This window comes from Leguminivora glycinivorella, chromosome Z (assembly GCF_023078275.1).
Source record: "Leguminivora glycinivorella isolate SPB_JAAS2020 chromosome Z, LegGlyc_1.1, whole genome shotgun sequence".
Lineage (NCBI taxonomy): Eukaryota > Metazoa > Arthropoda > Insecta > Lepidoptera > Tortricidae > Leguminivora > Leguminivora glycinivorella.
Genome location: NC_062998.1, coordinates 36,353,520 through 36,456,898, shown reverse-complemented (window position 1 = coordinate 36,456,898; position 103,379 = coordinate 36,353,520). Strand labels below are relative to the sequence as shown.

Here is a 103,379-nt window from a genome sequence, read left to right as displayed (position 1 = left end):
AAAGCCTGACCAGAAATACTAAATGAAAATGACTACGAGCCATCAAGGATGATTTATATAGGATTGACAATCTTCATACTAGGAAAGTAAGAATCGTACCTCAATTTTTAAGCGCCACCTATTAAATGCTAGGTATCATAACATTCATAACGACACTGATGATGCCCACAAATTTATTTCTTGTTTTAATGTGTATTGTCGTGATATCATGATAATAATAATAAATAAAGAATACCTGATGTCTTTTGTTCTTATAATAAAGTAAAAATACGCAAACATATTTGGGGGGTAAATATGATTTTTTCCACTTCCTGGTTGCGAAACAGCGCCATGTCACAGTATAATAAAGAGTACTATCGTACAGTATGGCCACTCCCGCTCCCCTCTGAAAGTGCCGCCCACCCCCTCTCGGTTACCTGACAGTTACCGCCTGTCAAAAACGCGAACAATCGACCTGTCATATTCTCATACAAGGGTACGCGTTCACCTACACGAGCTTAGAATGTGTGCTAGGAACGCGCCTCTTTCATTGTTTGATCGATTGTCCGAGATGTGGCCATGTATATCTATACATTTCAGGGGTCACTTTATTGATTTCGACCCGAATTTATTGTCCTTGATTTCGACAAATTTAATGCAAGTTAAAGTTATAGTTGTATACTATTGTATTGTTGTATTCTGGGGACCGATTTTTGAATCTCGAACGCATGAATTCGCCGTTCGAAAGTCTGTTGGCGGCTGTACACATATGGCCAACGGTTCCACCAGCCCTTTGTGAAACCCCTTGGCCAAGATAAGAGCCGCTGTTTACACATTGGCGAACCAATCACTTGGCATTGGCTCTTCATGAAAGATGGACGTGGAATAGAAAAGTCTAGGAAATTCTAGATCATAGACGTTGTCAGAAAAATTTGATTAAAAAATAATAACCCCGTAGTAAAATTAAATTATTTGAAATATTAACAATTTTTTGAATATTCTGATAAGAACATTTATCTTTTTTAGGAAATACATTAAACATTTGCAAGGTTATTTTATTTCCTAAAATCTACAGTATTATTGGCATAGATAAACTTATTATTTTCGTAAATATTTCACTGCTGTCCTCTCTGATGGCCGCTGTACACATATGGCCAACGGTTCCACCAGCCCTTTGTGAAACCCCTTGGCCAAGATAAGAGCCGCTGTTTACACATTGGCGACCCAATCACTTGGCATTGGCTCTTCATGAAAGATGGACGTGGAATGGAAAAGTCTAGGAAATTTTAGGTCATAGACGTTGTCAGAAAAATTTGATTAAAAAATTTGACCCCGTAAAAAAATATTAATAAATAATATGAAAGACCTATATATACTAAGCCAGAACTCAAAACTAAGAGGGCATTCTAAAAAGCTTATCAAACCTCCATGTGCTAGTAAGAAACACTTCCTGCCGAATTAAATATATTTGAAACTGTTATCAGTGAACTGTTTCAAAAATTTTATATTAGAACTTTGATTAAACACAAGTGCATGAAGCATCAGCTCGATTTATCAAATAAATAATAATAATAAATAATAATAAATTTTTTAAATATTCTGATAAGAACATTTATCTTTTTTAGGAAATACATTAAACATTTGCAAGGTTATTTTATTTCCTAAAATCTACACTATTATTGGCATAAGATAAACTTATTATTTTCGTAAATATTTCACTACTGTCCTCTCTGACGGCTGACGACCAACTGAATGAAGCGCCAACGTGTAAACGCAGTTGGCCATTGGCGCCAAGATCCTTTGATGTGTGGACAAAAAACCGACACCAATCGGTTGGCCGGCAAGCGCAAGCGCCAACTGCCAACTTACGGCCAAGTAGCCCTCTACACGCTTGGCCAAGGGGGTTGGTGAAACCGTTGGCCATGTGTGTACAGGGGCCATCACGGCTGACGACCAACTGAAGCGCCAAGATCCTTTGATGTGTGGACAAAAAACCGACACCAATCGGTTGGCCGGCAAGCGCAAGCGCCAACTGCCAACTTACGGCCAAGTAGCCCTCTACACGCTTGGCCAAGGGGGTTGGTGGAACCGTTGGCCATGTGTGTACAGGGGCCATGTGGAAAACGACGTAATGCTACGACTTTCGAACGGCGAATTCATGCGATCGAGATTCAAAAATCGGTCCCCAGGTCTGGAGCACCGAAATGTCAACTTCTTCGACTTGACTCTATCCAACGTCGGGCAGTTTGTATTGTTGGCGATCCCGATCTCACAGCCAGTTTAGAGCCTCAGCCTTCGGAGAGTCGTGGTAATTAGAGCCTCTTAGTCTTCGGAGAGTCGTGGTAACCAACTCACTTGGTGCTATCGTTGCGCTTTTATCACTGCCCCTCCCGCCAAAGAAACAAAGTTCATTCTCACTTTCTTGACACGTGGCAAACCAAGAACAAACGGGCCTCTAGCTCGTTTTTGCCCAGAACGTGCAAGTTGAGAAATATATAAGTGGATCTCCTGATGTTGCTTTGGGCGGCGATCAACGATGACTGCTTCCCATCAGGCGGCTCGTCTGCTCGTTTGCTGCCTATTTCATAAAAAAAAGCTCGGAAGTTGGAATGTATAAAATGTTAATAATTATCATTATTTTCGGGCTTATAACGACGTTGGTTTGGTAAATCCTGGTGACCTGTAAATATTGGCCGGGTCATTCATGCGGTCGTGCATCGGTTCCTCGGAGTCAGAGACCTCGAAGTTGTGTTGTAAGCCGCGTGTATTAGTCATATTATTCTGGCCAAGGTACGTAGCCGAATGGTACAAACGCTCACGAAACGGAACGCTCGTAGATATCTATCTCTATCGCTCTTGCGTATTTGCGCGACGAGCCAGACTTCCTTTCGCGGCGTTTCATTTTCGTTTCGCGTCGCAGAAATGCCATTCGGCTACGGCACCAGGCTTTACTCAGTACGTTTTTTGAAACAATAACTTGATTGTTTAATTAAGTATATAAAAAATCAGGAATTAGTGTATGGTAATCTAGATTTACTTCAAAAAGATCCGATAAGGTTCATTGCTTAGGACTCTCGTATTTTATGGGATTCTTGTCTTTTCTAGGACTTTCGTCTTTTCTAGGACTCTCGTTTTTTCTAGGACTCTCCTCATTTCTAGGACTCTCGTCATTTCTAGGACTCTCGACATTTCTAGGACTCTCGTCATCTGTAGGACTCTCGTCGTCTGGAGGGGCAGTTGACTTGTAATAACTGCAAACCACTGCGGCAGCGTAAAATTCATAACTTGGTACGACAATTGTCAGAGGTACAGTGAGTATTAAATATTTCTTGTCGCTATTTACTATTCCGATACATCCAATGATAAAATATAAGACACCAAGTTCAATGAGGCCCGTACTGTACCACCACGTATAACAATTTGGAGGCTTCCTTGTTTCTAGCCATAAGAAGAGCATGCTGTCGGGCACTGCAGCTACGCAGATTATACATAATCCAATCAAGTAATAACCCTCAAACTGACTGAATGTTGCGTAAGCGTAGGCAAGAGGCCAGGACAGTATACACGTTAGTACTGCGATGATGATGCTGCCTGTACGTAATTTGAAGTAACAACAGTATTTTTTCGGCAGGGGGCAGCAGCACATATTTCCGAATGCTGTTCTTGAGTTTATAAAGTAATAAGCAATTTATTTACATATTTTGTTAAAAAATTGCTTTGTGAATTTGACATAATGTCATATAAACCATAACTGCCCACTTTCAGAGCATGAAAAACTGAAGAAAAATAATAAAATATGTCTAATATAATATATACATATTAGGTCATATCATACCAAAGTCATACATAGGTAATACTAGCTTTTTCCCGCGGCTTCGCTCGCGTTAAATTCAGAAATTGCGAAATGCTCTATACAAACGTCCACCCCTATTTTTAGAAAAGTGGGGGGTTAGATGGAGACAAAAAGTAGCCTATGTCACTCTCCATCCCTTCAACTATCTCCCTTAAAAAAATCATGTCAATTCGACGCTCCGTTTTGCCGTGAAAGACGGACAAACAAACAGACACACACACTTTCCCATTTATAATATTAGTAAGTAAGTAAGTAAGTATGGATACATAGGTATATGGCCTCTTTCAATTTGAATCTGAGAGCTGATCGTTTTTTGACAGAACCTAAACGTCAGGGTGTATTTTATTCACGAATTTACCAAAAACTTAAATCACATTAAAATAATTATAGTAAAAATCTAAACTATGGGGCAGGTATTGGGTTCTCTAACTAGTATGCATCTAGGCCTCCAACCAAATAACCCGCCAACGTTTAATCACAAGGTTGGGTTCGCATACACAAGAAAACCCCGAAAGATGGACAGAGAGGTGAAAGAGGCAGATTTGATATCGGCTCGTATTCCTCCCAAGTACCGGGACTACTGCGCGGATCACCTGCTGGACTACCAAGTGTGCCGACATAAAAATTTCCCCCTAGTGTTCAAATGTCATCATGAGAAACACAATTACCTCAATTGTGAACAACGAGATTATGTAATTAGGATGAAGGAATTCGAAAGAGAGAGAAGGTTGAGATGCAGAGAGAAAAGATTAAAACAGAAATAAAATTAATATCTTGCATATGTTCGCAAATAAACCTGTAATAAATAACTATATACTACTTGCACGTTTCCATTACCATGATTTAAAACTGTTGCGAGGACATGCCGTCAAATAATTGTCTTAATCAATTTATGTGATTCACATGTGATTACTCCGTTTACGTACGTATTCGGCATGTTATTATTAATAAATGAGGACGTTGTATGCGTAAACAGTCAACTAGTTCTGCTAAAAGCGTAGCTTGAAGTTTTTTTAAAACAGACATTGGAACTTATTAATTGCAGTTAGTAATTGTGTCGCTTAACTTCAAAACTGGGTAAATCCATTCTGCTATAAGGTTGATTATCTTTCAGATCATATTATATTTTTTATATATTTAACCTTAAAGCAGAATGGATTTACCCAGGTTTGAAGTTAAGCGACACAATTGATAGTCTGTTCGGAAACATAAGAGTCGTGAAACGTATGGGGTCCAATACATTCCACGACTCTTTACTTTCCGAACAGACTCTATGATATCTAAGTATGACGACTGGTGTAAGTCATATGCCGTAATTGTACAATAAAAAGCGAGTGAAACCACTCTCCGTAGATCCCTATCTGTAAAGATGAAGTTCTTTATCAAATAAAGGTTCGGTAAAAGTTCGCTTTCTAGAGCATCCATCGGTTTCGAACCAAGGACATCGGGTCTCATGGGCAGCGGAAAAGTTTGGCATTTTTCTAAAATTAAGTATAGAAAATTTCGTCAATTTGGTCAATTTATTCTATAAGTAAGTCATCAGTCATCCTTGCGTTATCACGGCATTTGCCACGGCTCACGGGGGCCACTGTGCGTAGCCCTTAGCCGAATGCACAAACGCTCACAAAACGCACACGATAATAGGTATCTCTATCGCTCTTGCGTATTGGCGCGACAGAGCCAGACTACACAGACGACAGACTGCGGCATTTCGGTGGCGTTTCGCGTCGCAGAAATGCCATTCGGCTATGGGGCCTGGGGTCCGCTTTGACAACTAATCCCAAGATTTGGTGTGGACACCTTGTGGTGTTTTTACTTAAGCGACTGCCATCTGACCTTCCAACCCGAAGGCTAACTATAGGCCTTATTAGGATTAGTCCGGTTTCCTCACGATGTTTTCCTTCACCGAAAAGCAACTGGCAAATCAGTGGGTCCTGTGAATAAGGGTATAACTCAAAATGACTCGGTAAAAAAACCGGCCAAGAGCGTGTCGGGCCACGCTCAGTGTAGGGTTCCGTAGTTTTTCGTATTTTTCTCAAAAACTACTGAACCTATCAAGTTCAAAACAATTTTCCTAGAAAGTCTTTACAAAGTTCTACTTTGGTGATTTTTTTCATATTTTTTAAACACTACGGAACCCTAAAAAGGGCACAAGTCCGAGGTGGGACAGGACCCACTGAAATATGAAAAGACATTTCTCACCTAAGTTCTGTAAAACTCATTGGGGCGGGGTTGAAAGTCGCACGCTCTTACCGCTGGGCCAACAACGCATTTTCGCGCATTTGTCTTTACCAGTTGGTTCGATGAAAATTAATATTTATAACATTAGGTGAACGTCAAAACATAGCAGTCAGAAGCTCGAGAAAATGTTGATTTCATACAAAGGTAATTTGGCCATGATTATTTATTATAATTAGTTATTACAGTGGTCAATTACATTTGCGAATATTTAATTGCTTACAGCAGTTTTTGGTTTTACAAAAAGAAAGATGATTAAAACGATCATTGCCATGCATACCCGTATCAAGAATAGCTATGTTGTAGGTACTTACCTGAGTATACAAGATTTATGCTCTTGGAAGTTATGAATCGGCTCAAAACGGGAATAGTATCTAAGTAGGCATTTACCTTTGCATATTCGATACCCATGGGATTTTTGGAAAGAATAATGTGTCAGAAAAAATGTAACTTATAAGCAGTGATCGGATTCGGGGGTGCCATTTCGCGGGATCTCTTTAGCTCACTAAACTATTGTTTCGTAAACAATGTTATTTAGAATTTATTTAGCCAGTTATTTAAAAATATCTGGGCGACCGAGCTTCGCTCGGTTCTGTTAATTTCGTATCCTTGACATGTGTCGCCATCTAGTTCAAAAATCAATAATACCTACATCGAGCGAAAAAATTCTCAGCCTTAACAACACAACTACTCCACACGAGATGGCGCGCATTTCGCCACAAAAACTCAAATAGTGTATTTTTCTATTCGTTTTAGCCTTGACCTGTGTCGCCATCTAGTGTTTGCAATAAATAGTACTTACATCGACCGAAAGAATTCTGTCTTAACAGTACAACTACTGCACACGAGATGGCGCGCGAAGAAAAACGCATGAAAACTCGAAAATTCGCGTTTTCCGGGACCTAAGGATAAGTTAGACCGATTTTTCACCCCCAAAAACCCCCACATAACAAATTTCAGCGAAATCGTTAGAGCGGTTTCCGAGATCGTCAGTGTAAATAAATATATAAATAAATAAATATACAAGAATTGCTCGTTTAAAAGTATAAGATTAAAATAATTAAATTATATTCATTACTTTTCAATTAAGTAATAGTGGTTTAAAATTAACTCGAAAATGGAGCTTTTTCGCAAACTTTCTAAACAATTCTTAAAGAAAGTGTTAAAATGTGTGCTATATATTCGTGATCTACTCAATAAGCCCTTTCATTTGATACCCCACACGGCATGGTTTGATGAAATTTAATTTTTTCTCTGTATCATTATCCTTGCGTTATCCCGGCATTTTTGCCACGGCTCATGGGAGCCTGGGGTCCGCTTTGATAACTAATCCCAAGATTTGGCGTAGGCACTAGTTTTACGAAAGCGACTGCCATCTGACCTTCCAACCTGAAGGGTAACTAGACCTTATTGGAATTAGTCCGGTTTCCTCACGATGTTTTCCTTCACCGAAAAGCGACTGGCAAATATCAAATGTCATTTCGCACATAAGTGAAAAACTCATTGGTGCGAGCCGGGGTTCGAACCCGCGACCTCCAGAACGAAAGTCGCGCGCACTTACCGCTAGGCTACCAGCGCTGTATGTCTTTAATTGCCGGGATGGGGGGACCACAAAACTGGTTGGCAACATCTGTTTATAGGATGTCGGGGATCTATACAATATATATCAGAAGTCAGAATGAGGTGAACTCATCTAAATTTAGGTCAATAATATTTACTGTGAAAAAATATGAGTCCCGTAATCCCAAGTCGTATCCGCGCTCTGATCAATGTCACACCCGAAATGGCACACCCTAATCCGATTACTGCTTATAAGTAAGTATAGGTAACGAAACGTAAACATTTATGATAGGTATTGGAAAGATCATATTGATATTATATGTTCTCGATTAGGTACACTGAGTGCTTTATTTGCCCGAAGTTAGACTCGTAAATTAAGCAGTTATTCATTGTTCTCATTCAGCGTATAATAGATCTGTGATTCTTAATATTGTGCCATTTGCCGAGAGAGGCGCGTGCGCAGTCCGTGTCCCGCGTCCGTGTGTAAAAAATTTACATATTTAGTGTGACGTATCTCCGATATGGGACTTAAAAAAGATAAAAAGTAAGTCACTATTTTAGCAGCCACGCGATTTTCTTTGCTACGCTTCCTTACTACTTTATTTTTATTTTCACGTTTGTTAGTGCTTTACTGTTCAGAAATTGTATATTTATTAATATGTATACATTACCTACAGTGTGTTACCAGCAACCGGACTTTTATTAAAGCAGCGTAATTAAACAAAACATATGGTTATTTACCTTAACCATGTCCTTACTTAACTTACTTAATAAATAAATAAATATAACTAAATAAACTTTGTAACAAAAAAAAATTGCCAGCAATGTACAATGTATTGTCAAGTAAGGACAAGACAGCTTAAGTAATAGCTATGTGAGTAAAAACATTTACGAAGTGCACGCAGTACATTGAACGTGCGGATTTTAGAAAAAATATTTTGCAGTTAATTTAAGTGACTACGATTTGCTGATGCACGAAAACGACTGCTAATGATTCTAATGGATTATATTATTTATATTAGTATCGGCTTTAATAAATGCCCTCATGGCGGTATGGTAAGACACTGTACTTATATAATTATGCTACACATTGCAAGTTGAATTTATTCCGCACTTATAAATTAATCGTCAAAGGGCGTGCCAGGATAAGCTAAGTGATTCTGCCCCCGACGAATTTGGGCTTTTAATTTTTATGGTTGGTGTGGAGCCAGTAATTAATGTGCAAATTTGAGCACCCTAAACTTTAACGTAACGAAATGTAAGTGGCCAGTATTATGTAGGTATACAGTCTGCACGTTTCTCTAAAGAGGTTTCACATATTTCGTATACCTAATGTTATACATAATGAGAATATTATTACGTCATATAATTATCTTGACTCAATGTGTATATGTAAATTATACTAAAATCGGTTAACTAGAAAAAAAGTTATCAAAGGAAAATGATTTTTCGTTTTTTTTTTTACAAAAAATATAAAGTTTAGGGTGCTCAAATTTTGCACATTAATTACTGGTGTAGAGCCACACCAACCATAAAAATTAAAAGCCCAAATTCGTCGGGGGCAGAATCACTTAGCTTATCCTGGCAAGCCCTTTGCTCATAACCATTAAGGGCTGTATTTATTTAGTTACATACATGATATTGGAAATTCTGAATGTGTTTACAGATATTATCATATTTTTTAATCCACGTGTACTTATTATATTTATAGGTACTTAATATAAATCAAAGATCGATTAACTCGGTGCAAAGGCATAATCTCAGAAAAATGGTTAAACAATATACTAATTTGCGACCACCTATATATGCAGGTGCTTTTATTCTTGAAATACCTACCTACTAATTGTAGACAGCAAAGGTATGAGATTTAAAATTTGAGTGAATTACTTATTTTTCGTAGTCAACTTCAAACTCAATGTTTTTATGACAAATATTCAATATAGCGTGATATTGCAATTTGTTTGTACCTAATTAGGTATTACAGATAGCATTTTTCGCGTGACATCAAAGTTGTTTATAATATAACCCTTGCACGTGCCTTGCAACACATCCTTGAAACACTAAACATTTTACGCTTTAAACCCATCGATGGTTTATCTTTCACTTCAACATGTATCAATATTAGCACGACGGATTAAAAGCTGCTTTGCCCCCTAACTGCATACATCTGCAGCTTTGAGAAATTCCTATTTAGTTATTTTTATTATTTAGTTATAATGTTAGATTAGCTTTCATTTGGTATCGGCAAGACTCCATTGGCCCTATTTAAGTATAAGGTACAGCGGGGCAAATCCCGACTGGGGGACAAATGTAACTGACCCATTTTTTCCATGTTTTATTAAATAGAGTATCAACCGGTTATATAATTATGGTCAGGCGTGTTCAGTGGACATACATGTAGAACTCAACATGACAGTGTAATAATGAAAAAAATGGATCAGTTACAATTGCCCCCAGTCAAGATTTGCCCCGCTGTACCTTAGACAGTCACGCTCGAAAATAAGGCCTGATCTAGACGGTACGAGATCTCGCATGCGAATTTCAATTCATATTCGGCATTTGATCAGTCATTTGCATGGGGTGTAACTGCAACAGCTCGTAATGTCTAATGTACCTATCTAAAATCGAATGTGAATTCTCGTGACGCCTAAATAAGCCTTAACGCGAGTTTATTTGACACACTTGACAAAGTTAGGTACGCTATTCGCCCAGCTTTTGTTTTAGTCTGGGTCTGGGAAGTGGGAGATACCTACCAGTGGCGGCTGGTGAAAATTTCTGCTAGGCAACACTGAGCAAAAAGAAACCTAATGGTAGGTTAGGTACTTTACTAGTACCTAATAAATTTTAGGCAAGCCGGTGGGAATCGGCTTGTATGGATTAGCTGCTGATACCTACGTAAGTTGGGTTTTATACATAACGGGACTTAAACTTTGCACTGACTAGAGAAAGCTCTGCCCTACCCTTGTATTTAATTTAGTACCCATCAAGGACCATATAATACGGGAGTATGGGACAGACAAAGCCCATACAAAAAGCGTACCCCTGAAATGTATGGTTCTTTTAGGCTTAAAACTATTAGATGGCGCTGTTTTGCAGCCTGGAAGTGGCCAAAATCATATTTTCCCGAAATATTTTTGCGTGTTTTCATTTTTTTTAAGAACAAATGACATGCTTCTTGATTTTAATATCATGAAACCTAACACGTCAATACACATTTAAAAAAAATATGTAGGCATCATCAGTGTAGTTATGATAGTATTTAATAGGTAGCGCTAAAAAATGAGGTACCTACGATTCTTAGTACTTACGGAGACATTGGAGACTGTAAATCCTAAGTAAGTATATAAATTATCCTTGGTATCCATTATTTTATTTTATTTTTCAGAGAAAAAGAAAAGCCACCTAAAGTTTCTTATCTGCAAATAGTAAGTTATAATTTTAATTGTTTATTCTATTATTGAACAGAATATTGCTCAGCTTTATTCAAACCCGGTGGGTCGGTGGACCCGAAAAAGGGATGAATCACGTTAGAACGCCCAAGTTTCCATTTTTAATTAATGATAGGTTACAAGTGGAAGTCTCTTTTCATGTTGTAATATTAGACAACGACTACCACTTGTAATTTGTATCTTGTAGCTTTAAGAAAAGCTACTTTATCCCGCCCAACCGGTATATTCCAAACAAAAATGTATGAAAGTATGTTGTCTTGTAGTATCGCTACGCAACATGGACCGAACGAGCGGCGACAATATTGGGAGTGTTCCTGGGGTTGCTGAGCGGCGGCGGCGTTAGCTTCATCCTGGTGCAAGTTGGCGAGCTCAGCACGGCCTTCATCGAGCGCACCATCTACCCCGATCATAAAACCAGCTACATGCCAATCATGATCGCCTTCGGAGGAGGCCGGAGATTGTAAAGCAATTTGTACTTTTTTAATTGTTTGTACGGATAACATACCTCTGCTGCTGCAGCCTGCAGCTGCAGCTAGAATTATACATACAATATATCACATATTATTATCGCAGATACGTACTGTTCGTAGCCAAGATCTCAGTCGTTCAGTACGATACCGATACCGTGCTCTTTCATCCCCCACAATATAAGTAATTGGCATCTTAGTTCATCACCCTGTAATTGGTAGGTAGGAATAATTAGTAGAAGTACTTAGTATTGAATAAATAAAAATTAGATTCATATATTATTTTCGCTTGTAGGTATACAATTGTTCCCTATTAACATCTTTTATTTATTGTTTTGTCAGTGAAAAAGGATCTCACGAAGAACAAATGGTGGCCCTAGTCGAAGATGCCAAGGCGATGGCAATAGGGACGTTCGTGAGTGTGGTGATATCGCTAGCGCTCGTCATGTCTTCGGTAGCGCTCATCAACTGGAGCGCCCTGAGACAGGTATCAATAATACGACGAATATTATCTATAACTATATGGCACCAACATAAAATTGTGGTGACGGGTTAAGAATTTCACCACTCCCTTTCCTCCAGTGTGTCGTAGTCGATTGTGGAATATGGGTACGGTTTACCCTTGAATCGCTGACAGACACTTGTTCAAATATTACTTATTTCAAAGACGTTTCAAATAATTTCATTACATCGACAGTTCATATCGTAGAACAATCGATACAAGTAAAATCAAACCGTAGACTTTTATTTCGTATATAAGTTATTCCGAGTATACTTTATATCGTGGTATTTCGTTTCGTGTTTTTTCATTTCAATTTATTTTACATTAAATAGAATATAATTCATTACGCATAATATTATTTCAATTATGATTTTTTCTAAAATTTTTACAATTTGTAAACTGTTTTTTTGGCCACAGTTCTAACCTAACCTAAACCTACTTTAAAAAGGTTCGTTGTTGTGAAGGGTCGCAGTTCTAACCTAACCTTAAACCTACTCGGTAAGCCGTTTGTTTTTTTGAAATACTTTGAAACGAATCAGCGATGAAGAAATATTAGTTTAATAGTATTTAAATAATAACTAAAATTTCAAAAATATAGTAGTTGAAACAAAACTACTCGAAACAAGTTTACTCGAACCAAACTTTCGATGATTTGTCGTCGATTAAATGATATTCGATGAAAAGTTTGTCGGCGAAACAAGGGTACACCATATAGGTTCTGATCTGCCGACGGAAAGTTTCCAAAATTCTGAAATTTTCACATAGGAAAACTTTGGAAACTTTCCATACTTTGTATGGATGGAAACTTTCCATTTCATAAATTTATATTCGTCTTATTTTTCGTGAATGTTACGTGAAATTTTCAAGAAATTTAAGATTTTTTTGGAATGTTTCCGCAACTTGCACATCGCTAAATATGGGTAAAGTAGTATTCTAGAGGTTCTCAGAATAATAAATTAATAATCAGTGCACTCGCTTGTGATTGATAGGTAGTATACATTTCGAACTGTTGAGGTTACATTAGGTAAGTACATTTATCGCAGTTCGATTGCTGCAATATTGAAATTCGAATTCGCATTCCAGTTTTCGCGCCATGCATAAATGGGCTGAGACCCCTAGTAGGGACTATTTTCCCTCAGCCAAAAAATGTTGTTTTTGATTATCGTAGAGTCAGAGCCAACTATGGCAGCTTCCCCAATGGAATTCATAAAGCTCAAGAATATACTGCTAAATTATTGTTCTCAAAGTCACGAGTACCAAACGCAATATCACTTGTTAAATATTTTCAGGATTAAGTATTATAGCATAATCTTCGTTCACTAACGTTACGTAGGCGACGTTTGAGTAGTAGTACTAGGTTTATCCATAACACTTTTTTTACCGTCGATTTTATAGCACTAGTCATAAACTTTATAAGTAATATCTGTTAATACATTAAAATTTAAATTGCTCTCAACTCGGTCCCAATAAACCAACGAGTGTTAAGTGTTTAGAGCACAGCGTACCAACAGTTGCATCACGTGTTTTATTGAAACGCTTACATTGCAATTGATTTAATTGGTGGCCTTGCTTTGGTTTGGAATGTGTATCTACGAGTTTCACTGAAATAGAGACAAAACAAAAGTTTCAAATCTACCAAACCCTGACAAAATGATGATTCATGACTTAAATTACGAGCGTAAGGATCAAACTAACTGTGGTTTCATATCACAGTCGACGAAGTCAAACTAACTGCTATTTAGATAGTGAAACACAATTTTACCAACCAAATAATTAATATTTTTAAATATTAATAATTAAAATCAAGGGTGAACAGCATTAGTAGGTAAATAACAAAAAAGGGGCATCAAATTACTTTGCCACTCTTGTAGATTAAGTGAGAAGTTTTACAGTACAGTTATTACAGCTAACCTTATTCATTTTTATTAAATTTACTTTCAGATCACGCGAATTCGGAAACTTTTCTTAGAGGCTGTTCTAAGACAGGATATGACTTGGTTCGATACCGATACGGAATTTAACTTGGCTACCAAAATGTCAGAGTAAGTAATTACCTAAGTTGCAAAATTATAAAAAGTGCGTATTTTCTAAACATAACAGTAAATATTATTTACACAATCTTACGAATATCTAGTTGTCTTGTAGGGCAGAACCGACCTACGTTCACCATCCTATTTCGTCACCTTCTTAAGTTGCCATTCTTGCATGTACCTACTTACTGTTGTGCCGACGGAAAGTTTCCAAAATTCTGAAATTGTCACATAGGAAAACTTCGGACACTTTCCATCTTTGTCTGGACAATTTTATGGATGGAAATATTCCATTTCATAAATTGAAATTCCTTTTATTTTTCGTGAAAGTTTCGCGAATTTTTCATGAAATTTTTTGATCAGGAAAGATTTTTTTGGAATGTTTCCGCAACTTGCACATCACTACCTGCAGGTCATAATATAGTCGCCAGGCCTTGGTCGGTATGGTCCACAGTCTAATTTGTCAATCAGAACTTTATTTTGGTAATACAATGAGTAATATTATACCCAGCGTTATCCTATTTCAGGAACATGATGAAATTAAAAGATGGAATGGGAGAAAAAGTTGCTGTCGTGTCTAATCTCGTCGGCACGGCTATTATTTGTATCTGTGATGCGATCCCACTTGGTTGGGAATTAGCACTCGCATGTCTGTCAGTACTGCCCTTTTCTATTGCGGCGGCCGTCACTTTATCTAACGTAAGTGCTGACAGCATCATCTGTTATTTTACAGGTAGTTAACTTGTAATACATAATACAATACGTAAGTACGTAGTACAATGTAGATAAGATGCATTAGGGTAATTGCGAATGACAGAAATGTACGGGTCATTTCGAAAGGGGAATCTTGATATGATGGAAATAATGGTGATATTTATGCGAGTTTCGAAATTAGACGACTTTCTGAATTACCCTAATACACCTTACATTAATATTTATTGTATATATCACAAAAATAAAAATAGAAAGAAGAGTTTTATTTTAAGGTAAGATGTTGCTTGGGCTTATACTGTCTTTTAAAATGTGAACTAGATAAACTTTTTCCATTTTTCTTGAAATTTTTCATAATAACTGTCTTTACAGTACCAAACCAGGTCTTCAGTCCGAGAAATGAACTCATACAGCCAGGCCGGAAAGCAAGCTGAAGAAGTATTGAAATCTGTACGAACTATTGTAGCTTTCGGCGGTGAACATAGGGAAGTCGAAAGGTAGGTTCCCGTAGTAAGTATAAAACCGGCCAAGAGCGTGTCGGGCCACGCTCAGTGTAGGGTTCCGTAGTTTTCCGTATTTTTCTCAAAAACTACTGAACCTATCAAGTTTAAAACAATTTTCCTAGAAATTCTTTATAAAGTTTTACTTTTGTGATTTTTTTCATATTTTTTAAACATGTGGTTCAAAAGTTAGAGGGGGGGGCGCACTTTTTTTTCCTTTAGGAGCGATTATTTCCGAAAACAATTATAATATCAAAAAACGATCTTAGTAAACCCTTATTCATTTTTAAATACCTATCCAACAATATATCACACGTTGGGGTTGGAATGAAAAAAAAATATCTGCCTCCACTTTACATGTAGGGGGGGTACCCTAATAAAACATTTTTTTCCATTTTTTACTTTTGCACTTTGTCGGCGTGATTGATATACATATTGGTACCAAATTTCAACTTTCTAGTGCTTACGGTTACTGAGATTATCCGCGGACGGACGGACGGACGGACGGACGGACGGACGGACGGACAGACAGACATGGCGAAACTATAAGGGTTCCTAGTTGACTACGGAACCCTAAAAAATGAACTGTAGCTATATGTCAGGTGAAACAATATTCTATTTGAAAGCTTAGTGAATGACTATGTTCTATTATTGCATTTCTTTTCAAAGAGTTACTTAATCTACAAAAATTATGGTACAGTGGGGCAAATCTCGACTGAGGGTCAATTGTAACTAATCCATTTTTTCCATTATTACACTAAGATGTTGAGTTCTACATGAATCCACTGAACACGCCTACCATAATGTAACATGCGCTTATTTAATAATGCAAACATTGTAAAATATATAAAAAATGGACCAGTTACATTTGCCCCCCAGTCAAGATTTGCCCCGCTGTACCTTAAAGAAAAGTCATTTCCGTAATTGAATAGAGTAAAGAATATTCAATTATTTAAATTCTCTAAAAGCGAACATCGATATAACAATCTCATCCCCCATAGGTAATTTTGAAATTACCTATTTGAAAAAGAACAATCTAGGTCTACAATAAATTGCTCAGCAGCATTAGAAATATACAAAAATTTAATTCCTATAAGTACCTCTATAAATAGATAAAGTAATTTCATGAAATCTTATGAGGTTGCCGACTACTACTTATAATTGTGTCGAGAACTTCAAAACTAGGTAAATCCATTCTGCTACAAGGTTGATTATCTTTCAGATCATATTATATTTTTTATATATTCAACCTTAAAGCAGAATGGATTTACCCAGGTTTGAAGTTAAGTGACAGAATTTTAGAATAAAACTTACAGGTACAGAAAGTTGCTGGAGCCGGCAGAGCGGTACGGGCGCAAGCGCGGGCTGTACACGGGGCTGGGCACCGGCTTCAACTGGGTGCTCACCTACTCGCTCAACGCCATCGGCCTCAGCTACGGCACTCGCTTGGTGCTCCGCGATCTCCACATCGCTGATCCTGACAAGCGCGATTACGCAGTCGGCGAAATTTTCAGTGTACGTGTCAGGTCCACGCTCATATTGGCGTGAAGCGTGCATGTCAAACAATTGAAGCTCAAATACTTATTTGAGCTTCAATTGTTTGACAGCGTTTGGCAGCGTTTGGCAGCGTCGACTCAGGACACTTGTCCTGAGTCGACGCTGCATATATGTACGCACGCTCGCCCGCCCCGAAGAACGCTCCGTTCCGGGCGTCCACTCAGGCCCCGTAGCCGAATGGAATTTCTGCGACGCCAAACGCCGAGTTCTACAAATCTACTAGTATCTCTATCGCTCTTGCATATTGGCGCGACAGAGCCAGACTGCATTTCTGCGGCGTTTGGCGCCGTAGGGCCAGGCCTAACACTAAGGGCCGGTTGCATCAAACCGTCTGTCATCGTTAAAGCGTTCGTTATTTTTTTATTGTATTTGAAGTTCCATAGACATCTGCGGCGTGGCGATGATGTGTCAAATGTGGTTGATGCAACTGGCCCTAAGTCGGAAGCTAATATCCTTGCTTTAAAATATTAAAAAGCATCTGTTTTTCTTTAGATCCTTTTCAGTATTTACATGGCCACGCAGTCTATAACGTTCTGCGTTCCTCATGGAGAATCGTTCTCGGCAGCGAGGGCCGCAGCAGCCAGCGTGTTCGAACTGATAGAAAGAAAACCGAAAATTAATAGCATGAGCAAAGAAGGCGCCCAACCAAGAAGAGTTATTGGTGACATCTCTTTTGAAGATGTGTGTTTTAACTACCCCTCTCGTCCTGACGTCACGGTATGTATCTATATTATACACTTATAGATTCTATAATTATCTAATACTTACTTAAATATGTCAATATTTGCTTTTTATATAGTGAATTCGTTTACAACGATCGAAAACTTTTTTGATCAGATTTTGAAGGACTTTACTCTGCACATCAAACGCGGAGAGTGCGTGGCGCTGGTGGGGTCCTCCGGTTGCGGCAAGTCCACGATCCTGCAGCTGCTGCAGAGGCTGTACGACGTGCACTCCGGCTCGGTCAAGCTGGACGGCAGAGACGTCAGAACGCTCAACATCGGCTGGCTCCGGTCGTGTTTAGGTACGTTCTCTAACAAAATTCTCATTATAGTATGAATTTTCTGAGGTGAACGTTTCGCTTTTGCCGTAATCTGTTAAACAAAGGCCTTTGTTTCTATTATTCACTGCGGCGTTTCCACAGCACGTGCTAAAGTCTCAGTGTAGTTAAAAAGCAACTATCATGATAGCAATAAGGTTCAAATTTATTAAACAGTTTGCAGTATGCAGGTATTTGAAGATGACAAAACGTGTTATCTCCGAAAGGGCTTTTTATGGATTTGAACCTTATTACTATCATGATAGTTGCTTTTTAACTACACTGAGACTATAGCACGTGCCGTTCAAACGGGAGCTAGCCGCCGTAAACAATAGACACAAAAGCCTTTGTTTAACAGATTACGGCTAAAGCGAAAAGTTCATTTCAGAAAATTCATACTATACCAGGTCCGGCACATTCCGCGCTTCTTTCGTTCATCCGGCAGCCGCGACGTCGCGGCCCATACAGTTTGCCTCACACTGCGCAATAGAACTCATCATCATCAGTCCGTCATGCACGTTGCCATTAGGGCCGAAAAAACACTTTTTTCGACAAACACAAATCGAGAACAACTACTTATTCTCATTGATATAATTTGTATGGAAATGTTTTTTTTTTCCCTCTACAATGTGACCTACAGATTAAAGAAAACTTTCCAAACATTTAAGCACTATGGAGACGACGTGATAAAATATTCGCAATTTTTTACCTTTGCAGGTGTTGTAGGTCAAGAACCTGTATTATTCCGCGGAACTATACACGACAATATTGCGATAGGCTACCCAGAAGCAACGAGGGAGGAAGTTATTAAAGCTGCCACAATGGCATATGCACACGACTTCATCGTTAACCTGCATGAGGTGAGTGCCTACATAAATAAGTTGTGTCTACAAGTTGTTTTCGAAAAAATCATTTTTTGCACAAGCTTTTATCGCCGACTGTACTTTTCTTCCTACAATCATCTACTGCTCTCCGAGACGTCTCTAAAAACCCCTTACTCGATGGGAATACGATACGACATTTCATTACATGAGTTCCTATGGCCACCTTTCTGCTCTATCATCAGCTCTCTCTATCATAATATTGCATTGCCACGTGATTTACATGTGTGTGCAAAATGTCAGCTCAATCGGTTAACGATATCTGCTTCAAAATTGAGTCGCAAGATTTCACGCGAACGTACATACTTAACATCACCAGTTAAAAAAGTTATGTACTAGCTTTTGCCCGCGGCTTCGCTCGCGTTAGAAAGAGACAAAAAGTAGCCTATGTCACTCTCCATCCCTTCAACTATCTCCACCTAAAAAAATCACGTCAATTCGTCGCTCCGTTGTGCCGTGAAAGATGGACAAACAAACAGACACACACTTTCCCATCTATAATATTAGTATGTATTGACTTCTTTTACAAAAGGGTTACGACACTGTGATTGGAGAACGAGGCGCGTTGCTCTCGGGTGGGCAAAAGCAGCGCATAGCAATCGCACGGTCTCTGCTGCGCGAACCGGCAGTCCTTCTTCTGGACGAGGCGACGTCTGCTTTGGATCCGCACTCGGAGAAGCAAGTACAAGTAGCCTTGGACAGCGCTAGCGTCGGAAGGACTACGATTGTTGTGTCACATAGGTGTGTTTATTACTTTTTGTGTGTGTGTGTGCCAATGACATTTATTTATAATATAGTATGGTGCGTGCATATTTGATAGTTATTTTCTTCTAAAGTTGGTATTTTTATGATACTCTCAGATTATCAACTATTGTGAATGCTGATCGAATTATTTGCATGGATCAAGGAGCTATTGTTGAACACGGCACTCATGAAGAGCTTATGAAGGCCAAAGGTAAATATGATTTGTCGTTAGTATTTACTTGTCTATTTTAAATTAAATACTGTAATGAAAACCCAAACAAACCAACAAACACGACGACAGCTGCGCCCCAACCATAGCACAACCACAAAATACAACGACTTGCTATCGCCCAAAGCGCCGAGCGGCGACACCGGTTTAGTTACCAGAAAACCCGCTAGATGGCGCTGACCCCGGCCCATAGAATTCGTACATCGCGGTGTTAAGATTTTTCCCGATTTGGTTAGGCTCGCCGGTTGAAACTTACGAATCTTAGTTACGGACAATATTTTTCTATGGTCCCCTGCTTCCCTCGTGGAACTACGCACTATAGAAAAGTAACGTCTAGCAAACGTGCTTCCGCTCCAGTTCACACTTTCACACTAACTGGTTGGGGAACGCGTCAGCTTAGTCGACCTTTGTAAAAAAACGAAACGTAGTAATATAAGACTTTCATCTTTCGTATTCGAGTTTCCCTTCTCTCCCCGCGCACCCCCGCTACAATACCTATTTAAATTGGAGCAATGAAGTACTACCATACATGTTTCTTACAGGTTTCTATTACAAATTAGTGACGACTGGAAAGGAAGTAAGGGAACCTGATGTGATCGACACATTACCAGAGGAAGTAGATGGAGATGGTGACACGGAAGAAGTAGCGACTCTTACTCCGCGTGTAGATGTAAAGAGAAGGTCTAATAGAAGACCTCACAGACGACACTCGATGAAAAAAGGTACGTCTACATCTACAATTATTGTAGCAAAAAACAATACATTTTTGAAGGAAATTGAATAAGGTGCATTTAGGGTAGGTACCTAATTCCGAAAGTCGCATAAAAATGACCATTATTTCCATCATATTAAGATTCTCCTACCCAAGCATTTCTGCCATTCGGAATTACCCTAATACTTATGACATTTTTTAAGACGCAACAAGAGCGAAAATGTAAAAATGTAAGTTCCGCTCTCGTCGGTTTCCTCCTCCAAAATTTTACCGATGGGAGCGAGATTTGAGAATCAGAAGAACAATGAAATAATCTGTATTGAACTGATTAGTTTTTTGGCTAATTGTTATCAATTTTGCATATGACACCATTTTGCGGCATAATCATTTAGGCCATCTTTGGAATTTCTTGATGAAATAATAATAATCTGCGTTGAAGACGTGTTGAACGACACAGATAAAATAATAATAATCTGCGTTGAAAACACCATAGCTCTAGCAGTAGTCGAGAGCGTGTGTATGGAAAATTGACCCCTCCTGTTGCGTCTTAACCTTTTTAATTAGTCCAGACTTTCTTACAAAAGTGGCTAATATATTTCAGATACGCATGATTGGATGACTCCTCGAGGTTCGATAAGTTCTGTGATATCCACTGGTCTGCAAAATTTTGTTTATAACTCCGACATCGTTGAAAGTGACGAGGAGAAGGATGACGATGAAGTGAGTTCATTCTGTATTAGCATGAAAAGCGAACGAGTGGCCAAATGTATCAAAACACGACACAACTTCGATCGATCCGACTTGTCCAAAATTTCAAACACTTTCCCTTTATTCATAAACGTTCACTAAAGCTATCATGCCGACGACAATTCACCAGCTTATTTATCAACATTCGTTTGTCCCTTTTTATCACATCAATACGTCGGAAAGGGACAAACGAACTTTATCGGCTTGATAGCTTTAATGAACGTTTTTGAATAAGGGGGTTTGTATTTTTGGGATTACGTCTACCTAAATTTTTATAATTTTTTTTGCTTAAATTATTTTATAGATAGTCAAGCCGGTGAGCGACTGGGAGCTTATGAAATTGAATGCTCCAGAATGGCCACACCTGTTAGCCGGAGCGCTGGCCGCATTTTTGCAAGGTGCTTGTTTTCCTGCCTTCGCCCTCCTGTTTGGATACTCAAGCGGGGTATGGACCAGACCGTAAGCCTATAAAATGACGTAGGTTCAGACAGAGTAATCAAATAGAAATACCTTTATTTTTTTTTCCTTTCGCCTAATACAAATACTGTAATGTATACTAAAAATCAAAAACAGAGTTAAAAGTCACACGCCACAAATTATTATTATAAATAAAAAATGTTTCTATCAAACGTTACTTCAATTCGTTTTAAAGTAACAACAAATATTTATTAAATAAATTAGTCTCACTCACGATCAATAAGAGTGGGAGAAAAACTTGAAGCCTGAACCTACGGGGCCTTTAAATTAACATTTATCTAATTCTTTCTAGATTCAGTAATAAATACTTAAATTTTACACAGATTTTCAATTACCAAAATGATGATAAAATAAGATATGGAGCGGACTTTTATTCGGGCATGTTTATCGTGGTAGCTGCTATTGCTGGAATATCCATGTGTCTGCAGAGCGTCACCTTCACAAACGCTGGCTTGAAAATGACCACGAGGTTACGACACCAATACTTCAGTAGCTTACTCAATCAAGTGAGTTTATAAACATAAGGTAGCATTCATTAATATTACAGTGTAAACAAATACCTGTAACATGAATTTCTACATATTGTGTCTATGGTTCTTTCAGGAAATTGGCTATTTCGATAAAGAATCAAACACAGTAGGCTCGCTCTGCTCTCGTTTGACTGGCGACGCAGCAGCAGTCCAGGGCGCCACGGGGCTCAGGATTGGTCTCATCCTGCAGGGCCTGACTTCCGTGCTAGTCGGCTTTATCATGGCCATTTGCTATAACTGGAAGTTGACCCTTGTAGGGTCTGTTTTCTTACCTCTTGTGAGTACAAAGCGATCCGCGTACGCTTGCAGTATATCGACATTACCGACACACAACATTTATCTTATTACATTTTTGTATAATGCAGATGGTTGGAAGCATCTGGTTAGAGGGGATTGTTTCTCAACAGTCTCAAGAAAATGAAACGGCAGCCCTGGAATCAGCCACCGCAATAGCTACTGAAGCCATTATTAGTATTAAAACTGTTCAAAGTTTAGGTAAGGAGATATAACTCTTATTGAAAACTGTCGTATTCTCGCTATCTACATATCTAGAAATTTATTATCTCTCTTTTCGACACAGGTCGATATACCTAAGTAATATTTGTAATATTCCTGAACTGAATGGTTTTGCCAACGATAGACGGTGTGTAAAAATGTGTTTTTTTTCTTTTATAATAAAAAAAACCGCTATACATAGTTACATACACGTATGAGTATTGTACAAGATCCGGCTCATCCACTTTGCCATGTTGTAGGTGTGGAATCCAAGTTTTTTGACAAATTCAACAAGGAGTTAAAGGATTCATGTGCTGCTGTTGCCAAGAAGTCACGCTGGCGCGGCTTAGTGCTTGGACTGGGATTATACGTGCCATTCCTATCGTACTGTAGTGCGACCGTTTATGGCGCCACGCTCGTTGCGACGGACCATGTTCCATACGAACATGTATTTTTGTAAGTAGTGTCGCTGATATCCCGAATGTAAATCACTAACTCAAGATATTATTATGTTAATTTCTTAATTTAGAGTCGTACTTGTTGTTCCAAATTGGCATGTTACAGAGTTACGGAGGCCCTAATGTACGGAGCGTATATGCTCGGCCAATCGCTGGTGTATGCTCCAAGCTTCAACTCGGCTAAAGCAAGTGGAGCTCGAGTATTGGCCGTCATCAACAGGGCGCCGAAGATCGTAACAGCAAATGGACTTAAGGACAAAAAAGAGTGGGTCAGTTAGTGTTGTGAATTCTATGTATATGTAGGTATAGTTACGATTCGGTGATAAGTACAGTCAACCAATTAGAATCCTAGGCCACTCTAAAACCCTGTCGTATTGCCACCGAGCTCTATTTGCTATAGAAGTCAGTTCGACTTTTACTGTGAAAGGGTTCTACAGTGGCCTAGGGTTCAGGTTGGTTGACTGTACCCAAGAAATTTAATCCACGCAGCCATTTGTGCCACGCATCGGGGCACATTTAATTCAACAATATTTACTTAACACCAATTAGAGCTACCTCATTTGATGCAAGGCTGAGTGTACGCGTTCAATGAATTACGAGAACAATTGAAATATCTTTGTTCCTCTAATGTTTCGCTATCACATTTTCCTGGCCTGGACAAAGGGAGTCCAAATAAACTAAAGCTATGGGGTTGAAATGGTCAGAACTTAGTGCCTAAGTACTCAGTTGGTTGGTCGTGTTTCCCGATACTCTCGGCAACAAAAGTTACTTATTACGCCATCTGCTTTTGCTTCTACATAAATCCTGATTTCTGTTTCTTTTTTTAAGGTATCCACCGGACGATTCAGTTTCAAGGATGTCGAGTTCAGGTACCCGACGCGGCCGCACATCCCCGTGCTGCGCGGGCTGGAGCTGCAGGTGGAGGCCGGCAAGACGGTGGCGCTGGTGGGCGCCTCCGGCTGCGGCAAGTCCACCGTGCTGCAGATGCTGCAGCGCTTTTACGATCCTGACTCTGGCAATATTGTAAGTAAGATCAGTAATCACAGATCATCAATCAAAAAAACACAACTTAATTTCACCAGCTTATATATCTGTTTAGGAAATAGATGGGCGAGATATCCGGAACCAGTTGACCATACCGCGCCTTCGGAAGCAACTGGGTGTCGTGCAGCAGGAGCCGGTGCTCTTCGACCGCACGCTTGGCGAGAACATCGCCTACGGGGACAACAGCAGGAAGGTCACGACGATGGAAATCGTAGCCGCTGCTAAAGCTGCCAATATTCATAGCTTCATCGTTTCACTCCCCAAGGTACGCTAAGGCTAGGCCACTTAACATAATTAAGGGTGTTTTGCACGACGAATCGCAGTTGACAGTGTTATTGTTTTGACAGGGCTACGACACGAATCTGGGGTCGAGCGGCGCCCAGCTGTCGGGAGGGCAGAAGCAACGCGTGTGCATCGCTCGCGCGCTCATCCGTACCCCACGCCTGCTGCTGCTGGACGAGGCCACATCCGCTCTCGACGCCAATAGCGAACGGGTAATAAATAAATATATATTGGGGGACATCTTACACACCTAGCCCCAAACTGAACAAATCTTGTAATCTATGGGTGTTAGGCGGCGATATACTTCCTTATATACATAGAAAACATCCATGACTCACGAACAAATATCTGTGCTCATCACACAAATAAATGCCCTTACCGGGATTCGAAGGCAGGCAGGGTCACTACGCGCAAGGCCAGACCGGTCGTCGAATGTCTACTAGACGCGTATCGTATCACAACTTTTACACAGGTTTGTCAGTAATCGTGGCGCTATATCTATCCAGATGTTCTGTTAAATACTTGGTGTAGTGGGATTCACGAACAATTCCAGAACCTAAGCCCCGTGGCAAGCAGGAACTTGCACATCGTGTTTCTAAATATTTTAACTTTTAGTTTTTTTCAAGAGTCATCGTTCATCTTGGCACTGTATATGTAATTATATACTAAATATTTTATTTCAGGCTGTGTCAGAAGCACTCGAAAAGGCGGCCAAAGGACGAACATGTATCACCATTGCTCATCGGCTCTCGACTATCAAAGACGCAAATCTCATCTGCGTTGTTGACAAAGGTAGATACGACATGCCCAAAAAAGTAAGGTACCTGCGCCTTTTAAGGCCCATTTTTTGCAATATGTCAATAAATTAAAAATAAAAACATATTTTAGAAATCAAACTTTATTAGAGTATTTCTCATCTCTTCGTGAATAATATCAATATAATAATCAACAGATAAAATGTCATTTCTTACACTAGGGGTTGCCCTTGAATATTAGAAACTTCCTATATACTAGGAATACTTAAACAGTTCGTTTTTTTAAAGAAACACCAAAAAGTTTGTGACCACGAAGTAATAAATCCAACAATCACATCTCACTCAATCAGGCACTTAACCAACTTGGGCGCGAAATTTAAATCCATTTGTACGATTATATATAGTAGATTATAAGTAGGTTTTTTTCATCCATCTTAGGAGCTGGGCCATCTTTGGCGCAGGTACCTTGCTGGTTTAAACGATTACTTAACAAAATATCCTAATATGAGTTTAAAAGACATAACGTTCGAGATATAACAAAACCATGCATGGTGGAATTGTACATCTTAAGTAAAGGTTTATAAAAAAGTCCGCGATGGTACACTTATGCCATCCTTTTACGGACAACTTACTTTAACCATTCTAATGTTTTACTCCCCGTGCAAAGCTGAGGCGGGTCGCTAGTTACATACAAGTAAGAGGGATAGAAGGGAAACAAAAAAAAAATAAGGGCAATAGGTATTACTGGGGCCGCGGGAGTATGTCGCCGCGAGATAGATGCCACGTCTTCTTCTAACTGTATTAATGACATAAGGACGGGTAGTCTATCTCGCGGCGATTTATTTTTTCACTGGTAAACTTGTAGTGACGTATTTATTTTTTCAGGTAAAATCGTGGAAAAGGGAACGCACGAGGAACTGGTGGCACTAAAGGGCCACTACTACCGCATGTGCAAGGGACAGCACGTCCCCCTCGACTGACGAGGCCTCACTTCGACGACATAGCGATATCCCGAACAAGATATGCTTGACGATGAACCTTAGGGTCACCCCCAAACCAATCAACGCGGAATCGGCTTTCACCGACCTAAAATCGCTCATTATATGAACATGCTCATGCGTACAGCGACGGCGACGCGTAGGCGTCTTCAATGTCTTCATAGTACTTCATACTAATGAGCGTATTTTGGTCACCTAAGAGCCGACTCTACGTCGATAGAATTGGGGAAACCCTTATTTTCGTAGGGAGTTTCACTAGGCAAACAGTAAACTGTGTCGCTTAACTTCTAACTTGAGTAAATCCATTCTGCTATGAGGTTGATTATCTTTCAGATCATATTACATTTTTTATATATTCAACCTTAAAGCAAAATGGATTTACCCAAGTTTAATTGAAGTTAACCCACACATTACTAATCTCCTCGATGTATCACGACGTATCATTCAGAACAATGAAAACTTTGGAATTTAGTCTAGAATACGTTTGCATTACCCTTATCATCTCAAGTGATATACTTAATAATAAATGTCTAATCAAACTACTTAATGGATATTTTAGAGTTGTTCCAAATTTTAACGGAAAAGTAAAATTAATATTATTTGTTACAATTTTGCGATAACAGAATAGTACATTGCTCCTGTAAAGTTATGTACGAAAATCTTGGCATAATTAATGGAAGATTTTTTTTGACTGGGATATATTATGTACATTATAGGCCGAAGTTATTTTTCATCAACCCTCCCCATCCCTCCCCCCTCTGCGTCACCCCTCTTCCCCCCTTAAATAGCCGAAAATGTGGTTTTTCTCGATTTCTGACAAAACCGTTGAAGATACAGAAAAAGCGTGTAGGAACAAAGAAATCCTTAATAAATTTACTACAAATCATTCATTGATACTTTGGTTCTAGCACTTATAGTTTTCGCGTGATCCATCACGAAAGTTGGCCCTTTCCTGCAATTTTCTTTAATGAATGTTAAGTTTTCGCTCAAAATGCAAACGAAATCGTCGAAATTTGTTTGATATTACTAAAATATTATAAACTGAAAATGAATTTCAGGGAGAAAAATCACTAGCATGGCTGGGACTTGAACTCCCGGCATCTGGATTGATACTCCAGGGCTCTACCAACAGCTACCAAAAGCTCATCCTCAGTCAGCGATATACTATATGTATCAATGGTACTCCTAGCGATTTCTACCGTGAAAATATTACGTCTTAAATAGTTACTGGAATTCCAAGACATATTGGAAATTCCACCCATGGTAGTGATTTTTTCCCCTTAATTTTATTTTAGACATGAGTTTACAATATTTTAGTCATATCAAACAAATGTCGACGATTTCGTATGCATTTGGGAAGGACCAACTTTCGTGATGGATCACGCGAAAACTATAAGTGCTAGAACCAAAGTGTCAATGAATGATTTGTAGTAAATTTATTAAGGATTACTTCGTTCCTACGCGCTTTTTCTGTATCTTCAACAGTTTTGTCAGAAATCGAGAAAAACCGCATTTTCGGCACTTTAAGGGAGGGTATAGGGGTGACGCAGAGGGGGGAGGAGCGGGGAGGGTTGATGAAAAATAACTTCGCTCTATAACGTACATATTCCAATTAAAAAAAAATTTTCCATTAATTATGCCGTAATTTTAGCTAATTTCCCCGTACTAGAAAGGGAATCTGTTCTAACAATACAGTTTAAATTTATGACAGACTTGAAGATTTTACTAAATAATTAGATTTTTGTAAGCGGTGTAATTGTAGTAGTAAGAATTTTCCATAACTGGTTATTAATTATTACTGGTTACAAAATGTTGACCGAATGGTGGCCGCTATCGGATGTAAGAAGCGCCTGGCATCCGTTGGCTCGTTGGGTGGACGACATTCGAAAAACTGCGGGGCACTTCTGGATGAGATTAGCCCAGGACCGGGATAAGTGGCGTACACGAAGGGAGGCCTATGCTCAGCAGTGGGCGATTAATGGCTGAAATGATGATGATGATGATGACTTGTTAAAAGGGGAGGATGAACTCAAATGTGAACTGTATGGAGATTACATTGTATCCCCGTAATATAAGAAGGACCTATTTGAAAAATAGCATTAGGATGGTACGATATGTGAAAAATAAAAGACATAAAAATGTGTGATATCACGTTTTATACCTACTACTCGGCCTACAGTTAAGTAGTAGGTATAAAACGTGATGTCACTCGTTTTTCTGAAAAGTATTACTGTATGTACCTACGAACCCGAATTAACAACACAGTAACATTTATTGAACCCAGTTGGTCTAGTAATATTGTTTAATGTATGAGGTCGAAATAAATTGTATTACGTGTTGATTCTGTAGAGTGACTTGTAATAAGTTTAAATTTAAGGACCTATTAGCAAGCTAAGTTCGTAAATATTAATTTAAGAAAACTAAGCAGGCATAGTATATCAATATTCTATTGTATCAAAGACCTATATAACTTCGTATAGACAGATAAAGTCTAAGAAAAAAACGTACCCCAAAACCATACAGAAAAAGGTACGGTGAGCTAGATGGCGATACACCTTTGGGGTACGCTCGGCTAGATGGCGCTTATATTAATATTTGACATTTTAAAACATATCAAGCTAAGAATATGGGCCAAATTGTCAAAACTGAGGTTCAAAAGTTTAAGCCTGTGTCGAGAGATGGCAGTCTATGCACTGTGATTACAAATTTTACTTTGACAGTAACTCTCTTTTACTCGATCCTCTTTGATTGTATTTAATAACAAACACATGTTATAACACATATTGTCTCTCTTTAACATTAAATAAAGATTGATTTAAAATCTTCTTTCTTAGTATGTATATTATTAATATTATACAGGTGGTTTTCGAACCACAAGTCACTATTTTTCCAGACAATTTTTGAACCCCTTTTTATAGGTATTTTTTTTTCACTAGCGTGAATCTGTTATTCAAGTAGCGTTGTCACCCTATTAGGTCAGATGTAAACAAACATTACTCGTTTCATTTTGTATAAGAGGGTGCGCGTTATTATTTAGGGGATGTACACGGTAATCACTGGATCAGTCGTGGAGGCCCCGTTCCTTGGCCACCTCGGTCGCCGGTCACCGGAGCTAACGCCGTGTGAGTTGTTTCTGAGGGGTGGGATAAAAAGGCGCGTCTACGTCAGCAAGGCCGAAATCCTTGACGCTCTTAACCCTTAAATGAATAGTGATGTATATATGCATCATGCATTTTTGACTCTATTGACAGCATGTCAAAATTCAAATTTGAATAAATCTTTGTCAAGGTCATGCATTTAAGGGTTAAACTTGAAATTCTGCGTGATTTTGACGAAGTGAGAAATAACGTGCAAATTGAAGGACAATGTGAGAAAACGTGCACTTCGTTTGGAGCGCCGCGGTATGCACTTTAAATAATTGCTGCTTTACTTACAATCAAAGTTGTAAGTAGATGAATGTCGGGCTGCGCCAGACCCTACAGGGTCAATCAAGTGTGCTGGAGACCGGTCAGACATCGCACTGCTGAATGTCGGTGCCCTGCTTAACACATTCACTACCAGACAAAAGTATTCATATTGACACTTTGCAAATACAGTACTGACCAGTCTTATTTGACACTAAGAGGAAATTTAGCGACGGCATTACCAACTATACAAACGTAGTCACCAACGACTACGTTTTACTCAGCCCTGTCATTTGTGAGATCATAAATTAAATATAACAAGATCATACCATCCCATACATTAAAATGCGACCGCCTAAGACCGCGCTTACACTCCACCACACATAGATGGCGCCACAAAAAAAATGTCTTGTAGCTTTCGATTATACTTGTAGATGGCGTTAAGTGTCACTTTTGACATAGCTCTATGGCGCTATGGCTCGGAATTGACACTTAATGCCAATCTACAAATAATCGGTGGCAACAAGGCATTTTTTTTGTGGCGCCATCTATGTGTGGTGGAGTGTAAGCGCGTTCGCAGGCGGTCGCATTTTAATGTATGGGATGGTATGATCTTGTTATATTTAATTTATGGTGAGATTCAGCTACACAGTTATAGTACGAATGCATTCTTTTCTAAATAGTATACGCAATTCATTATAGTAGAGGACTTTTTTATTCTTAATCTCTCGTATGCTTAGGCGCAGATCTGCTCTGTATCGTTTCAACTTGAATATGAATTTATTATGACTAATATATGAATGACAATTTTTCACAGGCGCATACGAAAGGTTAATTATAAATATTCAATAAATGCATAAATTACTCTTTCCAAATTTAAGTTACATACTGAGATCACTTTTGTAAATTTTGATAATTAATGAAAATACCAAAAAAATGTCATTTACTTTATTAACCATTCTAAAATTACCTTCTGTTATACATAACATTGTACACGCTAAAAATGATACTACAGACAATATCACTCTCTTCGTGAAAAAACCTGCTTCGTTTTTGGGATTACCCTGTAACCTTCCTTATATTACATCTGCTTCAAGACCGGTATCGGACTAGTCTTGCGCAACACATTATTGAGCTAATACAGGCCTTGAAACAAATCCTTTATTGTAAGTACATTAAGAACATCAATATTTACCAAATTACAAATTATCTTTTTTCCGTGGAAGATCAATTGCGGTCGCATTCAGGGTGTTTCTTCAATATAAGTGATTTATTATGTACTCGAGTGAAATATATTTGGTCTTAAAACAATATTGATGTCACCAAATTCAGATAAATACGAGCATATACTTTTAGATGAAGCACCAGTTAGCATAAATACAAATAGAAATCATGGCACAGATACCTAATGTAAAATAACAGTGCGCAGAGTGGAAGCATAAGATGATAAGGTACTTCGCGTAAAATAATTAATTTTTGAGACATTACTTGTTACATACATATCATCATCCTCATTGCGTTAATGGGAGCCTGGGGTCCGCTTTGACAACTAATCCCAAGATTTGGCGTAGGCACTAGTTTTACGAAAGCGACTGCCATCTGACCTTCCAACCCGAAGGGTAACTAGACCTTATTGGAATTAGTCCGGTTTCCTCACGATGTTTTCCTTCACCGAAAAGCGACTGGCAAATATCTAATGACATTTCGCACATAATTAATTAGTAATTAGGTGTTTCATAAACCAGTTTGGTGGGTATACAGGGTGTTAACCTAATACGGGCGAAACTCTAACGGTGGTGAGTATAGGACATAAAAATGGAATTAGATAACTTTTACTTAAAATTGATTTTTTTTTTATCCATACAAAATAATTCGGCCCGCAACGTAATGCAAACATACTCGCGTTAACCGCTCGTTGACAGTTGTCATTGATTGGCATCGCAACCACGTTTACAGTACATTGCTGCTGGGAAATTTTTTAAAAATTCATTATGGGGTGAAAATTAAAAGTAACTCAAAAACACCTCTTAATTAATGATAACAATATAGAATTATATGCCTGGTTTCATTTATCGCCCTTATTAGGTTTACGCGCTGTATACGAATAATCGGCCTATGGACCTTGATGGATCTATTACACAGTCAGTCAATAGATAGACATCGTAATATACCTACTTCCAATACAACTATTCCTTTCAACACTAATCCATTCAGGACTATCAATATTCTATTCAGGCCAAAAAACGTACTCCCATTTCATAATCTTTGTCGATGTTGTATATGTACATACTTGTTCTATAAATATTATTACTACTATACTAACAACATGAATTATCCGACAATTCGTTCTATTCGTTTAATTATTGTGCTTTACCGGTTTACATTGAATTTTAACGGGGTATTCGTGTTCATAAAAATACTACCATTTGTTTGCCCAGCCGCTTGTTACTGATCTTAATTTTACCGTAGGTACTGTTTGCAGTAATGCCGTAATAGTCTTTTCGTACAAACATATATTTGTTATACTCTGCTTTCTGGACGCGATGATGGTATTACAAACAGGAGCAAGAGGCTGGACATTATAATTTGCTATATACATAGACGTCGTCAAACGTGATCTGTTATTTCTTTACTTCTATTTGGTAAGAATTCGCATTTAGAAATAAAACTATATTTACAAACCTTATGATAAGACTTGGATCATTTTTGGCTTATAGCATAAACAGAACACACGTGTTTCTTGTTAGTAATGCAAAATGCCAGAGCCACAGATATTACATATTTTTTCATCAATAAAATATATGCCTTAAACTATGTTCTTTTTTATATAAATTATATACTAGGCAACTATATGTATAATATAAAATACTGTTTTAAGTATATTGAATATCAAAGCTCGAAAACGCCCGTAGTTGTGAAATCATAATCAATTTAGGACCCATGTATAACTCGGAATTGTTAGTAAACAGTAAAGAAGCGGTGTAGGCCGTATCAAATAGAAACGTTAACATAGGTAAGCATTACTCTATGTTGTACGGAACTAAATGATGTGCGTTTTTCCTAGCCTTGTTCGTAATCAATATTACCAAACGATCGTAATCACGGTAACTTATACCAATGCTTGAAGCATATTAAATATACCGTAATTTTATTTTACATACATACTTTTTATTCACAAGTCAATCGTAATGTCTACGGGGCTCTGGGATCTTGAACTTCAAGTATGAAAATAAGAGCGTCTTCATAGAAAATATAACATGATTAACTAATAAATTACAAACAACATTTACCCCCTTATTCATAAACGTTCACTAAAGTTATCGAGCCGATAAAGTTCGTTTGTCCCTTTCCGACGTATTGGTGTGATAGAAAGGGACAAACGAACTTCATCGGCTTGATAACTTTAGTGGAGGTTTATGAATAAGGGGGTTAGTGTATAAACGTAAAGTCACTATCGTCCGCAATAGCCAAATGACACTGCTTGACGGGTAGTCGTGATTTTAACTTTTACAAAAGCATTTAATATATATTATGTTTATTTTTATAATTCCAACTAAACACGAATATACATATGAAAACATATTTACAGATAACTTTTATATTTCCAAGTCTCATCAAAAACAATAACATAATAAAACAAACTAACATCGCAAAACAAGGTCAATAGAAACCAGTTATTACTATTACTTTATATACAATTGCTAAATTTTGGTTGTTTTATGGTTTTTGATTTATCTTATTACTAGCTTTAACCCGCTCGCGTTAAATGCGAAAATTGTGAAATACTCCATACCAACTTCTATCCCCCAATTTAGTGAAGTGGGGGGTCAGAAAGAGACAAATAGTAACCTATGTCACTCTCCATCCCTTCAACTATCTCCACTTACAAAATCACGTCAATTTGTCGCACCGTTTTGCCGTGAAAGCGGACAACCAAACATACACAGACACTTTCCCATTTATAATATGAGTATGGATAATACTACCGAGACTATAAAAATGTCAATACGCGTCTTACTAGACGCAAAGAATCATTAAATAAGATACCTACAACAAATACAAAGTGAAGCTAGCTACCAAATAAACTTAAACTTCTACATAGCAGTTTCGCCTAGAAGTGACAGTAATCATAAAAATTGTACAATTTACATTATAATTGACCTCAAATCGTAATAAATGTAAAAAGTGTAAGTATCTAATTCTGTTCTAGAAGTTCATCTCCGTAACGGAATGCAGACAACGGAACACTGGTAATATGATGTTAAAGTTAACGTATGAAATGATCGAATCTAATTTCATGACAGCGTAGTGGATTATATTGTAGGGAAGGAACCAGCAGATCAATAAAATTAGGGGTGACATTGAGAATATTAACCTTAATTCATAAATAGCCAGCTCTGTGTAGACCTGAATATTACAGATAAATTTTACTTTACAGATAACTTTAACTAAACAACTCTGCCATGAAGTTAGCTACGTGTGGCAAAAGTAGTACATAGTATATATATTATATACTATCACTATCAGTTTAGATGAATTCTATTGACCGTGTTTTACGTTAGTATTTACACACTAGTCATTCATTTCCTGACCTATAACGTACATAATATATTATGAAATATGATAAAATGTTAAACCATTATACAAACAAATGCAACAAAATAAGCTAACAAGTAAATGAAAAATATATTTTCCATAAATAGATTCTGAATTATACTTAATTATGTATGATTATGATTAAAATTAAAACCAGTCAATCCTACACTGTCATGTAGTAAAATAGGTAATATATTCACAAAATATCAACAAAAATAGATTTCATACTGTTTCATAATCGAAACATACACAGCCGCATAACATTTAAAGACCACAAATATATAACATATACCACATAGCATACAGGCCACCAAAACACTAGGTACTGAATTCAGATCTAATGACCACAATTGAATTGAGAATTGAAAACTGTTAGTGGTTTCGCTCTTTTTTATGTCTAAATAAATCTTTGAAATGTAAGTAAATCCCATTTTATGTCCGTAATGTCTCCTGCTTCATTACGAACCACATAGCGAACTTTGTTTTCGCTGTCATATAATATGAGACTGAATACATTTTACGGATTGGGTTTTCATTTGAATTTTCTCTTGGGTGTCAGCAATAAATAAGACAGGAATCTTCCTCTGTATTTGATTTTAAAACTTTGATAATTTGGTCGCAAAAAACCTATGACGTACATTTTTTTTTGTGTTTGCGGTAGCCTTTACGTTAAACGACACTAGTCTTTTCACTTAATAGACAGCGAATTCATCGAAGTGGCGCTTAATCGATGTAGACAAATAAACCCACCATTTCCTCAAAAATACTAAAGTAATACTACCGCTGCTTTAAAAATATTATCAATATACCTAACAGTTTTATGGCATGTTTGAAATAGCACTATATCGCTTTCGTATAAAAGGACCCAAATTAAAAATACATGAGCAGAGCTTGAACTAAAAATATGTATAATATACAATAAAAAAATAACTTTTTATAATTTGACTACAGTATTATGAAACAAGCGTCGTATAAAGAAATTTGAAATATCACATACATTTTCATTGGTATTGGCACACATGCAGAACAGCTCCGTCGGGAGTACGCATCGAGAGGCGACGGAGATCAAAGGCGATATTCGCAATCGCTTCGAAACCTCGAAGTGGCCAACTGATCGACATCGCAGAGGCGTCAAATCGAGTGACCACTAAAGGTACGTCAAGTGTTTATGAGGAGTGACCGTAAGAATCAGTTGGGCGATTACCTAGGGCGCCATCGGCAGGGTAACGCGGGGGGAGTCACTGCGGCGGGTGCGGGTGCGGCGGCGGGTGCGGGTGCGGCGGTGGCGGCGGGTAGCCCGCCACGGCCAGCGCGCGGTCCGACTCCTCGTACACCAGCTCGGCGGGCAGCCGCGCCGGGTGCTGCGCCTCGGTGTTTAGGTATTGGTTCGTCACCTGTACACACACACCGCCATCATGTAACCGTCTACTTGGAGTATTACCACTATAGCGATTTAAATAAATCTATAGGAACATGCAAGAAATGTCTGGTGGAATCCAAGCTATCTTAAAACCCTGAAATTAGGTTTATTAAGCTTTACCTAACATTAACTTGAAGGGTTTCAAGACACAACAACACGTGAATCACAACAATTTTCACACCGCCAATGGAAAAATAGGTAAATAACTCAGATTACTTTACCACACATACATATTATTTGTGCCGTTTGTATATCCGAGGTCTTTATAGAGAGAGTACGTCGCAGACGTCGCATCGGACCGATAGATGGCGCCATCGTTCGTTGTAAGTCGCTCCGGCGTCTCACCGCCGCGATGTTGGTAGTCCCGTTTTTCCCCACCTGCAACACAAGGCCCCCCGCGCCCCGACTCGCCACCAGCCACCCTCATTGTTTCGTCGAACGCCGAAGTGACCGGTTGTCGCGTATTCCGTTCGAACATTTTTACAGCATGGTGTCTCGAAATTAATCTTTTAGTTTCTATTTCCTTGTTATTTCTGGTCAAACCAGAGTTATTCGTGTTTTTATTTAAAAAGTGGCTTATAACGTTTCGGAATTATGAAATTTTTCAATTTCATCCGTCAATTCTTTCTTCCCTTTTAATTTGCGCTCGTTCGTCTTGAATAATGAGATATATTATGCCTCGCTAGCGATCATTATTCGTCTTTCGGGGTTCTCACTATAGAAATGAACGAGCGGTGCTTTATGATTCTACCCACTTTTTTGTAAGAAAGTTCCATGCTGCAAAAATCGTTACCGTTAATCAGTTTTCTTTTTAAACTATTCGCATTTCCGAGACTAAAGTAGGAAGTGTTATCCGCGTATTAAAAGTTTCGCGCGAGAATATAAGCGGTAACGTAGGTAAGTTGCTCCGCCGGGGACCACGTGCTCCGGGGACCACGTGCTTCGCGACCGCGTGCTGCGCGACCTGCGGGCTGCGGCGGCGGCGGCGGCGGCGGCGAGCGCGGTGGAGGAATACCGCGCTCCAAGGAGGTTTGAATTTCTCCGACGAATGGGTGAGCGGATTCATATTATTTGAGAAAGAATTCCGATTCGGTGCGGAGGCCCCAAGCCACGTGTCGACGCCGAAACTTACTGTAGCGCTGCGATAGCGCCGCTGACCGCGGCAGTGTTGTCCGCGCGTCGGCGCCGCCGAGGTTACGTAGAAGTTGCCTCCTCGTTAACGATGGCCATCTCTGCGGTGCCGCCGAACAACGTTGTGGCCGCCGCATAGGCGTCGCGTGCGACGCTGTAAGTATGTCTGCTGCTGCCCCGACGCGAGCGCCGTGCCGTTAGTGATCAGTCGTCAATACGCAGGCTACCAGCGCGGCCACCTTCTCACAACGCCGCGAGCCTGCTGAAGCTGTCCACCAGTATCGCTGGCCGCCACGCTTATGCTGGCGCCTCGATGGTGATGCAGAGCGTTCGTCTGCCGTGACAACGCCGCGATCCTACTGAAGCTGTCCACCAGTATCGCTGGCCGCCACGCTTATGCTGGCGCCTCGATGGTGATGCAGAGCGTTCGTCTGCCGTGACCACGCCGCGATCCTGCTGAAGCTGTCCACCAGTATCGCTGGCCGCCACGCTTATGCTGGCGCCTCGATGGTGACGATGCAGAGCGCTCGTCTGCCGTGACAACGCCGCGATCCTGCTGAAGCTGTCCACCAGTATCGCTGGCCGCCACGCTTATGCTGGCGCCTCGATGGTGACGATGCAGAGCGTTCGTCTGCCGTGACAACACCGCGATCCTGCTGAAGCTGTCCACCAGTATCGCTGGCCGCCACGCTTATGCTGGCGCCTCGATGGTGATGCAGAGCGTGCGTCTGCCTTGACAACGCCGCGAGCCTGCTGAAGCTGTCCACCAATATCGCTGGCCGCCACGCTTATGCTGGCGCCTCGATGGTGATGCAGAGCGTTCGTCTGCCGTGACAACGCCGCGATCCTGCTGACCTGCTGTAGCTGTCCACCAGTATCGCTGGCCGCCACGCTTATGCTGGCGCCTCGATGGTGATGCAGCGAGCTCATCTGCCGTGACAACGCCGCGATCCTGCTGAAGCTGTCCACCAGTATCGCTGGCCGCCACGCTTATGCTGGCGCCTCGATGGTGAGGTAGAGCGTTCATATGCCGTGACAACGACGCGAGACGCGACCCTGCCGAAGCTGTCCACCAGTATTGCTGGCCGCCACGCTTATGCTGGCGCCTCAGTGGTGATGCGGAGCGTAATACTGTTAACCGCTGCACAGGCGTCGCAATCCTTCTGCTGCGTCTGCCGTGACAACGCCGCAAGCTACTTGAAGTTTTCCACCGGTGTCGTCGGCCGACACGCTCATGCTGGCGCCTTGATGTCGCCTCGATCGCACGAGGTAAGATTGTAGACGCGGCGACCTTCATCGCGCCACCGAGCGCAATACTGCGGCTACCGCGAAGGCGTCGCTAATTTTCCTGCCGCGTTTGCCGTGACGACGCCGCGAACTCTGTTGATGCTGTTCACCGATGTAGCTGACTGCCACGCTTGCGCCGGTGCCTCCCGCGCTGACGGCGGCCACCTCGAGAAGGCCACCGAGCACGATACTGCGTGACGCGACAGGGCATCGAGACGCCTTTCGAGCTGACGACGGCCGTCTCAATCTCACCGCCGAACATAACAGCGTCTGCTGCAGTGACAAGCTGGTAAGATTGCTGATGTGGGCCCTTGGTGCTGCTAGCCGCCACGCTGATAACGCCCGTCGCGCCTAAGATGTCACGCTCACCGCGAACACTGTCTTCCCCTACAATGGTGCCACGACCACGACTATCCAGGCTCCATCTGCTACGGTATCGTTGCAGACTCTGTTGCTGACCAGGCTGATACTACCCTCCAATGTGACGCCGGGCGCCGCTATCAGCTGACATCCCGTACACTATGGTATCCACTCTTCTCTTTCCAGTTCCCGTGAAGTACGACTGTATTTACACTCTATTTTGACCAAGGACTCCTCCGTCGCCGAAGTGAGAACAGATAAATTCTAAAGATGCTACGTCCTAACGTGGTTTGGACACCCATAGTTGAACGAGGTAAGACGTCAATAACCGGACGAGGAGCCGCACTGCTGCGAGGGTGTCCTGACGATGTTCGCGAGCTATCTAATCGGAGAGGCGCCTCGCGAGAAGACCCTGTGATTCCTGTACATCGCTCATTGTGTAGGTCAAAGACATCGTAAAGGTTTGCGAAAAAAAAAAAAAAAAAAAAAAAATCCCTTTCAGAATGTCCAGATCTGAATTCGAGCCAGCGTCCTGCATCCTGAGCGTGCGTCTGTTTACCGGGCGGACACCAAAACCGATCGGCAATCTGGCCGCGGGGGTTCCAAGTACACGATGATTTCCCGGAGGCTTGTGGCGCCCCCTGTCCATTCGAGAGATTAACTTATTCGCCGAGCCTCTAATAAACAAATTGGGAAAAATAAACCTGCTTCGCCTTAGTGAACTTCAGATTCCAGCTCAAAGCGAAAGGGGCCAGGAACTCAGGAGTACTTCAGTAGTTATCATCTGGCTCGACTATACTCAATTGATATAGTGCTTGATTCGATCGTAGAACCTGATTTCATAAATTTCACAACTTTCGTGGTCTACAGAGGAAGGTTGCACCGCTGTAGTTTCCAGCATTACCTCGTACAGCTGCCGATAGCTGTAGGCCAATCGCCCCTGTTTTGCTTGCATCTGCAGCCCGATAAGACCTTCAATAATCGGAACATTGTACGAACTAAAGCTCTTCCGATGGAGAATAATCTTCAACAGGCGGTGGCGCTGGCGACTGAAGTGACATGCAGTCGGATTAAGGTTCGCATAGCACTATATGCTATGCACAGTTCAGTTGTATGTTATGTTATGCTGTACGATGGCAGGACTACATCTCTTCTGTTACGAGTAACTACGACAGTAACTGCTGACTCCAACAGACTGTCGTACGAGGTCAGTATGCACCCCCTGGGAGCCAAGTAAGTGACCTTCGGTGACCTCGCCTTCTTCTGCTTCGCCCGTCATCGTACCTCTTCGTCTGCGAGAGCCCTGCATTACGCCGTACAACGGTACGTATTAAGCCTCCGCCACACATAAAGCGCATTCCGCTTCGCTAACGCTACGCTATCAGCGCGCTGAATGCGCGTGCATTCCGCTCGCGTCCCGCGCGCGTTGCGCTCGCTATCAGCGCTCGTTCGTTCCCGCTAGCGCCCACTGGGCGCAACGCCAGCGTTAGTGCGGTGCACCGCCATTATTGCGCTCCGCCTACGCTCTTAAAGCGCGCATGTGTGGCGGTGTTAAATTCACCCCTTGACCTGCTACCACGACGTGTTCAGCAACCACCAGCGATGCGACACGGACGTCTCCACCTCTCAGTCTACTCTGTCGACCTTCATTGCACGAAGTAGAAATCCGTCGCATCGGGTTTTGGATTAGGTAATGGATTACCCTAAGAGTCAATGACTGACTTAAAGAAATCGACTGATACCTCCGTTCAGTGTAGTAGCAATCGACAGCGCTCGTACTTTTCATCTTCTAGGCTAGTTTTACCGAGCGATCGGTATCCTCAAATGCCCTCACTAAAAAGAGTTCAGAGTTCAGGAGTCTCGCTTGCAACCGCGCTCGCTTGACGCGAAATAGTCTGATCGAAAATACCAGTATTGTAACAAATAGCCCTTGGGCGCGTGAGTGATGACCTTTTTCTGTGTTTGATATGGACGTAAGACGTTGGACTTTAAATAGTCATATCAAAGCTAATATTGATTTAGATAATTTTTACGAAGGGTTGACAAAAGCAGTATCAATTACGTTACCCTGCTACAGTACAGATAGTTACACTACTTTTACAGTTAATTTCCACACTTTGTGTCTGAAATTGGGTTTATAACCTGATAAAATAACGTGTCTGTTAATAATAATAGTGTATCTAAGGTTTTTGTATCTTGTTCAAGTCAGCCTCGCCTACATCTTTTTTTTTTTTGGTTTTGATCTGCGATGTATAATAATGTCATTTCTCTAACTATTCGCTGACTAAAGCTAAACGTCATCACGAAAATCTCTTTATGCGTTTCTGGCACCGAGATATTCGCGGATCGAAGGCTATTTCGACTGATACATCTGTCAAATCGGTTCAACTGATTCACTTATTCTTCTATGCTATGCCAATAGGGCTACCAAAGGCTTGCGCGCCAGCTGACTCGCCACCAGGAGATAATAAACAGGTCTCTATAAAGACCTCGGATATACAAACGGCACAAATAATATAAAAATTTTACCTTCCAATAAAATTTGTATTATTTTGCCTGGTATATCCGAGGTCTGAGTGATGCCTTCCTGGTAGGCTTAATATACCGTCGGCACTTCTCCTCAACAATGAGGGTGGCTGGTGGCGAGTCGGGGCGCGGGGGGCCTTGTGTTGCAGGTGGGGAAAAACGGGACTACCAACATCGCGGCGGTGAGACGCCGGAGCGACTTACAACGAACGATGGCGCCATCTATCGGTCCGATGCGACGTCTGCGACGTACTCTCTCTATAAAGACCTCGGATATACCAGGCAAAATAATACAAATTTTATTGGAAGGTAAAATTTTTATATTAAATGAAAATTTCTCTTTATTTTTTAACAATCAAGAAAGCATCCTACCAGCTATGGCGGGCGTTTTATAATAAAATACGAAACCACAATACAACCCTGGTGTGGCGAAAATTTAATATACCGCTAAACGCCATTTGTTCGCCTAGGAACCTATACCTTTACTTGGCTTTATAAAAATAATAAAATTAGAAATTACCGCATAATTTTTTAGAACAGGTTCCACAAAAACTCCTACAGTAAAATGCAAGTAACTGACCAGTGTCCAATAAGTGGCCACCCTGTACTAAAAAAAATGTATTCGTTATACCTATAAACAAAGTTCATTTTTACATAATTTTTTTATTACAAGCCACCTCTCAATAACTGACCACATTATGCTAAAGTGAACTCTCAGCACGTGGTAATTTCAAGTTTTATAAAGGCCGGCGGAGATAATACTACATAATATATGGTAAATGAAGAGACGGGGTTTACGGTAATATAATAGGCGTTTCCTACTAGTAAAATTAGCTTCTTTTTAAGAACTCAAAACGATTTGCTAATATGGAATTACTATGAAATACTGAGGAGTGACGTCACGGTCAATTCAATTACTTTATTATCTTTCTCTTTGACCTATTAAATAGAAATTATGTTTAAACATAACTACTGTCCATATTTTTCTTCTAATTATGTGGTGCTTTATTTCGTGCACTGCATAAAATATTATATTTTAAGTATAGGAAACTAGCTTATAGTGAGAAGACTGTTATGTAAAGGTGTGTGTACTCACGGCGGGCAAGGGGTTGAGCATGCCGAGGCGCGCGAGCAGCAGCTGCTCCTTGACCTGGCGCAGCTCCTCCTGCTGGCGCACGATCATCTGCTGCAGCTCCTCGTGCTTCTGCTGCAGCTGCTCCTGCCACGGCCACTAGCTCGCATCACCGCAATACGTTACGCTACTGACCGCTGCAGGCGACTATTCGTATTGTCCTTGCGATTGCACCACAAACCAGCCAGATACCGCATTATGAAGCGTATACATACAGTCAACAACACAGTTGTCAATACAAAGTGACAAAAATATGTATACCCAGCTTAATGTACAGGCAATAAAGTTCTGTATACATATTCTTGGCCCTTGTGTTCACAGCTGTGTTGTTGACCGTTCAAAGAGCAAATGGTCACCACACATATGACTAATTTTACTGGTAAAATACCAGCTCGGCATTCATGGTCACGCGATAAATGATAAAACATCAGGCCGTCCCTATCACACTATTTGTTAGTGCGATAGGGACACATGTTTTATCATTTATCGCGCGACCATACTTGCCTGCCAGCTGCCAGGACTTGAGTAACGCAATTGTACAGTCAACCAATTGGAACCGTGACGGTGACGGTGACGTTATGTATCAGATTGTAAGAAATATCTTACTGCTTGTAATTTTGACATGATTGTAGAGTGGCCTAGGGTTCCAATTGGTTGACTGTACAGCACGCAACAGACACACATAGTTTCCCATTTATAATATATATTAATATAAAAGTAAACGTATGGATCCCTAAATTACACGAGTGCTGGTTGAGACAATTGGATCAAGCGATTGCGTAACACTGAATTAGTACGGGAATGCATGTGTGGTGACTGAGTTGGTTTCAATGCTCCATCTATTAGGTGGTCTGTGGATTGCGCGGATGTAAACCTGATTTATCGCTGTACAAATATCGAATAGCTGCCGAGCGTATCAGACGAGTGAAATGGTGGAAGTGATAAACATAACATTAACTGTATTTTATTCTTCAAGGCCTATTTACAAGGTGCGAGTTCCCATGAAATAATTTAGACGAACTTTTATTGCTCACATGAATGTAATATTTTTATACGAAACTTGCCTAACCAATATTGCATACAATAATGTCATGCCATTTCTCACCCCAAACCCTCGCATGCAATGCACTCGTACCATATAAATAGGGCCTTATATACATAAATCAATACACATAGGTACTAAAACAACCTAAATTATAGGAATGTATGGGAAAACCCGTAACGCTGCAATAACGGCAAAGTCGTTTTTAATATATTCCGTGATCACACGCGTTTAACGCTGCATCTATCGTATAAAACAAATCCGGTTAAGTAACAACTGAAGGTGCTTCAAGTTATGTTATGATTATGGGGTATTACTGAACCTCGTGTCACCAAGATTGACTTCCAAAATCTGCCCGATTTAAATGATTCTCTGATATTTTGATAGAGGCTGAATTTCTACATTTTGTTTGGAGGTTTTTTTATTTGGAGCTCCAAGGCCTAAGAAAAACCTTTGGAAAAGCCATAAAAATGTGCTTTTTCCTCTTTTTGATCGATAATTATATAAAGATGAGAAATGCCATTTAACCATAATTTGTGCAAATATGTGAATAATTTCAAGGAGCACTTTCTACTGAGGTAGAAGATAGTAGCAACTATATTGGGGCACATTTGCACCTATATTTATGTTTATCATATTATTAATATTTCCCTAGACGTCGATCACAAAAACTATGTCGCCACTCAAATAGCGTAGTAAATGATTAGTAAAATCGTAAATGAAGACCTCACCTGCATCTGCGCCTGGTCGGGCGTGACGATGACGGGCAGCGAGGGCAGCGAGAGCGGCAGCACGCCGGGCAGCGCCGGCACCGCGGACACCATGGGCGCCACGCCCGGCACCCCCGGCACCCCCACGGCGCCCACGGCGCCCACGTACGGCGCCGGCTCCAGGTACTGCGCGCCGATCGCGCGCTGCGGCACCAGCATCGGTTCGTTCTTGTGCTGCGGGAACATCATCACTCCAGCGTCACCGTAATTGGCAAACTCGGTATTTCGTAACGCACGTTTCTAATTGAAGGAGAAAAACTGAACTCATTAATATGTTTGGATGAATCATAATGGGATGACGAGTAACATGATCATGAAGCATGCTGCATTCAGCGGTGCGGTGCAAGCGTCATATGTTGCGTTTGACTGCATGCAATCATACGACTACTCGGAGCTAGCAGCTAGCACATTGTGTAACACATACACCCGAGTGTTGGACTCGGCAAATCGCTTAATATAAAACCTCTGGAGTTGTAGGCGTTCGGCGAATGTAGCGCGATGACTCGAAGCTGGCTTAGCGGACAAAATTACCCATCAATAACCGAGCGAGTCGTGTTCTGCTACTACGAGCGCCAGTTACCAGAAAGCGACCCGGGCGCGTAGCGCGACGACTCAGAGCTAGCACATAGCAAGCAACATTACCCGGGCCATTTTTTTCGAAGTCGGCCACCCCACTTTTTGGATTTGGATTTTTTTATGTCGTTTCCACTTCTAATAGCGAGCTCTTTCAATCCTAATAGAAAAAAAGTGTCCCAAGGTTTTTTACCCATTTTTGTATGGCGGTAACGAAATGGAAAGTTTGAAAAATTTATGGAAATCTTGGGACATTTTTTTGCTCCTATCAGGATCGAAAGACCTCGCGTAAAAAACACCCATGTTACAAAAAAAGTGGGGTGGACAATTTTGAGTAAGTTTTTTTGCAAGGCACAAGCTTTTATCGCCGACTGTACCTTCCTTTCAACAGTCATTTACTGCTCTCCGAGACGTTTCTAAAAACCCCTTACGACGTTTCATAACAGAGTTCCTATCACCACCTTTCTGCTCCATCATCAGATCAGCTCCATGATTCCATAATATTGCATTGTCACGTGACTTACATATGAGCGCAAAATTTCATCTCAATCGAAAACCGGGAAGTGGGTCAAATTTAGCTTCTACGTTTTGACGCATACATACTATTGTCCCAGATTTATAAGAACCTCTTTTTGACACATAACAACGTCCATAATACGTAAACTCGCGCAACCTAATGAAATTTTAAATAAAATCCTGTTAATAATATTTAAAAAATCAAGTACTTAAAAACAATATTTCGCTTACTTTAAACATAATCTAGCACATGTTACAGCTTTGCGGATCTTCGTTAGTGAGTATTTTACGATATTAATTTATCCAGCAGGATTTACTAAATTTACCTATTATGTCATTTATCATTCATTTTTATTTTTAAACTAGTGCTGTGGCAGTCTGTCATTTCGATTCAAATGACATTTCAGTAAGTTGATAGAAATCGTATATTTGTTTAAGCACCTCCTTGTATATAGGGCCTAATCGATTCAACCAATTCGAAATTAATCGTTAGATTTGGCAAACGATAACGTCTTAACCACATCGCGACATACTTCAAAACAAATGTGTCAAAAATGTGAACTTACAAATCCGGGACAATAACAAGGCAAATTGAATAAAAAAAAACCGGCCAAGAGCGTGCCGGGCCACGCTCAGTGTAGGGTTCCGTAGTTTTCCGTATTTTTCTCAAAAACTACTGAACCTATCAAGTTCAAAACAATTTTCCTAGAAAGTCTTTATAAAGTTCTACTTTTGTGATTTTTTCATATTTTTTAAACATATGTTTCAAAAGTTAGAGGGGGGGCGCACTTTTTTTTCCATTAGGAGCGATTATTTCCAAAAATATTAATATTATCAAAAAACGATCTTAGTAAACCCTTATTCATTTTTAAATACCTATCCAACAATATATCACATATTGGGGTTGGAATGAAAAAAAATATCAGCACCCACTTTACATGTAGGGGACCCTAATAAAACATTTTTTTCCATTTTTTATTTTTGCACTTTGTTGGCGTGATTGATATACATATTGGTACCAAATTTCAGCTTTCTAGTGCTAACGGTTACTGAGATTTTCCGCGGACGGACGGACGGACGGACAGACAGACATGGCGAAACTATGAGGGTTCCTAGTTGACTACGGAACCCTAAAAATGGCCCACACGTAGAGATACAGACCGAGCGAGTGGTGTTCCGTTGGGACGAGCGCGAGTCTCCAGAGAGCGAGCCGGTGTCGCATTCGGGCGCGTAGCGGCTCGGCTCGGCGGGCGCGTAGCGCGACGACTCGGAGCTGGCGTAGCGCGTGCACGCGCGCGGCCACGACGAGTACAGCGACGGCGCGCCCGTCGTCACCGTCGTGCCCGTCGAGCTGCCCGACGCCGACTTCACTGACGCCGGCTACAAATTCAAAAACATTTTTTTCTACTCCCGTGTTGTTATTCGTCATTTACGGTGTCGTGCATAGATCGTTAAAACCCTACATAAAAGATGCCCGCCCCCGCCCGGCGCCCCGCGCACCCACGTATACGATATAGCTCTTAAAGAATTGTTAGGAAGCCTTTAAGGGATATAGCGTGGGTGCGCGGGGCGCCGGGGGCTGGCGACGTCGCGGGGGAGTGCGAGCGACAGGGTGAGTGCAAGAAGAGAGAGGAGGCCAACGCGTCAAAATACAGGAAATAGTGCGAATTTCACGAAAGTTATTCTAGAAAACTATTAAAAAGTAAGTACATGGTTCTAGAAAGACTATTATATGCAACAGTGTTTAACTGAGTCAAAAAATACTCGTGGCGTCTTTATTAACAATTCACTCAACACTCGTCTTTTTTAACCTCACTTAAATGCCAGTTGCATAAAATACTATTTTGTAATATTGTCTTTGGTTACCGCGATAGGTACTCATGAAATAAAACTATGGAAACGGATTAAATCGCGTATAATGAATTTAAAATTCATCCCAACGTTTCGAACACTTTACAGCGTATGTATGTAGGTAGCTTTTGCACATTGTAATTTTTCCTTAGTCACCCGTTGACTTTACAGCGTTCGAAACGTCGGGATGAATTTTAAATACGCGATTTAATCCGTTTCCATAGTTTTATTTCCTGAACAGTTTTTGTTTTATTTTAATTCTAAAACAAGAACGATATAAAATACCTCTCAGGCTCAGTCGTTAGTGACCCTGCCTGCTAAGCCGCGGTCCTGTGTTCGAATCCCGGTAAGGGCATTTATTTGTGTGATGAGCACAGATATTTGTTCCCGAGTCATGGATGTTTTCTATGTATATAAGTACTAGCTTCTTCCCGCGGCTTCGCTCGCGTTAGAAAGAGACAAAAAGTAGCCTATATCACTCTCCATCCCTTCAACTATCTCCACTTAAAAAATCACGTCAATTCGTTGCTCCGTTTTGCCGTGAAAGACGGACAAACAAACAGACACACACATTTTCCCATTTATAATATTAGTATGGATGTATAATATCTATTTTAAGTATGTATATCGTCGCTTAGCACCCATAGTACAAGCTTTGCTTAGTTTGGGGCTAAGTTGATCTGTGTAAGGTGTCCCCAATATTTATTTATTTATTTATTTAATACCGGGACAGCCAAAGCCCATACAAAGCGTACCCCTGAAACGTATGGGCGTTTTAGGCATAACACTAAATGGCGCTGTTTCGCAGCCTGGAAGTGGCAAAAATCATGTTCCTCAAATATTTTTGCGTGTTTTTATTTTTTAACCCCCGACGCAAAAACGACGAACACTAAGGGAACGTACCCAAACTACGTGACACGTTTAGGGGGGTCGTCAAAATACTACGCATCTTGATGATCAGTTCTTTTCATATACTACGCTTGGACACGCAGGGGGGAAGGGGGGCAAAAACGGCACAAATATGGTCACGTAGTTTGGGTATGTTCCCTAACATACTAGGCAAATTGAATATAACCTAACCACAAAATTAAAATTTTGAAAAAAAACCTCGACCGCGACCTTGTGGACCGATTTTCATGAACATGGCTAAGAACACTCCCGACTAACACAGCTTTCAAATAAAAAAAACTAAATAGAAATCGGTTCATCCATTCAGGAGCTACGATGCCACAGACAGACACACACACAGACAGACAGACAGACAGACAGACAGACAGACGGACAGACAGACAGACAGACGGACAGACAGACAGACACGTCAAACTTATAACACCCCGTCGTTTTTTCGTCGGGGGTTAAAAAACTTGTAAAAAGAGTGAAACGTACTCTTGAGACGGCGGAGAAGGAGGCGGCGAAGGAGTCGCACGCCTCGGACATGTATGTGGGGGACAAGTCCGCGATGGGCTCCTCGGGGGCATCCTCCGTCTTGCTCTTCTTGGGCTCCTCAGGAACCACCTCATCCACCACCGGCTCAGGCTCGGCCGCCTCTTGTTTCCCGCTTTTCGCTACGTCAGCGTAACTACAAAAATAAACATTGGTTATTTCTACTCACAGACCAACCCCTATAGACATCCATTACAAGACGACTCGCGGTCACCAGCCTTACTTGTATTTGCCATGATATAAGCGCGGGCGCTCGCCGTGCCCGATCAGTAACGACCAAGTAACCGACCCGAAAGCAGCTCGTGTTTTTCGCAATAAAAAAATTGAAAAAGGGTATTTTGATGCCTTAAAGATGGAAAGGTAACAAGAAGATCAAATTTAAAAACGGACGGTATTACATTCCACAAATAAGTCATAATTATAATTTATTCAGAGCCGGCATAGGTCAACTTACACTGGCTACGTACGCGACTCCCGTTTCAACTGGCGCGACTGCCTGCCGTCCTTGAAACGACCAATCGCAGCGCGCTAAACACATTCCCCTCCCGCTCCTCGCGCCCCAAGCACTGGTGATTTGTAGCGCGCACAAAATTTACAATATTGGCACTCTATAGGAGGTTCTCTGTGTTACTACTTATCAAACTCGTGGGGGAACACTGATGTCATATATCGTCACTACTTTGAAAAAAATCTCGTATCTCATGCTTCTCCTCAAAGTTAAAACGCAGTAAGTCTATATACATTCCATACATACTTACTACAATTTTCTTCTCATTGACAGACGAAGATACAAGTTTTTTTTTAAGTAGTGACGATATACCACAGATCAAGCAAACGTATCTACTTAGCCTGTCAAATGAACTCAGTAAAATCCACTGAGTTGTCCGTCTTTAATAGCAGCTTGCAGCTAGCTTTTGGGCGCCCATTTTTGTAAGTTGAAGTCAACAAAAATAGTACATTGTGCAACAAGGGGAGGAAGTTGAATATTACTAACGAGAGTAAGTTAAATCGCGACGGCTTGCCGGAGCGATTTAAAGACTCGAGTTAGTAATATTCATACTCCCCGAGTTACACACAATGTTTTTCATCACATTTGAGAGAAAAATACAGAGGAAACAGTTATAAGGCAAAACCTTCAACCGGCGGCGTTGCGACCAGTAGTGTATCTTGATCTACATCAGGTTATTCATATTGAATCCATTGTTTTTGATAACAAACACTTTTTGAACGAAAACAAACACGAAAATACCGAAATAAATTAAATGCAACGTTCAAAAAAGCATATAAATCATAAAATTTTACTAAAATTCTAGGTCATTTTCCATTCCTTTAAATATTTTGGTCTGTTGTACTCACCGTTGCCAGGCAACGGTGGGTGCCTCGCGGACGCCCGCGGTTAAGCGCGAGTAGAGAGCATATTGACAGATTGTAAATTATAACAATTTATCTAAGTTAAATTTTAAGAAACAAATGCAAAACACACTGAAATAATTGTAAAACATAAATAAAATGCATTTTATATACGGTATAATATATTTTATAGCTTAATAGTAAAATTTTGGTTGTGCAATAAAAATCCTTGGCAGATTGAAACATCCTTTGCCTGAAGTATTGTACGGATTGTATTAATTTTTAAAACTAAATCCATTATTCCCTTGGGAATAAAATAGTACATTATGCTTCAGTACACGTAGACGCAATGATACCTTTAAACAGCAAATGTGATGAAAACATTTTTAATGCCTCGTTACGTGATATTTAATGAGGAGGCATACTGACATTTTATTCCGCCAGGCGGCGCCTGTGCAAGTGCTTAGGCATTATGTCACTGTCATTCATATGTGAGAGAGAGACAAAACATATCATCTTCTCGCTCTCACGTATGAAATTCTTTGTCTGTGCAATGGACTAAAAGGGTAGCGCCATCTATCATAACCTTTGAGTGTGCCTCCTCATTGCAACAACAAAAATTATGAACACTCAAGGGCCTGAGGCATATTTAAAATCACAGGCAAGTAACAACTTCAGTACAAAATCTGACACGCTAGGCCGTCATACAAATAGATGAACTTGTTTCTTCTATCTAAATCTAATTCTTGTGGGGAAACATAGTGCGAGTAAAGTAAAGATAGCGACCAATAATGAAACGGCGAACGGCATGATGATAATCAATAAGACCAATATGAGAAACTTAACAGTAAACATGTATTTTGGACAGATTAAGTGGCGCAGCCGTATGATTTAATTCAATTAAATTTCGCTTGCGCTTCATAGAGCGAAAACTGAAGTCAAAAAATTACACAGGATCTATCAAGATTTTTTCGTAAACTTTGTTTCCGACGTCTCACAGATTATCTGCACTAGGGACGACCAATGCTACATCTAGTGTGTAATGTTACACCTCTGACACTGGCGATCAAATATATGAAAGAGGAGCGTTCTAGCACACAGTCTATGCTCGTGTAGGTGAACGCGTACTATGCTTGTATGAGTGAAATATGACAGGCCGAATGTTCCCGTTTTTGACAGGCGGTAACTGTGAGGTAACCGAGAGGGGGTGGGCGGCACTTTCAGCGGGAAGCGGGAATGGCCATACTGTACGATAGTACTCTTTATTATATTGTGGTAATGTGCAATAAATATATAATTGGGTACATTCACTTACTTTACAACACGATGTGTACAGACTACGAATTCTGGTTTCGAATTCCATTGATGGTAGGTAATGTAAAACCGTGACTGCAGCCAAATCCATTGCTGGCCTTTTGTGAGGAACCGGTAATAACAAGACGTCAGTTCGCCTTTTTGCATGACTGTAAAAAAAAAACAACAATATGATCAAGAAAGGCACTGGATGTTGCTTTGATAAGTCAGAGTGGCCTATTACCCATTTCATTGTGGTGTATATGTATGCTACATGCCACTTAGACAATTAGGTTAGGAAGAATTCATGAGAAAGTAGAAAGTTAACAAGAATATTTAAAATATCCCTTGTTTTGGCCTTGTTTTTGTCAGCTCTCATGAGTGTCGGTTAATAATAAACATGGGCATACTACGGACTGTCTCGTCTTTATTTACATACAACTTTATAATATCTTGTGGAATGCTTTTACTACGTTATGTGTTGAATTGGACTTCGATTCTAAGTTTACGCATCACGACGAAATATAAAGAGAGCTAGCCCCGAAGCCGAATGGCATTTCTGCGATGCGAAACGCCGCAGAAATGTAGTCTGGCTGTTTCGCGCTAATACGCAAGAGCGATAGAGATAGATAGCTACGAAAGAGATATTATCGTGAGCGTTTGTGCATTCGGCTACGCACACAGATCCCGTTCCTTAGATCGGTTCGCTTTATACTTCCTCAACTTTACTAGAGAATGAACTTACGAGCTTCATGGCAATTGACAACCTTCTCGAGGTCGTCAAAGTGGTAATAATCGTAGCCTGAGGTGCCGAGCACCTCGAACGGCAGGTAGCCGATAATGGGCGGCGCGCGGTGGTCGAGGAACAGGAACTTCCACTCGAAGCTGTGGCGGGACGTGAACTCGTTGCGGTTTGAGTCCACCAGCGACACGTCGCGGATCAGCTGCGGCGTGTGCAGGCGCCCAGTGCACACGAACAGCCTGCGACACGCATACACACGCTGTATGTCCGGCCATGATCAACTAGGCCATTGGTTCTCAATCACCCTAGTACACTTAGGGCAAGTTGCATCAACCACATTTGACAAACACATCATCGTCACGCAGCAGACGTCTATGGAACGTCCCATACAATAAAATTTAACGAACGCTTTAACCCTTAATTTGGCAAAGTCCGGTGGGACGGACAGGTGATAAAAAAAAATATTTCGCTTTTTAGGTAGAATTTTATTTAATTTAACATATGGAAAGAGACTCTTTTATGATACATGCTTTGTATAAAAATACTATTTGACCACTGTCAACACTCGTTTGACAGTTACTCGTCAAGATGGCACCGCATCAGAAGTCAACTGTTTTTAGCAAAATATTTATGCGTTTTTCTTTTGGTTTTTGTAAGAACAGGGTATTTCTGTTGTATAAATAATAAAATATATTACATAATAGTTGCAAGTGGTTATGTTTTCAATTTATTTCTCAATTTCTAATACTCATAATCATCATCTAAACAAGTTGTCCGCCGCACCGGACAGTGCCAAATATGTATATACTAAATACGATTTGTCCGCCGTGGCGGACTATGCCAATGATGCGGTGACACGTGTTGTAACAAATTATTATATTGTTTTGTTTATTATTTTGATTTTCTTGTTTTGGTGGCCTGCTTTTATGCTTAGATTTTTTATTTAATCCAACAGCGTGTGGTGCTGGACCAAGCAGTTAAAATTTTGGCACTTTTAGGTATACGTAGTGCGCGAATATTGTGAATGTTACATGTCGCGCGAGGGGCAATAAACATTAAAGAAAACCGGGTAGATCAAAATTTATAATTTCTTTGTCTGCCCCGAACATTGATATAATTAATTTCGGGTAGTTTTGTGTTGTTTACATCTTCGACGACATTTTGCTGGGACATCACTGTCACATCAGTCTGTCGTGATCACGGCCTGTGCAACCTGGCCAAAAAGTCGGAAAAAAGTTAAAATAATGATATTTGACTATAAATATGTGTCAGTTTGATTTTCATACAAAATTATTATATTTGTTAATTTTTAAAATAAATATATGTTAAGAAATACTTGTTTATTTTAAATGACCGTATGTTTGGCAGTGTCCGCCTCAGCGGACATATTAATTTATCCCAATATTTGGCAGAGTCCGCTGTGGCGGACATATTTTTTTTCCAAAACTAATAAATCTAGATTTTTTTAAATATTTTTCGGACGCTTTAAAAACACCTGTTATTCAATATATTAAGTAAAATCGGAAAATTTATGTCACCAGAGTCTCTGCCAAATTAAGGGTTAACAGTGATAGACGGTTTGGTGCAACCGAACCTTAGACTTTGAGCTTTATGAAAACTTATTTACTTCTTACAAAATATTGGCTTCATAGGTTCAGGGATTATTCTTACTCTCTCACGAGCTAAGTTAGAGGTAAGTTCTTACTGTTTTTTCTTACAAATGAATATCTTTGGGTTCTAGTACAAATATGAAATATAAAGTCCCTAGCCAACCTGTATGCGCTTTTTTATTCCTAGTTTTGCCAGACCATGTACATGGCAGAAGGTCGCAACCACTTTATTGAATTGTAACCAATTTCGCCAAATTATTTTGCACCAAAAAAAAAGCATATTTTACCTGGATTCGTGATCCGCTCTATAAGGCAAGTCTTCATTATCTAGCGGCTCTGTGTTTGTACCTTAAAAGTGAAACATATTCAATTAAGAGCAGGATGTTGACAATGACAACTTAGCCGGAATTCAGGCTAGCAGGCTTTTCTTAATTAGAATTGATGTCTACAAAACTGTTCGTGAATTTTCGTGAAAATAAGAAGGAAAAAAATTTCGCACTACATCAGTACAGAATACATTTGAATTACTATGCCGGTTTACAAATAATCATCGTAACTCTTAACCTATATTATGTAGAAACCATTTAATTTGAGGAATATACTACTACTGGCCTTAGCGTCTATTTCAGACGATTTATGGTGCAATGTCCGAGCCACATCGCTTTTGATGACTAAAGAGACCTATGCGAGAGTTTTGAGTAATTATGTTAACTAGAGAGGGCACCTCAACTTGATTTTGTGTAACAACACTTAGAGCCGATCGGCAAAAACGCGCTTAGTCTGTGCCGAACGGCTGTGGTAGATTGACGTATCGCAATGAAAAATATTTCGTCTAAATACAATACAAACTGCTCGGGAAAATCTAACAAAAGCCAAGGAGTGACTTTTCATACGTAGGTTTACTGCATTTTTGTTTAAACACGCTTACTTTTTAAAAAATATATCAATAAAAACTCATGCCGAAGCGCCATGTCGCGGCGGCCATGTTTCGTTGAAACCAAAGAGTAAAAAATGCAACAAAAGCAGACGTGACACGCAAGTTAGTTCAAGTTTCCTATCAAAGTTCTGTGTTCCTATCATACATTAAATTATATATTTATCGACGCAAAAAAAGGTTATTTAATTATTATTGTCAGAATTGCACAGTTTTCCGACATGTCGGTCTATAACAGATTCTCAATACGCGTGTCAAATTTCATGTAAGTATGTAAATGTAAATGCAGTACCTAACCTTCCTGAATGAATTTGGGTAGGTAGACGGTCAAGCAAATTATGAGAGTATAAAAACGCGCGAAATTCAAATTTTCTATGGGACGATAAACCCGCGCCCATACATACATGGATGTAGATAAAGTTATGTATGCGACTATACACAATTAGGCATTAAAACACAACAAAAACAACACTCATGTTTTAATGCCTACCATTATGCAACAGTCACATAAATAACTAATATCCAGTTGCGGCTACGTGTACACATGTACGCTCAGTCCGTATGCAGCTTTCTATGTGGACATTTAAAAAAATTGGGACTCACAGAGTTGTTAAGAAAAAGTTAAATCGCTGTCAGTTTTGCAACTATAATTAAGCATGGAATTTCAATAAAAACATCGTTTTTGTTTTAATTATGTAAATTATACTAAGCTAAAGCCTGTCAACCAAATTTTGGCAGTAGCAATGTACATAAAACTAAAGTATGGTATCCCTATGAAACGAACAAAAACCAGCCACAGATATTTTTTTTCAAGGGGCTCGCTCCTTCCTTACGAATTAGATAATGTATTAAAAAGGGACGGATATCTGCTAGTGATTTCTCTTTTTGGTGGGGTGGAGATTTCCACAGATAAGATACAAATGACACGCGAATTTCCACCGATTTTCAAAATTAGTGTTGCTAGCCCGCGATTTTTCAAATTTGCCGCCTTTTTCTAGTGACAAGATTTGGTTGACGGTCTATATAATCTAAATTCAGAACGTGAAAAAAGTTTAGTTTTAAATACAGATTTCAAGCTTGATTGTCGTTACAAAACTAACAGCGATTTATGTTTTTTGTTAACAACTCACGCTAATTGAGTCATAAATTAAAAAATGCCCATGTAAACCAATGTCACTTCTATACTACGACTTCTAATCTATGCACTCTATGCAGGGCTCATCATCGCGACCGAAACGTCGTAAGCGCCGAGTAAAATCGTAGCGCTTGCGACGTTACGGAAGCAGGCCATTGGTTCACACCCCGCATTCAGCTTACAGGCTGTGACACGTTCGTTGTTTGCTATAGCTCCTCTATACGAAGTAATAATTACTCAATGTGCGAGAGGGACATATTTTGCCACATAGCTGACAAGGGAAGCTTGCAACCGATTGCGACGTTTCGCTATGGTGTCTGGTTTGCGGCACTTGCTGACAAAAGGGAAAGATCCCTTTTGTCAGCAAGTGCCGCAAACCAGGTCTCATCGACGAACATGCGACCATCTCCAACGCACTTTCGCCACTCCGTCCGCTTCTCCGCGGGAGATGCTTGCGGAGGAGTATAATCAGTATTTAAATTATAAGCTCGTATTGTAGGACCCACATACAATAAGCTTTTTGCATAATTTTCATTTTCGGCACAAGCTTTTATCGCCGACTGTATTTTTCTTTCAACATTCATCTACTGCTCTCCGAGACGTTTCTAAAAACCCCTTACTTGAAGGGGATACGACATTTCATTACAGAGTTCCTATGGCCACCTTTCTGCTCCATCATCAGATCAGCTCCATGATACCATAATATTGAATTGTCACGTGATTTACATATGTGTGCAAAATTTCAGCTGAATCGGAAACCGGGAAGTGGGCCAAAAACTTGCAAAATTTGACTACAGACAGACAACGGGACAGGTATAAAAGTAAATAAAAGCAAAGTTGATGATACTCACGAAAGTGGCCACTGAACTCGACCAGCTCGTAGGACCTTTCGTCTCTGAAGTCCAGGGTGCCGCGCCTCAGGTGACACTGGAACCGTGTCTCGTTATCTAAAATTAAATACACTTTTTCTTGTAAACCTTTATTTATATTTATGGGCCCACTATACCTCGTTTTTTTTAGAATTAGAAATTTGGTAAACAAACAAGCAGTCATCATCAATCTAACTTCTTAGGACAAATATTAGATGTTATCAACTTTGACCAGAACGAGAACATAAACGGATCAATATTAGTTATTTTACGATTTTTTTTAAATTGCAACCACTTCATATGATTTCGCTAAGCAAAATTGGAGTGATTATTTATTTATTTATATATTCGAGAAACTAACTTCAGAAGACTACGTGACGGTGTTTTTGCAAGCCACTTTGGCCTGCCTGTGACTGATCCATTGCAGTAAACACAGTCGAATATGCCACCAAAAACACAGCACAAAATAGAACTTAATAACAAAGTATTATATCATAAAATTCTGTATGTTAATACAAAAAAATAACGTACCTAATATGTATAAATAAATAAATACCATTGACAGCTCATAAAATGAACCGATAGTTCCAAATGCCTGCTTTTGTAGGTTTTTAATATGCAACATTTCCAGAACAAAATTAGGAAATTTTAAATAATACGGATTAAAACAAATACTTTCTCTCGCGTTCTTTCTAATGCTAAAACAACATGAGGTATGCCATTGTACAATGTGTTGTCCCCCCCCCCCCCCTCTCCGCAAACACAAAAAAGTTGCATTTTCGGGAAGACGTTTGATCGTTAATCGATTTAATTTTAAAGAATACGATGATCTCAAATCAAATATTTACCAGCAATATCGACCCTAAAACAAACCTCAACCTCAATTGTTGAAAAGTTTTTGTTAATAAGGTCGGTTAGAATAATTGTTTTCTCTCTATAAGGAATAATGAACTACAAACAAGAACAATTGCATATTTTCTGAGAAATGCCACATTTATTTTACGGAATAGTATAAATTGTATACGTATAGGTACGTGTTTACAAGTTTTGCGTTCTGGTTTCGTGATTAAATTGTACGATTTCTGATTATTGAGAAATTACCTGATTCTGTTAATACTATCGTGATCGAGGAGTTATGAGGACTATTCTGGCAGGTGTTTTTATCTTAATACGCTTGAATAGGAAGTGTCACGATCTCCTTTATTGTAGCTATGATACCATTCGTAGGGCCCATTAAAAATAACGAAAATAAGTATCTTTATCGAGAATAAAACATAGGTAGCAATGTAATGTACATATATCCATGTACCTCTTTCGTAGTAATATGTCAGTATTAAACTTATATTGTTATTAATTCGCAATTGAGTCTCAACTTCGCTTTAAGTTATTCGGATACATTTTTTGATATGACACGTCGTGGATGTAATCGTACAAAAACTGCGTAGCGGTTCTAGCCTAAGGGGTCATGACCCCGGATCTAGACGTAGTGCTTGGAATAGGGTAATAGTCAATATAAAAAATCCCTTATTCCTGAAAATGAGCGACAGTCCTAAGAAACATAAGCCGAGGGTTAGTACTCTTTATGAAAAAATTGAGGCCACGACTGGATATTCCGTAATGCTAATGTTGTAGGGGATGTAACCCAAAATCCGGCTAGGGTACGATAGCCGTGGCATTAAAAGGGTTAAGTATAAAACAGACATGTAAATTAAGACATAAACACTCGCAGCATAGCAAGAAAAAAAAACAATCACATTCGCATTCACATTTCGCTCATATTTTGCAACATAACTTGCTAATATAAAAGGCTGAATGGCTTTCGTCAAATAGATAAATGTAACAAGACAGTAACAGCTTAGAAGCAGGGCAAAATGGCACAGCATGTTCTTATACAAATTAGAACAATATAAAATGCATGTAAGCTTAAATTATTTTTAACTATATTGTTTATTTTTCAGACTTTGAAATCTCATATATAATAATGAACTTTTATTTTTACTTGCACAGTCAGTCAGCCAATGTTACTTTTTCAGCATAATTAAATAAGAAATACAAATATAACTTTGTCAAATGATAAGTGTTTAATAGTATTGCTTCTGCACAGATGCATTGCGCTTTAAATAATACTATTTACCTAAACAAAATAGCATTATTTCCTAATGTAAAATAAAATACAAATCACAAATATTACTTCATTTACAAGATAGCAATAAAGTTTAACTTATGAGCAAACTATTCAGATATTTTTACCTTGGCTTCCTCTTGGTAATGTGTCTAGTGAAGCGGGGCCCTGAAGAATATTGTACAAAATTGGGTGATCTTCTTCAAAAGCCAAATCAAATATGCTTTTGTTTACCACATCACCCTGCAATTTAAACATTATATTTTTAACTCTATTCTTAATGATGTTAGATAAGTAAATTTGTCTAGAATCATCTCCGTCTTACCATATTGTGTCCCAATAATGATGTTATGCTCTCTGATACATAATAGATATGGCCAGTAGCAGAAAGAACCATCACAAATCCCTCAAGCGCTTCCAAAACTAAATATGTAAATTCTTCATTTGACAGAAATGCTGGTTTCCAGTCTTCCTGTACATCATGGACTCTTGATCTAACTGTAATTTCTGTAAGAAATTTGATTAATTATGAGATACATGGAATTATATTTACTAAGGGCTGGTTTTTCAATCGCCAGATAAATAATATCTGTCAGATAAATGTTAGCTGTCATTGTCATTTATACGTGTGATAAAAGGATAGTGATAACTTTATCTGGTAGATATATTTATCTGGCGACTGAAAAACCGGCCCTAAATGTTCTTTGATACTAATAATGCTATAGTATAAAATCAATTCAAATGTAGAAAATGTCATGCATAGATTGCAGATGTTTCTGCCAAACAAAAGTTGAAAATTGCTATGGCAATTCTAAAAGTTTGTTTATGGAACCTAAAAAGCAGGCTTTTTAGTTTGTACCATTTTCGAAATTTACATAGTCCATGTTGCTATCACAATTTTGACAAATTAAACAATTGTGTCAAAAACTGTCCAGTCGATTAAGGGGTGGGGTGTGGGGGGATTATGGTTTATGGGGTGACAAAGTTTATTAATTGACATACAAGGATACACTAATGAAACGATTATCCACCTTCTGATCCAGTTGGAAAGTATAACCTCGGACAAACAAAATCAACAATACCTTATCATCATCATCATCATCCTCCTTGCGTCAGACCGGCATGTGCCACGGCTCATGGGAGCCCGGGGTCCACTTTGACAACTAATCCCAAGATTTGGCGTAGGCACTAGTTTTTACGAAAGCGATTGCCATCTGACCTTCCAACCCGAAGGGTAAACTAGGCTTTATTGGGATTAGTCCTGTTTCCTCATGATGTTTTCCTTCACCGAAAAGCGACTGGCGAATATCAAATAACATTTCGCACATAAGTTTCGAAAAACTCATTGGTTAGAGCCGGGGTTCAAACCAGTGAACTTACCATTGTGGTTTTTCAGAAAAGATATAGTTGATTTTAAGACCGTAGATTTATCCATCTTCCGATTATTGGCAGACACCATACTACTCAGTTCATTGACTAGGAGATTGAACTGGTCTCGCCTTTTCTTCTCACTCATGTTTCTGGTCCTCCTAAAAAGATAACATGTCATAAATTGGGACACCCTACATAGATCAAGCTAGTTCCAAACTAAGCAAAGCTTGTACTGTGGGTACTAGGCAACAATATACATACCAATCATTACATATATGAGGGCTATTCCAAAAGTTTTTAGCTGCTCCGGTTGTATTCATGCAATTTGTATTTTTCTTATACTGTTTTGAGGGATTTTTTTCATTATTGACTAAGGTGATGTAGATTTGGGTTGTTTGTTTTCTAAAGTACGAAATATTAAAATTTGCAAGGCAGTTCATACTTTTATACCTACGGTGTTTTTATCCTTATGTTAACTATCAAACTTTAATTTCTGGTTTTATAAAACTAACAATAACAAAATCTGTAGTTGGTAGTTATCGCCATTTACTTTTGGCTATACCAGTGCCGGCTCATGCACTCTATCAGGGTAGAGCGAGTTTGAGTTTCGGCGCCCTTGGGCACCTAATCTATGGTAGAAAAAAACATCGTGAGCGCAGCGAGCGCGAAATTTTTTCCCCTTTTATACGTCCCTGGGGCTGATAGTAGTTATTATGTACATAACATAGGAAACAAAATGGCGTACCTAGTCTATCAGAGCAGAGTAGTTATATGTGCAAGTTGCAGAAACTTTCCAAAAAAATCTTAAATTTCATGAAACTTTCACGAAAAATAAAGGGAATTAAAATTGATGAAATGGAAAATACTAAACGCGAGCGAAGCGAGTGCGAAATTTTTTTTTTGTTGTCAGCGTCGGGATCGGGATACCACTACATGCCTTTAGGTTTCCAAGTGTTTTGAAATTCTCTCATCGACACGCTTATTATCCTCCTATGCTCCTTTGACTCATACAAAATTGCGCCTCTATGTGACTCCGCTTTGGATTGTCGGATAGATACTTAAATTTATACAACGACGTAACTTTGTCTTTGTCGTTTTCACATCGCCCTAGCAAAAGCAAATTATGAATGTTGTATATGGTGATATTGTGGTGCAACTTTTCAGTTAATCTGAATCACAATTACTGAATTTATTCCCGACCCCCTTCGCAATTTTGGAATATGTGGGTAGGGCACGCAATGTAAAAACAAATCTGGATTTGTCCGCATTTACGATTATTTACGATTTTGGTCCGGATAAAATAAGGTCAGCTAGAGCATGAAGATATCTCTGACATCTCTCATTAGCAATCACTGGGATGGAGGCCAGATACTATAATTGTAATGAAAAGTCTAAAGTGACAATTTTAAGTTGCCTTAAAATCACTACCGGAAATCGTTCTTTCCTGTCATGGATGTGGTCAACCCAAGAAATCATATTATTTTTTAAATACTTTTTGATTTTTTTCTTGGTGCCAAGTTTTTCCCTGACCTCCAAATCATTTCCCTGACTTTCCATGACCACTATGAGCTTCCCTGACTTTTCCCTGACTTTCCCTGACTTTCCAGAAAGTGGACACCCTGTGTTTATTTACGTATAATTGGGCTTGATTACGTAAATATAATAGTGACTTAGTGGAGGGTGACAAATAAGCCATATCCTAAACCATGAATAACAGATGTTTACAAATAAGTACATCAAATAAACCTTACGTGCAGTAATTCATGTATGGAAAATAGCAGAAAGACACTATTGATGATTGGATACCAAATTTGATTATTTATAAAAAAAATCAATGTTTTTCTAAGAAGTTAGAAATTCCATACAAAACAACTTTTGGTAATAAAAATATAATAAATTACTTATTCACATTAGTCTCATAATCTGTATTGGAATATCCCACAGAATAGTATAACATTTATTCAAATCACATGAGTAGAGCCTGAGCCTCTTTGATCTTTTGGACAAACCCTCGTATACATACCTATATAATATAAATAGAGTTGTGCCGTTCTCGGGAACATTCTCATTTTACTATGGAGAATATTCTCCTGAGAGAACATTTCCCATACAAATGGGAGAACATTCTCGGGAACGGCACAACTCTAAATATAACCATAAATATCTATGTTCTTCAAACAATTGCATCCCTTACCGGGATTTGAACCAAGGACCATCGACTTAGAAGGCAGGATTGCTACCGACTAGGCTACACTGGTTGGGAAAGGTCATGTGAGTCATGTACTTTGCTTAAGTTTCATGTGCTAGTACATTTACTTTCATGTTTCGCAAATCCTTCACTTGTGAGCTCCAGCAGTATGCATAAGCCAGTTTAGAAAACCCTACACTATAGGTTTTTATTACCAAGTTCAATTGTTTAGCAAAGGCAACTTACTGTTTTTTTTTACAAACTATGCAACATGTTATAAGGCATTCCTTGAAACTATACCTAAATAATGTGAAACATGATTATCTGATAATGAAATGCTACTATTTTAATACTGTACACAATTTTATTCAGTGTTTTAGTTGCTTACAGATTTTTTTGTTTGATTGTAATGTGGGCTAATATGATTTACAATAAGTACTATATTACAGGTCAAGTTTGTTGTTTCCAACAATCAACAATAAACAATTTGTGGTGCACTTACCTTTTGGAGTCATCTTTATCATCTCCGTCGTCTTCCATTTTGCTAAGCGGCAGGGCGAGTTTTAGGTATCGAAAGAACAATTTTACAACATTGCACTAACTACGATGAAGTTGTAGTGTGCATAATAAGTCGTCGTCGGCTGGGTTGCAATCTTATCGCGGTAACTGATATAACACGACAACATAAGATATTGTTTCTGTAGAAAATAGGTATTATAATAATGTCCACCGTATTCCAAATCCTGCGATTCCTGCGTGCGTATCACTGTCCACATATATTTTTATCACTGCCAGCAAGATATAGAAGTCAAAACTAGTTCTATTGAAGTTCAAAAGCTATCACTGCTACTATTTAGGCAATGACTAAACGATTATAATAAATTGCACAGTAATTCACAATAAGATAAATATTTTCAACAGGAATGAAGTACTCATGAATGATCTTTCATACAGAAGATCGGAAGAAAACCATCCATAGACAAAGTACACATGATTATTTTTTTATGTTGTTCCTAAAGGGCTGTCTGTACAGAAAATTGTACTTCTATCGTATTATTTTATAAGTTGCGATTAAATTCAAATATAGCATCTCTGTCCAAAAAATATTTTTGTTAACGAATTATCCCTGATCATATTAACTATTGAAATATATTTAACCACTTGTCTTTGATTTTAACCTTTACATGAAACTTGCCCTTAAATTGTCTATGGTTCATTTGACATTGACAACTTCATTTTTGTCCCCTCCTATTTGCTCCTTCCTTCAATTTCCCACCATCTTATTCGTCACCGTCAGTTAGTTCTGATAAGTGTCCGGTAGGACGTGGTTGTGTGAATCTATAAATAGTTTTCAGATTTACAGTTTTTAAACATCCTGGTTACCCAAAACAAAAGCGAAGTTTATATCATGTGGCCTCCGGTTAGCGAGCTTCTAATGCCGTTACCAACTACTACAACCGAGGTAACATAGTAAATAGTTTTACTTTAAAGTCCCCTTATGAAATCTCGACGAATTGGTATAGGTATACAAGATCATTTTTACGTTATAGAATAATGTTACGTAATTGTAAGTGGTATTAGACTCCTGGTGAGCTATTAAAGAACGAAATCCTCGCCACGTGGTTATTACGTAAGAAAATTATGTAAGGATTAAGCTTAGGGATGATTTAATCGAGCCGGCGGCGTCGAATGACCGTTATTAACCGTTTCAAAAGTGATAGTCTGTAGTTTTCAAACTATTTTTATAATCTTTTTAACTGACTCATATGCATTATTAAAATGTATTGTAAGGGATATTGAACAGTATAAGTTTAGTATGGTAGATCGGCGGTGCCGGCTCCACCGCGAGCGAAGCGGCGTGAGAGTTGTGTCGTAAACAGTATGGTGTTGGTGTAAACATAAATAATCGGCAGGCGCCTAAAGCGCAACTAGTGAGCGAACTTGAAAAACTCCCTACACATTTCTTCACATCCAAGTGCATTCAGAGAAATATAATTAGCACACAACTTAGTTCGATAAACTTCGCTGCGTCCCTATCGCACTTACAAATACCTACTTAGTCCGAAAAGGACATTATGATTTCAATTACGTAGTGACTTAATAAGATTGCAATCACAAAACTATTTGTTTCAATATCGAGCAAATTCAACAACAAAATCTTTCGTGTGCACATTCCGAGCGCCTCGTAGGTAGTCGTTGCGTTTGAACGATACGCTAACGAGTAGGCTTGTGACGAGTAGATTTTTAGTCCTACCCTCATTGAGTTCAATCCCTTGGGCCCTAATCCAGAAGTACAGTTGCCATAATAGCTAAAACATAACCGGAGATCAAGCGCTCATAGTGTGCAAGTGTTAAGCTGACATCATAGTAAGTGATACGGTCGTAGTTACGCAAAAACGTGCCAGTCCATCTGAAATAGTCATCAAAATGAAAGACTTTTGTTTTTAACCCCCCGCAAAAACGACGGGGTGTTATAAGTTTGACGTGTCTGTCTGTCTGTCTGTGGCATCGTAGCTCCCGAACGGATGAACCGATTTAATTTTTTTTTGTTTGAAATCTGAGTTAGTCGTAGTAGTAGGGTTTTTTCAAAATTTTAATTTTTTCATACAAGGTCTACTTAATGACACTCACGTGGATTGGAACCATTTGGAACGTTTTTGCGAAAACTACGTCCATACTACCTTCCTTTCTCTTTCTAACTCATATCATCCCAATAAACAATGAGATTAATGCAACTGCACTACATATTATGTACGTAGGTAGTAGGTAGGTACTCTATTTATGTAGCTGGCGCACTGTTATATTTAATATTCGTTAGTTGCAAAGAGGGTCGAGTATTATAGAGAGTTACTGTGAAAGTAAAATGTGTAAGACAGCCATATCTCGACACAGGCTTAAAACTTTTGAACCCCAGTTTTGACAATTTGACCCATATTCTTAGCTCGATATTTAAAATGTCAAATATTAATATTAGCGCCAAGGTGAAAAAATGGATACATCTCTTTGTAGTCGACTGTACAAGCTTTGCTTAGTTTGGGGCTAGGTTGCTCTAAGTAAGGTGTCCCCCAATATTTATTTTATTTATTTATTTTTATATGAAGTAGAGATGGGCCGAATATTCGGTAAATATTCGGTATTCGGCCGAATAGTTCGGTTATATTGCCGAATATTTACCGAATAAACAAAGTAAATTAATAGCGTAAGTTGTTTCGTAATTCATCGGATAATGACATCCTATTTCAGGATTCTAAGGAACCACCAAAGGGATTTAAATATGCGTTAAAATATATATACCTAAAATAATTAATTAATTATGTAAAAAAGTGAAATAACCCAGCTTAACATACAAAAACCAAAATTTTGTTATGCACCAAATTAAGTATAGGAACATTAAGAGCCTTAGTACTCATTACTAACCAATCATTGAAAAGTTTTAAACTCTAAGGATTTAAAATATGGCGGAACCGAATATTCGGCCGAATGTTCGGTTCGGTAACAGCTGAACCGAATGTTCGGCCGAATATTCGTATTCGGCAAAGTCCGTATTCGGCCCATCTCTAATATGAAGGTATCTAACCTAATCGATAGCAAATTATACATGTAACGAGCGCACTGGGAGTGAATAGGTGCCTATAATGACTAATCTAAGTAGGTATACCACTAAAAGCTCGGCCACACATGCGCGTTTTGATAGCGTAGGCGGAGCGGTAGCGGAGCGCAACGATAGCGGTGCGCCGGACGAACGCTGGCGTTGAGCCCAGCGGACGCCGGCGGGAACTAACGAGCGCGGATTGCGAGCAAAATGCGCGCGGATTGCGAGCGGAACGCAGCGTTCCGCCAGAGCACCGCTATCATTGTGCTCTGCTAACGCTCCGCTGAAGCTACGATATCAAAACGCTTTATGTGTTTCGGAGGCTTAACCTCATACCTTGACCACTCTAAAAGAAGAGTGGAAGAGAAGTATTTTTGAGTAGGTATTAACTGGGCCATTTTTTTCAAAGTTACCACCCCACTTTTTTTGTAACATGGATATTTTTTACGCGATTAATACTCAGAATCGCGAGCTCTTTCGATCCTGATAGGAGAAAAAAAATGTCCCAAGATCCATACATTTTTTCGAACCTTCCATTCCGTTACCGCCATACAAAATGTGTGGAAAAATGGTAACGGAATGGGAAAAAACCTTGGGACACTTTTTTCTCCCATTAGAATTGAAAGAGCTCGCGATTCTGAGTGGAAACCACATAAAAAATTCCAAATCTAAAAAAAAGTGGGGTGGACAACTTTGATAAAAATGGCCCAACTACATATTATTCGGACATTATATTACGCTACCGTAAATCTCGATTGATTCTGTTGCTGTGAAAGCATTGAGAAGTTACTGACAGCAGCAATAGTAAGTAAGCGGAGACTAAATAGTACCTTATAAATAACCTATTTCATTATTATGTTATTTTATATAAATACGTCATTTGGTCTACTTCGTCAACTGACTGCACCTTAATTTATGTTGGAGGATGATTTTGTAAGTTCGAAGCAAATCATTCTTTCGGACCGCATTTATCGTGGCCTTCCCGTTGACATTTAGCCATGACGGCCCAGCCACGACATTGGTCTAAGCGCGACAGCGGTGAGCGGCAGCCATACGTGCGAATGAAAAGACCCATCGCTGTATCTCGCTCCAATGTATGGCCGCCGCTCACCGCTGCCGCGCTTAGACCAATGTCGTGGCTGAGCCTTGAAGAGCGCGACGCGACAGTTACCTACTACCATATTAATTTAGCTATACCGCGATACAGCCGTGTAGCTAAATGAATATGGTTAATTAAAAACGGGTAGTTTAACCGTATGTAGGAGGTAGGGCATAGCGAATGATATTCCGCTTTGTGTGGCAGCACAGCGGATATCTCGCTCGAATCTAGAGCAGAGCCCAACTTAGGAAATACCTCCGTCTTACAGAAGACCGCAGCCAAACAGCACAAGACCCTACTCATAGTATTGTGTTCCTGCCGGTGAGTAAGGCTGCCAGAGTTCAACGAGGGTGCGGTGTGCTGGCGATGGAAGGACCTACGGAACTAAATTTCTTCCGTCTATTGTCCTTTCAGTCCTAGCATGTGCTTGCCCTGCTTTTGGAATGATAGAATACGAAAATATATAAAGCTTAAATTAAATATGGCCAGCACTTATACCCATCATGTATATATATTATTCCGTAATTATCAAGCATACACAAGTAGGAACATAAATACATAATACTATTACTAACTATAAAGTAAAATAAAACCGGCCAAGAGCGTGTCGGGCCACGCTCAGTGTAGGGTTCCGTAGTTTTCCGTATTTTTCTCAAAAACTACTGAACCTATCAAGTTCAAAACAATTTTCCTAGAAAGTCTTTATAAAGTTCTACTTTTACGATTTTTTTCATATTTTTTTAACATATGGTTCAAAAGTTAGAGGGGGGGACGCACTTTTTTTTTCTTTAGGAGCGATTATTTCCGAAAATATTAATATTATCAAAAAACGATCTTAGTAAACCCTTATTCATTTTTAAATACCTATCCAACAATATATCACACGTGGGGGTTCGAATAAAAAAAAATTCAGCCCCCACTTTACATGTAGGGGGGGGGGTACCCTAATTAAACATTTTTTTCCATTTTTTATTTTTGCACTGTGTTGGCGTGATTGATATACATATTGGTACCAAATTTCAGCTTTCTAGTGCTAACGGTTACAGAGATTATCCGCGGACGGACGGACGGACAGACAGACAGACATGGCGAAACTATAAGGGTTCCTAGTTGATTACGGAACCCTAAAAAAGTACCTATATGTATATAAGTAATTCATCCACTTTCCTATAAGTTTTTCTACTATTCAATTTGTTCGAATGTATCAGTACAACGATTTTCTTGTAAATGGCTTCACAAGCTACCTATCAGCCTACTTAATAATTACGTGTGCCTACTTATTGTTGTCAACACTTTAATGCCCAGTTGCACAAACATACTGTTTAGACATATGTTTGATATGTAGTTATATATTCAATACAGCGTAGACACATAGGTGTAACTATGTATATTCAATCCGAAACGATAATTACAGTGCATACTTGTCTAGATATTATATGTATACTTACTAGCTAATTTTTTAATTAAGTAGGTACACGTGTATTTTTGTTTATCAATGTTATCGCCTATTTTTTCCGGTTATAATATTAGTTTTAGGTCCTCAACTCCCGTTACTGCCATTAAGGTAGATTATTAACTTATTTTCAGTACACAAGTGTGTTTTCTCCGCACTAGTTCACAAAGTAATACGTTTCTTGTCAGGTCGAAACTTCAAGGGTCATATGTACTGAAAAATGTACGATACACGTGCGAACTGGGAATTCGTAACAAGTGTTGAAATTAAACGCTCTCTGCGATCTGTTTTAATTTATCGTTACTCGTTTCGAATGTTCTTTTTTCCGCACTTGCATCGTATTGTACTATTTCAGTGCTTGTATTAAGTACTTACATATCTTTCGTTTGACCCGTGGAACATGGCGGATCGTTCTCCGATATATTTTTTTTATTTTTGCATTCTGCTGTTTAATGTATAATTTGATAGGATATTATGCAGTGAATAGCCTGCGCAAAGAGTGCATTTAGTGAAGAATTCTTTTGGAGATACGAATAACCAATTCTACGGACATCACTCGGCAGTTCGTGGTCCCGGCCGCCATCATGCTGTGTAAGGTCCGACCGAGATCTCGGTCTCGGCATTCTCGGCCGAAAATCGGGCCGAGATCTCGGTCTCGGTTCTCGGCCAAAATGGGCCGAGATTCTCGGCAAAACCGAGACTGCGATTTTGAATTTATTGCGCACTCGCGTCCGGTTTTTAGCTTTCAGTTTGCTACATCGCCCGTTTGGTATCCCGATTTTAGTGATTTTGGTAGGGTCTTTATCGATATTTTAAGCCAAAAACAAACAAATACCTAGGTATAAATCATAAAAGAGTGTAAAATATTTCCGACAACGACAACGACGACGCGAAAAATCAAAGCAGCAGGTTAGAATAATACCTGCCATACATGATAGAAATGGCGAATTACGGAATATCGGACGAAATTTTGAGCTTTGTGGATGCAGTTTTGAGTTTTTTTAGTAAGTATGGGTTTTTCATAGTCATGTTTTTGATATACATACATAAAATTTTGGAAATAATCTCTATCAAAAAAAATTCGTGTCCCTAAACTTTGAATCATGTGCCTTTTTAGGCAAAAATACGTCAAAATCAAAGTAAAGCTTAGTAAAGACTTTCAAGGAAAACCTGGAAAACTACCCGTAGAAAACACGATTCGACAACCTGTTTTATGATTTCTTGCAAAAAATCACAAAAAATCAGGGTATTAATCGCTCGTGTAAAACCTCTGAATTTGCATGCCTCTATAGGCTATGGCGACTGCTTACCACCGGGCGAGCCGTATAGTTGTTTTTGTCACTGACGTAGTCTATTTTGCTACGGTAGATAGGTAAGGAGCGCGGGTAGTAGGTTTGGGTAGTTACGGAACCAAACACTAAGCAGGAGTCCTGCTTGTTGGGTCCTGCTGCAGGACCCAACATACTCTTGGTTTCCTGGTTAATAGGTGAATTTCGATTATGAAAACATGTTTTTGTAAAAAGGGCATATTTTTTTACTGTTTTACAAATTCTCGGTCTCGGCCGAGAATCAAATTGAGTCTCGGTCTCGTTCTCGGCCGAGACAAAAATATCGTTCTCGGTCGGACCTTAATGCTTTAAGTACTGCTGCTCCAGCTATCCTCCAGTGCATCGCGAAGGCCTCGTTCGCAAAAAAACTACTTATACATTGGCAAAGTTCCCTGGTAGCAGAAAGCCATTATTATACGAAAAAAAAGTACTTACATACCTAATATATATTACACAACACAACCTATTAGCGCGCTGTAAAGCCTGACTAGAAAAGAAATACGCGCCATGTTGCGGAATTTCATTACAACTATTTTCTTCATACTATACTGAACTGTCAACCCATAGATCAGAAAAACAGCGCCCTCCTGACAATAGTCATATTATGTTTCTGGTCAGGCTTTACGTATAATGATTGTAAAAAATCTTACTGGTCCTAGACTAGGTCCAAGAACTAATATAACTTCAACAATAATCATATTACTGACATATTCAAATATCAATAATTGGATTATAGAGAAACATTCGTGGGATTTCAATATTATGTTAATGCATTGCCAACTCGTTATGTTAGACTGTGTAACATAGGCACGTTAACCATTTTCATTCAAGTTTCGATCCGATTCCCCAGAATAACGATCGTCAGGTTTTTTATAAATGAATAGTGTACTTAATTACCTACATTTCATAAGCATTATCCAGTTTAATTAGGGTGATTTTCCTACAATACAGGTGATTTTAATACGAGTATGTTATATTTCGGCAAATTTCTTTGTATTAATCCATGTTGTATGGGTTAAAAACCGACGAAACACTACGAGAAAATCGATGCAGTGTCATCGCCTTGCCACGCTTTGCTTTGCGCGTTTTGGTAGATCATATAAGTCATAAAACTTATAAAAATAAGCTTAAATCGTTTGACGATCAATAACCCTGTCGTGCATTTGGCTACGCACACTGTGCATCTTTCAGCGATCTGACCGATTGAGAATTTACAAGTATAGGTATATACATACCCACTGTACTAGTGAATTAGTGATATAACAAGAAAATTGTAACCTGATGCTGTAGCTCAACCCGCAATGCGCGAATAACGGAGTTGCAGCTTTCTGTAACCGATATGTATGCGATACCCCTAGGTACACATGTTAATGTGAATATTAGATAGGTATTATACGTACGCTACAATATGCATAAGAATATAGGCATATCAAGTAGAAACGCGTGTAATCATTCAGAGCAATTCTCTTAGTTACCTCTGATTGTTGGCAGTTGTTTTATTAAGGGCTGTAAATAAAGGGCTGTTTCTAAATTTTTATAATAGATACGAGTAATCATTGATCAGGATGAGGTGGTCGGGAAGACTATCTGCCCTAAAAGTGTATTTTTTTTATTTGTATGGGAGACATATTTTCTGACAAAAACCCAATAGAACAGTATTACACTATTACAGTATTGTAAAGTACTTTACACACAGAGCGACGACCATACTTACCGTCGTGGGCGTCGTGCGAACACATTTCTATAAATGAATAAATTAAGTTTATAGAACAGAGTCTAAGTCACGGACAACCTACCATTGTACATTTTTCGTAATTTTATTTAAAAAAAAACTTGGAAATGCTCCTTTTTATCGTGTGCACTCATAGGTATATGTATACATACATAGCTTGCGTTAGTTAGAGAATCGATATACAAAGAAAATCGACCAATATGGGAATGGGACTCGCAAAGAATGTCTATTATAATATGTAGCATTTAGTCTTTACATACCTACTCAAATATGTATATTCTAGCAATACATAGTTGAAACACACGGTACAAAATGTTTAATTCAGTTAATACATTAAAGTTTTTTGTGGGACTGTTGCTATGGTTTTAACTTGTAAATATTAGAGCCCAGTGTTATCTAAGATTCTCATAGTTCTAAAGAGCTCCACGGGACTATATAATGAGATCTGATAGCGCGTTATGTGTGTGAATTTTTATTGAATGTGTAATATTCGCGAGTTACATTACAACAGACAGAAGGGTTAGTCAGTACGTAGGCAGAGCAGTGCAACCGAGGTACAGGCATACAGAGTCAGTGTGCCAGTAGGTCGCGTTATATAACGCGCCGCTTACCGGCGCTTTGCGTAAGACCATTGCGAGCAACCAACCCCAGACGATGACTGTGTTCAATGGCGTATTTTATGTAAGCGGTTAGTTGACGTGTGTGCAAGCGCGCCGGCGGATAGCGGCTCCCACTGATAGAGTTAAGTTTCTAGCCGTATTCTTGTAGAACGGGGTCAAGTGCAACGCTTCGCGCGCTCAGGTTTCGAATTACTTACAATATCAGATAGGCCGTAGATCAGGGGACATAATGAAACATTTACCACTTAATAATCTTTTATTATTATACACACTAATCAAATAAGCCAAAACGACAGTTTCACCGACGGCCACATTGTCACTTATTGCTTGGATTGTTTCAGTTTTTGATTTCATCATTTTATATTGTTTTGTTTAAATATTGAATTTACTTGGACTATGAAATGTAATATTTTAGTAGATGAGATACAATTGAATAAACTTCAATAAATCAAATAAGCCTAATAACGTACGTAATTAGCAAACGATGATAGCCAGTCGAATTGAGTATAATATTCTCAGAGATGATTATAATAGCCGTGTATTTTACGTTAATAATTATAATAAAATTAATAAAAAATGTACGCCATTCGATTAATGCCCGATTTAAAAAAAAATACCTATGTACAGTCTGACCAAAAAGAGTGGAAATTAAAAAGTGGCAACATTGTAGTGTCATCCCTTTCAAAGCATAATGTGTGAGAAAACGAGACACCACGATGTTGCCTCTTTAATTTCTACACTTTTCGGTCAGACTGTATGAATGTTACTATTTGTCTTATCTGTATGTCGGTTAATTTCACACGTTAGCCGCTGAACTGTTTAAAATTATATTTGGTAAGGAAATAAATAGTTGAGAAAATACACGATAGTTTTCAGTTAACTATAGGAAATATTATTGCCATGCACAGAGGCCGCAGGCGGCAGGTAGCTGATTTAAAATACCTATACATGGGTCTACATTAAGCCCAACGGAATTGTAGATAAATAAGTACATGTGTTGTTTGCTGTCTTCTAATAGATTAACGTAGAAACATAGCATACCATCGCATTAATCAATCAACAGTTTAATTGTGTCAATATAATACGAGTAGGTGCCGTTAATGTATTATTCAACAGAGATAATAGAGGTGCAGTTAGCTAAGGTCACTCCAGAAAATCAATAGTGCGGAGTGGAAATGCGGCCGGGCTACTCGAGCAAAATAAGCAGCTGTAGCCAGCTATCGGTGAATAAATCGCACATAGCCAGGAGCAACAAGTCCGGGCACACGTGGCTACCAAATCTAATATAACTACTCGCGCGAAAAAAGGAATATATTTATCTTTAGGCGTATTCAGAGTAGGTTTCTAGTTGAAATAAAAATTAGAACAAAATGTATTATTTTCAGGTCACACAAAATGATATCCGACCAGACCTGCAAAGCGGACCACAAACTGTCGATTGTCGTACAAGAGACAGACTTAGTATTAGGCGATCCTTGCGTCGAGTAGCTCGCACCGAACCGATATACAGGAGAGCGAACGACGTAAGGCAGCAACCCTACACGATCAGCGCCACTCACCGGCACAGCGATCCGACCACTACGGCCACGCCGGACCAGGACCAGACTTTACATTTAGGAATAACCAATGACGATATACAAGCTGCAGGAATTCTTATGTTATTTTCCAAGAGCCACGAGGTCCAAGGCGAAGTGAGCTCGCAACAAGAAGAGCCGGTAAATCCTACAACGCAAAGCACAACGTTATCCAATAACAGTGCATCGTCGCCTAACAACTGCACAGCTCCGACAAATTGGCTCCAAACACTACGAAGGCAGGCGCGGCAGAGACTGTTGCGGGTTCTTCGTAATTTAACGATACCGCCGTTTGAATTGCCGCGCGAGGGTCGAGGTTGGAAGAGCGACGTGAACGTGCACTTGATGATGTCGTGCATGATGGTGACGCGCGTGGTGCCGAGCGCGCCCGTGCCGCTGGTGCTGCAGCAGGCCATGCACGTGGCGGGCCAGCTGGTGAACCTGGCGCACCTCAAGAAGATGCCCAAGGAGCAGGACATCTGCTGCGCGGACTGCGGCGCGCTGCCCGCGCTGCCTGTCACCCCACACTGCGGACACACCCGATGTATACAGTGAGCATATTTTACTGTATTTTTATACATTTCACTCCAGCGTTCATTGTTGTGTGACTGGCAAAAGCATATCAATAGGGGATACTATTTTGTTGGCCTATTTTTATTTTACTCTATTGATATTGTTGATTTACCTCAAGGAAATTGATGCCATATATAAAGAATATTCCATCCTTACTATTCATGTGTATTCAAATAGAAGCGTACATTTTCGCTAGCAGTCGCGATCGTATCGCGCGGCGCTGCAATTTAAATATTGAATATAATCACTGTGTTTTATGAGACACTTTGAGTATTGAAGGTTCAATACAAATGTCGCGCCAGTTCTTATAATAGGAATACCTATTACCTAAACATCGTCACCCCGACAACAGCCGTCTCATAATCGTAAAATGAATGAGGAACGATTGGGAATGTAACCATTACTGTATATGTTGTTATTAAAAGTCGTCAACACCTGTTTGATGTGGAGTTATTCGTAGATGCATCAAAAGCAATTCGTCGTGTGCGTGCGGCGAGGCGGCGCCGGCCGAGCTGCATGTCGACACCTGCGTCCAGCACCTGATTGGCAAAATACTGTCCAACAAACAACCGTCCAGGTAAGTTACACATAATAACATTTGACTGTTATTGTACTGCGGACAGTGAAGTGCCGTTCCCAAACACATTCCATCCGAAGGGTGATTGCCATTCGAAAGGAATATTACGTTACCTTCATAAGGAAAATACGCGAGCTAGATACATCACTATGAAAATGTGTTATTCTAAACTTGCATTAGCAAAACTACCTAAGACTACGTTTCTGATAGAAATGTGCGACGTTGCGTGGCAAGGGATGTGTTCATCAAGAACCAATATAAAATTATCGCTGAGCGATGAGAGCCAAATGAGTTATTCTGTTGATTCTTAACAAACATCGCTCGCTACGTTTTGTCGTACATATACGGAAACGCTGGCTGAAGGAAGATTTGTATAATTTAACTTTATTTGTCTACGACAAATGACAATGATGATAACCTAACCACAAAATTAAAATTTTGAAAAAACCCCCGACTGCAACATAGTAGACCGATTTTCATGAAACATGGCTAAGAACACTCCCAGACAGACAGACAGACAGACACGTCAAAATTATAACACCCCTTCGTTTTTGCGTCGGGGGTTAAAAAGAAGGGATCGTAATTTGTATTTTCAAGTCGTTAGGAACATTGCATACAACGGGGAAGATTTTGTATTTATTAACCCCCGACGCAAAAACGACGGGGTGTTATAATAAGTTTGACGTGTCTGTCTATCTGTCTGTTTGTCTGTCTGTCTGTGTGTCTGTCTGTGGCATCGTAGCTCCCGAACGGATGAACCGATTTCGATTTAGTTTTTTTTATTTGAAAGCTGTGTTAGTCGGGAGTGTCCTTAGCCATATTTCATGAAAATCGTTCCACTAGGTCGCGGTAGGGGGTTTTTCAAAATTTTAATTTTGTGGTTAGGTTATGTCATTTAAATCTACTTGCACAGTTTTTTTTTTTTTAATCTTAAATATTCACTAAATAATACGTTTCTGTATACTAGCGCGCACAGACTTCTGTAACGGACATGACAATGACGAAACTATAACATGTCTAATAGACCATGTAAACCTGACCTGATGCGTCGTAAAACAATCACTGTACCTGGCACGGTAACGAGTCATCAAACTCGATTTATATGTTAAATGTAGGTAGTTGCCAATTCTATTACTTTTATGTTATTTATTCTGCCTCAGGGAGTAAAATAACATGTTTATTTTATACGGCGGGTGTAGTTATTCATTTCTGAACGAAACATTGGATTCTATAATTGAATAACGAGCTAGAGAGAAACTCTCACTATTCTCAAATCCTGATCGTGGAGGTGATTAATGAGGGATTTAGGAACTAACTATTTATGTGACGGCCCTCCACATGACGTCATCTGAACTAATTATAACTAGCTTCAAAGCTTCACTATTTCAATAGCACTTGTAAATATGGAAATTAAATTAAGACGTCGATTGGTGAGTCAGGCGCATCGTACTATTAGGGACCATCCCCACTCAGGCGACGCATGTCCGCCGACGCGGAACGGACGTCAGCACCACGCCGCCTGAATGTAATTTAAAAAACGTCTCCTCAGTACATTTTGTATAGGAAGGACGCGCAAGGGACGTCGCTTGGCGCGCGCCGCGCCGCCTGGGGGCGCGTCTTACGTCTTTCCTATACAAAATGTACTGAGGAGACGTTTTTTAAATTACATTCAGGAGGCGTGACGGTGACGTCCGTTCCGCGTCGGCGGACATGCGTCTCTTGAGTGTGGACTGTGGACGGTCCCTTAGAAATTATGCTATGGGACGAAATGTTTAAATTATCTGGACCAGACTAGTCCGATAAAAAACCCAATCATGTTTTATTAGATGAAAATTAATAACGCGGTTCGTAAATAATTTACTTATCATGTAACGATTATATGTATAGAAGCTGTAAAAGTTATACAATGTCGCGCACTCGACTATTATATTCAGTACATGTTTACGTTCACGTTATTGATCGTGGCGTGCAAGATTAGTTATTTTTAAGGTTTTTAAGTAAAGCTATTGAAGCATGGTATGGTATATTATACTCATCGCATAATTTTAAAAAATGATATGAGATGAGGATGAAAATAGGGTAATTTTTTTTTCATATATTTCCTATTTTAAGTAAGTTAATAGATACTTTAGTAGATCATCTTGAAATACCATAAAGTATATTTTCGTGTTAAATGCCGTAACTTCAGGCGAAAAGTATATCACAAAAGTTATCGATAATAGCGTCCGCTTAAACGAACCCTTGTAGGGCACGTTGTTAAAGCTACTTGTTTTTGTTCGTAGGGTTGCCTTGAGAACATCGGAGCGACCACCTGTTAGAGGGCAGCCACTGCATGATTTCGTCTGCGCGATTCTCGGCAGGGTTATACAAGGTCAGTGTCTAGTCCCTGCGTCACGCTACTGGATACTTTTCCATTTTTACTTTGGTTATACGTTTCCAATTGTAAAAGCTTAGCATGCTATAGATCGTGTGATTCTCTGTGACGCGCGGATTTGTCAAATCATATCCAATATATTACGAATGGTTGTGGTTGCATCCTTTCTGTCGATCAATTGCCGCTTTGTAATGAAAACCGCATGCGAGTTCTTGTACCGTGTAAAGCACTTAGAAAGATAATACATATTACGACTTACGAGTCAAGTCAATGCACGCGCCATCGTGGATGACACGATCTATAAGTGTCAATACATAATAAGTATGTCAGCTATAACTTAGTTAATATCTTATTTTGCAGAGTGCTTTGTGTCATATTCTTAAATTACTTATTTAATTACCTAACTTTCGTTTCCCTAATTATTTACCTGTCTTAATAATGATTTCAGTGTAGTCTGTGGTTACCTTACACATTACGTTTTCTACACTTCTACACACACAAATGCAGAAGATGAATCTTCATCGTATAAACAGGCTGCGATTTAACTTTAACATTTGGTACCTACCTATAGCTTAAATATTATCCAGGCCGATCGTTCTCAAAAATTGTGACGTACCTTCCAAATTTCATGAACATTTGTTATAGATTACTCAATATATAATCTAACAATCAGAAGTGCACCCTAATGCACCCTAAGGCTAACTTGGCTCGCTCGATTACCAAGTAAAAACTGTTTTTGTGGCTATATTCGGACTAAAGTGAATATATTTATGCTTGAAGATTGCGTCGTGTTTTAAAGTCAATGCCCACCTGACATTGAGCGGTGACTCTTAATAATCTAGACTGAGTCTGTTCTACGTCACCCTTAAAAAATATATCTACACCTTCAGCTGTACCAATGTCATCTACTATAGATTGCCGAGTGAAAAATAATGAAAAAGGTAAATAATATTCATTGTAATGAATGTCGCGTATTCCTCTGGTATAATAGCGGACCGACAAAGCTATTATGTAAATCGTCCATTTGTTACATAGCCGTTATATAATGACATTGTGAGCGAAGCGATCGAGAGCGCCTGCCCGCGCCGCCGCCGCCGGGTCGCAGGTTACGTTAGGCTGAACTACGGCCGTACGCCTTCAGATGAATCATCTCCCCTCTGTTGCTGACAGCCTCGCGTCAAACCCTTTCTTCCCAAATATAAATGGATACACCTTGAGACATAATACAATATTGGACGCCATATTTAGCTGGTCCGTGAAATGTTGAATGAATAATATAATTCATACGAATCGCAATAAATAGAGATACTTACTTATATATATATAAAAATATGTATATGAAATATTATACCAGTTGTTTGCTTCCCTAGGTAGTTATATGATGTTTATGACTAAAGATCGTTATCAGCGTGCTGTATTGGTGGCAGAGTATGGTTGGCAAAAAAACAAATACACAAGTATTTAAAACATTATATACTTAACAAATTATGTAATATACACATATTTATAATTATTTATCTAAATTACATTGAATAAATAACTAATATTTGTTCAACAGATTTGGCTTCGTGCATTACTTTTGACTTGAACTGGGTACTTGAATAACAATTCTAGATAGTCTTATCTAGAGTGCATTTGATTATTTGGATTAAAATAATATGTCTACACTTCGCGTAATGTATTTTTATGACATAATTAATGTCATTTACGTACCTATATTGTTTTAAAAATATATAGTTCATCGGAAAAGGCTTTGTACCGTAGAGGTGTAATCCTAAGAAGGTATGTATTTATTTTGTAGTTAAGAACAAAGTGAATATTTAAATGTAAGTATTTGTTTTTTTTGCCAACCGTACCGTTTGCCACGAAAAGTGCACCTTGATAACGATCTCTATTTATGACCTACATATGTATTATAGAAGTATGTACTGTACTACTCAAAAAAAAATAGAAAAAAGTTGAGCAACTTTTTTTTTTAAATTCTACCAAAAGTAAGGTTGATAATTCCACTAAGGTATAGGTTAGGTTACAGGTATATGTCGAATAATTTTCCTGCCTCAAAATATCAAATTAGTTAGATACATCGTTAGTTAAACCATGTTTAATTAATAGGTATCTTAAGTAGAAGTAACGTATTTTCAAAGTTGCCTCCTCTATCAGTAGTGCGTTGGTAATTTAAATAAAATCAATCAAGTTGCGTAGTAAAACAGTTTTAAATGTGGAATCTGCGTGCAACTGCGCAGTAACAGGCGAGTGAGCTGCGTCGGGATTGGCCACCCCGCGCTCCCGCGGGCCCGGCCAGGCCGGTGCTCACTCAGTAAACTCAGTTCCAGTTTATGGGCCACCAAGACCGGTTGAGAGCTCTTGGTCCCTTTAACTGGCTCATAAACCCGATTGTCATGCATCACTTACATAAGAGGTGATGTGCACGCCGACCATCATAACTCAATAGCTTCATATCATCCCTTAATCTTTCCTGATAAGTACCTATGTAGTTTTAATATTTAAATTCAGAATGATTGGCATTGGTCGTGATTTTTTAGATGCATTTTGATTATGTCGATGACGAACTTGAATGATAACTACGTACAGAAGGCTGACGTCCAAGTAATTAGAGACAGGCGACTTACTGTTCTATTTTTCATCGCGTGCTCGTCCAACCTTATCGGCTTTTAGTATGACTTAGACAGGAACATGAAAAACAAAGTGGAACTAGCCAAAAATATATTTAGACGCCTTTAAGACATTGACAATAAGGTCGTGTATACCTAATTACCTACACATAAGTACCTATATCTATTTGGAAGTAAACATATTTGTGAACTTGACTGTAATGATATCGATTTTCATAGGAGTTAAAAACACAGCTAATATTTTTTCTCCAGTAAGTACGACGAGCTCAAGTTTATCGAGTTTTTTTGTTGTTTGTTACCGATATAATCATGATTCCCATTCCCCAGAATTATTAGTAAGTAATACTCGTAAAATATTTTCACAAAGTATTTATTACTGATTGGTGCAATAGTGGCCATCATATTATATTGTAGCGGTCAAGATTCTTTAAAAATATTAGAACACGAAGATTGTACCGTAGTACTACGAGGTTGTTATCGATAGGAAGGAAAGTATTCGTGGCGTTCCAAGTCTAAAGGGTCCTTTTGCTTTCTGTGTAATACATACATACATAAACTGACCCCTGTGTTCCCAAAAGGGGTATGCAGAGCACTTGAAACTGCTCAAGTTGTAGTGCCACTTACCAATTAACGGGTTGAAGGAAACCCAAATTGAAATTGAAAAAAAAATCCCCCTTTCGCTTAAAGTGCTCCGCACATTCTCAATCAACCCCTAGTGCTAGGATAGGGTAGTAATAGGACACCTATACCAATTTTCTATTTAAGAAGATTACTTATTAGATACTACTCTACTCTCGTTATTACTCTTAGATTAATCGCCACTGAGGCGTTTCCGTTTACAGTAGTACATTTTTATATAGAGCGTTAAAAAGTATAAACTAAAGAATTCTTAAATAGAAAATTGGTATAGGTGTCCTATTCCTACCCTATCCTAGCACTAGGGGTTGATTGAGAATGTGCGGAGCACTTTAAGCGAAAGGGGGATTTTTTTTTCAATTTCAATTTGGGTTTCCTTCAACCCGTTAATTGGTAAGTGGCACTACAACTTGAGCAGTTTCAAGTGCTCTGCATACCCCTTTTGGGAACACAGGGGTCAGTTTATGTATGTATGTATTACACAGAAAGCAAAAGGACCCTTTAGACTTGGAACGCCACGAATACTTTCCTTCCTATCGATAACAACCTCGTAGTACTACGGTACAATCTTCGTGTTCTAATATTTTTAAAGAATCTTGACCGCTACAATATAATATGATGGCCACTATTGCACCAATCAGTAATAAATACTTTGAATAATTCTGGGGAATGGGAATCACGATTATATCGGTAACGGTATTTAAGAAGATTACTTATTAGATACTACTCTACTCTCGTTATTACTCTTAGATTAATCGCCACTGAGGTGTTTCCGTTTACAGTAGTACATTTTTATATAGAGCGTTAAAAAGTATAAACTAAAGACGTAACCGAGATAACGATGTAAACATTACTTGTTCATATGCACGTTTACAACATTACTAATATGTACATATTTGTACGGTGGTTCAAAAGATATCGCAGAGCGTCTCATGACGCTACTTAAATATGAACTTTGCTTTTAGCTACAGCTTAGTCCTTATCTGCCGCCGTGGCATCGTTTCTTCGTTTTACATTTAACTATTCTGTAAATCATTGATCAACAATTTTAACCATCGTTCGGACTTCGATGCCCTGAGATCTGATGAATGTTTTCGTCCAATCAGACCGTTTTTTAATAACAGGTTTTTATTTTATTATTAGAATGAATGTTTTCCAATAATCAAATCTATTGACATATTCGTTATTTTTTTTGGCTGATTAGGTACTTATACATTGATCTACCTTTAGGCACATGGAATAGAACATAATTACATATGTGTTGTGTATAACTATAGGTAATCCAAGATAAGTTTGCGAAGATATTCACAGCCTCGCCAGTGCAGATGTTATTTTAAACGTCAAACTTTGATTAAATTATGACGTTTACTTAAGACGCTGACAACACCCAATGGCCTTGACGCTAGCGTACACTGTCTATTCGTATGGGAGTAAGTGAGAGCGCGATAACACTAAAAGAGGGCGGCTAGGTACGAAAAGTACGGAAAAATAATGAAATAAAATATTAGAAAGATGCATTATTTGTGCAAAATGTTTCGTTAGGTAGTGTTTTAGTATGTAGAGTTGTAGTTATTGTAATATTAATTAAAGACAACTAAGTGAATAATTGAACGACATAGAAACGTTTGATGACGAACTCGAGACCAATCTTTGCAATTTTTTTCTATCGAGCCGATTTTATTAAATCGCGTATCGAGTTCGGCTATGTTCGTTGAAATATAATGAATAATAACATATAATTTACTTGCCTTACTAAAACTAATAGTTTGTCTTAAAAAACTGCACAAGTAACATCAATTTTGCGCAATTGGGTGTTGTCAGCCCCTTAATCCTTGCAGAGGTGGGTCTAGTAAAATCTTTCCAGACTTATCGTGGCCTGACTCTAGACGAACTGTACTTGTACCTACTTCTTTTTTCGTCAAACGCAAAAATACAATTTTGATAAGACGGGCAAACATAAGGTTGTGTAACAGAGTTTGTGTCTCAATCGATTTTGCATTACTACCCTAGTACCTACTGATAGTATATTTACCTACATGTACCAATAGGTATGTTTGGTCATGGCAAAACATGGTAATATTCGTAGTTATGTAATTCGAATGAACTGAAACTCCGATATGATCCTCAAGCCTTCACATGAAAAGTAGGTATGACACATATAATTTAGTATATTTGTATCACACATGCTAATCAAACAAACCTATTCTAATCCACTCAAAATAAACAGATAACTAAACACTAATAACAATAAAAACTTAGAACTATCAAAATAAACTATTCCCTGTCGTTCCCGGTGCAAAAGTGCCCATGACGCTCGCAGCGTTTCCGCGTTGAATTACAATGGACAGCTTTTGCACCAGGAACGACTCGGAGCGGCTTTCTCCTTCTCGTCATTTAGTATTATTTGTTATGTAATTAGTAATAAGTGAATTATTATTTTGTTAGAGATTTATTTATCGTATGGCATATTAGAAGTCACTAGATTAAATATAAAAATAATTAGGCAAAAGTAAGAAGAGTAGTAGAGAAGAGAGTGGCACGTACTACTCATGTTTAAAAATGCTAACCGATCATAATTATTACAAATTTTGTTGCACAATTGTTTGAGCTCGGTTTACCAAACTAAATGTGCGGGAAGATATTTAAGTAATTAAATGTCGATTTCGTTCATTGTTACTGTGATAAACAAGCGTGTCATTTATTAGGACTGAAAACCGTCGCAAGTCTAAAACTCGACACGGCTGGCATTTATTGGGACTGTTACGTTATTTTCCAAGTCCCAATGTTTGTCGAGCCGTTTTTTCAGGATATCACGATTAAAGTAGCCAAAACGAATCGTTTACAGTTTCATATTATCAGCATATTTTTCTGTAAGTCACATTAACTTTACTGAAAAAAACAAATTACATGCACATAGACAGTTTTTTGTATATCTTTTACGGTTTTATTGATATGTTTTCTCGTTAAATGTAGTGAAATCTGTATAATTTCTTTGGGTAGTGCTTGACATGTCATTTTTCACAAAACATTTTCCTGGATCTGTTCTTCGTGATGCTTCCAGATACAGAGGTGGATTTAAACGACGAAGAAGTGGAGCCGGCAAAGTATTGCAGAACCTGTGGAATACAATTTTTATTTTGGGGAATCACTATTTTAGTTCATTACATAATTTATTTTGCTCAAAATGCGGAGCCGACTTATTCTATTTTATTACATAAATGTAGCACGTAAAAAGTAAATGTTATCAACAGAATACGTTTTTTTTAATTAAATTATTTAATTTTGTAGTAAATTTTAACCCAAAACACTTGTTTTTTACTGTTTTTCCTGAATCATACTTAGATGTCATCTATTAGGACTGCCAGCAAAAGCACCTGTCAGTTATTCGGACAAGCGTATTGACTTACGTTTTATTTAATTTTGAGATTTTTTTTATGTTATCACTGTATGAAACTAATTGCATTTAATAAAGTTAAAGGTCACATCTCCCAAAAAAGATGGATATGTTTTGTATAGATGGGTAAATTATCGTAATATCACGAAACACATAAATATTTTCCCTTAACCTGCCGAGCAGTGGTACATCCACCTTACATTATTTATACGGAAAGTGAACCGTAACAGTTCACCTTGAGTTGTTCAAATAGTTACAAACAAAATTAAATTTTAGAGTTCAATATTCTGAAATATTGTGGAAACTAATTAACTCAAGTTTTATTGTGTAAGACTTCGATGTATAGAATTTTGGGCGACGCATGAAATGACATAATACTTATTACCCTAGTTCAGCTTGTACCGACATACCGCTTTGCGCTTGTACCTTGAACTATGCGTTATATAACGAAACGCAACAACTCCTTAGCAAATTATGTAACGTAGTTTTATGCGAGCCGGGCAAATGTCATAGACGAATCGGGCCTACTGAACCCATCATATCTATCATATTTGTATGTTAGATTCGATTCTCCAGCTGACGCATAATTATGACGGGGTACGAGACCGGGGGTGACTCAGACTTGACGACACTAATATCATTACAATGGACTGCTTTCTAATCAAGGACAAATTGTCTCTTTCAGTGATTGAATGATTCTAATGTCGACGTAACTACCTCTTTCTGCCGTCTTTTCTGTCCCCTTTCGCGTAACATAACGTCTTGTTTCGATGTCCCGTAATATACCCTGCCGAGATTTACTCATGACTGCGCTGCGAATTTCATTTTAATTTGATTAATTTGCGCATATTCTCACCAATATTGTTTTTAATCAACAGAGAATTGTCAAGCATTGGCACGCCGTCGTACAGTTGCACAACGCTTGTCGCGTGGCCTTCGCGTCTCACTTACCATCTCTCCTGATAGCTTCACCGCGCCCGACGTGCCGGCGCGCTTGCCAATGACCCCTCAGGTGAACTTCACACCTTTCTGTCACTTCCATTTCGGCCCAACTGCGCTTGGAACACCGTCGTTAAGACTATCGAGCGTATGTCCAAATGCTCAGCCTGTGAACTTTTATTTTAACAATCGGCTGTTGAAAATCTCCTACAGTACATACCTACGCTCGCGACTCTTTACGATAGTTAGTCGTAATTCATTATGCTACTTACAATTTATGTTAGGATAAGCCAGTGTGTATGTATTTTAGTATGTACGCTCGCGGTTCGACCTCTTGAATGCTAGTATGTAAACGACACCGCTTTCGCATTACTCGTATTCAGTATGACAATGCAGCACGCAGCGCGCCACGACGCCCACGCGTGAATAATATACATAACTGTAATGTGTTATTACATTGATAACTAAAAGTTACGACAGCTTGCACCCTTTTAGCCTAACACTAATGTATTTGTGTTGTATTGTGTTTGTTTAAAGTGCCCGGTGGTTTTATGCGTTAAACGCAGCTTTAAGCGCGATGCGTTTGCACACACCATTTTACATCGGTCAATTGAATTATTTCTTCTTCAGCCTGTTGATCGAATACGTTAAGGCTGCGTTTTTCTTATAAAACAACCGGGCGGTTAATTTTTTGACTCCTGTTTGCTTGGCGATAAATAACTATTTTAATTTTGTATTTGCACTTACAATTTAGCAATAGTATACGAGTCTGATAAATATTTACCTATCGGAATAATAAAATACAATAACGAACGGAAGAAGGCATCCGGGCAATGAAACTTAATCCTTATTGTTATGTAACTTACCTACGTTCTTTATGCGAATTGTTCAAATTAAACAGAAATGCGAATTAAGTAGGTTTAATTTTCTGCACATTATGGTTTTTGATTAGTTGCACCTTATTTGCTTTCTTTGCCAGTATAATCAATGATAATATAATATAATAGCAACTAACATGCAAAATCAAATTATGCTTGACCTTTAAAGTAATTTTCAACAAAGTGTGTTGCATTTCAAGATATAATATTTCACGTGCCCGTTACATATTGTACTAGATATATATATATGGCACGCAACTCATGTTGCAGAGTTCGCCCAGCGAATGTCAACAAGCAGTTATCAAAGAAATCTGCCACATAAGTCGCGTGCAATATGTTTACTATTATTACTAAGTAGGATAAAGCGTTGACACGGGTCCACTCACATTAATTACTTCAATTTTTTCGAATGCAATGCATAACTTGTGTAACAGGAGTGTATATTATATAAAATTCAACAAACATTGCTTAACCCTTATCAAGGCACAAGCGATTTAACGGCCACGCGCTGCACTCCAAACGTCATGCACTGTTATTCAGAGATCAACCACAATTGAAAGGACTGATCGACACCAATCTGCAGTCAACTACGAATATTCTCGTGCGATACATTTATTTACAGTGAACATAAGGATCTCCTAGTGTAAATTTCGTTCAAAAACGTACGTTTTGTTTTCGTTTGATTTCTTTTTGTAATGCGGTGTTTTTAAAACCGGCCAAGAGCGTGTCGGGCCACGCTCAGTGTAGGGTTCCGTAGTTTTCCGTATTTTTCTCAAAAACTACTGAACCTATCAAGTTCAAAACAATTTTCCTAGAAAGTTTTTATAAAGTTCTACTTTTGTAATTTTTTTCATATTTTTTAAACATATGGTTCAAAAGTTAGAGGGGGGGGACGCACTTTTTTTTCCTTTAGGAGCGATTATTTCCGAAAATATTAATATTATCAAAAAACGATCTTAGTAAATCCTTATTCATTTTTAAATACCTATCCAACAATATATCACACGTTGGGGTTGGAACGAAAAAAAATATCAGCCCCCACTTTACATGTAGGGGGGGTACCCTAATAAAACATATTTTTCCATTTTTTATTTTTGCACTTTGTTGGCGTGATTGATATACATATTGGTACCAAATTTCAGCTTTCTAGTGCTAACGGTTACTGAGATTATCCGCGGACGGACGGACGGACGGACGGACGGACGGACGGACGGACAGACAGACATGGCGAAACTATAAGGGTTCTAGTTGACTACGGAACCCTAAAAAATGTCCCGCTTTGAGCTTTGGTCATAATCCCATACTACCGAAACATTTTGGTTACGATTTAAGAATGAAATTTATACAAATGTTACTCTATAACGGGAACGTCACGAATAAAACGTAATTTTTGGTTCTAATAAGTAACTGTTTAGGGGCGCTGTTCACTTTCTCCATAGAACAAACTCATTTTCGGTATGGGGTAACATTCAAAACATTAGTAAGTGTTAAAAAATGCCTTAGACTATTTTATGACTTTTATGACATGTTAAGTTATGATAGTAATAGTAAGTTTATGGTAATATAGCACGGGTGGAGCTAAAGGCTAACGGCTCAGCCACGACAATGGTCTAAGCGCGACAGCGGTGAGCGGCGTCCATACATTAGAGCGAGACACAGCGATGGGACTTTTCATTCGCACGTATGGCTGCCGCTCACCGCTGTCGCGCTTAGACCAATATCGTGGCTGGGCCGTAAAGTGGGGCATGTTTGTGTGCAGGCGCGCGTGCTGCACGCTTGCGAGCTGATCCGGCGGCAGCGGTACCTCGAGGCGGCGGCGCACCTCGTGCGCGCGGCCACCTATGAGGACTTTGACGTCGCCAGGAAACTGCTCGTGCAGGTAACTTACATTATAAAAAACCTTCAAGAGTATGGCTTGACAACATTTTTAGATGACATGTGTAAAAACTCAACGTTTTAATGGTATTCAATAATAATAGTATTTTTTCTACTTGTCGATTGTAATCTGTCAATTAGAACACCACAGACTAAACTATAAGTGCTAACTTTTCAGTGTTGGATACTCTATGGCAGTGCCGACTCAATTATAATAAGCTCATTATAGTTGACTTTAGTTAACTGTAATAATTTCAAAAATAGAACTTCATACAATTTCTATACTAATTTGCGATACCTGGCAAATTTTCCTGCATCTGAAACACATTTTTTTTTTATCTGTCGCGTTATCGGTCAATCAGAGACGGTTATTACAAACAATTGGTTGCTAGGTAATTCGATGTTGATACAACGGTGAACGACTCTATTAACATTAATTTTAACTTGCATGAATTATGATATTTCCGTCCATTGATGATGAAGATGATGACTCGTAAAACACTGAAAAGCTTTGTATTATATCACGATTGTATAAAATACTATTATACAATCGTGATATAATACAAAAGCTTTTCAGTCGAGTACCATGTTTGGTCCATGAAAGACCTGATGAAGGGCGACCTTCCTCTGACCTTGAAACGGAAACTCGTTGATATGTGCATCCTGCCTGTCATAACCTACGGTGCTCAAACGTGGTCACTCACCGAGGCGCAAAAGACCAAATTGAAGGTTTGCCAAAGAGCTATGGAGCGCAGCATCCTAGGAGTAAAACGGATTGACCGAATCCGCAACACCACGCTGCGCTCAAAAACACGCAATACAGATGTTGGGGTTCAGACCGCCAAACTGAAATGGGACTGGGCAGGCCATGTCTGCCGTATGCACCCACAGAGGTGGGCTAAAATAGCCACCGTATGGGTGCCGCAAGACGGGCGGGGATCTGGCAGGCCCAGGCGGAGATGGCGGGACGACCTGGACGTGTATCTCACCCAAGTAACATTTTAGTGCTATAATTTTGGTTTTCGACGCCAAAAGCTACTATAGATGTCGTATAAAGGTTTTCGGCGTAACCGCCTGTCGTATAAAAGCCTCCAGTAACACCTTTTAGCTCTATAAGCTTATACCGCTAAAAGGTGTTATTAGGAAGTGATGTAAACGTTTATATCACCATTTTATAGAGCCGCTATAGGCCTGGTCTATAATAGGTTCAAATATGACTACTATAGATCTATATTATTGTATAATAGTGTTAGGAATCACTGCTATGCAATCAATTTGCGCTATTAAGGTTCCCGACAAGCCGCTATATTTGTTGCGTTATACAGCTAAAAGGTGTTATTAGGAAGTGATATAAACGTTTATATCACCATTTTATAGAGCCGCTATAGGCCTGGTCTATAACAGGATCAAATATGACTACTATAGAACAATATTATTATATAATGGTGTTAGAAATCACTGTTATGCAATCAATTTGCGCTATTAAGGTTCCCGACAAGCCGCTATAGTTGTTGCGTTATACAGCTAAAAGGTGTTATTAGGAAGTGATGTAAACGTTTATATCACCATTTTATAGAGCCGCTATAGGCCTGGTGTATAACAGGATCAAATATGACTACTATAGAACAATATTATTATATAATGGTGTTAGAAATCACTGTTATGCAATCAATTTGCGCTATTAAGGTTCTCGACAAGCCGCTATAGTTGTTGTGTTATACAGCTAAAAGGTGTTATTAGGAAGTGATGTAAACGTTTATATCACCATTTTATAGAGCCGCTATAGGCCTGGTCTATAACAGGATCAAATAACCTACTAAAGAACAATATTATTGTATAATAGTGTTAGGAATCACTGTTATGCTATCAATTTGCGCTATTAAGGTTCCCAACAAGCCGCTTATAGTATTTTTAGTAGTCGTATTTTAACAGAAATTAAAACCTAACTATACCACTATTTTGGGATATAGTGGCTTTGGAAAACACTGCTACAGTATTTAACACTGTAGTAGTGATATGAATACCATTATAGAGCTATTTTGCTGTATAATGAAGTTTTCAGGATACGTTTATATAGCTTTGAAAAGCGTTAATAGTCGTTTTCTAATGCCTTTTATATCTCATCGCCGTATACGTCACAATGACTCTTTTATATCACAGAACTGTGGAATAATGGTTTCGGTATCTCTTTTAAAACACAATAGCGTTATAGCTGAGTTTACTATATGTTTTATAAAAAAAAACTGTTTAGAAGATCTTTCTATAGTAAAACATTGAAAACAAGTATTGTTTTCTATATAAAGAACTTATAAGTTAAACTGGATCATAGTTGAAGTCTCATGCAACCCTAATGGAATCCACAATGGCGGGCTTATGGCAGTGAATGCGTATGATAAGTGACATAGTCGAACTATAAAAGCGTATGTTTTACTTCTTGGATCCATAGTAGAAAATATGGTGCCAATAATTTTATTGTATTAAATTATATTTATTTATTTTATTCAAAACAGGTATAAATCGAGGGCGCACTTAAAATACTCCATTAAACTAATATTCTTTTAACGGTAAAATTTCCATCGCATACCTTTTTGCAGTAATGATGGAATTATACGAAATCCAAATTATTTTGATTGACACTAAACTTCACAAGTTCACACGCCACTTTTCATAAAGTTCCTCGTTTAGAACAGTTTTTGTTAAATATTACACACATTAAATTATTTTAGAAATTTCATTCATTCGCATTAAAAGGGACGGCAACTGCTATTACAGAACAAAAAACCTGTATAACGGAATCTCAGATGCTACTATAGCATAAATTGATACTATAATAGCGTTACTGTGTCCTCTATGTCAACAAATTAGCACAATAGTCATCATCACATCACCATTATAGACCTTAAACGTCACGGATGATACTGCTATAGCCCTATTATATCACTAAATGGCTGCATAATTGCGCCAAATCGGCTCTACAGTGCCAATATAGACTGTTTATAGGACCATTTAATGTGATTTGTTACTTGGCCGACTGGCCGGAGATCGCTCATAACCGGGACGAGTGGAAATCGAAGGGGGAGGCCTTTGCCCAGCAGTGGGACACAGTTTTTAAATAATAACCATGTTTAGGCCACGAAGCTTGCTGAGTGGCCTAATAGTACGGTATGAGAGTGAAAAGCTTAATTATATCACTATTGTATACAATACTTTTTCTATGAGTCATCATCTTCATCATCAATGGACGAAAAATATCATCATTCAAGTTAAAATTAATGTTAATGGCGTCGTTCACCGTTGTATCAACATCGAATTACTTGGCAACCAATTGTTTGTAATAACCGTCTGTGATTGGTCGATAACGCGATAGATAAAAAAAATGTGTTTCTGATGCAGAAAAATTTGCCGGGTATCGCAAATTAGTATAGAACTTGTATGAAGTTCTATTTTTGAATTTTTTTCAGTTAACTAAAGTGAAGTGTAATGAAATATTATAGTTGACTAAGTGTCAAAGACTATCCAACACTGAAAAGTCAACACTTATAGTTTAGTCTGTGGTGTCCTAATTGATAGATTAAAGTCGACGAGTAGAAAAAACCATATAATAACTACTGTGTGACTTTTCACAACATAAATCAAGGTCTTATTACTGAAGATTAGAAATTATTGTAATCGGAACATTTACCGACTTCCAAGTATGAAGTGAGTGACACTGTTGCTGGTAGAATGCACCATCAATCACCAATTATTGATACGACAAGGAAATAATGGGGTTTTCAATACCTATCATTGAAAATATGGTTATATAGTTGACGAGGATGTGAGAATGTTTTCTTATGGCTCAGCAGCCTAGAGCAGACATTAGCATACTGATCGTATGTAGACCGTTCGCGCGCTAGGCACCACGTTCCCTACATGTAAACATCCTGTGCCATACTAGTATGCTTTACATGTTTTGTTTCAAAACAATTCGGCTCGTTTCAGTTGCAAAGTACTCTGAAAACTTATGAATAGCATTTTTATGGGTTGTTAATTCTCCCGAATCTTGAGTTTATAACATAATTGCGTCGGACTAATTTTAAGATTATAAAAGTTACACTGCGATACTAATAAAGGAAAACAGCTAAATATGGTCAAAGGATATTTGTAACAAAAGTGGGTAAACTTTTTAAATAATTTTCATAATAGCCACTCCTCAACTCGGACCATTTTTAAACTGATGTAATAATGTTTCATCAATTGACGTAACGTTTAAGGAGAGTTGAAGGTTTCTTCGTGTTCTAAAAATAAAGCAATTTGACAAGTTTGCGATTATAGGCGCTTTGTGACACAATAAATAAAACTTTGTAACTACTACCGTACAAAAAGGGCACTTTATACATACCGAAGTGAGTCGAATAATGTATACCTTCATTATATGGTGTTACTATACCTTTACCTTTTACAAATTTAGGATTGTCTAAAATCAAGTAGTTATTTTATCAGTCATTATAATTTTAGAACAAAACGGGACTTAATCGCGTAAACACTTACATTTATATTTGGCCCGACTTTTCGAACATCACATTATGTTCGTGGTCACGGGTAGACTGGCGAGGAATTGCATCAACATCTTCTAGCCGCGCGAGTTTCTCGAACTACCCGCACTTGTTCGCGATTAAGTCCCGTTTGTTCTAAAATTATGAGTGCAAATCGTGTTAGTCTAAATCAATATATCAGTCATTATGTTGTCAACTCTAATAATTGCCATGCGAGCCGAGCGGAGTAGGATTCGCCTGAAGCGAACAGTGCCTGACCTCTAACTTAGCTAAGGAGGACCAATTGAAATGACTGCGCACTCGTTTTGACCTACAACACTGTGAAATTATTCTCCGCTGAATGCTAACGTAAGAAATAAACAGTATTGGCATTGTTCTGTGTCGCATTACTGTTGCGCCATTCATCTACGGGGCTGAACGTTACATCACCCGGCGGCGGCCGGCGATTGTGCATGGTTGACGTGGAAATCGCTTGTTTCAGATACGGCCTGTTGCTTCGCGATCTGTGTTGCCAAATTTTTTGAATAACATCTAGGTTACATAAAAAATATCTACTTCAATTCAACTGTAATTAGTATATGAAGATGGAAACTAGACCTAGTAGTTTAGGAGATAATCGCTAACATTCGTTTGCACAAACACACAATCTCTAACTCTAAAAGCATATACCTTACCTTACCTCCGTGCCGTCGTGGGTAAAAACATATTTAAGGAATTCTGAGTTAATGAAAAATAATGCATTTTCTGTTAATCACTACTAGATAGCAGTTCATTAACCCTACAGGTTAAATATGGCAAGTACAGAAAAAAAAATCTTAATGACTTTTTATTTATATGTAGTGTACAGTCGGTTCATCTTTACTTGTCCTATCATGTAAACAAACAAAACGTCAAATACGATCAAAGACAATTACTAGTGATTGGGAATGTCGATAAAATGATGTAGGTATTAAATAAACGCTCCTAACGTCATCAGAGGATTTTCAATTTTACGTCACACAACATCTATGTAAAAACCAAAATTTATTTAGGTTTCGTCACATTTGCAACAATCCTATGGAAAAGGCTAGTACAGTTTTCATTTTATAGTACCTAACATTAACATTAATACAACAAAAAAATATACTGATAGTTAAATATTTATTGTAAAGAGGTAGGAAATAAAACGTAACGAAGTCGGTTAATAAATCTGATAAATTATTGCAGTTAATATCAACGCATTTTTGCCAAGCTATACAAACTCCAAACGTTAATATCGATCGTTCATAACGATAAGTTGTCATCCCAACATTACGACTCATAGACAATCTAGACTTCGTAATGTTAGGAGTTATTGATGTCATCCGTTCGAAATTACAATTATTGATGAAAATCGTTTTAGAAATGATATTTTTCAGCGGTTTTTTTAATTGATTTCAATACTTTGTGAGTTTATTTAAGTGTATAATAACATTTTAAGTGATGGTTAATGTGCAATTCCAGAGAAAAGTGAGATAATGTTTTCCAGCAATGTTTGTTTACATGATTTGACAAGTAAGGTTGAACTGAGTGTAGAACACTTACTGAAATGTCGTATTAGTACTTTTAAACTGACGTCAAGATATAAGTATTTCACGGCTCCAACCGATTAAAATACTTTGAGACTGTCTTTTCATTTGCTGAGCCACTGATCCCACCGCGAGCTAGTAAGCTATGAGCTATCGGCTATAAAAACGAACAAAAGATAATCACTCCCGTGTAAATAAAAGAGACACGGCGATGTTTATAGTTACTTGCCCAGCGGTGAACTATCAATACCGCCGTGTCTCTTTTATTTGCACGGGAGTGCTTATCTTTTGTTCATTTTTATAGCCAATTGCTCATAGCTTACTAGTTCGCGGTGGGACCAGTGCCTTATGCGTGCCAGCTATATAGTGGCATTCTTGTTACAGACAATAGCAATACTCCTAGAGGAACAAGAGCCGGAGCGTCTAGTCCGCGAGCTATCGTCAGCGGTGGGCGGGCAGGCGGCCGACACGTGGCTCACGCCCGCCGACCTGGAGTGTGTGCTCTGTCGCGACACGTTCGTGGCGCCCGTCACCACGCCGTGCGGCCACACCTACTGCCGCAGCTGCATCGCCTGCTCCATGGACTACAGGAAGGCCTGTCCGCTGTGCATGCGCGACCTCACCAACTTCAACCTGGCCCTGGTGAGTGTAGTGCCTAGTAGAAACTGTGCCGCGACACTTTTATTTAATCAACATTTATTTATTTATTCTCATCAACCTCGCGACCTGGCCTTCGTTAATATCGTACCCGGATGGATGGATATCGTACCCATTAAATTCGTATTACACGGAAAACGATACACCGGAGCAAAGTCTAAAGAGAAAAGGGGACCTCGTCACAATACGGGATAAACATTAGGAGTATGTTAAATGATGACTTGAATGTAAACAAGTCTCCAGGATATCTCCTTTTCTGTAACAACGTGTATATGACTTGTGTTTGACTCAACAGGCCTAAAATCTAAAACCGAGATATAGTAGCTAAATAACACAACTTAGTAATTATAACTGCTTGACGGAAGGTTAACATCGATTCAAGTAGTAATAAATAAACAACTTGCATGTTTTCAAATTTAATATCGAGAGTCGGAAGTTGGAATTGGAACATTGGGAAACTGTTGTTTAACTAGAATTCGTTATTACTTCTAGGTAATTGAACGATCGACAGTACTAAGTCTTCACAATACGTAACGAACTTGAGTTAATTTAATACGCTGTTTTTAGCTTGCAAATCTTTAAATCCAGCAAATCTCTTAGCACTAGACGCCTCGCGATTTATCTAAAAACAAAAAGCGCTGACCTTCATGATTGTTTCAACGCCAAATCACACCTCGGACACTGGCGATCAAATATATGAAAGAGGCGCGTTCCTACGCACACAGTCTAAGCTCGTGTTGGTGAACGCTTACCATGCTTATATGAGTGAGATATGACAAGTCGACTGTTCGCGTTTTTGACAGGCGGTAACTGTGAGGTAACCGAGAGCGGGTGTTCGGCACTTTCAGCGGGGAGCGGTAGTGGGCATACTGTACGATAGTACTCTTTATTGTACTGTGGCAAATGGAACTTTCTATCGAAGCTCTTGTTCCCAAAATACGAGTGTCTTTTTTTTTTCAGACTCGACCATCAGGGTTCATCAGCGCGGCGTTGGCGTCTATCAACTTGCGACCGCCGCCGCCGCCGCCGCACGACCCGAACGTCGTGCCGGTGTTCATCTGCGTCACTGCGTTTCCTAAGTAAGACAGCAGAAAGAAAGAGAAAGAGTTATTCTTTTCTCGCTCCCACTTACGTGAAAAAACTCCAAGGTCGCAGTACGGTGCGGTCCTTTGTTAGCTACCTTATATAAAATCCTGTAATATTATTATTTTTTTATACTATGTCGGTGGCAAACAAGCGTACGGCCCGCCTGATGGAAAGTGGTCACCGTAACCTATAGACGCCTGCAACTCAAAGAGTATCACATGCGCGTTGCCACCCCATTAGAAACTTGTACATTCATTCATTCATTGTACATTATTTATTATAAATATCTATTTATGTAATAAAAGTATATAGTTTGCTTTTCTTCTTAGTACATCACCTTTTTGTTTTCTCTCTGCACCATTTGTATTGAATCTCTGTTTGGCCCTATGGTTGACTGGTAGAGAATGCCTTTTGGCATTAAGTCCGCCATTTGTACATTTTTGTGTATTTTTGTGCAATAAAGTTTAAATAAATAAAGTATAATATTGGTGTATCCTTGCCAGAGTGCCATGCCCGCTGCTGATCTCCGCGCCGCGCTACCGCGTGTTCATCCGGCGGATCCTGGAGTCCGGCTCGCGGCGCCTCGGCATCGTGGCCAGGAACGAGGACCACACCGACTCATATGGAACGGTAATACTTTTATCATATCTCCTGTTCACAAAATTTTATTATCCCGATATCCCATACATTACAGGCGCCATCTTGGATTTTTTCTATTGAAATCCTTCCGACATCCGATATCGGATCGGATAATGTGAAAACGGCCTAAGGCTGTTTTAGTGTTAAGTTGTCGTCCGCATCCGCATGAGCCCGTCACTTGACTCTAAAACCCTAAAACTCTCCCTGAACTTATTGTCCCAGAGCTGTAAGAACCTCTTTTTGACACATGACAGCGTCCACAAAACGTAAACTCGCGCAACCTAATGAAATTTTAAATAAAATTCCTGTAATAATATTAAAAAACATAATCTAACACATGTTACATTTTTGCGGATCTTTGTTAGTGAGTATTTTACGATATTAATTTATCACGCGGGATTTATTTCTTATGTCATTTATCATTCATTTTTATTTTTAAACTAGTGCTGTGGCAGAGTACAGACTCTGCCACAGCACTAGTTTAAAAATAAAAATGAATGATAAATGACATAAGAAATAAATCCCGCAGAGTACAGACTCTGCCACAGCACTAGTTTAAAAATAAAAATGAATGATAAATGACATAAGAAATAAATCCCGCGTGATAAATTAATATCGTAAAATACTCACTAACAAAGATCCGCAAAAATGTAACATGTGTTAGATTATGTTTTTTGAAATGACAGCATTTCGATTCAAATGACATTTCAGTAAGTTGATAGAAATCGTATATTTGTTTAAGCGCCTCCTTGTACATAGGGCCTAATCGATTCAACCAATTCGACATGAATCGTTAGATTTGGCAAACGATACATCTTAGCCACATCGCAACATACTTCAAAACAAATGTGTGAAAAATGTGATCTTACAAATCCGGGACAATAATACATAATAAGTCTGGTTAGGATCGCTCCGCTTGAGTCTAAAACCAGCCAGATCTTAAACTTGGATGTATTTGGGACCCGTAGTGCATACATGCCTTAAAAAAAGTCATATTTCATGTAATGTAGACCATAATTAGTAGAAAAAATTAAATGTATAATTTAATGGCAAACATACTTACTTCGAGCTGCAAAATGTCTCGGCTGATATAGCTCACTTTTCGCACTTGATTAACAATCTACTAACTTAAAAATACTTTATTAGTTCTAGTGATCTTAAATTTAATTGAGCGGGTAATCAATATAATACAATACTTTAATATTCTTTATTGCTCACCAATATAACAAGATGACATCAAAAAATGAAGCACATAACGTTAATTAACTATGGTAGACAACAGGCGATCTAATAGGCGGTATAATACTAGTACAATCATTAGTCGTTAAGGTTTTCTCCCCCACGTCCAAATATATAAGACCCAATATATGTCAAGTCGAGTTAGTGAAATAAGTAATTAAGTACCATAACAGTAAGCAAATAGTCAATAAACAATTAATAGTCACAAGAGTTTACTCCTCGTTTCCAGATGCTGGAAGTACGCGACTGCGTGGAGTGCGGAGACGGGCGAATCATCTTGTCGACAATCGGCGTCTCGCGATTCAAAATTGTCGAACGGCTGATGGACAGGTACGAAACACCCAATGCTTTGTACACTCAATACTCAGTAGTAATAGTAGTTTAGTGGATCTACCATTCCACTAATAGGCTATTTGCCTCCTAGTCAAATCAGCTTCTTTTTAACCCCTGACGCAAAAACGACGGGGTGTTATAAGTTTGACGTGTCTGTCTGTCTGTCTGTGGCATCATAGCTCCCGAACGGATGAACCGATTTAGATATAGTTTTTTGTTTGAAAGCTGAGTTAGTCGGGAGTGTTCTTAGCCATGTTTCATGAAAATCGGTCCAGTATGTCGGGGTTTTTTTCAAAATTTAACTTTGTGGTTAGGTTATTAAAAACTGTCAAAATGAATTTCAACGTCTTGCTAATCTGGAATTAATATGAAATCGAATTGAGTGACGTCACGGTCAACTCAGTTACTATATATGACTTATTAAATAGAAATTGTGAACTTACTTATGAAACAGTAGTGACCCTGACTGCTTATTTGTGCGTTGAACACAGATATTCGTTGCTGATTGTTTTCTATGTAAATAAGTATGTCTATAACGTTGATTAGGAATTAGGATCCATAGTACAATATTTATTTATATTGGTACGTATTATGTCGTCCCTAATATTTAATAATAGATACATGTTTATATTGAAGTCCTATATTATGGACTATGGACATAAGGCCATAAGCCATAAAAATTTCAATATGTTCTATATTTCCAGTTGCTTGGCCAGGGTTGAGACTCTGACCGACAAGATCCCCGAAGACCACTTCATCATAGGCATAATGCGCGACGTGGGTCTCGACGTCGTGCTGAAATCGCTCATCTGGCTCAAGAAGTTGAAGAAGAGCGTGCGCTGGAAGCTGGAGCGAGCGTTCGGCAAGATGCCGCTGACTGTGGAGGAGGAGTGGTGGCGCAACCCCGACGGGCCCGACTGGCTCTGGTGGCTGGTGGCTAGTCTACCACTCGCTCCTGAACTGCAGGTAACGAAATTGTTTCACCAGTTTTTTTACGTGTGTATATTAGGAATGGTTATCAGTCGACCAGGCGTATAAGCATGGTCGCGCAATAAATGATAAAACATCTGGCTTGCCTGCCTGGAATATTTTGAGGACATATATTAGTGCTACATGAGAAATTATAATCAAAGTCTGATGAAATAAAAAAAATAGTGACACGTAATTTCAAGAAATGCTATGTCGCGCAAAACCGCATGGTGACATATAAACTAGTCATGCTCATTTACACATTGGCATGCACAAAAATCGATACGTAATGTATTCAAATTATATGAAATCGTTGCAGAGCATGATGATCGCGAGCAACAACCTGATGACGCGGCTGCGCGTGATGCAGCGCACGCTGCAGCTGGTCACCAAGATGCCCGCCACCAGCCCCTTCGCCTATTCGCCGCTGCGGGACGACGCGCAGTAGCCGCCTGAACCACTACTCCCAACCAGGGCTCTGGCTCTCATTGTGATTGTTACTACTTCACCCAACGGCACTCGCTAATCTAATCATAATAACATTCCATGCAACGCACCAACCTATAAAACTATTCCTTAAGCCAAGAGTTCTGTGCGTGGTTCCTGTAGTCGAGTCATACGAGTAGTGCTCACCTATTCCGATCTCTACATCGTGTCAGTGGCCGTAGTATTGTGTGTTGTGCCTCAATATAAACTGTTCGTTACGATATGTAGAGTGACACTTCTTGTTCGTATTTCCATCGTAAGACTGTTTTTAGTTAAGGTTTATTGTTAAGTTTTTATTCAAATGTAAATGCCATGAAAGAGAAGGAAACTATTTTTGGTTTATTTAGTTTATCGGGAGATGTTGATTATTGATTGCATTTAATGCCTATGTTTGTTCCCTTTATGTAAGAAATTGTATTTTATTGAAGTTACAATATATTTTTTTGGTATAAGTAATATGAATGCATAATTTCTCTTGTAATTCCATTTATACTTCGATAATTACTAGTGTGATAAGACTCTTGTTTAAATTTGTATTCCTTGTAGCGTGATTGACATTTAAAACACTGGACGATTTAGTATAGTATTGACTTATATATTTTAATTATAATTCTATGTACCTATTTGGTTCATAAAAGGCAAACCAGGGGCCTATTGCATAACAATTTACAACTCATATTACAAGCGGTAGTCCCCCTCCAATTCATTTTATAAGAAAGAGAGTTCCGCTTGTAATACAAGTTGTAAATTGTTATGCAATAGGCCCCAAATGGTATCTGATTAAACAAGTTCTTAGTAATCACCATACTGTTAAACGTGACCAAAATGTACCAGGGTGTCAAATTTAGATTTTTTAATAATAGTATAGGTATAGAAATTTTCAAAACTTATTTCAGATCAAACCATTAATTGGTTTAGCGCATCATACACAGCTTTGTGCGCATATTGTGCCCTTATAATATAAGCACATACAAGTAGCAATTAGAAATAATGGCAATTACTAATATGCAATACACTATGTGTTACTTTGAGAGAATGAGCCTTAGTAATATGAATATATACGAGTGATGTCTAGTAGCGGTTGTAGAAGTAGCGTGTGTATTTGTGTGTATTCTATCCATTTTAGTATTTTACGCGCTAAAGCGCAAGCCCATTAGGTGTCGGGCAGGACTCGAAATCTCAATTTTCTAACAGTGCATATTGATCCTGATATTATCTGCAGAAAACCTAGTACCTGACTGCTGAACAGTTTTTGCCTTGGCCAGTTTTTTATCAGTACATACATACATATATGATAATCGTCATACAGTACTAGTACCATTAAGAATTGTAGGGACCATACGAATATTTTAGTATACATATTTTCAAATAAAGTAGCAATTAGTTAATATAAATACTTGTTTTAAGTGAAACATTCATTTCAAGTCATATTCGAATTATCGTTATTAAAAACAGAAATACCCCGTTGAGGAGTTAAAACAGTGTATGTGTCGGTAAAAACCTGGTTGTACTATCAGCTGCAAAAGTGCATGGAGAAATTATGAATTAATTCATTGATAAATTCGCCATCCACTTTTGCAGCTGATAGTACATTCGTGTTAGAGGCAGCTATGATCTCAATGCTCATCAGATCTTTCTGTAGCTAATCTCGGAACATGTTTAGGTTGTTTAGTGGTTACTTTAATGATTAGTACTAAACTTGTACGATACTGACTAGGAGTTCAACAAAGCTGATGAATCGCTGTGATGATGATGCCGATATAAAACGGCATTTTAAATGTGAACCCTTTTCTATGACTTCTTAACTGTCTCGGTAAGTGTATTTTTCACGTTTTTACTATAATATATAATAAGTATTTCAGTAGTTGTCCTTGTTGTTTCAGAACTGTATTTTATTTTACCTCTAGATAAGAATGAATGTATGTAGAGGTGCTCATTAATTTTTTGTAGTTTTGTGTCGCAATGTTTAGAAACATTATGAAGCAGTGTCCTATAAAATTGTAATAGTTGTTCCCTGAACACGCATTCGTATTTATTGCACATAAGTATGTAGTTAGTAACAGAGGATAATGGAGTCCTAACACAATTCATATGACTAGAATACCGAATTCATTATCTGGGATTTCTCACTGTAGACCGCGGGCCAGGCGGAAACACTTGATTATCGCTTCCCGTGCGATACTTCATAGAATTGTTAATGGCCATGAATAATATACTTTGACGGCGTTTCATAATTTGACACATAATAGTTTAGAAGATATGAACAAAATCAATCGTCCGCCAGTTGTATCGTGATGGACAAACCGTCAGCTGGTTGCATGAACATGTAAAATATAAGCGTCCTAAATCTTAAAATGTTTTGTCTTCCTGGCCTTACAAAATAATCATTTCAATTGTATTCTAATAAAAAGCCAAATTGAAATAGAGTTGCAAAGTTTCTTAATTTTGTTACTCGCATCGTAAAGTATATTTTCGGGTTCGTGTGTCCAGTTGACGGTTTATTCACCACGATATACAACCGACTGACACCATTTTCTGTCCGCAAAGTATGAAACATTGACTGAAATGACATTTATTTACATGTTTCGGTGGTTACCATTCCTCACCGCCGACAAAGTGCCAGCTGACTGCTGCTGCTCATTATTCATGATCGTTAACCACGCGTAAGTACCGCGCGGGAGGCGATTGGTCATGAACTTGTTCGTGGCTCGGGGTCTACTGGCGCGCAAACAACACCGCCGAATTGGTCAGAATATTAAAAATACTGTTTTACATCTATGATTTCGCTTAGTTTTATAGTTAAATTGAAATTTGTGATCTTTTTTTTTTAACTTCTGAAGCATACTAAATGTCTCGTTATTTTTCGATAGTGAAAAATTTATATGGATCCCAAGGCTAACAATAAATGTAATGACCCTCCAAGCAAGAAACTGCGATTAAATTTGATGTTTACCGATCCGCTGAAGTTAAATTAAAATCAACATATTTCAATCACATTGGATGTTTAGTAAATAATCACACTGTTTTGTTTAATTGTACAATTATAAGCACTGTTTTGTTTTATACGTACCTGCGCCTTAAAACATATAAGTAAGAATCGATCACATAGAAGCATTGTTTGTGCAACTCCTTTATATGCCTGTGTGTTCGGACCTTAACGCGACACGGTAACTAACGAGTACTTTTATGTAACTTTTTACTATTATTATAAGATTTTCAAAGAGCTTTTTGTCCAGACCTACGTATTACATAAATCACTTCAATAGTTTTCAGACGCTTCACAAACATTCAGGTGTCCCAAAACTAATTGTGGCTAGTTAAAACAGTAAGATACAGCGTGAAGCTTCTTTATATTTTAAAACACCTTCCTTGGACTTGAATGTTATGGTACGTAGTTCTTGTGCAAAAACTGTCGAGATGTTAGCAGTCACGATTTCAGTTGTAATAAAACTCATGAGTAATAATAATTCTTTTATTTATTAAAATAATATGCATGTTCTGATTAATGCTTTTCGTTTTTTGTGGCCTACCTTCATTAGAAATTCTAGGGTAAGGCTCGGGATTCATAACTGACTGTCCCATTATTAACTAGCGAACAGTCGTGTCTCGCTGCCAGTTACATCGCTTTCAATATCTCAAGAGAATATCTTTTCTATCAATTTGTAATCAAAAACATAAATATCTAGAGTTTTTCTCAAACTTAAAAATGTATCCTCCCCATTTTTTTAAACGAGTAAATACCTATCATGACTTCATGAGTCTATGTCCATGAACAGAAAAATATCACTTTGCTCCCTCATAGCAGGGAAGAAAAGTGCCACTTTGTTCTCTCCTAACACAACGGAAGAAAAGGGATAGGAGGTAACAAAGTGGCACTTTTCTTCGAAATGGTGATGTGAAAAATATAATAAAAGAGCTTGAAGAGGTCATTTATCACCTTACAAAGAAAGCTTTTCGTCCAAAATTCGAACAGTATGCAAACAGCAAATTTAATTTGATTATAGCAACCTTCAATAGGGACTCACACTTTTTTGCCATACTAAATTGAATCTTATCACCGGTGTAGAAAGGCGTTCTTGTCAGGCTATCAAAAGTGTGTCCACATGAGAGGGTCAAAGTTGGGGCTGGTGTTCCTCTCGCACGTGTGACCAGTGTTAAAGAGATTACTATAGTAGTAGTATTTTTACCTGTATGATAACTAAACTCTGTCAAACAAGCCTGTCGGTAAATAAGAACAAAGAAAACTATATGCATCCTTTTCTTTAGGGTGCTAGAGAAATGGATACCTATAGTTTTCGTTGTTCTTATTTACTGACAGACTTGTTTGACAGAGTATAAGTTTATAATCTTCTTAAATTATTTTTGTACTATATCGAGGCAAGGGTATTCATACCTTGTAACGAATTGGTATAGGTGAAAAACTTAAGAAAGTCACCTGTTCTGTTGTATGTGTGAGTGACGTGTTTGAATAGAGAACACATTTAAAATTAGTAACACAAACAAAACAAACGCCTATTTGAACACGTCACTCACACATACAACAGGTGACTTTCTTAAGTTTTTCACGTATAGGTAAGTCATTATTATGAAGCCATAAAACCAAAGATTTGCGCAATTAAAAAAACCTTCAATTGGGTATTAGTAGATTTGGTACTTGGTAGTAACTTTGAATATTGACTGGCATCCCCAAATTATGAGAGTGATGACGT

General features: G+C 38.8%; 3 protein-coding genes and 1 long non-coding RNA gene across 10 annotated transcripts; 3 read left to right on the top strand and 1 right to left on the bottom strand.

The window, feature by feature from the left end:
• The first annotated feature begins 8,082 nt into the window (after nucleotides 1-8,082).
• LOC125240659 (multidrug resistance protein homolog 49-like) lies at nucleotides 8,083-26,779 on the top strand. Its single transcript, XM_048148661.1, has 26 exons — nucleotides 8,083-8,174; nucleotides 11,016-11,055; nucleotides 11,343-11,539; nucleotides 11,889-12,033; nucleotides 13,990-14,090; nucleotides 14,606-14,777; nucleotides 15,162-15,286; nucleotides 16,606-16,804; nucleotides 17,339-17,563; nucleotides 17,684-17,870; nucleotides 18,603-18,745; nucleotides 19,299-19,507; nucleotides 19,627-19,721; nucleotides 20,282-20,461; nucleotides 21,053-21,171; nucleotides 21,503-21,643; nucleotides 21,999-22,181; nucleotides 22,279-22,482; nucleotides 22,571-22,700; nucleotides 22,961-23,156; nucleotides 23,265-23,427; nucleotides 23,987-24,181; nucleotides 24,258-24,467; nucleotides 24,550-24,696; nucleotides 25,168-25,276; nucleotides 26,125-26,779. Exons 1-26 carry the CDS (start codon nucleotides 8,152-8,154, stop codon nucleotides 26,217-26,219), a joined length of 3,933 nt encoding a protein of 1,310 aa, XP_048004618.1. The 5' UTR covers nucleotides 8,083-8,151; the 3' UTR covers nucleotides 26,220-26,779.
• Nucleotides 26,780-31,617: 4,838 nt separating this feature from the next.
• On the bottom strand, nucleotides 31,618-62,841 carry LOC125241009 (circadian locomoter output cycles protein kaput). Of its 7 annotated transcripts, none has more exons than XM_048149270.1 (13): nucleotides 62,405-62,841; nucleotides 59,724-59,872; nucleotides 58,669-58,850; nucleotides 58,472-58,586; nucleotides 56,204-56,299; nucleotides 53,571-53,631; nucleotides 51,677-51,912; nucleotides 50,954-51,101; nucleotides 48,232-48,424; nucleotides 46,156-46,374; nucleotides 43,867-44,145; nucleotides 42,058-42,192; nucleotides 31,618-35,631 (listed from the first exon to the last, which is right to left on the bottom strand). In XM_048149270.1, the coding sequence occupies exons 1-13, from the start codon at nucleotides 62,440-62,442 to the stop codon at nucleotides 35,476-35,478; spliced, it is 2,007 nt and encodes a 668-aa protein (XP_048005227.1). In that variant the 5' UTR covers nucleotides 62,443-62,841; the 3' UTR covers nucleotides 31,618-35,475. The 7 variants fall into 7 exon arrangements, with proteins under 7 accessions (XP_048005227.1, XP_048005228.1, XP_048005229.1 ...); XM_048149271.1 differs by having other exon boundaries at nucleotides 42,058-42,180; XM_048149272.1 differs by having other exon boundaries at nucleotides 42,058-42,174.
• Nucleotides 62,842-63,220: 379 nt separating this feature from the next.
• LOC125241171 lies at nucleotides 63,221-102,134 on the top strand. Its single transcript, XM_048149519.1, has 12 exons — nucleotides 63,221-63,364; nucleotides 73,112-73,851; nucleotides 74,334-74,450; nucleotides 76,733-76,821; nucleotides 84,366-84,499; nucleotides 87,064-87,183; nucleotides 93,646-93,903; nucleotides 94,879-94,997; nucleotides 95,508-95,634; nucleotides 97,112-97,212; nucleotides 97,920-98,181; nucleotides 98,504-102,134. Exons 1-12 carry the CDS (start codon nucleotides 63,311-63,313, stop codon nucleotides 98,630-98,632), a joined length of 2,250 nt encoding a protein of 749 aa, XP_048005476.1. The 5' UTR covers nucleotides 63,221-63,310; the 3' UTR covers nucleotides 98,633-102,134.
• LOC125241172 lies at nucleotides 68,509-69,738 on the top strand. Its single transcript, XR_007178717.1, has 3 exons — nucleotides 68,509-68,635; nucleotides 69,436-69,438; nucleotides 69,688-69,738. It is a non-coding gene; the product is annotated as an uncharacterized LOC125241172 (long non-coding RNA).
• Nucleotides 102,135-103,379: the final 1,245 nt, after the last annotated feature.

What these genes read in the sequence shown, in the direction of transcription:
- LOC125241009 (XM_048149270.1), bottom strand. Translation starts at nt 62,442, where the DNA reads ATGGAAGACGACGGAGATGATAAAGATGACTCCAAAAG. An exon ending in ATTACCAAGAGGAAGCCAAG is followed by an intron (nt 56,300 to 58,471) that starts GTAAAAATATCT and finishes ATTTAATTTTAG; the next exon opens with ATAACGAGACACGGTTCCAG. An exon ending in CCTTCTCCGCCGTCTCAAGA is followed by an intron (nt 46,375 to 48,231) that starts GTACGTTTCACT and finishes TTGAATTTGTAG; the next exon opens with CCGGCGTCAGTGAAGTCGGC.
- LOC125240659 (XM_048148661.1), top strand. Translation starts at nt 8,152, where the DNA reads ATGGGACTTAAAAAAGATAAAAA. An exon ending in TTCGGAGGAGGCCGGAGATT is followed by an intron (nt 11,540 to 11,888) that starts GTAAAGCAATTT and finishes TTGTTTTGTCAG; the next exon opens with TGAAAAAGGATCTCACGAAG. An exon ending in TCATCGTTAACCTGCATGAG is followed by an intron (nt 18,746 to 19,298) that starts GTGAGTGCCTAC and finishes CTTTTACAAAAG; the next exon opens with GGTTACGACACTGTGATTGG.
- LOC125241171 (XM_048149519.1), top strand. Translation starts at nt 63,311, where the DNA reads ATGTGGCCTCCGGTTAGCGAGCTTCTAATGCCGTTACCAACTACTACA. An exon ending in TACCAACTACTACAACCGAG is followed by an intron (nt 63,365 to 73,111) that starts GTAACATAGTAA and finishes TATTATTTTCAG; the next exon opens with GTCACACAAAATGATATCCG. An exon ending in TCTCGGCAGGGTTATACAAG is followed by an intron (nt 76,822 to 84,365) that starts GTCAGTGTCTAG and finishes TTTAATCAACAG; the next exon opens with AGAATTGTCAAGCATTGGCA.